The following is a 144,179-nucleotide window of genomic DNA, read 5'->3' as shown; positions in this document are numbered from 1 at the left end:
TTCGGGGAGCATTTGTGGGCTGATTCCGTTGCTGTTTCAGGGGGGCTTGACATTCTTGTGCGTAATGTCCTAATTGGCCGCAATTATAACACTCGTGGAATTTGGTTTGCTGTGGGCTGTTTCTTCCCTCATTTACCCATGCGGGCTTCTGGTGCGTCCTAACTGGATGCATGTCTGCCTGTTCGTCCTCTGTTTTAACAAATGCGGTTTTGCCTTGGATGGACTGTTCCCAAGGGCGGGACAATCTTTTCAAAACCCATTTCTCGTTGTGGGCCTCATCTGAGGGGTCGTAATTTGCGCAAGCTCTCTGTCCTGCATGAGAGACTAGGATGCAAGTCCATTTGTCCATATTATCTGAGGACAAATGGGCGCGGGCTAACTCTCCAAATACTGCTGTGAAATGTATCCACAAGCGTCCAGCAAACGCTTTGGGGTGCTCTGTTTTCTTTTGCCTACACTTGTTTAGGCCTTCTACGGGATCTCCTCTGTTATAGCCGATCGCATCCAAGATCGCTGTGTGCATTTCTTGGAGTGTGCCTCCTCCTACATTCTGTTGGTTGGGAAGAGCACGCCTGAAGGGTCGAGGCTTAAAACTGTGAGCTTCACTTGCTTCTTTTCATCCAGGCCGTACATGGTAGCCTGCTGTTTAACTCTAGCGAAAAACTGGTGGGGGTCTGATGTGGGAAGGAACGGTGTAATTTTTCCACACGCGTCCCGTAATTGGGTCACAGTTAACGGGGTTGTATATAGGAAATCTGCGTTTCCTTCTGCTGCCGTCCTGCGGTGTGTGGTTACAGGGTTCATGGGGGTGTGTTCTGCCTGTTCAGTCGGGCGTTGAGGCGCTTTCCTTTTCTGGGGTTTTTCTTGCGTACATGTCCCATGTACGTATCTGCGGGCAGTTTCATTTAACTCCTGCCAATCGGGGCCGTATTTCTGGTCTAACTGGGGTCCAAACGTACTTTGAAACCCATTCTGGACAGAAAGCAGAGATTCCATTCTGCAATTTGCTTCCAGCACTTTGCGTGATCTACGGAGCTCTGCCTTTGTTCCGTCGTGGAAGTGTGGAGGGCTCGTAGGGCTGCTTTTAAATCATTGCACTGTTTCTGCAATTGCTCTACCTGTTGCTCGGTTTCTTGTCTTGTTAAGACCGTGCGTTGCGTGTCCTGGGTAGGCCTTATCGTACTGGGTCTGAAAACTACTCAAGTGGGCAAGACAAAACTGGTGTGCCCACTTGGCATCATCCACCTCTCTGTCCCTCACTGCTAACTGTTCTCTTAAATCCTTATTCTCCTTCTCAAATTCGCTCACATCTCCCTCACTATTTCTGTCTCTCCTCGATCTCTCTACGGAGCGTCCTAACGACCTCCTCTGTGCCTCGCAGTTGTGCCAAGCAGGACACGATTGCCATCGGCTTGCGAGCTTTCCCCAAGCTCTTCTTATGTATGTCCTATACTCCCGGGACCTGTTTCGTCATTGGCGCAGAATTCACTCCAAAGGGGCCATCCTTTCTATTTGAGATATTTCCTGATCTCTTCTTCCCATACGGGACACTGTCCTACTCTACTGGTCGCTGCGACCTCAAATTCCTGGGGGTTCATAAGGCGTTCCATTGCCTTCATTGCCATTTTCTCTCTATCTCTGGGTTCTCTACTGAATTTGAAATGAAATGAATTTGGAAGAGGGGATGATAAAGTGGTGATGTAAACACGGGTACGGCTTACGCTATTTTCCGGCCTACAAAACTCCCAACAGTTTTACGCAGCAAAATCTCTCAGGTTTACCTTATATCCCTGTTAGTACGCATGCATTAACACACTTCCGAATCTCGTAAGTTTGATCAGTATCATTCTCACACTTGTGGTTTTTCTGTTTCCAATTGGGTTCCAATTCAAATTTGGGTTCTCTCGGAGTCACTAGGCCACTTCTAGGTCGAATACCATCAGAGGTCGCCAGTAAATGTTGCTCTCTTTGGTTGACTCTGAATATGGCGGTCAATATGGTCGCCTTCCTTAAGTCTAATTACGTTTGCTCTAGAGTCGCCAGGTATCTTTCGATACCGCCACAAGGTTCAAACCCGAATATTGATCAAAGACTTGATACACCAGTTCAAAGTCAATGCTTATTTATTTACACACACAGTTAAATATACTCATGCACGAAACTCTACAGACTAAACTATCACTACTGCTAAAGCCTATACTTAGCTTCGGGCGCCCATTCAGTCAGAGGAACAATGGCCGTTGTTCGGTTCTGAGGCTGCTGGGGACGAACTGGTACAGGGGAACAGCTAAGGTCGTCTGTCTGGTAGCGTGCGTTGACCTTGGACTTACTTGCTTCCGGTGCAGCTGGTGGACAGGTCTCTCCTCGGTGAGAGCCGGCTCCAAGAGAACGATTCTCTCTTGGGGTCTCCTTCTTATACCCAAACGGGCTTCGCGCTCTTTTGGGCGGGCCTTGAACTTGGCCCCAATCAATTGGGCCGTTCTCGATCATTCCTATTGATTTCAACCAATAAAGGGGTGGGTGCCCTGATGGCTGGGCGTGTCCTAGGTAGCCGTTGGCATGCTTTGTTTTGGTCTCCTCTGGCGCCGGGGTGTCTGTCTTAGCATCGGTTACTCAAATGTTACTCTTTTGTTCCCGGAGATGGGCCATTAGTATACTAATGGGCCTACAGTTTTGGTCTTGTCTGAGAGCTGCAGCTCCAATATGCAGACAAGCTCTGAACCTGCTTGTTTTCTCAGTATTGTCCATTTTCCCTGCAATCTTTGCAAAGTGTCCATTTTGTAATCGGGAAGTGGCCATCCCAGATGGCTACAATGTGCAGGATCACAGCGAGACTGAAGTATCACAGCTCGTCTGCACAGAGGCACTCAATAATCAGAGGATGGCCACCCATGAGTGCAGAGAGACCACATCAATAGAAGTCCTGAAGATTTTGACTCCAGAAGAGGAGCACCAAGAGTCCAGAGAGACCACATCAATAGAAATCCTGAAGATTTTGACTCCAGAAGAGGAGCACCAAGAGTCCAGAGAGTCCACGTCAATAGAAATCTTGAGGATTTTGACTCCAGAAAAGGAGCACCACGACCCTCAACAACATGAAATTGTGAAGATTTTGACTCCAGAAAAGGAGCACAAAGAGATCACAGATGATTCAAATGAACCTGAAATGACTCCAAAAGAGGAGCGCCTAGAAATCAATGATGATTCAAGTGAACCTGAAATTACTCTAGACGAGGAGTACCAAGTAAGCAAAGAAGAGGAATCGAATCCACCACAAATGATTGATGTCACCAACATCAATGCAACATCAGACCATTCTCACAATTCTCAAGAAGAAACGCTCAATGTAGCAGATACCACAAAGGACACTAACACCAATAACTATGACAATGACTCAAATAATCCACATGGCGCACTCATTGAGCGCAACAAGAACAACAAAAAACAAAAGAAGCACAGCAGAAACAAGAACAACAACAAAAACAACATGCAGCGCAACAAGAACGACAAAAGCAACAAGAAGCATCCCAGAAACACAAGCATGACAAGAAAATGAACAAGAATAAAAGCGAAAACAACGAAAACAGAATCAACAAGCGCGACAAAAAGAACAACAAGAACGCCAATGAAAACAACCAAGACAGAAACGGCAAAAACAACAAGAACGACAACGTAAACAACAAAGACAGAAACAACAACAATGAAACAACGACCTGTACAATATGGTACAACTCTGCACGTGAAGGACAATGCCACAGCACACTGCAAAACAATGAAAAGACTACAAACATGCCATGGCATGATAAAGAATCTCACAAATTCACATCTGCTCCAGAACAAACAAGCAAAACAGCTTTCACGAACGATGACATACAGAATCAATACCATAAACACAGGAAAAAGTTGAGGTCAGACAACGGTGCAACACAGAATCGATACCCGCAATCAAATGGAGCAGGGGAAAAAGATGTCCACATCATTAAACGACTCATCAGCAAAGCAGCCGAGTCACGTTCTGACATCAACCTAGCTCTGTTATTGTACCGAGCAACCCCATTGAGCTCAGGACTGTCGCCAGCGCAAATGCTCTTCGGCAGAGACATCCGGACAACCCTACTGGCAAAGCAATTCCGAGACCCCGGCAACGCACCGGTTCTCGACGACATGCGGGCACTATGCTCCAAACAAAAACTATACTACAATCAACATGCGACCCCACTCAAGCCACTGACAATAGGTGACACCATCAGAATCAGGGACCCAGAAGCCGGCTGGTCTGAGTCAGCCATGGTGATCAGGCAGGAAGCACCATGATCCTACATTGCCAAACCGTCTGCGGGAGTACTTTTTTGCTGTAACCGCCGGGATCTATTAGAGATTCGACCTACAACGCCAGTATTTCCCACACTGGACTTGACCAAGTCCATTTGTCCACAGGACGTTCATCACCACACAACGCCAGACAGCACTCTTGATGACATCAAACCATCATCTCTACTACCACCGTTAAGACGCTCCAGCAGAAGCCGTAAGGCACCCGACCGCTAGATTTGTAACAACACCTCAACACACGCACAAGGCAAATATGGACATTTCTCACGATGGACTCACAACACAGTCAATTGTTTCTGTGTTACTTTTATCATTTTCACAGTGTGCAGATTTGCATATTCTCACCACTTGTTATGTACAGTTTTCTTGAGGCCAGTCTAGAAAACATGTCCAATAAAAGTGGGGGGGGGGATGTAGTGATCTGTACATCTGTACATACATCTGCACATACACCAGGGACTGCAGACAGATGTAACAGCCACAGCGTCACTAGAGGGCAGCATCAGAGACGGGTATAAAGGGTCCAGCCCAAGGTAGGATCCGGCTCTTTCAGAAGCATAGGGCTGGTGAGCAGCAGCACACAGTGACAGCTCAGCATAGGCAGCTTACCTTAGCTTCACTGGTCATACCCCTTGACTGTATTATGTCTGGTTAAGCTCTGGAAAGAGAACAAACCTACTGAACAAAGTATTTGTGTTAACTGGAAGTCTACAATCTTTATTCAGACTTAGAGAATAACATACAAGTCAAGGCCCTGGTTCACACCGATCTCAGTTGTTGTTGACTGCATTCTCTGCACCAAAATTGGTTGTCCTGACCATCAAGTGTTCTCCAACCACACCATTGACAATGCAGCCGGCTCCCCCCCCCCCCCCCCCCCCCCCCCCCCGCCATCTTCCTTGGGGGGTGTATCCCACTGGTCAGTGGTAGCTCCCGAGATTCTATCACTGCTGCAGACTTGCTTCTGGGACTGCCATTTTGGAGGAAGTCTGTTCAGACCAGCACTGTCCCGTGATGCAGAGGGAGTTCATGATGAAGGTCGGGCCAAACTATCAACGCCATACTCCCTGAACCACTGCAGCTGCTCCTGCTCTCCTTTTTCCATGTGCTCACGGGATGGTTCAATGGCCCGTTTCAAATCCAAGGTGGACTCTGCCAACAACTTCCCGAATGGCCATATTGTTGACGCCACATACCAGCCGGTCCCTGAACATCTTGGAGAGGGACAGCTTGAACTTGCAGTGCTCACAGCTAGATGTCTTGGACATCATACTGATTCTCTTCCAGATCTACGTCAAAGGCTTCCAACTTCCCGACTAGCAACACCGTAAACTGTTACAACGCTACGTGCTGAACATCAAACTTCCGGCGGCTAGGTGGTTCCACGAGCAAGTCCAAAGTTTTGTTTTGTTCCTCGTTGCCAGTTTAGTAACTTGAAAAAGCCAGCAGCAAATGAACAAAGGTTTATTTAACTGTTTACAATGTTCTGATCAAGGCAGTATTTTTCTACCAGTATAACTCATGCTGGGAAAAATAACCACACCAAGCCTGCTGTTATATTGATTCATCACAAGCCCCAGCTAGGTGGCCTCAGGGAAGCTCGTACTCCACAGGTCCCACGGGGAGATCAACAATAGTTTCTCCGTGGTCCTCATGGGGGCTATAACAACAGCAAATTCCACGGTTTCCCTTCAAAATTGTATTCTGGGATATTTTACACCCTTCTGAGAGGGCTCTTGGTTTAGCATTTCATCGGGCAGACCTAAATTTATATAGCATCTTTCATAACCCAACCCACATTACAGCCAATTAATTACTTTTGAAATATAGTCATTGTTGTAAAGTCAGAAACACGGCAGCCAAATTGCACACACGCAAACTCCCCAAAACAGCAATGAGATAATGACCAAATATTTTCCTTTTTTTTTAATGATGTTGATTGAGGGCTAAATATCGGCTGAGATACCGGGGAGAATTCCCATGCTCTTTATGACCACCTAACAGGAAAAACGGTGCTTGGCTTTAGCGTGTCATCTGACAGAGCAGCACTCCTTCAATACTTCACTGAAGTGTCATCTCTGATTGTGTGCTCAAGCTGCTGGACTACGATTTGAACCCTCAAGAATTCTGACTCAGGTGAGCGTGCTATATATATAAGGCGTGATAAAGATGTCATCATTGCTATTTGACTTGACTTTGGCTCCAGGCAGTCTCCACTTATCGATGAATTACATAAGAGCAAATTGTGCATGAGCTCATTCAATAGTTATGCTGTGTTCAGCAGATAGTACATTTAGTTTCAGGGTGGTTTCAGCCCAGATGATATGATTTGCAATATTACTCAAACATATTATTTTAGTTTGGAAGGGTTTGTCTAACCAACACAGCAACAGAACACCACTCAACATTGATTAAGTAAAGAATAGACATGCATAACACAGCTTCCCACATTGATGTCCCACAGCACTAAATATATAATGTTAGTACATTGGACAATGTAACTGACCTGTAATCGAAGCAAAAATATCCTAGAATTTATCATAGAATTTACAGTGCAGAAGGAGGCCATTCAGCCCAGCAACCCCATCTAAACTGAGGGCAATTTATCATGGACAATCCACCTACCCTGTACATCTTTGGACTGTGGGAGGAAACCGGAGTTCCCGGAGGGAACCCACGCACACACGGGGAGAACTTGCAGACTCCGCACAGTGACCCAAGCAGGAATCGGACCTGGGTCCCTGGCGCTGTGAAGCCACAGTGCTAACCACTATGCTACCGTGCTGCCCCAAACAATGAACTATATATGAGATCAATAATAATAACTTGCATTCATATAGCCCCTCTAATGTAGTAAAACACCACAAGGCACTTCACGGGAAAGCAAAAATTAGAAAGGAGCCACATTAGGAGATATTATGACAGGTGATCAAAGACTTGATCAAAGAGGTTAACATTTGTGGTAGTCTGTGTAGAGGTATTACGGTACCTGGTAATGCTGGAACACTATTGGTAGATATTGTATGCTTCCTATTGGTCAAGCTGTATGGTAGCTCAGCCTAGGTAGGCGGGGTATAAGAGCCTGTGCCGTCCCAGCAGCCTTCATTCTGTACCTGAACTGCTGGGGGAACATCTAGCTTATTAAAGCCTTCAGTTGGATTACAACCTCATTTTAGTGGTCATTGATCGTGCATCAATTTAATAAGCTAGATTTAAAAGGATGGGGCTCCGAATCAAGCCGGAGTGTCTGCAACTCAGTCCACAGCGGCAAACTCAGCGGCAATCTTCAAGCACTGGCTGGCATGTTTTAAAGGATATCTCGGGACGGCCGAAAACACACCCGCGGGAGAACAGAAAATGCAAGTCCTGCACTCGAGGGTGAGCCCGGAGATTTACACCCTCATCGAGGAAGCGGAACACTTCGATGCAGCAATAGAGCTGCTAAAAGGACATTATATTCGCCCGGTAAACCAGATCTACGCCCGACATCTGCTAGCAACGAGGCGACAAATCTCTGGGGAATCGCTGGAAGAATTCTACCGTGCATTCCTGGTGTTGGGGAGAAACTGCAGCTGCCCGCAAGTTTCGGCGAGCGAACACACAGAACTCTTGATCCGGGACGCTTTCGTGGCAGGTATTCTGTCCTCCCATATCCGCCAGTGATTGCTGGAAAAAGACACTCTAGGTCTCAAGGAGTCACGGGCCCTTGCAGGCTCTCTGGATGTGGCCTCCAGAAACGCCCGCGCTTACGTTCCCGACCGCGCGGCAGCCCCCTGGGCAGCGTGGAACTTTCCACAGCCGACCCCGAGACATCCCCCATCCCCCCACAAGCTTGTGCTGGCAACTCCGGGGGGCCCCGCTGCTACTTTTGCGGGCAGGCCAAGCATCCCCGCCAGCGCTGCCCGGCCCGCGCATCCACCTGCAAAGGATGCGGTAAAAAGGGCCATTTCGTGGTGGTATGCCAGGCCCATGCGGTTGCCGCGGTTTCCGGCGGCGAATGCGGACCACCACCACAAACCTTTCCACGGTCCCCGTGCGGCCAGCGGGCGCCGCCATCTTCCTACTCCAGGGCCATGTGCGGACCCCGGGCGCCGCCATCTTGTCCCACGGACGCCACGTTAGATGGATGGGCACCGCCATTTTGTGCACCCCCAGCCATGTGCAACGAATGGGAGCTGCCATCTTGGATGGACCCCCAGGACCCCAGCTCGGCGGACCACACACTGCCCGAAGAGAACACTCAACTGCTGCGATTAGCCTCGGTGACTCTGGATCAGTCCCGGCCTCGAACACTCTCAACTGCTACAACGACTGTATTTATCAACGGTCACAAGACGTCCTGCCGAATCGACTCTGGGAGCACGGAGAGCTTCATACACCCAGACACGGTAAAGCGTTGTTCTCTCCTCGTCCACCCCATTAATCAAAAAATCTCCCTGGCCTCCGGTTCCCACTCACTAGAGATAAAGGGGTTTTGTGTAGCAAACCTCACAGTCCAGGGAAGGGAGTTTAAAAATTACCGGCTCTACATCCTTCCCCACCTCTGCGCGGCCACACTCCTAGGTTTCGACTTCCAGTGTAACCTCCAAAGTCTAACTTTCAAATTCAGCGGCCCTATACCCCCCTCACTGTCTGCGGCCTCGCGACCCTTAAGGTCGATCCGCCTTTCCTGTTTGCGAACCTCACCCTGGATTGCAAACCCGTCGCCACCAGGAGCAGACGGTACAGTGCCCAGGATCGGATCTTTATTAGGTCAGAGGTCCAAAGGGTACTGAGGGAAGGAGTCATTGAAGCTAACAACAGTCCCTAGAGAGCTCAAGTTGTGGTGGTAAAGACCGGGGAGAAGCATAGGATAGTCATCGACTACAGTCAGACCATCAACAGGTTTACGCAGCTGGACGCGTACCCTCTCCCCGGCATATCCGACCTGGTAAACAGGATCGCGCATTACAAGGTTTTCTCCACGGTGGATCTTAAGTCCGCCTACCACCAGCTCACCATTCGCACTAGTGACCGCAAATACACTGCTTTCGTGGCAGATGGGCGGCTCTATCACTTCTTAAGGGTTCCCTTCGGTGTCACCAACGGGGTCTCGGTCTTCCAGCGCGAGATGGACCGAATGGTTGACGGCTACGGTTTACGGGCAACATTCCCGTATCTCGATAATGTCACCATCTGCGGCCACGACCATCAGGACCACGACACCAACCTCCGAAAATTCCTCCAGACCGCAAAGATCCTTAACCTTACATACAACAAGGATAAATGCGTGTTTAGCACCGACCGCCTAGCCATCCTCGGCTACGTAGTGCGAAATGGAGTTATAGGCCCCGACCCTGAGCGCATGCGCCCCCTTATGGAGTTCCCCCTCTCTCACTGCTCCAAGGCCCTGAAGCGCTGCCTAGGGTTTTTCAGTTACTACGCCCAATGGGTCCCCAAATATACGGACAAGGCCCATCCCCTGATCCAATCCACAGCTTTTCCCCTGTCGATAGAGGCCCGCCAGGCCTTCAGCCGCATCAAAATGGACATTGCAAAGGCCACGATGCACGCCATCGATGAGTCCCTCCCCTTCCAGATCGAGAGCGACGTGTCTGACGTAGCTCTGGCGGCCACCCTCAATCAAGCGGGCAGGCCCGTGGCCTTCTTCTCACGTACCCTCCATACCTCCGAAATCCGCCACTCCTCAGTCGAAAAGGAGGCCCAGGCCATAGTAGAAGCTGTGCGACATTGGAGGCACTATCTGGCCGGCAGGAGATTCACTCTCCTCACTGACCAACAGTCGGTTGCTTTCATGTTCGATAATGCACAGCGGGGCAAGATAAAAAACAATAAGATCTTGCGGTGGAGGATCGAACTCTCCACCTACAACTACAAAATCTTGTATCGTCCCGGGAAGCTAAATGAGCCTCCTGATGCCCTGTCCCGCGGCACACGTGCCACCGCACAAGTGGACCGCCTCCGAGCCCTCCACGAGGACCTCTGCCACCCGGGGGTCACTCGCTTTTTCCACTTTATCAAGACCCGCAACCTGCCATACTCCATCGAGGAGGTCAGGACAGCCACCAGGGACTGCCAAATCTGCGCGGAGTGCAAACCGCACTTCTACCGGCCAGAGAAAGCGCACCTGATAAAGGCTTCCCGTCCCTTTGATCGCCTCAGCATGGACTTCAAAGACCCCTTCCCCTCCATCAACCGCAACACGTACTTCCTGAACGTGATTGACGAGTACTCCCGGTTCCCATTCGCCATCCCCTGCCCCGACATGACCGTAACCACCGTCATCAAGGCCCTCCATAGCATCTTTGCACTGTTCGGTAATTCCCGCCTACATACATAGTGATAGGGGGTCCTCCTTTATGAGCGATGAACTGCGTCAATTCATGCTCAGCAAGGGCATCGCCTCGAGCAGGACGACCAGTTACAACCCCCGGGGTAATGGACAGGTAGAGAGAGAGAACGGAACGGTCTGGAAGACTGTCCTACTGGCCCTACGGTCCAGGAATCTCCCAGTCTCCCGCTGGCAGGAAGTCCTCTCGGATGCCCTCCACTCCATCTGGTCACTGCTTTGTACCACAACCAACCAGACACCTCACGAACGTCTCCTTGTCTTCCCCAGGAAGTCCTCCTCTGGGACCTCGCTCCCGACCTGGCTGGCAGCTCCCGGACCTCTCCTGCTCCGAAAACACGTGCGGGCGCACAAGTCGGACCCGTTGGTCGAGAGGGCCCATCTTCTCCACGCTAACCCCCAGTACGCCTGGCGTACCCCGACGGCCGACAAGATACGATCTCCCTACGAGACCTGGCGCCTGCCGGAGCCCCACGCTCCCGGAGTCACAGACGCCCGAGCCTCCACCGGAGTCACCACCAAAGCTCCAACGATCACAGAGGACGACCAGGGCCCCCGATCGACTGATTGCTTCATTTTTAAATCATAAATTGTGAATATGTAATAGAATTGTAAATAGTTCCAAAACGCTGTACGGAGGTATTACGGTACCTCCATAACTAATTCTACCACGTTGCCATGTTTGTAGTATCAGGCCACCACCCCTGCCGGACTCTTTTTTAACAGGGGGTGAATGTGGTAGCCTGTGTAGAGGTATTACGGTACCTGGTAATGCTGGAACACCATTGGTAGATATTGTATGCTTCCTATTGGTCAAGCTGTATGGTAGCTCCGCCCTGCTAGGCGGGGTATAAGAGCCCGTGCCGCCCCAGCAGCCTTCATTCTGTACATGAGCTGCTGGGGGAAACATCTAACTTGTTAAAGCCTTCAGTTGGACTACAACCTCGCTTTAGTGGTCATTGATCGTGCATCAACATTAATTAAGAGCTCAATTTAAATAGAATTTTTGTGACATTCCAGTACAATTTTGCCAGGCTATTAAAAGCCCTCTATCAAATGTCTAGAACAATGTCTTAGTCAACAGTGTGAGTAGTTAGTCCACTTGACACCAATTTGAGGTCAAAGGTTACATCCTACAAATTCCTGTGCTCATTCTCCTACATAGAGCATACAGTGCAGGAGGAGGCCATTCGGCCCATTGAGTCTGCACCAACCTACTTAAGCCCTCACTTCCACCCTATCCCCATTACCCAATAATCCCTCCGAACCTTTTTGGATGCTAAGGGCAATTTAGCATGGCCAATCCACCTAATCCTATTGTATATCAGTATGCATCTAACAGATATCTAGGGTTTGAAATTCCAAGATCCCTGCTCCACTGGCCGAGTGAAACAACTGTCTCCCTTTAACCAACAATGCATCCCCATCCCTAAATCACAGGGTCTGGACAGAGACTGCTCACCTGTAATGGGGACAGCTGCCCCAACAACGGTGTGTAAAATCAGAGTAGCAGTATAAAAAGGATTAAAATAAATCCTTTGACCCTGGGATTAAATAGCCAATTTTAGAACTCCCTTTGAGATTAATTAACTTCCACTCCAGTGAAATGTCCCGTTTGTCATAATGTACACCAGTATATCATGGTGCAGACACACACACTGATGGACACACAGCGAGACCAATCAACACACACAACACCGCAGCCAATCACCAGTTAGAACACACTCACTATATAGACAGAGGGCATCAGAGTTCCCGCTCATTCGGGATGCAGCCTCTCAGTAGGACAGAGCTTACAGCTTACAGCACAGTTCTTCACCATGTGCTGAGTGCATAGACTGGTTAGGACAGCCATAGGTCTTTAGTTTAATCTAACATCGTGTTAACCCACAGTGAAAGTATGTTCAACAGTTTCTAACTTAATAAAATAGTATTGTACTATTTTAAGTGTTGGTGGCCTGTATGTGTTCCACGGATCCAGAGCACCCAACACATCATGGTACCAGTAGTTGAGGGATGTTAGAACTTCTTAGACCTACCTGCAAGTGATCTGCCTTCCACCAGCATACAGCCATCCTGCAAAATGGACAGCGTCCGCCCGCCGCCGCCGCTCCGCATCACCGGTAACCTAGGGGCCGACTGGAAGATATTCAAACAACGCTTCCAGCTCTACCTGGAAGCCACAGACCGGGAAGCTGCCTCAGACACCAGGAAGATCGCTCTCTTCCTATCCACGGCCGGGGAACATGCCATCCACATTTTCAATTCTCTCAACTTTGCTGATGGTGAAGATAAAATCAAAATTCAAGACGGTCCTCCTTAAGTTTGACAGTCACTGCGACATCAAGGTAAATGAAAGCTTTGAGCGCTATGTATTCCAACAGCATTTGCAGGGTAAGGATTAACCTTTCCAGTTCTTTCTCACCCACCTCCGCATCCTTGCGCAGTCCTGTAATTACGAGCTCACCTCCGACTCCATGATACGCGACCAGATCGTTTTCGGTGTTCAGTCGGACCCCCTACGCCAGCAGCTCCTCAAAGTAAAGCAGCTCACCCTAGCGATTGCCATCGAGACCTGCGTGCTACATGAACACGCCACTAGTCGGTATTCCCATATCCAAGTGGCTGAAACGGCACGGCAAGGTCCCCACGAGGCAGAACGGGTCCAAGCAATCGAGCAACTCCAGGGCTTCAGCCTGGATGAGGGCGGCCATTTCACGTGCTTTTCGCAGACTCACGCACTTGTGCACACCGAACAAGGGGACGGCGACGTCGACGAACGTACGGCGCAGGCGCCCATCACGCACGACTGAACCGCACATGCGCGGTGGTGCAGTGAACGTACTGACGCTACATCGTGCGGCAACTGTGGCTCTGCCCACTTAAAGCAGCAATGTCCTGCCAAATCCCGACGATGCCTGCGATGTGGCAAATTTGGCCACTATGCTGCTTTATGCAGATCATCTCAGCCTGCCAACTCTCGTCGCTCCAGCCAGCCTCGCAGGAATGTCCGGGCCATTCAACCCACGGTCACCGAGTCTGATGCGGACCTGCTACCCAACATTGACACCGAGGATCCGAAGGCGCCTTTTCGAGTCGGTATCATTACAAAAAACAGGGTGTCCCCGAAGCAAAGAATCCAGCCTCTATCGGTATACAGTACCGATCTGGACGATGAGTGGTGTGCCACCCTTACGGTCAACCGGTCCCAAATACGATTCCGCCTGGACACTGGTGCCTCCGCCAATCTCATTGCGCGGTCTGACCTCCAAAGCCTTCGTTTCAAACCAGCCATCCTGCCATCAGCCTGCCAGCTATTAGATAATAATGGCAATGCCATTGCTGCCAGCGGCTCATGCCAACTTGAAGTGACGCACAGGTCACGCAAAGCCATCCTTCCCTTTGAAATCGTGGGCTCCTCGAAAGCCTCCCAGCTTGGCGCGCAGGCATGCAAGCTGTTGAACCTAGTTCAGAGAGTTCACTCTCTCTCTCCTGCTGACGCGTCTGCCTTTCAGGACACTGACTTCAGGGCGCAGCTCGACGCCATTATCAACCAGCACCACAACGTCTTTGAGGGCATTGGCACCCTCCCGTACACCTACAAGATTTTATTAAAACCGAATGCCACGCCTGGGGTGCACGCACCTCGCAGGGTCCCAGCACCCCTTAAGGACCACCTCAAGCAGCAGCTGCAGGACCTCCAGAACCAAGGAGTGATTTCCAAAGTCACGGAACTGACTGACTGGGTCAGTTCCATGGTATGTGTAAAAAAGCCTTCCGGCAAATTGAGAATTTGCATTGATCCCAAGGATCTAAATCGCAGTATTATGAGAGAGAACTATCCAATTCCCAAGCGCGAAGAGCTCACATGCGAGATGGCTGGCGCCAAGCTCTTTACCAAACTCGACGCCTCAAAAGGATTCTGGCAAATCCAGCTCGATAAATCCAGCAGGAAACTCTGCACATTTAACACCCCCTTTGGAAGATATTGTTACAACAGGATGCCATTTGGGATCATCTCTGCATCAGATGTGTTCCATAGGATTTTGGAACAAATGATGGAAGGTATTGAAGGTGTTCGCGTCTATGTCGATGACATAATCATTTGGTCCGCCACCCCGCAGGAGCATGTTAGTCGCCTCCAACGTGTATTCAGACGTATACATGAGCATGGCCTCCGCCTCAACAGTGCCAAATGCTCTTTTGGTCAGACAGAACTTAAGTTCCTCGGGGACCAATTGGGTGTGCAGCCGGATGCGGACAAGGTAGCTGCCATCACAGCTATGAAAACACCAGAGGACAAGAAGGCGGTCCTCCGATTTCTGGGCATGGTCAATCTTTTAGGGAAATTCATCCCTAACCTCACCTCTCATACCACGGCTCTCAGGAACCTGGTCATGAAGACGACTAACTTCCAATGGCTCCCTGCCCACTAGCGCAAATGGAGAGAACTCAAGGCAAAACTGACCACGGCCCCGGTCTTAGCATTCTTTGATCCAGCAAAGGAGACCACAATTTCGACCGATGCCAGTCAATCCGGCATTGGGGCAGTGCTCCTTCAACGTAATGAGGCCTCATCATGGGCCCCCGTTGCATATGCGTCACGTGCAATGACCCCCCACGGAACAGCACTACGCGCAGATAGAAAAGGAGTGCCTGGGCCTTCTGACCGGTGTTGGTAGGTTTCACGATTATGTCTGCGGACTTCCTCAATTCACCGTCGAGACCGACCATTGCCCGCTGGTCAATATAATACAGAAAGACCTGAACGACATGACGGCCTGCCTCCAGCGTATTCTTCTCAAGCTCCGGCGATACGACTTCCAGCTGGTATACACCCCAGGCAAGGACCTCATCATTGCTGATGCTCTCTCCAGGGCAGTCAACACTCCATGTGACCCAGCGGGATTTGTCTGCCAGGTTGACGCCCATGTGGCATTCGCGGCCTCCATTGTACCTGCCTCGGATGAACGCCTCGTCCAGATTCGCTGCGAGATAGCGGCTGACCCCTTGCTGCAGCATGTCATAACGGACAGGTGGCTCAAGGGCTCAAGGGCCAATGCCCTCAATTCTATAATGTCAGAGATGATCTGGCGGTAGTAGACGGGGTTCTTCTAAAACTGGACCAGCTTGTCCTGGAACAACTACACAAGGGCCACCTTGGCGTGGAAAAGTGCCGCCGACGGGCCCGAGAGGCAGTGTACTGGCCCGGCATTAATGAGGACATAGCCAACACAGTGTTCAACTGCTCTACTTGTCAGCGCTTCCAGCCGGCCCAACCACGTGAGACCCTGCAGCCCCATGAGTTGGTCACGTCACCATGGACCAAGGTGGGCATCGACCTGTTCCACGTGCTGGGTAGAGACTATGTCCTGATCGAGGACTACTTTTCGAATGACCCGGAGGTGATACGGTTGCATGACCTCACCTCGTCTGCAGTCATTCATGCATGTAAAGAAACCTTTGCTCGACACGGCATCCCGCTCAAGGTTATGTAGGACAATGGCGCTGCTTCGCCAGCCAAGAATGGTCCAACTTTGACAGGCAGTACAATTTTGCCCATGGGACGTCCAGTCCCCTGTACTCCAAATCCAACGGCAAAGCAGAGAAGGGAGTACATATCGTCAAACGGCTCCTATGCAAGGCTTCCGATGCTGGGTCTGATTTCCACCTTGCCTTGCTGGCCTATCACTGGCCTGTCGCCAGCCCAGTTACTCATGAGTTGCACCCTGAGGACGACGGTGCCGTCCATCCATGTCGCAGACCTCGACCACGTTCCGGTCCTTCGTCGGATGCAGCTGTCTCGTGCACAGCACAAGGCGGCTCATGACTCCCGTGCAGCTGATCTCCCTGCTCTGGCTCCAGATGACAATGTCCACGTCCATCTTCTGGATGGTGGCTGGTCTGCAACCGCTGTTGTCCTTCGGCAGGTGGCCCCCGCTCGTTCCTGGTTCGTCTACCGGATGGCTCTATTCTGCGCCGCAATCGACACACCCTTCGTCTCGTTCCACGCTCACCATGTGACCCTCCAGTGTCGCTTTGCCCTCCTGCTGACCCTGCCACAGACTATGCAGAGCTCCCTGTCACACTGCCTCCCCCTGACTTTGACGCAGTCCAGCCTGCTCCTGAACCGACGGCTCTCGACCCACCCTTGAGGCGGTCAACCAGAATTCGTCGCCCACCTCAGAGACTAAATTTATGAACTATTCGAATTTATGGACTCTCTGAATTGTTTTGTTGCTTTGTTTGATCGTTTCCCTGGTTTGTATATAGTGTTGATCTCGTTACTCTTGTTGCATACTGCTTCTCTGCACCAGACACCTTCCCATGTAAATAGCTTAGTTCTCATATACGTAGTCCTGTAAATATGTCCTCGCACCCCACACGTAGTTAGGAACATGTTCACCACGCATTATTTATTGTCACACACACACATTTTTTTATAAAAAGGGGGGATGTCATAATATACACCAGTATATCATGGTGCAGACACACACACTGATGGACACACAGCAAGACCAATCAACAAACACAACACCGCAACCAATCACCAGTTAGAGCACACTCACTATAAAGAAAGAGGGCATCAGTTTTCCCGCTCATTCGGGATGCAGTCTCTCAGAAGGACAGAGCTTACAGCTTACAACACAGATCTTCACCATGTGCTGAGTGCATAGACTGGTTAGGACAGGCATAGGACTTTAGTTTAATCTAACATCGTGTTAACCCACAGTTAAAGTATGTTCAACAGTTTCTAACTTAATATAATAGTGTTGTACTATTTTAAGTGTTGGTGGCCTGTATGTGTTCCACGGATCCAGAGCACCCAGCACATCACCGTTTGGTGGGTAAAAGGCAAATGGGCAGAATTCCCAGGCAATTTAGAATGGGGCAGAAAGACTTCATATTCAGATTTCATGATTTTTTTATGTGACTCACTAGGTGAGAACCTTCCGTACATCCCTTCCCCCTTCCCCCCTGGAATATTGCCAATTAATAGTCATTTTTCTTTCTTCATTTTAGCAGGATGTAATAATACACACTGGCATAATGTGAGACTATCTGGCTTTGTATTCTGAAGGAACATAAATAACTAGTAACGGTTAATTTGACACATCCAGTATGTCAGAATCTATGCAAGATCCTGTTCTCTTCCCCCAAACCTTTCACCTGTAATTATTAAAGTAATTCTAGATATACCCAGGAAGCGGTAACTTTTAAGCTTTGAGAACAGTTGTATTAAAGCTGTAATAATTTGTACTTAGTATTCTTTGTTACTGGATCTTTATTCTTTGGCACCACTGATTATATATATTGAGATCTGTTTACATGTATAATAGCAAGTTCTGTGCTGCACTGTCAGAGGTGCCATCTTTCAGAAGTGATGTTAAACCAAGGTCCTGTCTGCCTTCTCAGGTGGACAGAAAATATTTCATGGCATTATTTCGAAGGAGAACAAGGGGACCCTCCCCAGTGACTGGGGCAACATTTATCCCTCAAACAACATTGCAAAAACAGATCATCGGGTTATCATCACGTTGCGATCTGTGAGAACTTGTTATATGCAAATTGTTTACCAGGTTTCTCTATATTACATCAGTGACTAGACTTCAAAAAGTACTTCATTGGCAAGCTCTTTAGGACACTAATGGTGTGAGAGGTGCTACATAAAGACAAATCTTTCTTTTTTAAGACTGAATTTTTATATTTTTTCCATAGGCTACAATAGGATGATGTATACAATAAGCTGCTGGCTCACCATTGCTTAAATTGCACAATCATGAAAGTTAAAATGATCTCCATTATGTGGGGATTGGCAAGTGCAAATCTATCCAGTCAGTCTCTCAAAAAATATTATCAGCATCTACTATTTAAACAGGAAAATATATTAGAAAATCACCTCTCTGACAGCAATTTTCAGGCATCCTGTATCAGCATCACGACAGGTATAGCAGTGTCGGATGCTGAGTTCAGTCCTCATCACTCTTCCTCAACAACATGAATCTGTCTCAATCCCAGCACCAGGACTTTCATTCACAAACCAGCAAATCTGTGGCCAAGTATGATTGCCATTTCGTAGTTTTGGGCACTAGGCCAATGTCCACTGCTGACTGGATAGCTGAAATTTGATTCATATAGGATAGAGAAGATTTGATCTTTTAGCCATGCCATAATTTAACTCAAAACTCAGAGCTTAACGGTAAGTCTCTAATCAATTCCCAAAGAGACTAACAATAATCTTAGTTCTTTACAGCTGCTTCAATTTTTTTAAAAATACAGTTTAGTGACACAGGTATTGTTGTCCTATGACCAAAGAAGATTACAATTAGATTTAATGGAAGTCTTCAAAATTATGAAGGGTTAGGGCAGCACAGTGGCGCAGTACTGCAGTCTCACGGCGCCGAGGTCCCAGGTTCGATCCCGGCTCTGGGTCACTGACCGTGTGGAGTTTGCACATTCTCCCCGTGTTTGTGTGGGTTTCACCTCCACAACTCAAAGATGTGCAGGGTAGGTGGATTGGCCACGTTAAATTGCCCCTTAATTGGAAAAAATGAATTAGGTACTCTAAATTATAATTTTTTTAATTATGAAGGGTTTTGATAGAGCTAATGAGGAGAAACTTTCCACTGGCAGAAGGATTGCTAACCAGAGGACACAGGTTTAAGGTAATTGGCAACAGAACAAAAGGAAAGATACAGAAAAAATAAGCAGCGGGTAATTATAATCTGGAATGCAATGCCTGAAAGAGTGGTGGAAATAGATCTAATAGTAAATCGGAAGGAAATCAGATTAATACTTGAAAATTGAATATTTGCAGGACTATGGTGAAAGTGGGATTAATTGGATGGTTCTTTCAAAGGGCTCATACATGCATAATGGGCCGTACAGCCCCCATCTGTGCTGAATGGTTTTGTGATTGCAAAATCCACCATTGAAGGTTAATGAGAGATTAATAAGCAGATGGTAAGAAAGGGTTACAGTGCATAATATTATACATTATTCAAAAGTAAGAATGGTGATTTCATTTAAAATATAGTTGAGTAAAGAACATTTATTTTAATACATCACCACAATCTTGACCTTAATAAATAATCAGGTCGCAAAATCAGAAATAGAAGATAGAGTTCAAAATACAATGAGTCAGTCACCAGTTGAATGAGCAAATGCATAAATAAATCATAAGCTTTATAATGACTATGTATGGTGATGCTGGCGTGTGCATTGTTTTCCTGAAGGCAGAAGTATATTAATAGCAGACAAGCAATGCTAAATTACTATGCAGGGATACCAGTGTCTATGATGAATGAGTGAATGGACCGTGCAGCCTATCAGGGCTCTATTTTGCTCTTTGTTTGACAAAGAGAGTTAATGGGTGCGATTCTCCGGCCTCAATGGGCTCTCGCACAAGTGAAACGAGGCAAGTGAATAGTGGGAGAGGACGGAAACGAGAACCATGCCAGACGCCAAACAGTTTGCGTGCAACTGGCCCGCTCCTGTAGGCGTGACCAGGATCTCACTGTAGCGTGGCGAGTAACCAATTATCACCACTTAGGCCTATTTCCATACAATTAACAGGAGCCACCCCATATCCAACGGCCTCCCGTCATTCAGTGGCCTCCCCAGCAAGTGGTCACACTGGCGCCGATTAATACTCCTTTTCAAAAACGTGAACCTGGCGGAAGGGCTTCTGTGGGAAGCTGAGGAGGTGAGTAACCAACTTTGCTCACAGGCAAAGAGCCTGGGGTCACTGGGCTTGCCACCCCAATGCTCAGCAGGGGGTGGGGGACACTCGGCTTGGAGGGGAACCCGGGCTGGGTGTGGGGGACCCTCTGCAAGGGTAGGCCGCCATGGGAGGGTAGGGGGGAGGCTGGGGGGGGGGGGGCAGTGGCAACCACACACAGCACCACCATGCCAACTCCTGGATTGTGTGTATATGTTCCGGGGGCAACCCATGTCCATGCCCGTCTGCCCCACTGACCACCCATAACCCTCACCGACCGCTGAGGCCTCTGGCCGTGTGGCTGAAAGCATTCTCCCCGTGCCTGCGTGGGTTTCCTCCGGGTGATCCAGTTTCCTCCCACAAGTCCCGAAAGACGTGCTGCTAGGTAATTTGGACATTCTGAATTCTCCCTTTGTGTACCCGAATAGGCGCCGGAATGTGGCGACTTAGGGCTTGTCACGGTAACTTCATTGCCGGGTTAATGTTAGCCTACCTGTGACAATAAAGATTATTGTTTTTTTTAATATAAATTTAGAGTACCCAATTATTATTTTTTTTCCAATTAAGGGGCAATTTAGCGTGGGGAATCCACTTAACCTGCACATCTTTGGATTGTGGAGGTGAAACCCACGCCGACATGGGGAGAATGTGCAAACTCCACACGGGCAGTGACCCAGGGCCGAGATTCGAACCCGGGTCCGCAGCACCGCAGTCCCAGTGCTAACCACTGCGCCGTATGCTGCCCCAAAGATTATTATTGTTGTTGGCAATCGTGGTTAAGTGAGCACTTCACACAACTCAAGTAGATTCCCGTGGATGGGCGGGCCATGCATCCCAATCAAAATGTGCGCCTGTACACTGTGCCTGAATACTGCGGGAGGCATCTGCACTGTAAATTCTATGATAACCACTCATCCAAAGTCAACATCCGAACACCCAGGGGATGGGACTCAGCTCCGGGGACATGTCCACGTCTGGAGAGTGGTTGAGTGCCAGGGAGAGGAGACCAGCGCCCGATCCAGGTGATGTTATGAGCGGATGTCTGGGGTACAGGATCTGGGTCCGGTGAGGAGCCCGCTGCGGCTGGGAGTGCTTGGGAAAGACGTGCCAGGTTGGGGGGGGGGGGGGGGGGGGGGGGGTCAATTGGGAAAAGAGTGTCCGGGGGGGGAGCTGCCACTGTATGTTAGTCCAACACCCTCTCCCGATTCCTTACAGATATTGAACACGATGGCAGGGATTTTGGACCCAGCAGAACTTGTCCTAGTGATGCTGCTGCTAGGCTAGGTGGCCAAACGCCGCAGACTGAGGTAGCAGCAGTGCCAGCAGATGCTCGAGGCCGAGGGCCATGTGCCGGATCCTGCCCCACACCCTGAGAACCCGGCCGCCCATCAGGCCAGGGAGGGACCTAGAGGGGGAGGTCCTGCAACGGCCCAGGGTGTACAGGTGTCACTAGTCATTTGAACAGATGACGGACAGCGCAAGGGGCTCTGGCTCAAAAGGAGATGGTGCGGCACCTGTGCCATGTCCTTTTGGACTTGGCACCACATGGAGAAGGATGACACCCGCTCCTGGTGGCCGTGAAGGTGAGCGCACCCCTGAACGTTTATGCCTCAGGACCCTTCCTGAGCTTCAGTGGGAACTTGTATGGCATCTCGCAGACCTCAGCGCATAGGTCTATTTGACAGACCATGGATGCCCTGTTTGCCTGGTTGTAAAACTACATCAACTTTAACATGGACCAAGCCCAACAGGACCGGGCAGCAGGTTTCTCCGCCATCGCCGGGATGCCCCAGGTCCAGAGGGTAGTGGATGGCATGCATGTTGCCCTGCGGCTCACCGGGCCAAGTGGGAGTGCCCTATATTAACAGAAAGGGGTTCCACTTCCTCAATATACAGCTCATGTACAACCACCAATGAAGATCATGCACGTAGTGTGCACACTTCCCGGGGAGATACCATGTCAGCTACATCCTGGGGCAGTCGGTCATCCCCGGCCTCTGAGGGCCATCCCAGGATGGGCGGCTGGCTTTTGGGGGATAAGGGATATCTGCTCAGGACCTGGCTAACCAGACCTGGCAGGGGCTGGTTTAGCTCACTGGGCTAAATCGCTGGCTTTTAAAGCAGACCAAGAGCACGGTTCAATTCCCGTACCAGCCTCCCCGAACAGGCGCCGGAATGTGGTGACTAGGGGCTTTTCACAGTAACTTCATTGAAGCCTACTCGTGACAATAAGCGATTTTCATTTTTCATTCATTTTCATTTCATTTAATTCATAATGATGCCTGTACGGAGGCCAGTGACCGAAGCGGCGACCCGGTACAACGAGGCCCATGCAGCCACCCTGGCTGTCATAGAGCGGTGTATCAGACTCCTCGATGTGGTTCCGATGCCTCAACTGCTCCGGTGATGCAATCCATTACACTCCCGGAGGGGCGCCCGCTTTGTGGTGGTCTGCTGTGTCCTCCACAACCTCGCACAGCAGCAGGGCGACGAGATGGGGATTGGTGATGAGGAACATGTGGTCAACTCCGAGGAGGAGGAATAGGACGAGGATGATGAGGCAACGCTGACCAGTAGGACTTGAGGACGAGCCCAAGGAGGAATCGGAGGACCAGCTGCAGGACAGGCGGCAGCAGCGAAAATCTGGCAAACCCGGAGGGCCACGGAGGTCCTCATACTCACCTGATTCACATAGAATGTGGCCTGATCCATCATTGCTACCTTTCCCACCACCATCTCCCACTCTCCCAGGGTCTGTGTCACAACTCTACAGGGTGCTGGGACTGTGTCTGCACCGTTAGTGGGTCACAGTCGAGGGTAGGAGGGTGATGATAACCCGCAGCGAGTTGAGTGCCAGTGCTCCTCAATCTATGCCATAGTCTGACCCCTGCCGTCTGTTGAGTGCTCACTCACACCCATTACCTGCACACGGTGTGCCCAGGGAGGGAGGGGGGGTGGTGTCTGGAGAGATGGGCCAAGGGTTTGGAAGGCGGTCCGCATTGTGGAAGAAAGTGACAGAGGTGTCATGCTGGTTATGCACAAGGGTGTTTAATGTGTGATAGAATTCCCCACTCTCCGGATGGTACTGTTGCCAATCGGCGTCGGAGTCACCAATAATGTTACTCTCTTTAATGAGTGGAACACTATCCCACCAATCGGCACCAATAATGTTGCCAATTAACTAGATATGGCAGTTATTAATGATAATATTGCTTTTCAGAGTCGCCAGGTATCAAATGATACTACCACAAGGCTTTACAGATATCGATCAAAGACCAAACAATCAGTTAGTCAGTTCAAGTTCAAAGATAGTTTATTTACACACAAGGATTACTTCGACAAGCAACATAAAACACTACAAGTTAAACTACACCTAACAACTACAATAACCTATACTTAACTTCAGGGCAACCGGTTCTTTGCAGATGAACAAGGCCTTTGTTCGGATCTTGCGTGGCTGGGTAGAAGAAGTGGCTTTGTTTCTGCTGGGCTCAGCCGTCTGGTAGCGATCGTTAGTCTTGAACTTGTCTTCTGGTCGTAATGCTACACTTGATTTTAGGCGTAGGCAGGGGCCAAGAAAGACCGAACACATGGCTGTGTCGCTGTTTATCCCTCTGGGATTTCGCGCTCTTTGGGGCGGTCCTTAGCTTTGGACCTAATAATTCGACAGGCTTCGATCACTGCCCTCGATTTTGGCCAATAAAGGGGCGGGTGCCTTGATGGCTGGGCGTGTCCTTAGCGATCGTTGACCTTGGCTGTTTGGGCTTTCTTAGCAAAGGGAGTGGCGCCGGTTAATCTGCATCTGTATCGGTTACCTGAGTACAGTCCTTTTGTTCTGGGGAAATGGGCCATTAGAATGCAAGCGAGCGGGAATTTCGATTGCGTCTAGCTATCTGGGTTGCAAATACACGCACAAGCTCTGAGTGTGTCTGAGTCCTGGGTTGGCCATAATTCCCATGGTCCTTTGCAGGTGGCCATCTAAGATGGCTACAGTACCTACCCCCCTTTCCCCCTCCCCCAATGCCCTCAGTGATCTTGTGTGCTTGGCCTTCTCAGCTCTACCGCTAAGTCTAGATGTCTTCCCAGGATGCACATCTGAGGTGGAGGCAGCCAGCTGCTTACTGTTGCTCGTTTTGATTCCAACAGCGTCGCCAATACTGTTGCTAATATTAAAGATTTGGTGAACCACAAGCCTTCCCTTATATCGATCAAATGACCACACAACCAGTTAGTTAGTTCAAAAGATGGTATATTTACATACACAAGAGTTACCTTGATATGCAAACACAATATCTACGGGTTAAACTACACCTATCAGCTACAATAACCTATACTTAACTTCAGGGCGACCGGCACTGTGCAAATGGATAAGGCCTTTATCTGGATTTCACTTGGCTGGTTCGAAGAAAGTGGCTCTGTCTCTGGTGGGCTCAGCCATCAGGTAGCAATCGTTGGTCTTGAACTTGGCTGGCTGTTCCTGCTACAGTTGGGTTGGCACAGACTGAATCCAAACGCAATAGAACACATGGCTGTGCTCTCTTTTATCCCTCTAGGATTTTGCGCTCTTTGGTGCGGTCCTTAACCTTGGACCCAATAGTTCGACAGGGCTCTGATCACTGTCTTCGATTTCGGCCAATAAAGGGGCGAGTGCCTTGGTAGTTGGCGGGTCCTTAGCGGTCATGACCTTGGCAGTTGGGCTCTCTGAGTAAAGGGAGTGGTGCCGATCAGTCTGTGGCTGTACCGGTTTCTTGATTGGAGTCCTATTGTTCTGGGGAACGGACCATTAAAATGCAAACGAGCGGGGGGTTTCGATCAGGTCTGGTTACCTGTGTTTCAAATACACATAGGCTTTGTATCTGTCTGAGTCCTGGGTTGGCCATAATTCCCATGGTCCTTTGCAGGTGGCCATCTTAGATGGCTACATCACCTCGTCCCATGGCCTTCGATGCCCCTGGTGGGCATCCTGTGGGGGCTTTGGGGCCGGAGGGCCCAGGTGCACTTGTTGGCGGCACATGCACAGCCATGAAAATAAAAAATGAAATGAAAATGAAAATTGCTTATTGTCACAAGTAGGCTTCAAATGAAGTTACTGTGAAAAGCCCCTAGTCGCCACATTCCGGCACCTGTTCGGGGAGGCTGGTACGGGAATTGAACCGTGCTGCAGGCCTGCCTTGGTCTGCTTTCAAAGCCAGCGATTTAGCCCAGTGTGCTAAAACAGCCCCCAGAGGTGTCACCCTGTGACACGCGGCCTCATCGGAGGTGTGGAACTCGGGGCAGCTGGTGGCTACCATCGCCACTCCATTGGACTGGATGGGTTGGCAATCAGTGCCCCTTCCTCTCAGTCGGTGCCCATAGGGCCCAGGGTTCACCTTGGAACGGATGGGCAGCTGGTTCGAGGCCCGCCTGCCCCTCTATCATCTGGCTGCCCCAGCCCTGGCGACTCCCATATGTCTGCACAATCATGTCGACGCCCTCGGCGATGCTCCTCAATGATTGGGCCATGCTCTGCAGCGCCTCGCAATACCAGCCTGCGACTGGGAAAAGCTCCACAGCACCTCGGCCATTCCCATCTGAGAGCGGGACATGTCCCACAGAAATGCACCAAGGTCAGCCTGGCACTAGGTAACATCCTCCAGCGAGACAGACATTTTGCCGAGACCCTCAGCCATTTCTGTCACCAACTGCGATGCTTTGGACACCTCCACTAATGGTTCCGACATCGTGCACCAGGCTCTCCTGTGTTGGCCTCGGTGCCACACATTGCCGGTGACATCTCCTGCACCGGTAGCCTCTGGTACTCCTCCAATCGGATATGGACCTGCTGGAGTATCGCTGACATCTCCCTCTGAATGTTCTGACCTTACGCTAATGTCTGCATCAACTCCGGGAAGCCCTGTACCAGAGGCTCAGCATCAGGCTGGGACCCAACTGGATCCTGGGATTCAGCAGCCCTCCGACTGCTGTCTCACTTGGGGGTTCCTGCCTCCACATGATGTGCATCAGCAGCTGTGTGGTGCCCACCAAAAAATGTGCCCCAGAAGTCTGACCACTAATATTTCCCACCGAGGTGCGTGTCTCTGCACTGGGGGAGGGTGGGGATGACAGCTGAGATGCCTCAATCGTGTTTTCTCCGAGATCTCATGGTGTTCTCATGGGCGGCTGGAGAGGGGGTCACCGGGATGGGCCGGCGCCGCCAGCTGGAGGACCTGCGGGATGTGGTCAGTGGGAGGGAGGGGACAGCCAGTAAGGCAGTAACAACTCACGTTTGACAGGTCCTCTGGGTGGACTAATGGTTCCTCACCTCTGCGGCATCTGCCAGCCCCCGTGTGGGTGACCACTCTGTCCTCGGCCACCCCAGTGACCTCCAGATAACGCTCTTCGAAGAAGGTGAGGATTCTTAATTCAAGCACCCCTCTGCCGGTCTGAGCCCTCTCCCAACGGTAGTGGGACAGCTTTTCCTGAGAAGACACATGGAGAGCATCCTTAGCCACACACGTGGTACACAGTGGTAGGAAGGGTTGAAGGGTGGTTATAAAGAGAGGGGGGATAAAGGGATGGCTGGGGGCTGCATGGAGAGTTGTGGGGCTGTGCTCACGTGTGGGCAGAAAGGTTTTGAACAGGGGGGTGGGGCGTTGGTGTCTACTCACTTGGTGTAAGTTATTGGCCTTTTTGTGGCACTGGAGGCTAGTCCTCCTAGTCACACTGCCAGAGCTTACAGCCAACGCCACCTCATCGCAGGCTGCACTGGCTGCCCTATGGCTCACCTTCCGGGACACTCAGGGGAACAAGACATCTTTCCTGACCTGCACTGTGTCTCTCATCAGTGTCTGCATCGCCGAATCTTGGGGCCAGTCTCCTCGGCCCCAGTGTTGCGAGCTGACTGGAGTTGGCTGAGCAAGTGTTGCTTAAGTGCCGCTCGACCTTGTGAGCAGAGGGCTGGAGTGCGTGGTGCCAGCGAATCAGCTGGCGAGCCTTCATTTACGTCGAGAAGCCTCTGGAGCCTCGTTAAGTGGATCAATTAACATTGACTAGCTTTCTCGGCCTTGCCACCCGGAAGTTCATGGCAGTTCCCGCTCGCTACCACACCAAAAGCTTGCTGGACAATCGCATCCCATAACGTTTCTCAAGTGCCTGTTCTAACTCATTAATATATGTGCTCAAAACATTTAATTGTGGGATTCATTTCCTTCATTAGCATGACTGGTGAAAATTCACTCACCAGCCGCTGGATTCACTGCTGGAAGGAATGAGGGGAAGTAAATACATGGTGAGCACTGTGGTCATCACAGTGCTTAGCACTGCTGCCTCACAGCGCCAGGGACCCGGGTTTGATTCCGGCCTTGGGTGACTGTCTATGTGGAGTCTGTACGTTCTCTCTGTGCCTGCGTGGGTTCCCTCCGGGTGCTCCAGTTTCCTCCCACAGTTCAAAGATGTGCAGGTTAGGTGGATTTTCCATGCTCAGGGTTACGGGGCTAGGACAGACGAGTGGACCTCGGCAAAGTGTTCTTTCAGAGGGTAGGTACATACTTAATGGGCCGAATGGCCTCCTTCTGCATTGTAGTGATTCTATGGATACATATAAAATGAGATTGTTAACCACATTTCCCAGTAGCAGCTGGGTCCCTATGACTTTTGCACGGGAGGAAATTGCAGAAAGAATCAATCTATGTCCAAAATCCACAGGATATGGAGGGAATTTAAGAAAAACATTTCAACTATGAAGAAACCTGCCGTTGTTAGCAAATAACTGTTGTCATCACTGTCATAATCTGCAAACATGCAGCTAATGAATACATAGAATAGGACACAACCAATGAGCAGTCAGGGCACTCAGGGGTGGTATCTCTCTATAAAAGGGATGAGGCACTCACACCCCGCCTCTTTCCACAGACCAACATCTACAGAGTGAGACAGGGTGTATCCTCAGCATCACACCCCAGCACGTGGCTTAGAGCAAGGCTGGTTCAGTCAGACGAGTTACTACATTTAGATTAGCAGAGAGTCGAACTCATTGAGAACTGCTAATAGTTCAATAAAACACATTGAACTCACTTCAAAGTCTGGAACATCTTTTACTCAAAACTGCATCAAGTGGCAGCTTGTGTTATTCCAAATTACATAACACAACATGATACCAGGAGTCTGTTCAATCTAGTTAGTTCAAGATCCGTGATGACCAGCTAATGTAGACCGGCACAATGGAAAAGATTCAGCTCCTCACCAGCTCAGGATCTCCGGCAATCTCAGTGCCATTTGGCGGACATTCAAGCAGAAATTTCAGCTTTGCGTCGAAGCATCAGACCTTAATGGTGCGTCTGATGCACGGAAGATAGCTCTTTTCCTCACCACAGCGGGTGATCACGCCTTGGAAATATTCAACTCCTTTCACTTCACCGAAGACCAGGACAAGACAAAGTTTCAGACCATCCTGGACAAGTTTGACAGCCACTGTGAGGTGGACACCAACAAAATCTTTGAGCGCTATATATTCAAGCAGCGATTGCAAGGTAAAGACAAATCCTTCACCTCATATTTAACTGACCTTAGACTGCTAGCGCAATCCTGCAACTTCGGTGATATCACTGACTCCATGATGAGAGACCAAATCGTTTTTGAGTTTACTCTGATCCTCTGAGAGAACAGTTACTGATGATCAAGCATATGACCCTGCCAGTCGCGATTGAAACATGCACAGTGCATGAGCACGCTAAAAATCGCTATTCCCAGTACAAAACGGCAGAAAATGATAGTCTAGCCTCCCCGAGGCAGAGAGTGTGCAGGCCATCTCCCGGATGCAGCGCCTCAACATTGACGAAAGCGGCCATTTCGCACGCTCTTCCCGGGGCCCGACGCATGCGCGATGCGAACGGGATAACAAAGCGGCCGAAACCCACACTGCGCAGGTGCAGATGTCTAAGAACCGCACTGCGCATGTGCAACGACGCACGGAGCGTCAGGACGCCGGCGTCATGACGTGTTCGAACTGTGGCACCGCCCATTTAAAGAAACACTGCCCTGCAAGAGGCAGGCGGTGTTTAAATTGAGGGAAGCCAGGCCACTATTCAGCCCTGTGCAGATCTGCACCACCAGTCAGGAGCCAGCGCTCCCAATTCCGACGACGGCGCATCCGGAGTGTGCAACAACGCCTACAGGATTCTGATCCCGGCAGTGCGATGGATCCAGGTGATGAATGCCTACCGTATGGGCATTATTACAACGTGTGAATATGCCACACCAGACACATCGCAAGTCGAATCCATCCTAGCTGTGGATTCCGCGGACGAATGGCGAGCAGTGCTGAAGGTCAACCACTGCCCCATCCAGTTCAAGCTGGACACAGGTGCCTCTGCCAACCTCCTCTCACAGGCAGACTTCAGACGCATTAAGAAGCCCCTCCGGTCCTTCCAGCTGCCTGCAAGCTTCTGGATTACAACGGGAATGCCATCACGGCACTGGGATCCTGCCATCCAACCGACACACACAAGCACGGTTACGCTTTGAAATTGTTAAGACGGACAGGACATCCCCACTAGGTGCGCACGCCTGCAAGCAGCTGGACCTCATTCAAAGTGTTTACACCACAACATCCTCCCATGTGGATCTTCAGGCCGGCATCGACGACATCCTCGCCCAATATCCAGATGTGTTCAACGGGATGGGAATGCTGCCGTATCGATACAAGATTCTGCTACAACCTGATGCCAAGCCAGTGGTCCATGCACCACGACATGTCCCTGCTCCACTGAGAGAGCGCCTGAAGGCACAGCTCAAGGATCTTCAGCAAAAAGGCATCATATCCAAGGTCATCGAACCGACTAACTGGGTCAGCTCGATGGTGAGCGTAAAGAAGCCTTCGGGGGACCTGCGCATCTGCATTGATCCCTAGGATCTCAATAAGAATATCATGCGAGAACACTACTCCATCCCGAAGCTGGAGGAACTCACGAGTGAGATGGCACATGCGCGCTTCTTCACCAAATTGGATGCATCACAGGGATTTTGGTAAATCCAGCTGGAAGAGTCCAGCAGAAGGCTCTGCACCTTCAACACGCCTTTTGGCAGATACTGCTACAATCGCATGCCATTTGGCATCATCTCGGCATTGGAGATATTCCATCGCATCATGGAACAGATGATGGAAGGCATTGAAGGGGTTCGAGTGCACGTGGACGACATCATCATATGGTCCACAACCCCTGTGTCCCGTCTCCAGAAGGTATTCCGCTGTGTACATGCCAACGGCCTAAAGTTAAACAGGTCCAAATGTTGTTTTGGCACACCGATGCTCAAGTTCCTAGGCGACCAGATCTCACAGCATGGTGTGCGCCCGGACACAGACAAAATCAAGGCCATCGAGGCGATGAAGATCCCTGAGGACAAAAAGGCAGTGCTGCGCTTCTTGGGTATGATAAATTTTCTGGGCAAGTTCATTCCAAACATGGCCACACACACCACGGCCCTACGCAACCTGGTGAAAAAGTCAACTGCCTTTGAGTGGAAGGCGGCAGACCAGACAGCGTGGCTGGAGCTGAAAGCCAAGCTCACCACTGCACCAGTCCTGGCATTCTTCAACCCGGACCGGGAGACAAAGATATCCACAGATGCGAGTCAGGATGGCATCGGTGCGGTGTTGCTTCAACGAGATGACACATCATCTTGGGCACCAGTAGCCTAAGCTTCAAGTGCGATGACGCCCACTGAAACCAGATATGCACAGATTGAGAAGGAGTGCTCGGGTCTTCTCACCGGCATCCTCAAATTTCATGATTATGTCTACGGCCTGCCGACATTCACTGTCGAGACGGATCATAGGCCTCTGATCCACATCATCCACAAGGACCTGAATGACATGACGCCTCGGTTGCAGAGAATCCTGCTTAAACTTAGGAGGTATGACTTCAACTTGGTGTACACACCTGGCAAGGTGCTCATCATCACTGATACATTGTCCCAATCCATCACCTCACCCAGTGAGCCGCTGGAGATCATCCAGCACATCGAATCGCAGGTACACCTGTGTGCTAGCACTCTCCCGACGACAGATGAGAAGGTAGTTCTCATCCGTGATGAGACAGCCAAAGAACCCCTCTTGCCGCGCGTCATCCACAACCTCACCAATGGCTGGCAGAAAGGGCAGTGCCCACAATTTTACAATGTGAAGGATGACCTGACGGTATCCTCCTCAAGCTGGACAGGATTGTCATTCCGCTCAGTCTCCAGAGCTTGGTGCTATGCCAGATTCATGAGGGACACCTGGGCGTCGAGAAGTGCAGACGCAGAGCCCGGCAAGCTGTCTACTGGCCCAGCATCAGCCAGGACATCACAAACATGGTCCTGAACTGTGCTACCTGTCTGTGGTTCCAGCCTGCGCAGAGCAAGGAGACGCTCCAACAGCATGACATAGTGACCTCTCCGTGATCCAAGGTTGGCATCGACCTCTTTCATGCGAATTCTCCCGAACACATATTGATCATCAACTATTTCTCGAATTACCCTGAGGTGCTGAAGCTCCCGGACCTCACCTCTCGGACCGTCATCAAAGCCTGTAAGAAGACGTTCTCAAGGCATGGCATCCCAATCACTGTCATGAGCGACAATGGCCCGTGCTTTAGCAGTCGAGAATGGTCCACGTTTGCCAGGTCATACGATTTCCAGCATATCACCTCCAGTCCGCACTATCCAATGGAATAGTCGAGAAAGGGGTGCACATTGTGAAACAGCTCATCTGCAAGGCCGCGGACTCTGCTTCCGACATACATCTTGCACTGCTCACGTACAGGGCGACTCCATTGTCCACTGGCATGTCGCCGGCTCAACTCCTGATGAACAGGGACCTGCGGACGCCGCTTCCAGCCATACACCTGCTCAATCTGGATCACCTCTTGATGCTGCAGAAGATGCAGCAGCTCTGGGACCGTCAAAAGCAGGGCTATGATGCCCATGCCACCGATCTGGCCGTGCTATCCCCGGCAGACACTGTCAGGATCAAGATACCAGATGGTGGGTGGTCTGCCCTGGCTGTCGTTGTTCGACAGGCCGCGCCCCGCTCTTATGTTGTACGTATGGCTGATGGCTCCATCGTGCCCGCAACCACTTTCTCCTCCATTTCCATATGTTAAATTGCCACTTCCTGATACCTCACACCACGAGGCCACCAGTCAGGCTTCCACTCCGCCTGTCAAGGCGCTGTCGTCCCCTCCGCCACCTCTCCGGCGGTCAACCAGGATCAGACCCAAGCCTCAGAGACTGGACTTGTGAATGTTTGTTTTGTTTGCTCTGTTCTGTTGTCCTCCGTCAGTCACGTTAGACAGACTCATTCACATGTAAATACATTCACATACGCCAACAAAACATTAAAAAAAGGGAGATGTCATGATATGCAAACATGCAGCTAATGAACACATAGAATAGGACACGACCAATGAGCAGTCAGGACACTCAGGGGTGGTATCTCACTATAAAAGGGATGAGGCACGCACACCCCGCCTCTTTCCACAGACCAACATCTACAAAGTGAGACAGGGTGTATCCTCAGCATCACACCCCAGCACATGGCTTAGAGCAAGGCTGGTTCAGTCAGACGAGTTACTACATTTAGATTGGCAGAGAGTCGAACTCATTGAGAACTGTGCTAATAGTTCAATAAAACACATTGAACTCACTTCAAAGTCTGGAGCATCTTTTACTCAAAACTGCATCAAGTGGCAGCTTGTGTTATTCCAAATTACATAACACAACAATCACTGGTCCTCAAAATGAGGCTTCATGATTTGTGTGTCCTCTGCTGACACGGCAGGCCAATCCTGGAATCTCAGATCTTTTGGCAGATCAGCGAACAATATCATTCTGCCACACATATAGATCTCTGCTCAGATCATAACTCTCTTGTACTGGAAAATGCTATTCAGTAATAGACGGTTATCCAATCTAGCGTGGCCAAAATAGAAACTGGCCAAGAAATAGTTTGCATGAATGAGGGGCTTTAGGGGTATAGAGTTTAGCTATAATTAGACATAGCAAATGGCAATCAGTCCACAATTGGCAATTTATAACTCAAAGGGTTTCTTGCAAAATGTCCACAAAGCAATGCAAATACATTCAAACTATTTTAGTAACTCTACTATCCTTGTACTCCTAGCAGAAGCTGATATTTGTACGCATGCTAGTTTGAAACAATTCAGGTCCATTGTCACCTTTTGAGACATCTGTGACATTATCGGCTGGGAGAAGTAAGGAGAGCAATGGAATGCTCTTGCCTTGATGAGTGCAGCAGCCACAACACTCAAGAGGCTTGCCACCATCTTGGAGAAAGCAGCCCACTTGAGCACCTTTTTAAAAAAATGTATTTATTACAAATGTGTGTAAAAAGAACAGTAGCATACACAACAACACATTCAGTAACCTCGCATTCCAGTTTGTACAATTTTTACCCCTTTTTACCCCCTATCCTCCCCCCTCCCCCGCAACGAACAATTCCTCAAACATTGTCATGGACATTCCCCACCTTGTCTCAAAGCCCTCCTGTGACCCCTTCAACTCAAATGTGATCTTTTCCAACCGTAAAAAGTCATACAGGCCCCCCAGCCAGGCCGCCACCCCTGGTGGTGTCTCCACCCTCCAATTCAACAAGATCCTTCGCCAGGCAATTAGAGAAGCGAAGGCCACACACCAGCCCCCTTCCCCTCAATCAGCTCCGGCATTTCCAGTACCCCAAAAATCGCCACCATTGGGTCCATCCTGACCTCCACCCCAACAATTTTGGACAAAAGGTGCTTCCCAGTACCTCTCCAACTTCTCACAACCCCAGAATATGTACGCGTGGTTCGCCGGTCTTCGCCCGTACTTCTGGCACTCGATGGCCACCCCTTGAAAGAACTCACTCAACCTAGCCTGAGTCATATGCATCCTATTCACTACCTTGAACTGAATCAAGCTCATCCACTTGCAGGAGAAGGTTGAGTTCACCCCTGCACCGCCTCACATCACAGATCCCATTCTATTCCCCCCCCCCCCCCCCCCCACAACTCCTCCTCCCATTTGCACTTGATCCTCAACACTTGCTCCCCCAACCACCCATATATATTCCCAATCCTACCCTCTCCCGACTGTCTGGGAGCAGCAGTTGCTCCAATAGGGTATACCCCGGCAACCTGGGAAACGCTTTCCAATCCTGTCTTATGCAGTCCCAGCACCTGCATATATCTAAACTCAATGCCCTTCGGCAACTGAAACCTCTCCTACACAATCTCGTCCAATCCCGCAAACTGCCCTTCCAGATACAAGTCCCTCACCCACTCCAGTCCCGCCTCCCTCCACTTCCCGTACATCGCATCCATCTTCCCCGGCTTAACCCTCTCGTTCCCGCACAATGGCATCAAATTCCACTTGTGCATAGTAGCCCATTCCCTCATCACCTGGATCCCCAGATACATGAACCTTTACCTAGCCACCTTAAATGGCAACATCTCAAATTGGCCCCCAGCCCCGTCGCATTCACCAGAAACACCTCCCTCTTCCCGATGTTCAACTTATACCCGGAGAAGGCCCCTAACCTCTCCAATATTCCCATGATCCTACCATACTCTCCAGCAGGTCCGATACAAACAACAACAGACTGTCCATGTACAGCGACACCCGGTGCTTCCTGCTCACAATCGCCTACCATTCCACTGACCGCCTTAGGGCCATAACCAAGGGCTCACTCGCTCGTGCGAACAACAATGGCGACACGGACACCCCTGTCTCGTACCTCTGTGCAGCTCAAAACTTTGTGAACTTGTCCCATTCGTAACTTCACATGCCACTGGAGCTGCATACACAAGCGCACCAACACCACGAACTTCGGTCCAAACCCGAGCCTACGCAAGATCTCAAATAGATAGCTCCACTCCACCCAATCAAAAGCCTTCTCTGCATCCATAGAGATAATAACCTCTGGCACCCACCCATCCGACGGCGGCATAACTACATTTAACAACCTCCTGATATTACTGGAGAGGTGCCGCTCTTTACAAAACCCGTTTGGTCCTCCGCCACCACCCCTGGCATACATCCTCCATCCTTCCCGCCACTATCTTAGCCAGCACCTTCACATCAGTGTTCAACAACGAAATGGGCCTATACAACCCACACTCCAACGGATCCTTTCCCTTCTTCGGATTAACGTAATCAACGCCTGCATCAGTGTATCTGGCAGCTCCCCCTTCTCCAGTGCCTCACTAAACATTCCCAATAAATGCGGCGCCAACTCCGTTGCAAATGCGTTCTAACACTCCGCCGGAAAGCCATCCAGCCCTGGAGCCTTCCCCGACTTCCTCCCCCTAATATTATCAATCACCTCCCTTAGCCCCAGCCGCTACTCCAATGCCTGCCTCCTCTCTTTAGATAATCTTTATAATCTTTATTATTGTCACAAGTAGGCTTACATTAACAGTGCAATGAAGTTACTGTGAAAGTCCCCTAATCGCCATATTCCAGCGCCTGTTCGGGTACACAAAGGGAGAATTCAGAATGTCCAATTCACCTAACAGCTTCCTTCAACCTTGGAAGCTCTAATCCGGGCACCAAACATCCCATATCCCCTTCCTCTCCACCTGGTTCTGCCCTATATAATTTCTCATAGTTCCCCAAAACACCTCATTTATCTCTCCCGGATCTGACACTACCTACCTCCTCACCATTCTCACCTTTAAAGTTTCCCTGGACGCAGCCTGTCTACTCAGCTGATGGGTCAACATGCGACTCACCTTCTCCCCATATTCGTATTGAACCCGCCTCGGCCTCCTTAGCTGCCCCACTGCCTTCCCTGTCGTCAACTGATCAAACTGCCCCTACAACCGCTTCCTCTCCACCAGCAACTCTTTAGTGGGAGCCCCCGCACATCTCCTGTCCACCTCAACTATTTCATCTAATAGCTGTCCATACTCCTCCTCTGCCTCCTATCCCTACGTGCCTTGAACGAGATTATCTCACCTCGGACCACCGCCTTCAACGCCTTCCAGAATGTGGCTGCTGACACCTCCCCATTCTGATTTATTTCTACATACTCCCCGATCGCCGACCTCCTCACCTTTTTCACCGAAGCCTTTGTCTGCCAACAAACCCGAATCCAGCCGCCATCCCGGCCTCTGTACCTGCCCCTCACTGAGCCTCACCTCCAGCCAATGTGGTGCATGATCGGATATTACAATTCCCGCATTCTCCACCCCCACTACACCCAACTAAACCGCCCAGCTCATCACAAAGAAATCAATTCTCGAGCACACCTTATGCATGTGTGAGAAGAAGGAGTATTCCGCCCCCCCACCCCCGGATTCTTAAACCTCCACAGGTCACCCATTCCCATCCGCTCCATAAAGCCTCCCAACTACTTTGCCATGCTCAACCTCCCCATTGATTTGGGGCTCGACCTTCCACCCTCGGTTCTAACACGCAATTAAAATCTCCACCTATAATCTATTGGTGTGTATCAGGATCCGGGATCGCTCCCAGCAAACCCCTCACAATCCCTACATCACTCCAATTTGGAGCATACACATTAACTGGCACCAGCGGCGTCTTCTTCAACATCCCACTTACTATTACATACCTTGCCCCCGGGTTCCATACTTTCTTGACCCTACAAACCCTGTTGTCTTGTTCAACAAAATGGCCACTCCCCACAATTTTGAGTTGTACCCCGAGTGGAATACCTGTCCCACCCATCCCTTCCTCAACCTAACCTGGTCCTTCAGACGGAGGTGCGACTCCTGCAAGATCACCTCCGCCTTCAAACTCCATAGGTGCACAAAACCCCGGGACCTCTTAACAAGCCGGTTTAACCCCTGGACGTTCCTCTTACAATACGTAGCAGAGGCTTACGCCTTCAATCCCCTCTACCATCCGCCATTATCGCCTTCTGACTCTGCCTCCTGTAATGCCGCCCTATATTGGGCCCATCCAAGATGGTCCATTCTTTGTCCATGACCACATGGTCAAAATGTCTCCAAATCTGCCACGTCGCAATCTCCCCCTTCCCTTCCATGCCCCTCCCATTTCCCCCTCACCCCCCCCCCCCCCCCCCCCCCCCCCCGCCCCCACCTGGCCACCTCTCTCGGCCTCACCCCCACCTTACCTCTGTTCACCAGCATTACGTGCCAGCGTGGCAACTCCCACTTGAAGGCCCCCCATGCACCCCCACCCACCCACAGATTAAAAAATAACCAAAGTCACAATCCACCCCCTCAAAAAAAGACACCACAGACGGCAGGGGGTGGGGGGGCGATTACCCCCGTACAAACTTACAAATTTAGAATTCCCAAAAATACAACATACAATAGCAACAACAAACAACAGGAGCAAAGAACCCAGCCTCGGCAACATACATCAAGTGTACCCTCCAAACTTTACAGATGCAGCTCCTCCATCTCACACCAAATCTGAGTTCTCCCCCAGTTTATGGTCCTTTATAAAGTCATTCACCTCTTCTGCCGTTTTGAAATAGTACTCCCGGCCTTGGTATGTGAATCATAGTTTCGCTGGGTACAGCACTCCAAACTGAATCTTCCTTCGGTACAACACTGCCTTGACCCTGTTAAATCCTGCACGCCTCTTCGCCAGCTCCGCGCCAATATCCTGATATATTCGGACATGGTTCCCTCCCATTCGCAGTCTCTCTTCTCCCTAGTCCATCGCAATCCTTCTCAACCTTCTCCACGAATTTGTGCATCCGCACAATCACCACCGCAGTGGCTCCCCCATTCTGGACCTCTGTCTTAAAACTTATGGGCCCTGTCGACCTCTGGGACCTTGTCCAGCCTCCTTGCACCACCAGCCCGGCTAACATCCTTCACACATATTTTGAGGCGCTCGTTCCATCCACACCCTCTGGCAGCCCGACAATCTGCAGGTTCTGCCACCTGGACCTGTTTTCTTGTTCCTCCACCTTCCCCCTCAGGGACTTACATAAGTCCCCAGGGTCCCCACCTCCGCCTCCAGGGACACAATCCGGTTGCTCTGGTCAGACACCTCTCGTATCTTTATCCCTTGTGCCTCAAGACACTTCTCCATGCAGTCCATCGAGCCTCGCAGAGGTGCTGCTGCTCCCTCGATGGCCTTTGACCAGTCTCCATGCATCTCCTTCTTCTACTGTCGAAATTCATCTTTGATGAAGGCTCAATTGTACCATCTTGGGCATTCCCACTGGCGGCAACCCTTCCCCCTCCGCCATTTTCGCAATTGTTGCTGCGCCACAGGTCCCCTCCAGTTTCCTAGCCAGGTCTTTGACTGTTTTTGCCAGGCCTGGTAGACATACCATTCCTGGGAAGGACCTCTCCCTCTACACCACTTCTGCACCACTTTCCTGTCGGAGCTACCCCACTTATGGGTGAAAAGTGCCCAAGCCAATGCCTTCGAGCCGGAGCTGCCCTGTGTGCGACCACTCACTCCATGGCTGCCACCATGGTGGTGGATGGAAGTGCCTCCAGTACCTTAAACATTTATTCCCTCCATCACTGCTGCACAGTGGCAGTGCTGTGTGCCACCTACAAGTACATGTAGTAACTTGTGCAGAAGCCCACTCAGGCTTCTTCAACTGAACCTCCAAACCCATGACCTCCATTACCTTGAGGAACAAAGGCAGCAGGTGCATGGGAACACCACCACTCCCATGTTCCCCCTCCAAGTAACTCATTATCCTGACTTGGAACTATCTCACCACTCCTCTGCTGTCACTGGGTCAAAATCCTGGAACTCCCTCCCTAACGGCCTGGCCGCTCTCTACTACCTTGTAGCGGGCAATTCGGGGTGGACAGAAAATGCTGACATTACCAGCAACACTGACATCCCCTGAATGAATTTAAAAATTATATTTGTAGAGTACAATATTGAAAGTTTCCTCCAACCTCATGACTATACCACACTGTGCTACTGAGTGGCTGTCATACAGGCAGCTCGCTTAACTGTAGTAATATCACAGGGCATATGACCGGGAAGAACAGAATCAAACCACATATGTCACCAAGTAAATATGCATCTTGGGTTAATCTGAATTCCCAGCAATACCTGTCCAACAGGAACAAAATGCAGACTGTAGGTATCAAGATTGAGGAGGAAGCATAGTGCGAGTCATAGCTATTGAGAAGTAAATTATGGTGGCTGTTCAAGACCAAGCACTGTTAAACAGAGACCCAGCATGGTTTCTGTTTCTGCTACAACTAATTATGTAGGCCAAACTGAAATCTGGGGTTGGGGATGGAGAGTTAGAGCTGGGTGATATTGAAATACACATGGAAGCTGACTTCCGCTGACAGCCATGAGCTGAGCGATCGCACAAAAAGTGGTTCCCAACTAGGAACTTTGGTTAAGGCCCTTTAAACCCAATAAACAGGCAGCAAAAGGACAGAAAATCACCCAAACCAAACCCCGATCAACCGCAGTGTCAGCCCAGCCAGAATGCCGAGGAACCAACAAGCCAGCCGTAAGAGCAGCAAATGTGAGGAGAGGCAAATTGGAGCAGGGAAGTCCGCATGGTGGCACGTGGTGGCCGATCCCACAGAACTTCCAGTGCAGACCCAGGCGCTGATGGAAAAAATGGTGGGTTTCATCACCTCTGAGCTCCAGAACCACAGGGAGACAATGAAAGGGGTCCTCATGGTGGCCTTGGGAGTGACAGTCGAGGCCGCAATGGTCCCCATGTGAAGGAGGCTGTGGGCAAAATGGAGCGGAAGCTTGTGGCCCAATAGGCAACGACGCAAGACATCAAAAAAGGCATCAAGGACCAAGGTGACCGGATTGTGGCATGCAAAGCCTAGGTGATGAGGCTGGTCAGGACTCAGAAAGGCCTGAGAGAAAAGGTTGGTGACCAGGAGAACAGATTGCACTGGCAAACCCTGCGGATAGGGGTGCTGCTGGAGGGCACAGAGGGAAGGAACCCCACGGAGTATGTAGCAGCGATGCTTGGGAAGCTGGTTGGTGAAAAGGGCTTCGCCAAGCCTCCGGAGGTGGACTTCACAGACAGGTCACTCTGCCAGCGGCCCAAGGCAGGAGAACCACCAAGAGCGATGTTTGTGAGGCTCAACAGCTACCAGGACAAAGAGTGGATCCTGAGGCAGAAGAAAAGACAAAGACATGCAAATGGGAAGGACATTACATCTGCTTGTATCAGGAAATTGGAGCACACCTGGCTAAATGCTGGACAGAATTTAATGGCGCCAAATTTGCACTGTTCAAGAACAAAGTGTGGTTTGGCATGCTCTGACCCGCCAAACTATGGGTCAACTACCAGAGCAAGGAGCACTACTTCGACTCCCTGGAGGAGACCAAAAAGTTCATTCAGCAAAATGAATAGTAGTAGAAGCCAAAGGTCTAAATGTGGGCTTTAAAGATTCAGAAAGGGCAGGAGCACACCAGGGGTTGCCAGGCTTGGGGGGGTGGGGGTGCGTTGAAGGGGAAGATAATTAGATGGGGTTAAGAATTGGAGATCCTATCACTGCGGGGAGCTGCTACACTAGTGAACAGGCTGGTGTACGGAGGATCGGAGGAGGGAGAGGCCACGGCACACCTCCCAGGAGGAAGGGAGCGCCTGGCAGGAGGGGTGGGGGGGGGGGGGGGGGGCGGGTGGGAAAGCAGAAGTTCAGGGGAAACAAAGAGCGAGGGGAAGACTGGTTGGGGGGGGGGACACAGAGAATAGACCCTCCCATTAGAATAGACACAGAGAACATAAGAGGCATCAATGGGCCAGTGAGAAGATCCAGAATTCACACCCAACTCGCAATCCTGAGGGTGGATGTAGCCTTCCGACATGAGATGCACCTGAGAGAGAGGGACCAACTAAGGGTAAGGAAGAACTGGGTGAGACAAACGTTTCAAGGGTGCTTCGACACTGGTGAAAGAGGGGTGGTCATACTAGTTAATAAGACGGTAGCGTTCACGGTGACGAATACAGTGACAAACCCAGGGCGGGGGGATTTGTTATGGTCAGCAGGACCATGGAAGGGGCCCCGGTAGGTCTGGTAAGTATATACGCCCCAAACTGGGACGTCGCAGAGTTCATCAAGAAAACAATGGCTGACTTCCGGTGGCGGCCATGGAGTGAGTGGTCGCACAAAGGGTGGCTCCAGAGCTCAACAGCGTTAGTTTGGCACTTTATACCCATTCGTGGGATAACTCTGACAGAAAGAAGTGCAGAAGGTGAAGAGGGTGAGGTTCTCCCCGAGATTGGTATGCAGGCTAGCTACGGGACCCGGCAAAAATCGGTCAAGAACCTGGCTAAGGAATTGGATGGAACTCGCAGTGCAGCAACGATTGAAAAAGTGGAGGAAAGGGAAGTTTCGACGCCGGCAGGAAAGGCTCAGATGGAGCAGCTGATGGCCTTCATCAGAGATGAACTTTGGCAACAGAGGAAAGAGGTGCGAGGGGACTGGTCGAAAGCCATCGAGGGTGCAGTAGCACCTCTGTGAGGGTCAATGGACCATGTGGAAAGGTGCCTCGAGGGACGGGAGGTGGGGGCGGTTGTCTCCAATCAGAGCGACTGGATTAAATCCCTGGAGGTGGAGGTCGGGGAACCTGTGTAAATCATTCAGGCGAAAGTGGAGGAACATGAAAACAGGTCCAGACGGCAGAACCTTTGAATCGTGAGGCTGCCAGAAGGCATGGAAGGGACGGGGCCACAAAATATGTGACAAAGATATTGGCCAGGCTGTTGGAACAGGGAGTGCTAGACAAGGCCCCAGAAGTGGATAGGGCACACAGGTCCTTAAAGCAAAGGCCAAAAACGGGGGAGCTGCCGTGGGTAGTAATTTTTGGAAAAGGAAAGGATCTTGTGATGGATCAGGGAGAAGCGAGACTGCAAATGTGAGGTGAACCGGGTCCGTGCATACCAAGATATCAGGACAGAGCTAGCGAAGAGGTACACAGGATTCAACAGGGCCAAGGCGGTATTATACAGAAAGAGAATTTGATTTAGGGTTTTACACCCAGTGAAATTGTGGGTCACATTTGAAGGCCGGGAATACTATCTCGAATCGCCAGAAGAGGCGAATGATTTTATAAACTGGGGGAGAACAGAGAGGTTGGTGTAAGATGAAGGAGCTGCATCTGTAAAGGTTGGAGGGTATAGTTGATCCCAGGCACACACGTTGTGCTGTGGTCTCCTGTGCCTTCCCGGGCCCCTCCTTGTCAGCCTCTCGACTGTCAATCCCGACTCTGGTGAATCAGACATCGTTTTTCATTGGAATAGGTCGTGTTCCACGTGGTGCCGGTGCTCGCCTATTTATGGTTGGTGAATTGCTCTGGAAACAGCGCCAATTTTGCTGTCGTAGAACACCACCAATTCATTCCCGGCATCAACACTTAGTTTCTGAAACGTGAATTCCACCGATTTTTGAAGGTATGGTTTTGTCAATTGAGCCAATGCAAATAAGGATGCAAAGCCCACATATGTTATATGCAGGGAAGTACTGGCAAATGAGAGAATTTTCACACTTTGAAAGAGAAGTGATGGGTGAAAAATTATTTTTGAGATTGAGACCTCAGAATCAGTTATTAACTGAGCTGACTCCTAATGAAAAGACTACGCGGCTGTAGCTGACGTGCGATAGCACATTAAAAACACGGCAAATGCCCATGAGGCTGTCAGCATTCGGGTGTAGCATCTCCTAGGAGGATCCAGTGCTGAGTAAACACACATTTTGTTGCTATTGTCCTTCACGACCACCTACATGTGCGAGGTTAAATTTTTCGTTTTTGTAACGATGAAGACGGCACAATGAAACTGACTGAAGACTGCACCTCATATGCGCATTGCCCTCTCCTCCTTTGAACCTGATTCAAGTGAGATCATGAGGACCAAATGGGTTCTCCTTTTGCATTAAAGGTAAGTAAACATGGCATTTGTCACAAAGGTCGCCTGGCATGGGCCGCGAAGGTTGGCCGGCGTGGGTCGCGAAGGTCAGCCCCGTGGGTCTCGAAATTCAGCTAGTGTGAGTCCCAAAGGTCGGCCGGTTGGCAAATGTTTGAGAAACACTGCTCTGGGAGCCCGGTGGAAGTGGCCACATTAAAGATCTGGTACCAGTTCAGGCGCCACTCCAAACTCGGGGTATGTCTGTAGAGACCCCCATCTGCAATAACTATAAATTTACATGGGCTAGGATGGACTCCACATTTAGGACATGGAAAGAGGACAGAGGGACCTTGAGGGTGAAAGACATGTACGTGGACAGTAGAATACCGACTCTGGGGAACTAACACAAGCTCCAAATCCTGAAAGGGAACGAGCTTCGGTATTTGCAACTGCACAGTTTTTTCTGCAGAGACCAAGAGCTTCCCCCAGCTACCGGACACACACTTATATGACACAATAATAGCGCTGGACTGGCTGGGGGAGACAAATATGGCGACATATACGGACGACTTGCAGAAAAGATCAAGACCCTGCTGGACGGGAAGCAATGGAAATGGGGAGAGGAACTGGGTCTGGAGATAGGGGGAGGACTCTGTATTGAGACGCTGCACAGGATCAACTCCACCTTCTCTTTCGCAGGGCTAAGCTTTATGTAACTCAAGGTGGTGCACAGAGCACACCTAACCAAGACACGTTGAGCATATTCTTCCCGGAGGTGGAGTTCAAGTGGGGCCCAGAGGGAGGGGAGGGAGTAGACAGGAAGGTTGGGGGGGGGGGGTTGCAGGGAGAACAGCGGGGGGGCGAAGGGGGACACACACAACACAAAGGAGAAATAAGGAAATGCTTTTTTCTATACACACTAATGTAAATAAGGAAATGCTTTTACTGGGGCTTTGGTCACAGGTGCAGTGACAACCTGTGATACATATGTTGTTGGTGTTTTTGCTCTAGTTTGTAAATTTTGATAAGAATGCTAAAATCCAATGAAAAATATATTTTTGAAAAGGTACACATGGAAGCTAACCCCACCTTGTAGCTACTCAATTATGTTGTCAAGGAGCTTACAACAAAGTTTGTTGGCTCACCAGCTATATTGGGGCAGTGACGTAGTGGTTTTGTCACTGGACGAGTAATCCAGAGACCCAGGGTGACAGTCTGGGGACCTTGGTTTGAACCCTACCAGGCAGATAGTGAAATTTGAATTCAACAAAAAAATCTGGAATTAAAACTCTAATGACGACCAATGCAGTAAACACTAGCTTTCAGATGATGAAGGAGCTGTGCTCCGAAAGCTAGTGATTCCAAACAAACCTGTTGGACTTTAACCTGGTGTTGTAAGACTTCTTACTGTGCTCACCCCAGTCCAACGGCAGCATCTCCACATCAATGTTGTAAAAACCCATCTGGTTCACTAATGTCCCTTTAGGAAACAAAATCTGCCAACCTTACCTCGTCTGGCCTACATGTGACTCCAGACCCAAATGCGGTTGACTCTTAAATGCCCTCTGGAATGGCCTCAGTTCAAGGACCATTAGGGTTGGGCAATAAATGCTGTCCCAGCCAGCGACGCCCACATCCTGTGAATGAATTGTTTTAAATTACAAGAAGTAGCGAGGGGTTAGCTATCTGGATGTGCACACTCATCGACATATAGTAACAATCAACTACCTGCTATGGAGCATGAGGCAACTCCTCTGATGTTTGCAGTGGCAAAGATCACTAGCACACCGAAAACATCTTTCATCAATGTTCACAACATTGCTCATAGGGGGCTAGATTCTCCGATCCTGTGAGGTATGTCCGCAGGATCCATCTGGTCTTACGATCAGAAAGTCGGCGCCGCCCCTGCACCGATCCTCCGCCCGGGTGGGGGGCTAGCAGCCACGCCATGTAATCGGCTTTACCTGCGGATACAGCCACAGATTGGCTGGGTCCGTGGCCGCAAATCCTGACTCTGGCAGCTGCGCCGTACAGCATGGTGCCGGCCACGCGCGGACCCGGCCTGTCAAAAGCTGCCCCCCGTAACCCACCTCGCCACCCCCCACCAAACCCCCTAGCCCCCACTGAAGCCCCCCCTGCCAGCGGAACAGCTCCTCCCACCCCCGACTGTCTGCAGTCGCCGTGTGAGGTCCCCGAACAATGTGAGCACACACAAGCGACGTGTCGGGGACTCGGCCCATCGGGGGCGGAGCTTCGGGGAGGGCCTCAGGTGACGTCCTGAGGTCATCCATACGGTGTGTGACGTACTATTTGAGGAGGCACCGCCCCCAATTCCAGACTCAATCAGCATCCTTTCGTTGGTGTCAGACGTGGCTCAGTTGGTGGTATGCCTGCCTCTGAGTCAGAAGGTTTCAGGTTTGAGTCTCACTCGAGAGACTTTAATACATAGGCTGACGCTCCAGGGAACTGCCGCACTGCCAGCGATGCAGCCTTTCAAATTAAATGTTAAACTGAGGCTCTGCCTGCTCTCCAAAATGAATGTAAAAGATCCTTTGGCACCATTTCAAAAGAACATAAGAAATAGAAGCAGCTGTAGACCATATGGTCCTTTGCGGCTCCTCTGTCATTCAATACAATCATGGTTAATCTTCTGCCTCTACTTTCCCACCTACTCCGTTGATGGCAATGGAGGGCTTTCGTGCCGGATTGTACTACACTGAAGCAAAAGCGTTTCAGCCCACGGGATTCACGCCGGCTCGGTAACGGGCAGCCTCTGATTCCTCAGCCCCGCCATCACCTCGACTTTTTAATGATAGGAGTGCTCAAATTAAAAACCACCGCAGCACTCAGCAGACACTTCTCCTGCGTCAATGGCAAGTGATGCCTCCAAGGAAGGCTGCCCCGAAATTTTCTGATGCCTCCCTCAAGAAACTGCTGGATGCAGTGGAGGAGCGGTATAACGTCCTGTAGCCAAGCACAGGGTGGAGACCATCAGGCTGGGAGACCAACCCAGCATGGGAGGCAGTGGCAGCAGTGGTAAGTGCCAATCCCCAGCAGAATCATAGAATTTACAGTGCAGAAGGAAGCCATTCAGCCCGTCGGATCTGCACTGGCCCTTGAAAAGAGCACCCTACTTAAGCCCACAGCTCCACCTTATTCCCCATAACCCTACCTAACCTTTTTTTGGACACTAAGGGCAATTTACCATGGCCAATTCACCTAACCTGCACACCTTTGAACTGTGGGAGGAAACCGGAGCCCTCGGAGGAAACCTACGCAGCACAGGGAGCAGAGGAGGACAGGCATCCAGTGCCATAAAAGGATGAATGGTCTTCTCCGTTATGCCATCACATCGCTCTCAACTCACACATTCAGACATCCATTACACATCCACAGGGAGCTCACTCACTGTCAGCTGAAGGGAGACCATTACTCGCTCTCCCACACACAACGTAATCTCCCCTGTGGGTCGTGTCCACATCATCTCAATGCTCCCAATCACCATCAACACATGCCAGGCATCCATAACATCTGGCCTGGCACATGTCCTGATTATACTCTCTTTATCTGTTTTCATGCAGGACAAGCTGGCACATAATAAAAGAGAGAGGTTCAAGGCGGGTGGAAGAATGCCAGAGATAAAAATCCTCACCGACTTCGAAGAAAGAGCCGTCCTGCTGGAGGGGAGGAAGTCGACCACTCCTGTGCCAATGGTAAATTGGCAGCAATGAACTAAGTGAGGACCAGCACAGCATCATCCATCACACAACACTGTCTCCTCTATCTAAAGGCCCAGCCATGCACTAATGACATCTCCCTTCTCTTGCAGATACATCAGTGAAGCAGCCCAAGGACTCCACCAGCCAGGTCCCAGACAGCTCTGAGACCAGCACAGATGATTTCTCTGAGGTAGAGACTGAAGAACCATCACAGCTTTCACCCACACCCTCTACTAGCGCAAAGAGACATAGCTCAGTGGGACCTGGTTGTGGAGAAACCTCAGAGTCACAATCTTGGGAAGACTTCACACTTTCTAATCCACAGCAGGAGAGGCAGGGACATCCCAGAGTACCAACACTCGGAGGATTTCTGAAGGCCAGGAATCTGCTGAGGCCCTGTCAGACGACATGCCTCTGAACTCAATCATACCTCAGTTGCTGGAGCTCCAAAGGCAAAGTCGGGATCATCAGGAAGAGATGTCAGCTACACTCCTTAGATTGAAAGGCAGAGTGGAGCCATCCTACTGCCTTCTGCACGAAGAGATAGTGCCGACATTCCGGTGTAACGAGGTCAACACAGCGAGGGTGATGTCCACCATGCAGACCTTGGTTCAAGACTTTTGTCCTGCACTGTTGCGGAGCATGCACTCCATGGTGCAGGCAGTTGTGGGGGCCCTGGAGTGCCAATGTCAGTGGACAGCAGGCTTGTTAAGCTCACTCCAGCTGCCCCTCTATCCCAATGAGGAAGCAAGAGACCCTCAGATACCAATAGGGAGGAGGGGCAGCCGGGGCCATCCACCCAGGTGATTCGGAGAGTGTTCCACCCATCCGGATCCCCTCTCCCTGTGACTGCCTCAGCTCCAGCTCCCCAAGCCAAAGAGGGTGACACTGTCACGCAGCACCCCAAAAGTAGGCCAGTGCCTTCGAGGTCTCGGCCCTCCAGCAGATGCCTGCCAAAGGTCATCGCGGACAACAGGGCATGGCAGACAGCAGGCTGCCTCCACCTCCACTGTGGATGCTGGGAATGCACCAAGATGTAGTGACAGAGTTAGAAAGGTTAAGTAGGACTATGGCAACATGTGTTAACATTTGTAGATAGCATGCACCTCTGTAAATAAACTCTCACTTATTGCACTCTTTCTATGGCTATTTGTTCTGATATGTCTCCTTGTAGTGCCTACCTGAAAACTTGAAAGGGCTGAGCGCTCAATCCAAATCTTCCTCATTGCAATTTGTGCAAGGTTGCCAGCACATTGGTGGCATCCCCTCAACAGTGACCGAACACATCAGTCATGACGGTTTCTTGTACGGAACAAGGATGTCTCCCACAACGTACTCGGCTACCATCACTCATTCCAGTCCCTGCTGCTTGTCCCCATATTCCATGAGCCTCATCCTCCGGTGACAGTGAACCTCAAGGGTACAAAACACCAAGGATGACCTTAGATCACACGACATCGCCGTGATATGACCCTGGTCATTGAGAGTAAATGAGCTGCCATCAGCCAGACAGGAGTCAGACATTCACAGTAGCTCTTTGAGGATCTATGCACTGTCCCTGCTGCAAGTCATCATCCTGCTGAAATGTAGGGATTATGGGCAAGAGCTCCCTCCCCATGCCACAAGCCTTATCACTGAGTGTGTGTACTGCCATCAGTTACATGGGAAAGCATTGCTCTCAGAAGGGTGATGGGATGTCTTAATGGTTGGCTTCATCACTCTCCATGAATCTGGTGACATTGAGCGCATTCCGAGCTCGGCTGCCCCATTTGCCCATCGTCACTGCCTCATGGCCGACATCCTCTCCCTCCAGCACCTCTTCTTCTTCATCCACTTGATGCCGTGCTCATCTGAGGAAACATGCTGCTCCTCCATCTCCTCCTCAGGCAGTTCTTCCCCACCGTTGAAACGGCAGGTTGCGCAGGGCACATCAGACTACGATCTATGATGTACGACACCCTCTGCGGATTGTACTGTAGAGCTCCACGACACCTATCCAGACACTAGAACCTCATCTTAAGCACCCCTGTGGGTCTGCTCCACCAAAGTGCAAGTAACAGTATGAGCCTTATTGTATCTAGTCTCAGCTGCATTCTGTGACCTCTGCACAGGTGTCATCAGCCACGTCCTCAGTGGGTATCCCTTCTGTTGTGTTGGGTGTTCCGCTATACAGACGAACCATAAGACCATAAGACATAGGAGCGGAAGTAAGGCCATTCGGCCCATCGAGTCCACTCCGCTATTCAATCATGGCTGATTTCAACTCCATTTACCCGCTCTCTCTCCATAGCCCTTAATTCCTCGAGAAATCAAGAATTTATCAACTTCTGTCTTAAAGACACTCAACGTCCCGGCCTCCACCGCCCTCTGTGGCAATGAATTCCACAAACCCACCACTCTCTGGCTGAAGAAATTTCTCCTCATCTCTGTTCTAAAGTGACTCCCTTTTATTCTAAGGCTGTGCCCCCGGGTCCTAGTTTCCCCTGCTAATGGAAACAACTTCCCTACATCCACCCTATCTAAGCCATTCATTATCTTGTAAGTTTCTATTAGATCTCCCCTCAACCTCCTAAACTCCAATGAATATAATCCCAGGATCCTCAGACGTTCATCGTATGTTAGGCCTACCATTCCTGGGATCATCCGTGTGAATCTCCGCTGGACCAACACGGTTGTAGATGGTACAACTCTGTTTTATTACTCTTGATAACAACATCTGTAAACTTATGACTGTGGTTCGTAATTTACCCGTTAACCTGTGGACCCAGCCCTAACACTATCTTAGAGAGGCACTCAGCACATGGTGTATGTCTGAGTAGCACGCTGTGAGCTCTGTGCCCTGAGCTGTCTCCTGCTGGAATGAGTGGGAACTGTGGTGTTCCCCATTTTATAGTGCGTGTGCTCTCACTGGTGATTGGCTGTGATGTTGCGTGTGTGTTGATTGGTCCGTTGATCTGTCCATCAGTGTGTATGTGTGTTTGCACCATGATATGTTTATCTGAATATCATGACATCCCCCCTTTTTACAAGAATATATGCCTATGTGGTGATAAATATTGGTGTGTACTGAGTGCAGCTGAATATGTGTGTGCAATATCTACAACATGTACATGAGGCTAGAGTATATACATAGGACGGTGTCAGGTGCAACATAGCAACGAGGTTGTACCATAAACAAAACAAGTGCAATCATCAAACATCGAAAACGAACTCCTGTAACGACAAAAAGAGAAACACATTAACATTGTGGCATAACACTTTAGTGAGTCCAATGTGCAAACAGGCTCATAAGTCCAGCCTAGAAGGTGGGCGATGAATTTGCGTTGACCGCTAGGGTGGCACACCATTCATCACCTGGATTAACGCTGTTCACTGGCATCGGCTGGTGGGTCCTCCTTGGTGACATCCCATTCCTGTCAATGACCGCAACGCGGAAGGCTTCCCGGTCGTCGGTATCACCGGTCTGTACATCGTCAGGGTATGACTCGGTGTATGGAGGCTGAATGGCCCGCACGTCCCTGCGAGGCTGGTGGAATTGGGGAGCGTTGGCACGTTGAGCTGCTCGACAGCAGGCGGCGTAGTGTCCCATCTTGCCACAACGGAGGCATTGTCGATTCTTTGCTGGACATTGCTGTTTTAAATGTGCGGATCCACAGTTGCCGCATGGGCGTTCGTTGCACCACCGCGCATGCGCAGTTCGGCCCTGCGTAGAGCGCACCTGCACGTCACGTCCCTCTGCGTTGACGTCTCTTTTGGCGCGTACAAGCGCGGGAGGCCGCGGAAAGCGCGCGAAATGGCCGCCCTCGTCCGGGCCGTGGGCCGGGAGGAACTCGATCGACTGGACCCGCTCAGCCTCGTAGGACCCCTGCCCTGCCGATTCGGCCACCTGGAATTGGGAGTACCGGCTGGTCGCGTTTTCATGGAGGACGCAGGCTTCAATGGCGGTGGCTAGGGTGAGGCTCTTAATTTTGAGGAGCTGCTGGCGTAGGGTGCCCGAGGTGACCCCAAAAACTATCTGGTCCCGACTCATGGAATCGGAGGTGGCCTCATAGCCGCAAGACTGCGCGAGGATACGGAGGTGTGTCAGGAAAGATTGAAAAGGCTCATCCTTACCCTGCAGGCGCTGCTGGAAGAGGTACCTCTCGAAGCGCTCGTTCACCTCGACGCAGAAGTGTTGCTCAAGTTTTAGAAGGACCGTCTTGTCCTCACCTTCCGCGAACACAGGGAGTTATAGATGTGGATGGCATGTTACCCTGCCGTGGAGAGGAGGAGGGCGATTTTCCTGGTGTCCGATGCATTCTCCCTTTCTGTGGCTTCTAGGAAGAACTGGAAAGCGCTGTTTAAACAGCTTCCAGTTGACGCCGAGGTTTCCAGCGATTTGGAGCGGCTGCGGCGGGCTGATGGTGTCCATGGTGCAGGATAGCGGATCCCTGAAGATGTGCAGGTAGGTCTCACAGTTGCTGGGTTCCAATGCTGGTACTATGTCGTGTTGGGTGTTCCGCTATACAGACGAACCAACACGGTTGTAGATGGTACAACTCTGTTTTATTACTCTTGGTAACAACATCTGTAAACTTATGACTGTGGTTTGTAATTTACCCGTTAACCTGTGGACCCAACCCTAACACTATCTTAGAGAGGCACTCAGCACATGGTGTATGCCTGAGTAGCACGCTGTGAGCTCTGTGCCCTGAGCTGTCTCCTGCTGGAATGAGTGGGAACTGTGGTGTTCCCCGTTTTATAGTGCGTGTGCTCTCACTGGTGATTGGCTGTGATGTTGCGTGTGTGTTGATTGGTCCGTTGATCTGTCCATCAGTGTGTATGTGTGTTTGCACCATGATATGTTTATCTGAATATCATGACACCTTCTCCCCAAGGAACCAACCCTGTAGCCACTGTGGTCCCTCAAACATGTCACACCTGGAAGTCTTGCTTCATGTAGTTGCAGACCAGCTGAACATTCAGGTAGTGCAGTTCACAAACTGCACTCCTTGAATCCCTGGGGATCTGAGAGCCATGTGAGTGAAGTTGATGTCATCCTGCACCTTTGGAAAGCCAGATATCTGCACAAATCCCATGATTTTTGTATCCTGACTTGCCTGATTCCAGTCGAAGTGGAAAAGGTTGTGTTATCACATAAAGATTGATTCTGTCACCTTCTGGATTCACTTTTGTGCAGAGGCTTGCCAGGTGCTGCAAAGGCACCAAAGGAGCCATGAAGGATCCAGTTGCGTAAAGGTTGAGCGCGACCATGACTTACAACACTTGAGGCAGTGGATGCCCTCCAAGTCCCTGTGTTTATAATGATCTTTATTATTGTCACAAGTTAACTTACATTAACACTGCAATGAAGTTACTGTGAAAATCCCCTCGTCGCCACACTCCAGCGCCTATTCGGGTACACAGAGGGAGAATTCAGAATGTCCAGTTCACCTAACAGCACGACTTTCGGGACTTGTGGGAGGAAACCGGAGCACCCGGAGGAAACCCACGCAGACACGGGGAGACCGTGCAGACTCCGCACAGACAGTGACCCAAGCCGGGAATCGAACCTGGGACCCTGGCGCTGTGAAGCAACATGCTAACCACTCTGCTACCATGCGCCAAATCCTGCTGAAGGTTGCATCTGTGAGCAACCAGTTTCCTTGACAGGCGATGCCTTCGGCAACACTAGTTCTTGCTCATTTGCATTAATGTCGAGTGCCGTCGATACACCTGAGTTCAGGAAGACACCTCTGAGCGACCATTCTCTGAAGTACCTCCTCTGCCTGTGGAGCAGGCCCTGCTCCTACCCCTTCCTCTTCAGGGTTTTGCTGGTGTCTCCGGAGAGTCGGGCGCCTCCATTGACATCTTCTCTCTTTATGAGCTAGAAGAACGATTGCCAGTTTAACAGGTTCATTCTCTCCCTCTCTTTCCTCACTGAAATATGATAAAGAGAGACTTGACAGTTGGCATTTGTCTTCTCGGGTGCATTGTTTGCCCAATTACAATCAGAAGTTGCATCCCCCCCACTGCCAGTTACTTGTGCTAGCCACCGCATTGATGACCACTCCTTCAATCACTCACTAAAAGGGAAAGACCCCACATTATCCTTGTTCTACGCAACTTGACCGAGTGGCACAACTTTGGCCACTTGACTACACCCTAAGGTCTCATCTCGGGGTCAGGCGTTGTCCCAAGCTTCACTCCAAGGCTTTGCGCACAAACGGGTTAACAGGAGGCACCTGTCAAAATGCACCTCAGCATACATCTTATGGGTTTGCATGCTCCCCTCACTCAGCCAGTGTGCCCCTTTTCACTGACTAAGGGGATGTATGGCCTAAGGGGATCTATGTCCTTGCCCAGTCAGTCAATGGTGCAGGAAAACTATAACAGTCACTTAATCTGGAGGCCAGTGCATGAAGGGTTAACTGCTGAGCAGCACTCATTGGCACATTAGTGGTGATTTAATGGGCATAATTAGATGAGCAGCCAGACTTAGGCACGTTAACTGAGTTATAGCTGAACAATCTCAGCTGCAACAGAATGTTCATTACTGACATGTCTTACCATTACACTACCCTTGTCAGTAATGAGCCTGCAGACATCCACCGCACCCCCCAAAACACTTGAGTGGATCTGTCAGTCCATGATGACTGGCCAGCCATCCGCCGCACTGGCACAGTCTTCCCTACCGTGTGTGAGGGCCTTCCAGAAGGCCGTGGCCACCTTTAATTAACAATAATTTGCTTTTCAGTTGTTGATGCTTGTCTCTGTACTAAATGTGTGCTAGGGCTTTAATGGAATATATGTGCAGGAATGTGAGCTGCAAAGATAAATCTGTACAGGAAAATGTACCTTGATCACACATGGATAACAAAATAGCATGGGTGCTACTAACTGAATGAATGAGACAAATTTATTGTATTTGATTGTGCTCTGTTGCTATATTTACTTGCTATAAATATGGCGGATAATAAGGTCGCCTTTCTTAATCCTAATTATGAGTACGCTTTCAGAGTCGGCAGGTATCTCTTGATACAAAGGTTAGAGGCGGCGTCCTGTATAGGTACTAGCCTGGGGGCACTGGTGACGGCACCGTTGCCGCTTCCACCGACGCAGAATACTACGAGCCCAGTGGTGGCGGCGACATTGAGGATTTGGGGGCAGTGGAGACGGCATAGGGGGGAGGTAGAGGCCTCAGTCTGGGCTCCGATACGGGACAACCATAGGTTTGTTCCAGATAGGATAGATGGTGGGTTCCTAAGCTGGCACCGGGCGGGAATTAAAAGGATGGGGGATTTATTCATCGACAGGACTTTTGCCAGTCTGAGGGCGCTGGAGGAGAAATTTGGGTTACCTCCGGGAAATGCCTTTAGGTATATGCAGGTTCGGGCGTTCGTGAGAAAGCAGGTAGGGGAATTCCCGCTGCTGCCTGCCCGAAGGATACAGGCAGGGTGGTTTTGGGCGTGTGGGTCAGGGAGGATAAGATTTATTTTTCTTTTTGTAAGGGGCACATGCCCCATTTTGCTTTGACATGGGTGTTAAATTGTTAATCATTTAGAGGGTTAAGTTGTTTTGTTTTTCTGGCATATTGCCCTGTTTTCTTTGTATTATTTTTCTTTTTGGAGTGTTTTGTAAAAATTACTGAAAAACCTTGAATAAAAACATTTTTTTAAAAAAGGTATCTCTCGATACCGCCACAAGGTTCAACTGAATACCAATCAAAGAGCCAATACACCAGTTAGTTAGTTCAAAGTCAATACTACTTTATTTACACACAGTATGATTTACTCATGCACAATAACACTACAGGCTAAACTATGTCTATTACTAACACCTATATTTAACTTCGGGTGCCCACTTAGGTCAGAGGAACAATGACCGTTGTTCGGATCTGAGGCTGTTGGGTTCGAAGAGGTAACAAGAATACAGCTAAGGTCGTCCGTCTGGTAGTGAGCATTGAACTTGAACTTACTTGCTTCTGGTGGTGCAGGTGGAAGGGTCTCTCCGCTTGAGAGCCAAATCCAAGACTCTGAACCTTTGGCGGGGGTTCCTTCTTATACTCGGAGGGGCTTTGCGCGCTTTTAGGCGGGCCTTAAACTTGGTCCCAATTAATTGGTCAGCTTCTTGTTCACTGCCATCGATCTGAGCCAATAAAGGGGTGGGTGCCATGATGGCTGGGTATGTCCTAAGTGGCCGTTGGTCTTGCTTTGTTTGTGTTTTCTTGCTGGGGTGGTGGCGCCAGAATGTCTGGGACAGTATCGGCTACCTGAGCACTAGTTCTTTAGTTCCGCGGAGATGGGCCATCAATATGTAAATCGGCCCAGGGTTTCGGTTCCGTCTACAGTCTGTCTTCCAAATATACATTCAGGCTCTGTGCCTGCTTGTTGCTTTGCATTGTCCATTTTTCCCTGTATGCTCTGCGAGTGGCCATCCCAGATGGCTACACACCCTCCTGATGATCCTCAACGCGAAGCGTGAAGGATCATATTACTGAATCTTCTTTGTTCTCTGCCCAAGTCGAGCACCCGCAATCAAGGACAGGTTCTATCCTACTCTGTCCTAAGGATTCGAACCTTTATCTAAATTGCTTTTATTTACATCATATCATTATAAACTTCTAAGGGGCACTATAATATTCAAGCATGTATTACATTTCTTTTTCATTTAAAATACAGGAACCTCTAACTATCCTTCTCTAAACTATCTCCAGGCTGTTCAGTCAATAAAAAGAATTTACAAACAGTATAAACTATATAATAGCAGCATTACATCTCTCTGTATCTTGGCGGTCAAGAACAGAATTTTCACATCTTTTCTTTATTAGAACAAACAAAAAAAAAATCGATGCACTTTATTTATTTAGAGAGAGTGGGGGGTTTGCTGGAGTCCGAAAATAGGGGATCTAAGTGTGTATACCGGAGTGCGGGAGGCTTCTGGATGACACTGCAGAGTATTGCAATGACTAACAGTGCTTCTACAATGTAGGACAGGGAATACCATTTTATAAGGTTGTCACACCAGGTTGGTGTATCAGTTGCTGTCTCTGGGTATGGTGTATGGCAGTGATGGGAAACATTCACGGCCTGTGTGATGTGGATCAGGGGGGTTGCTTCTGTGCGCAACTGTAGTGATCACATGATGATCCATATGTAGGTCATGATGTCTGACTTCATTCTTCTCTTGGTCTTCCTCTGCCTTCTGGTGTTTTGGATTTCCTGTGGACACAAGCATAATATCTGTTATTACCTTGTTTAAGATCTCGTATGTCTGTCTGTCTCTCCTTTTTGTTATCAATTGCCCATTAGAATTGTCACCATATGTGACGCCCTCATTTTTTTAAAAAACCAAATATTTTTGGGGACAAGACATGCGAAAAAGAAAATATTGTCACGGTGCGAACAATGTCGTGTGGTCGATGCGCTGAGTGGGCAGCATACTCCGTCCAGCAGCAAAGCGTTTCATCCAAGTGTTTGAGGATGTAGATAGCATGTCGGATAGCGACCTAAGGGTCGTCGGAAAACAAACAAACTTGTGGCAAAGAGCATTCTTTAAACCACATACTAAGAAACAGTAAAAGAGTGTCGAAATAAAAGCTCCGAATGGGGTGCGGCGGGGCACGAATGGGTGGAATCCCCGGGTAGGACGGTGACCAGTGCCGTAGGTGCACTACCCAAGTGCAGCTGACCAGATGGGGGTCCTCAGGCAGGGCGGGGACCAGTGCCGTTACTCCACTGCCTGGGTGACCGGACAAGAACGGAAAGAATTTGTGTTCGTCGTGGAAAAACTGCTTCTTATGATTGCCGTCGAATCAGAAGAGTAGTTATGACTCTATCAATGGGTGTCTGCCGACAAACTTGTTCCTTTAACTGCCATGTGGCATCAAAAGAGTAGTTGTGACTGCATCAAAATGTGGCATGGGGCCATGGATAAAATTTATCAAAGGGCCGTACACAATGCAAACATTCAACATTTAAAAATAGCAAACTAAAATAACAAAATTGGGCAGGCTCCATCAGAAAGAAGGACACTGTAAATCTCAATCGGTTCCTTTTTACCATCATCTGGACACCTCATTGTTCTGTAGCAAAAAGAGTAGCAAAGGGGCTCGTCTGGTGGGAGTCAGACTGTGAGTCATCATCTTCTCCCGGTTGCCACACTCGTGACTGGAGTAGCTGTGCCAAGGCTGCTTGGGCCGATGTGGGGCCCATCTCATTGTTACGGATGAGTCTGTAGGAATTGTCGCGGTGCCAATGCTTAGTGTCTAGGTTGGAGGCGTTATGGGGCAATCCATTGTCATCGAGCGGTGGGTACGGTTCAGGGGCTTTTATGTAAGTGGTCTCAAAGGGGTCGAACGTATCCTGTGCGGAGTTGCTGGGAGTGGGGCCTGGTGCAGAATTGAAATCGTGTGGCAGTTCCATGGGTTCTAATGTATCAGTGCTGTCGCTGTCGGTGCTGGTCGAATAAAGGGAGAGGCGGAGTCGTGCCTCGGGGGGTGGAGTCGAAGTGGTGTCCGAGGACAGGCTAGACTGGTTGGGGGAGCGTAGGAATAGGTCGTTCATGGGCGGGGCGTGTCCGCCTGCTGCTGCGAGTGAGATGTGGTGGGAGTGGTTGCTCTGTGTGCCATTAGCCTGAAGCTGGTATATGTGAAACCAGCCTGACTTGCCATTGGGATAAGTGATCTTATAAATGGAGGGGCTGACTTTATCTGAAATGGAGTAGGATCCTGTGAATTTGGGGGAGAGAAATGAACTGGGGTTGTACAGGGAGAGCATGTCCTACTGAAAATTCTGTGGGGTGTACCGTTTTATCAAAACATACTTTACTTTGTTTTTTCCGTGTGCCAAGCCTAACAGCTGCAGCGACCTGGGCTGCTTTAACGTTTTCGAGGATCTGCTGTACTGCTTTCTCATGGGTGAGGGTGGTGACTGTGGGGCTGGCCAAATCAAGCCTAACAAGTATTCTGTTCCTTTCATGGGTCCTCCGGTCATGAGGGTGTGGGGGGTTATCCTGCCGAAGTTGATACCGTGTTCCTTATGAACATGAGTGCAAAAGGGAGAACTGTGTCCCATGTGGTATTGTGCTGTTGCACCATTTTCCTGAGGGTTGCTTTGAGGGTTCTATTCATACGTTCTATGATTCCGCTCAATTGGGGGTGATAGGCGATGTGACATTTTTGTCGGATGCCGAAAATTGTGAGGACATTTTTCATGACACGTCCTGTGAAATGTGAGCCTTGGTCTGACTCTATACTCTATATCTCATGAAGATGTGCTGTGTTAGAATCTTGGCTGTCGTTTTAGCCGTGTTAGTCCTGGATGGAAAAGCTTCCACCCATTTCGTGAAGGTGTCGATTACTACCGACACATACTTAAAACCATTCTTGCAGGGGGGTAGGGGACCTATGTAATCAATCTGTAAATTCGTCCAGGGGCCATTAACAGGGCAGGTGTGACTGAGCCGACTTTTCCTCGCATACCTGTCTGGATTGTTCTGGGCGCAAATCAAACAATGTTCAATGTAATGCGTCACATTGGATTTTAAATCGGGCCACCAGCAGAGAGGTCTGAGGTGGGCAAGGGTTGCATCTATCCCTTGGTGTCCATTGTTGTCATGGAATTGGCAGATAATTTGGCTTCTATCTTGGGTGGGGACCACATAAATACTATCTTTTAAAATGATGCCGTCTTGTGTTGTTAAAGCATTTCTGTACTTATCGTAGGGGGATGGGAAGTTACCTTTTAAAACTTCCCTGAGCTTTTCATCTTTCTTTTGGGCTTGATATAAATCTTGAATATTGGTATTGTGCTGTTGCACCATTTTCCTGAGGGTTCTATTCATACGTTCTACGATTCCGCTCAATTGGGGGTGATAGGCGATGTGACATTTTTGTCAGATGCCGAAAATTGTGAGGATATTTTTCGTGACAAAAAACGGGCAGCACGGTAGTATTGTGGATAGCACAATTGCTTCACAGCTCCAAGGTCCCAGGTTCGACTCCGGCTTGGGTCACTGTCTGTGCGGAGTCTGCACATCCTCCCCGTGTGTGCGTGGGTTTCCTCCGGGTGCTCCGGTTTCGTCTCACAGTCCAAACATGTGCAGGTTAGGTGGATTGGCCATTCTAAATTGCCCTTAGTGTCCAAAATTGCCCTTAGTGTTGGGTGGGGTTACTGGATTATGGGGATAGGGTGGAGGTATGGATCTTGGGTAGGGTGCTCTTTCCAAGAGCCGGTGCAGACTCGATGGGCCAAATGGCCTCCTTCTGCGCTGTAAATTCTATTCTATCTATCTATGGTCTGTGCGACCTAAACCGCATGTACTGGGGTACTCTCGGGGGGGATTCCAAAAGTGACCATGTCTGGAACCTGCCTTTGCTAGGGCGTCTGCCTTAACGTTACCAGGGGGGGAAGAACGATGGTGGCTACAGACTTTAATGATACCGTATTTACGATCTTTAGCTGTCCTGAGGATATGCTGGAGTAATGGGGCTGAGGGTAGGGGTTTTCCATCCGCGGAAACAAAACCTCTAGATTCCCACAGGGGTAGGAACTCAGTTAAGCTGTTGCAGACATATAAGCTGTCAGAGTATATGTCGGCTGGGGTCGGGAATGAGTCGGGGTGCTCTACAATGTATGCTACGGCTGCTAATTCTGCTGCCTGCGAACCTAGATGTCCAGGCAATTTCCTTTAACGAGCGTCACTGCACGTCCTCTACATGGATACCACAACCTGTGATTCTTTTACCATTTAAAACTGTGGAGGAGCCATCCACATAAATCCTAAGAGCTGCGTCTGTGTCTGTGGGCTGGGGTCTCTGGGGTGTAGTACCTGGTTTCGGGGGAGATGATTTGGGTACAAAGGGGCCTGTGTTGTGATTGGTGGTAATGATCTCACACTCATGTGGGGTGCCTGTGTACTGTAAATTGTCTGCTAGAAACATGTGTGTCTTAGTCCTTTTAACCGTAATGTCCCGTCCTTGTAGGAGTAGGGTCCATCGTGCTGCGCGAATTTGGCTGACTGTGCTGTCCTTTAGTCTACCATCTAGTAGAAGTTGGGTTGGGGTGTGTTTTGTTAAAATGATTACGGGGTTGAGTCCTGTTATGTACACAAAGTACTGAACAGCCCAAAAAACTGTGAGCAAGTGCCTTTCGCAGGCAGAAAATCCTTGCTCTACTGGATCAAGAACTCGTGAGGCGTGTCTTTCCTGGAGGAGCACAGACGAAATGGTTCGGTCGGTGGTTGCAACCTTAATTGCGTATGGGGAGAGTGCGCCTGGGACCTGTAATGCGGGAGCTGTGCTGAGGGCTCGTTTTAATGCATCCACGGCATCCGTGTGCTGTGGAAGCCATTCCCATGGGGCTTGCTTTTTTAGGAGTTTGGAAAGAGGGGCTGCCTTTGTGGCAAAACTGTCTATGTGGTTCCTGCAGTAGCCAGCCAGTCCTAGAAATGACCGGAGGGCTGTAACATTATGGGGCAAGGGTAATTTAACAATGGAGTCAATGCGTTTCTGCTCATTCTCGCGTTAGCCATGGGTGATTACTGTGCCTAAATAAATTACCTTTTCTTGGAGAATCTGGAGGGGGGGGGTTTACCTTACATCCGATTTTGTGAAGGAGTCCTAACAATTCGGTGAGAAGTGAAATGTGCTCTCCCTTAGTGTCCGTTTGTAGAAGTAAGTTGTCTACATACTGGATGAGGCAATCGGGTCGGGAAAATTTAGCTAATCCATTTGCCAGCTGTCGGTGGAAATTGGAGGGGGAGTTGTGGAAACCTTGTGGTAGGCACGTCCCTGTGTATTGCTGTCCCTGGAAGGTGAAAGCAAATTTGTATTGGCACGCTTTATCCAATGGAATGGACCAAAAGCCGTTGCTGATGTCCAAAACCGAGAAAAATTTTGACTAGGGTCCCTGTTTCAACATTGTCTCGGGACTCGTGGCTACAGTGGGGGCTGCTAATGGGTCACTTTGTTTAGTTCCCTATAATCGATGGTCAGTCACCATGAGCCATCGGGTTTCCTGACGGGCCAAATTGGGGCATTGTTAGTTGAGGCTACTGAACGAAGTACGCCTTGGTCAAGTAAACTTTGGATGACCTTTGCGATTTCTCCCTCTGCTTGTTGGGGAAAACTGTAATGTTTTTGAGGTTTGGGGTTGGGTCCTGTGATGTTAACGACACCAGCGATCTTGCCGCAGTGGTGCTTATGCTGGGCAAAAGAAGCTTTGTGTGTCTGTAAAACGTCTCTAACGTCTTTGTCCTGACTAATGGTTCGTGGATCAAACCAGAAGTCTCCTACTGCGCTAATCCTGTGTGCGTAGTCTCCAACTGTGAGCATGGCAGGGGCGCGAGCTGCCTTTGCCATTCTCCACACACATCTATTGACGGGGTCGAACGAAAGATTGTGGGAGCTCATAAGGTCTATCCCCAAAATGTGTTCGGCTGTCTGGGGTAGATCGACTAGAACGACGGGGTGTTTGGTTTTAATGTTGCCTATCTGAATCGCTACAGGGGCCGGAATGTGACCCTGCTGCAAGTGTCCTGTGAAGCCACTAAGGGTAATGGTGTCTGTGATGGGCCATGTATCCCATTGGAACATTGTGGAGGAATTTAACGTGGTACAGGACCCTCCTGTGTCCCAAAAAAATTCTACGGGGCGTCACCGGACTGTGCCTGCTACTACCGGTCTTCCGGACTTGTCCCAAAGGGTGTCGCAGACCCAAGTTGGGGAGTCCGAACAACGTCAATCGGTGCCGTTCATGTCTGCGTTCTCGGAACGGGCACTAACATTGTGAATGGGGTTGGTTCTGTTCTTATTTAGGGTATTTGCCTGCTGGTTTTGCTGTTGTTTCTGGGGGGCATTGCACTCGCGGGCGTAATGTCCTAACTGTCCACAATTGTAGCACTCTTGGGATTTAGGCTGCTGGGGACTGTTTCTTCCCTCGTTTACCCATGCGGGGTTTTGATGTGTCCTGACTGGATGCATGTTAGCATCTGCCTGCTCTTCATCTGCTTTTCCGAATTCTGACTTTCCCTGAAGGGACTGTTCCCAAGCTCGGGATAATCTCTTTAATACCCATTTCTCATTATGCGTGTCGTCTGAGGGGTCACAATTGGCGCAAGCTCTCTGTCCTGCTTCGGTCGCATGGGAGACTAGGATACGAGTCCATTTGGCCATATTTTCTGGTGTCAAATGGGCATGGGCTAACTCTCCAAAGACTGCTGTGAAATGAGTCCAAAGGCGTCCAGCAAACGCTGTTGGGTGCTCGGTCTTTTTCTGTCTGCATTTATTGAGTCCTTCTACGTGATCTCCCTTATTGTAGCCGATCGCATCTAGGATCGCTGCATGCATTTCTTGGAGGGTGCCTCCTCCTACATTTTGTGGGTCGGGGAGGGCTGCCACAACTGAGGGGTCGAGACTCAAAACTGTGAGTATAACTTGCTCTCTTTCGTCCAGGCTGTACATGGTCGCCTGTTGTTTAGCCGTCGCAAAATAATGGTGCGGGTCTGGTGTGGGTTGGAACGGTTTGATTTTGTCACACGCGTCCCTTAATTGGGTGACAGTTAATGGGGTGGTGTACAGAAAATCGGGGTCTCCGTTTGTTGTGGCCCTGCGTTGTGTGGTGACAGGGTTCATGGGATTGTGCACTACCTGTGCAGTCGGGGGTGGGGGTGCTTTCCTTTTCGGGATTTTATCTGGAGTACATGCTCCATGCACACAGCGGTGGGCAGTTTCATTTAACTCCTGCCAATCGGGGCCATTTTCCTGATCTAGCTGAGGTCCGAATGTTTCTTGGAAACCATTTTGTACTGAGAACAGGGATTGCAGGTCTGCAATTTGCTTTCGGCATTTGGCATGGTCCACCGAACTCTGCCTTTGTTCCCTCGTGGAACTGTGGAGTGCTCGTAGGGCCGCTTTTAAATCCTGGCATTGTTTCTTTATTTGCTCAACTTGAAGTTCTGTCTCTTCTCGTACCAACACCGCGCGTTGCGTGTCTTGGTAGGCCTTATCATACTGTGACTGAAAGCTGGTTAGGTGAGCGAGACAAGATTGGTGTGCCCGTTTGACACCAGCCATCTCCTTGTCCTTCGCCGCTAACTGCTCTCTAAGTTGTCTGTTAACTTTCTTGCACTCGCTAACGTCTCCCTCACTATTCTTCTCTCTGTCCTGAATCTCTCTGCGGAGCGTCTTCACGACCTCCTCTGTGCCTCGCAATTGTGCCAAGCAGGAAATGATTGCCATCGGCTTACGAGCTTTCCCTAAGCTTTTCTTATGAATCTCGGTCAGGTTCTCCCACCAAGTCTGTCCTGTACTACCGGGACCTGTTTCCTCATTTGCACAAAATTCGCTCCAAAAGGGCCATCCTTTCCCTTTTAGATATTTCTGAATTTCCTCCTCCCATATGGGACACTGCTCTGTTCCATTGGTCGCTGCGACCTCGAATTCCTGGGGGTTCATAAGGCGTTCCATTGTCTTCATTGACATCTCTACTGTAATCTCTGGGTTTCTACCGTAAATTTGGAACAGGGGGAATAAAGTGGTGATGCAAACATGGGTACAGCTTAAGCTATTTTCCGGTCTACAAAACTCCCGACAGTTTTATGCAACAAAATATATTGAGGTTACCTTATATCCCTTGTTTTATCAATGACTTGGAGGAGGGGGCTGAAGGGTGGGTCAGTAAATTTGCTGATGACACCAAGATTGGTGAAGTAGTGGATGAGGTGGAGGCTGTTGTAGGCTGCAAAGAGACGTTGGTAGGATGCAGAGCTGGGCCGAAAAATGGCAGATGGAGTTTAACCCTGATAAGTGCGAGGTGATTCATTTTGGTAGAAACAATTTGAATGCAGATTACAGGATCAACGGCAGGGTTCTGAGGAATGTGGAGGAACAGAGAGATCTTGGGGTTCATGTCCACAGATCTCTGAAGGTTGCCACTCAAGTGGATAGAGCCGTGAAGAAGATCTATAGTGTGTTAGCGTTTATTAACAGGGGGCTTGAGTTTAAGAGGTTATGCTGCAACTGTACATGACCCTGGTGAGACCACATTTGGAGTATTGTGTGCAGTTCTGGTCACCTCACTATAGGAAGAATGTGGAAGCATTGGAAAGGGTGCAAAGGAGATTTACCAGGATGCTGCCTAGTTTGCAGGATAGGTCTTATGAGGAAAGGTTGAGGGAGCTAGGGCTTTTCTCTTTGGAGCGGAGGAGGATGAGAGGCGACTTAATAGAGGTTTATAAGATGATGAGGGGGATAGATAGAGTGGACGTTCAGAGACTATTTCCTCGGGTGGATGTAGCTGTTACAAGGGGGCATACCTATAAGGTTCAGGGTGGGAGATAGAGGAGGGATGTCCGAGGTAGGTTCTTTACTCAGAGAGTGGTTAGGGTGTGGAATGGACTGCCTGCTGTGATAGTGGAGTCGGACACTTTAGGAACTTTCAAGTGGTTATTGGATAGGAACATGGAGCACACCAGAAAGACAGGGAATGGGATAGCTTGATCTTGGTTTCGGACAATGCTCAGCACAACATCGAGGACCGAAGGGCCTGTTCTGTGCTGTACTGTTCAATGTTCTATGTTAGTACGTATGCAAATTACACCCTTCCGAATCTTGGAAGTTTGATCGATATCGATCTTACGCTTGTGGTTTTTACTTTTTCCAATTGGGTTTCTAATTCAAAGTTGGGTTCTCTCGGAATGACAAAGTCACTTCTAGGTCGAGTCCCACCAGCGTGGCCAGTAATGTTGCTATATTTACTTGCTATAAATATGGCGGTTAATAAAGTCGCCTTTCTTAATCCTAATTATGAGTATGCTTTCAGAGTCGGCAGGTATCTCTCGATACCGCCACAAGGTTCAACCGAATACCGATCAAAGAGCCAATACACCAGTTAGTTAGCTCAAAGTCAATACTACTTTATTTACACACAGTATGATTTACTCATGCACAATAACACTACAGGCTAAACTACATCTATTACTAACACCTATACTTAACTTTGGGATCCCACTTAGGTCAGAGGAACAATCGCCGTTGTTCGGATCTGAGGCTGTTGGGTTCGAAGAGGTAACAGGAGTACAGCTAAGATCGTCCATCTGGTAGCGAGCATTGAACTTGAACTTACTTGCTTCTGGTGGTGCAGGTGGAAGAGTCTCTCCGTTTGAGAGCCAAATCCAAGAGACTGAACCTTTGGCGGGGGTTCCTTTTTATACTCAGAGGGGCTTTGCACGCTTTTAGGCGGGCCTTAAACTTGGTCCCAATTAATTGGGCAGCTTCTTGATCACTGCCATCGATCTGAGCCAATAAAGGGGTGGGTGCCTTGATGGCTGGCAGTGTCCTAAGTGACCATTGGCCTTGCTTTGTTTGTGTCTTCTTGCTGGGGTGGTGGCGCCAGAATGTCTGGGACAGTATCGGCTACCTGAGCACTAGTTCTTTGTTCCTCGGAGATGGGCCATCAATATGTAATTCGGCCCAGGGTTTCGGTTCCGTCTACACTCTGTCTTCCAAATATACATTCAGGCTCTGTGCCTGCTTGTTGCTTTGCATTGCCCATTTTTCCCTGTATGCTCTGCGAGTGTCCATTTTATATACTGAAAGTGGCCATCCCAGATGGCTACAGCTCTTTTGGTCTTAATACTCTTCCTCAAACCTATGGACGCTAATCAGTCCCTACATAATGTAGAATACATGGAGATGCACCATAAAAATTTATGGTCCTGAAGGAGACCATTCAACCCATCCTGTGTGTGCCAGCCAGCGTAATCCCATTTTCCAGTTTTTGGCCTGTTGTTCTGTAGGTTATTGCACTTCAAGTGCATATCAAAGTATTGTTTTCAATTCAAATAGGGTTTTTGTACCTCTACCAACCTTTTAGGCAGTGAGTTCTACATCCACACCGCCCTCTAGGTGAAGATTCTCAATGCCCCTCTAATCTTTCTACCAATTAAACCTGTGCCCTGGGTTATTGACCTCACTGCTAAGGGCAGTAGGTCCTTCCGATCCCCTCTTAATTTTATATACTTCCATTAAATTTCTGAGTCCCCTTTGTCCCAAATAAAATAACCCCAGTCAATACATTTTTTTCTTATAACTAAAATTCTCTATTCCGAGCAACTTCCTGCGAATCTCCTCCGTACCGTTCTTGAGTAATCATATCCATCCTCTAATGTGGGAACCAGAGCATATGCAGTACTCTAGCAGTCGTCTAAATCGTGTTTTATACAACTCTAGCAGTGGTGCTGGCTATGAAATATTTCTATCTACTGGTGCGCAAGCAGATGGTTTGCCTTCTATCTTCTGTCGTGTGAAATCCTGATGCACCTGCCTCAGTCCCAGGAGTCTACCGAGAGGTTTGTGCCCTCCAGCCAAAGCCTCAGGTGTGTGTTCCACTGAGATTCGTGTGCGGGATTTGGTATAGCCCAAGAAAAATCAGATGCAACTGCTGACCATTAAGTTGCTTTTCTATTGTGATTGTAATGTGACCAGTTGCTATGGTCACAGGGCTGCCAAAGGGCCATTGCACAATAGCCATTAAAGGCCAATTACTGGAAATGGCTGGGTGTTCCTCCTTAGGGTAAGAGAGTTAGTTAATTTACATGCCCAGAAGCTCGTTACTCTGCTAAGACAATGTATTTAACATGTAGATAGGCTTCCTATTTAAGCAGCGGATTCCATTGCTCAGAGGCTGAATTCTCTGAATGTTGAGGAACTGCTTTCTTTGCTGAATACCAGATTCCTTAATCCTGAGAGGCTGATCCAGTAATGCTGAGTTCACTGACTGATATCCTGATCTTATTTGAGCAGCTGATTATCCTTTAAGCAGCCAAATCTCTTTTGCCGTGGAGATGATCCCTTTGATCAGCTATATTTTCTTTTGCTGAGATTGGCATTTTTTTGCTGGAAGCAGAATACTCAGCAGGTCTGGCAGCATCTGTGGAAAAGAGGGTGAAGTCTCGCCACAGAAGAAGAAGAATCGCTTATTGTCACAAGTAGGCTTCAATGAAGTTACTGTGAAAAGCTCCTAGTCGCCACATTCCGGCGCCTGTTCGGGGAGGCTGGTGCGGGAATGGCAGGCAGTATTTCCAGCACTTTGTTTTTATTTCAGACTTCCAACATCCACAGTATTTTGCTTTTATTTTCCCTTTTTAAAGTTGGTGCCTCCATTCTTTTGTTTGTGGAAATTATAACTCACAGGTTTCTGGGTTTGTTTTGATTGGTGAGGAATGTGGATTGAGTGTTCCCTTCACTCCACCCCACCATCTACTTGTTTCATATAGATTGGAACAAAAGAAAATGCAGGTAATGCTCATCGGGTCAGACAACATCTGTGGAGAGAGAAACCATCAATGACCTTTCGTGAGAACTGAAACAGGTTAGAAATGTAATGTTTTATTATAGAATCATAGAATTTACAGTGCAGAAGGAGGCCATTCAGCCTATCGAGTCTGCACCGGAGCTTGGAAAGAACTCCCTACTTAAGCCCTCACCCCTATTCTATCCCCCTAACCCAGTCTAACCTCTTTGGACACTAAGGGCAATTTAGCATGGCCAATCTACCTAACCTGCACATCTTTGGACTGTGGGAGGAAACCGGAACACCCAGAGGAAACCCATGCAGGCACAGGGAGAACGTGCAGACTTCGCACAGACAGTGACCCAAGCTGGGAATTGAACCTGGGACTCTGGAGCTGTGAAGCAACAGTGCTAACCACTGTGCTACCGTGCCGCCCCAAGTCAAGGAGGTGATGGGTGGGAAGAGAAACAAAAGGAAAGATCTGCGATAGGTTGGAGGATAGGAGATTAAATAACACTAACAAGATTGTGGTGCATAGCTAATGATTTTATAAAGAAACAAAAGAAGTGCCTAGTAGGTGCGAATCACAGAATTTACAGTGCAGAAGGCCATTCAGCCCATTAAGTCTGCACCAGCCCTTCGTAAGAACACCCTATTCCTGTAAACCCACCTAACCTTTTTGGACACTACGGGGCAATTTATCATGGCCAATCCAGGGGGAGGAGGTAGGGGCCGGGGTGGGAGGGGGAGGAGGTAGAGGCTGGGGGAGGAGGTAGAGACTGGGGGGGGGGGGAGGGGGAGGAGGTAAGGGCTGGGGGAGGGGGAGGTGGTAAGGGCTGGGGGAGGGGGAGGGGGAGGAGGCAGGGTCTGGGAGGCAGGGTCTGGGAGGCGGGGTCTGGGGGGAGGGGGAGGAGGCGGGGTCTGGGGGGAGGGGGAGGAGGCGGGGTCTGGGGGGAGGGGGAGGAGGCGGGGTCTGGGGGGAGGGGGAGGAGGCGGGGTCTTCTCTGGAGAGGGGGGGAGAAGGATCCTGTGACACTGAGTGAGTCAGAGCCGCACCGGCACCGAGCGAGAGAGAGGGAGTGGATCAGACTGACTGTACCCAGGGAGAGTGCGGAGCTGGTGTGCTGTGGAATGGCGATGCTGGAACTCGCTCTGCAGGGTCTCTCCATTGTCGGCCTGATCCTGTTCGTCATCCTGTGGCTGATGCACTTCATGTCCATCGCGTACGGGTAAGAGAGAGGAAGGGGGTGCCACTGGGGGAGGGGGCTCGCCACTAGGGGAGGGGGCTCTCACCCTCACCCCCATCCATTCCCTCCCCCCCCCCGGCGGCTGGCGCTGAGTTTGACTGTTGAGGATCGGGCTCGAGTCGGCCCGCGGCCCGGCCCCACTCTGCTCTCAGATGGGGAAATTCAACTTTAATTTGGGTGCCTGGATGCTTCGGGGCCTAGCGCGCCTCTGGGTCACTTTGGGCCCTGTCCATTCTTCAAACCTTGGCGGCTGCAGATGGTGTTTTATTGAATTATAAACTGGTGTGTGTGTGTATATTCTCTAATACCTCTGTTGAATTTGAGGCGAGACCTCCATCCTTATTTATTTTAACAAACACACCACTTCCTCAGCTCTTTTCTCCTAAAAAGTAAAATCTTTAGGATTTATTCTTTGAATTATGTAAACCCACTGGGAGACATTGCTACACTGATAATAGAGAAGTGAGTGTTTCTATGTCCTGTTCCTACACTCTTACTAATTGCGACTCTCCAAATTTAACATTTTGCTTACTCAGTACATGTTTAAATCGAACACAAGCTCATACAATATTTTTGCTGCAGTAAGAAGTCTTCTCACCACACTAGGTTTTTTTGCTGTGTAGGTTAAAGCCAGCTCGTTAAAAACCTTTTAATGAAAGCGTTGTCCGAAAGATAAGGTGCGAAACCCTTTTATCTTGATAGACAGACACACACAAACACACAGCCCGGTGTCATAAACTATTAAAATACGTCTTTACGTGTATTAATATTATGATGGGAATGATGCAAACTCTTCTCCCTCCCCCACCTCCATCATAAAGCTGCTTCAGCGAGATATTTATTTTCATGATAGTCAGTGCCTTTTGTGAAACGGCATTAGTACTTTTCCAGTCTTGAGAGTGGTGGACAAAAGATGAAATGAAATCTAGTTTTGAGAATTATAGTTGAAGGATGGGTTTGTGCATGTGACCCAGAAGGATACACTGCAGGAAATCCTATTCCATTGTTGGTTGTGCGGAAAGGTCATTCCTAGCATCCTCTGTTTATCAATGTAACTTTATTTTTTTTTAAAAAGGAAACGCTCCCATTCTGTGTGGGGTGGGACATTTAGTCTGCAAACATGCCCCCTCAGAACAAACCCTTAAACTGCTCCCGAGTTAATTTGCCAAAGGAAGGTGAGATGGAGAATTGTTTTTGACAATTTGCTTGGTGTGCAGCAGTATAGCTGCTTGGATCAAATGTGGTTCAGTCTGTCCTGAGGGAGCTGAACTTAACCGGATGAGCAGTATGGAGCTGAGAGCCTTTTCATCAGCCTGATGTTTCAACTCCTGTTTTGGTACATGGCAAACTGTGTTTGGAAGGGTGTGTGCGTAGGGTATTGGGCTCTGCTGTAAGTGTGCCACAATTGAATAACTTGCTGGCGATTGATATGCAAACTTAAGGATGACCAGTGCTCCTGGGGACTACTGTAGAAAACAAATTGCTGCCCATCAGGGGAGGAATTTGACTGGAGGGGGCATGTTTTAAATCTTGATTAAGCGGATATGGATACTTCCCACTGTTCAGTAATGTGTTATCATAGAATCCCTACAGTGCAGAAGGAGGCCATTGAGTCTGCACCAACCCTCTGAAAGAACACTCCACCCAAGGCCACTTCCCCACCCTATCGCTATAACTAACCAACACATCCCAGGACACGAAGGGCTATTTAGCATGGCCAGTCACCTAACCTACATATTTCCTGCTCATTTTTGGGATGAAACCGTAGAACTTCGAGGAAACCCAAGAAGACATGGGGAGAATGTGCAAACTCCACACAGTCACCAAAGGTTGGAATTGAATCCAGGTTCCTGGCGCTGTGAGGCAGCAGTGCCTCTGGTATTTCCATAATTTACAGTGAAGACATCGAGCTGCAATGACAAAGCAGTCCATGTGCAATGGTTGAAATATGACAACCATAACTTTTTAACCTTCTGGCTTCCTGACCTCCCTAAGGTTCCCCACCTTCCTTTCTTGCCCCACCCCCAAACCGTGCCAAAACAAATCTGCTGCTACCATTTGTTCTTCACTGGCTGACCACCAAAAGCCACCTCAGAGTCAGTTTTACAGCCCATTGTGTCTCTGTTGTAGTCCCATTTTCCAACACATGGTCTGTAGCTTTGTATGCTATGGCATTTCAAGCATTCATCTAAATGCTTCTTAAATGTTGACGATTCTACCACCCTTTTATAGTGAGTTCCAGATTCCCACCACCCTTTAAAAAGTTTTCCCTCAAATCCCCTCTAAATCTCCTGTCCCTTAGTTTAAATCTATGCCCCCTGGCTATTGGCCCCTCCACTAAGGGGAAATGTTTTTCTGATCTATATCCCTCATAATTTGGTACAGCTCGATCAGGTCCCATCTCAGCCTTCTCTGCTCTAAGGAAAACAACCCCAGCCTAATCAACCTCTCTTCATAGCTGAAATGCTCCAGCCCAGGTAACATCCTAGCGAATCTCCTCTGCACCCTTTCTAGTGCAATCAAATCCTTCTTTTGGTGTGGCAACTAGAACTGTGCACTACTCCAGCTGTGGCCTAATGAGCATTTTATACAGCTCCATCGCAATCTCTCTGCTCTTATATTCTATACCTCATCTAATAAAGTCAAGTGTCCCATATGCCTTTGGCCTTATCTACCTGTCCTGCTGCATTCAGGGATCTTTGGACTTGAACCCAAAGGCCCCCCAGGTCTTCTGTACTTCCTAGCGTTCTAATGTTCATTGTTAGTCCTCCCAAAATGCATCACCTCACCCGTTTCAGGGTTAAATTCCATTTGCCCCTGTTCTGCCCAACTGACCAGCCCGTTGATATCATCCTGTAATGTAAGGCTTACCTCCTCACTATTCACCACACCACCAATTTTCACATCGTCTGTGAATTTACTGATCATACCCCCCGCATTCATATCTAGATAATTAACCTCCTAGTCTGGTGCCCCTGACCACCTTCCCCCGACCAGAAACCTGCAGTGCTATGATTCAGCTTTGCGCTTCAATAGTGAAAGAAGGCTGGTGGTTATGCAGTGATACTGTTTAATTGTCATGATGTGTGACTATGAATTAATGTTGTGAAATTGCTGCTAAATTTGGTATGTGGACCTTTATTGAGATGATGCTACTTGACATATCACTTAACGTTGTAAAGGTTGGATAAATAATCTTTTGTTCACTCTTTTCATTTGTAAAGTAGGCTTTTCGGCACATCATTTTTATTTATTTTATCTCAACCTTGTGTAATCTTTGTTGGCAATTTGAGGGTAGCACGGTAGCACAGTGGTTAGCACAGTTGCTTCACAGCACCAGGGTCCCAGATTCGATTCCCGGCTTGGGTCAATATCTGTGTGGCGTCTGCACGTTCTCCCCGTGTCTGCGTGAGTTTCCTCCGGGTGCTCCAGTTTCCTCCCACAGTCCAAAGATGTGCGGGTTAGGTGGATTGGCCATGCTAAATTGCCCTTAGTTTCCAAAAAGGTTAATTGGGAGTACTGAGTTAAGGGGATGGGGTGGAGGAGGCATGGGCTTGGGTAGGGTGCTCTTTCCAAGGGCCGGTGCAGACTCGATATGCAGAATGGCCTGTCAATCTGGAGACAGCAACATACTATTTACATATTTATATCCGGTCATTTATGCTAAAACTATCAGTTTATAACTCTAAAGGTTATGAAATTGTGGCTTTGCACTAGTCATGTGAATTGTGCTGATCCTTAATAATTTGTTGGTCCTCATGGCTGTAGCTGTAGTATACTAAATAGCTAATTTAAGGAAACTTGCCAAACTAAAGCGGAATAATTAGTTTCATGAAAACTGCCATGAGATCTGACATTTTTCAAGCCTATGTGACTAATTGGTAAATTCTGATCCAGGCAAAAAAACCACAACCAGCTTTATTCGGGGATTTCCAAGCAAGCTGTTTTTGTGACCCTCTTTCAAATATCATTTGAAACAGAAGTTATTTTTTTGTAATCAAAAATTTTACACTTACTGAATGGTTCCTGTTTTAGCAACTCTTTGAACTGACTTGCAGTGCAACAGAAAATCTCAAAAGTTTCTGCAGTCAAAAAATCCTCCCGTCTTAAATTCTAAGAGTCATTTGTAATATCTCGTAAATTATACTGCCCAAGGTAATGAAGGGTAAGATTTCAGCCAAGCTCTCGCAGATTCATACTTTTGGATCTTCCGCATGGCTTATTGTATGATATTGTAAAATAGTTCATGTGGGAAATAGAATTGGGTTTTCATTTTTCACCATCCGCCCAGGAATTCACTTCATCTGTGTGTTGTGAGAACTAGAACAGTCATAATCTGTTCTTTTTAACTGGACTGCGAAAGATCTTCATTAAAATCTTAGCTGATACTCCATATTGTGTTTTAGAATTCTGCAACTAAATAGCCTTGTCTGAATAATACTGCTTCATTCTTCTGTTTGGAATCTGGGCATAATCCATGTGGTTGTCATTGCTTTGCAGAGTGTCTGTTTCCTCTCCCCTGAGGTATAGTTGCTCCATGCCCTCCTGAGAACTTTTAATGGAGAGCAGGTGGCAGGTTTGACTATCGAAGGCTGAATTTTGTATCAAGCTCTTTCTTATTGTGCGTGTGTGTATTTGTTCTATACCAGTTTTTTGGTTGTTGATTTAAAGCACTTGATTCAATTTTTGTTTTTAAAAACAGCATATGGTTTGACGTGTGCAAATAGGTAACCAGGATTATGGTACTTCGAAATGTGCTTAAAAACGCAGGGTCCAAAATGGTCAGTGACTTAAACATATCCAGTCTTTCAAGCGACGTGCTTTTGCATGGTGACCATCTGTCATTCTATGTTCCACACTTCGAAGCCCATAAACAATGCTGTTCCTATGATTATTAAAATTAGGCAAATATTCGCTCTGTTGGTTCTGAATTATATGGCAATGCAACTGAATAGGGCAGAGGTGAAATGATTCAGCCAGTGAATTATCTAGGCGCAGCATTTATAAAATGAGCTACATCCCAGTCTCTGTCTATAATGTTTCTCACTGCAACCAAGTTTAGTGCACATGACTCCTGACAGTTTAATTCTATAACAGTAGCAACCTCAACCTTCAGTGTAGTTATATTACTATTACTTTTTAGCAGTTCTTCATTTTCACCATTTGATTTCCAATGGTCTTCCTCTCGGGTTCGTTTTTTAAAGTATGTTTTTTATGTAGTGTCTTCCACACTGCAGTGTTATATCTGCAGCTTGTAAGTCACATGTGATATCAATCTGGAGACAGCAACATACTATTTACATATTTATATCCGGTCATTTATGCTAAAACTATCAGTTTATAAGCACAGAATAATACAACATAGAAGGCGGCCATTTAACCGATGTGCCTGTACACCGACAATTACTTGGATTTCCACAGGATGTATTTCTTTAAAACACATGTCGGGTTGACCTCTTTCCTCCCAATTTATATTTCTTCCATTTGATACTCTATATTTTGACTGAAGAAAATCTTATAATCAGCAGAAATTGCCGTGTGATGTTAATTTGTTGTTGCATCTATTTTGAGACCGATTGGAAGCAACTAATGCGCAACAGGCCAATAGGAATTTTTTGAATGGCATTGCTCAAATACAATAGGAAGATGATCATGGTGTTTTTGTTAGCTATTTTTGCCCCGCGATAATTCCTAATGAAAGTTCCACATGTGAGATTCTTGATCCACTTATCGGGGAAGAGTAGATGTTGTGGTTTTTGTTTCCATTCTCGTGCTTTTTATCTTCATTAGAAAATGTGACGTCGAAGTAGGTAATTTGGCCCCTTGAACCTGCTCAGGCATTCAACTACCATGTTTATCCCCCATATCCCTTAGTATCTTTAAGTAGAAATCTATCGGGCAGCACTGTGGCACAGTGGTTAGTGCTGCTGTCTCACGGCGCCGAGGTCCCAGGTTCGATCCCGGCTCTGGGTCGCTGTCCATGTGGAGTTTGCACATTCTCCCCGTGTCTGCGTGGGTTTCGCCCCACAACCCAAAGATGTGCAGGTTAGGTGGATTGGCCACGCTAAATTGCCCCTTAATTGGAAAAAATGAATTAGGTACTCTATAAGAAAAAAAAACACTATCTAATTTGTCATGCAACAAATTAGCCAAGCTTTCCTTCAATTGAATATCAGGAGGCGCAAAGCCATTGCTTGGAGTTACCAACATAAACTCTAAATTTATTTTAAAAAGTAGAAATCTATCAATCTCTGTCCTGAATATATTCAATGACTTGAACATTCACCGATGTTTAGGTAGAAATTTTCAAAGATTCATCACTCTTGAGTGAAGAAATTCCTCCTTAGTTCTAATTGGCCTACCCCTTATTTTGAGACTGTTTCTCCTGATTCTAGAGCCCCAAACCAGGAGAAACCTCCCTATCAAGCACTGAGAATTATCGGCGATGTACATTTTCCTATGTGGGCTGTAACCAAGGCTGAAGAGCCTTTTCCACAATAAATGGGATGGGTTGACACCTTGTTCGCTGGGCATTATTCCAGCATCCGTAGGCAGTGCTCGTGTCTCCGCTCATCATGCCATGGAACAGTCTTGTCTTTTTCTGATTTACATGGGTAACGTCATGGTAAATTCACTAATATGTATCTGTGACCCTTGATTTTAATCATTCCACCATTGATAACTTTACCATCGGCTCCCAAGACCTAAGGTTTGGAAATTTGTCTCCTAAATCCCTCCTCCTCACTTGCCTCTCTTTCCTTTTAAGACACTCCTTAAAATCTACCACTTTGGTAAAGCATTTGGTCATTGGCTTAATATTTGTTTGTATGAATGGGTGCAAAATCTTATTCTCTAACACTGCTAGGATAAGCTGTGGGTAAAGTTCTTGGAAGTGTGGATGAGCAGAGGGATCTAGGTGTCCATGTACATAGATCCCTGAAAGTTGCCACCCAGGTTGATAGGGTTGTGAAGAAGGCCTACGGAGTGTTGGCCTTTATTGGTAGAGGGATTGAGTTCCGGAGTCATGAGGTCATGTTGCAGCCGTACAAAACTCTGGTACGGCCGCATTTGGAGTATTGCGTACAGTTCTGGTCACCGCATTATAGGAAGGACGTGGAAGCTTTGGAGCGGGTGCAGAGGAGATTTACCAGGATGTTGCCTGGTATGGAAGGAAAATGTTGAGGAACGGCTGATGGACTTGAGGTTGTTTTCGTTAGAGAGAAGAAGGTTAAGAGGAGACTTAATAGAGGTATACAAAATGATCAGGGGGTTAGATAGGGTGGACAGTGAGAGCCTTCTCCCGCGGATGGAAATGGCTAGCACGAGGGGACATAGCCTTAAACTGAGGGCTAATAGATATAGGACAGAGGTCAGAGGTAGGTTCTTTACGCAAAGAGTGGTGAGGCTGTGGAATGCCCTACCTGCAACAGTAGTGAACTCGTCAACATTGAGGGCGTTTAAAAGTTTATTGGATAAGCATATGGATGATAATGGCATTGTGTAGGTTAGATGGCTTTTGTTTTTTGACTTCCCATGTCGGTGCAACATCGTGGGCCGAAGGGCCTGTACTGCGCTGTATCGTTCTATGTTCAACACAGATAGCTGAAAAGTTCGATAAATCTGTTAGATAGTTGAATAATTAAGAGGGAAGGATGTACTTCGAGGGAATGCAACAGAAGTTTATGAGACTAATTCCAGGAAGAGGAGTTTGTCCTGTGTGGAGAGATTGAGTTGACCAGATCTATATTTTCAGGAGGTTAGAAGAAAGAGAGGTTAGGGTTAGGGATCTCTTTGAAATAATTACAATTCTTAAGGGACTTGACAAGGTTGACATTGAGAGGCTGTTTTCCCCTGGCTGGAAGATGAGGACTAGATGTCCCAATCTCCGTTCGAGGAGTTGATAATTTAGTGCTGAAATAAATTTCTTCATTCAAAGGGTGAATTTTGACATTCTCTGCCCCAGGAAGCTGCAAATACATATTTGAGTCCGATATTTACATATTTTTGGATATTAGAGATTCCGGGGATATGTGACTGTGGGAAGGTGGAGTTGAGGTGGAAGATTAGCCATGATCTTATGGAATGTCTGAGGAAGTTCAAAGGGCCAAATGGACCCCTTCTAGCCCCTGTTTCTTCTGTTTATATGTTCTTGCACTAAGGACACCATATAAATCCATTGGTTATATCTGAACCTACACATAAGCATTAGGTTTTTAATCTACAAAATGTAGATTAAAAGGTTAGGTGGATTGGCCATGCTAAATTACCCGTAGTGTCCATAAGGGTTGGGAGGGGTTATTGGGTTGCGGGGATAAGGTGGAAGTGAGGGATTAATGTGGGTCGGTGCAGACTCGATGGGCCGAATGGCCTCCTTCTGCACTGTATGTTCTATGTAATCTATGTATTCCTGTGGTCACATTTGGTGGGGTGGGTTGGGCGAGCTGGTGTGTGCTTGTTGAGGTGAACCCTGTAAGGGCCTAGGACAAATGGGAAAGAAACTAGAGAAAGACATGGGTCCAAGCCAGGGGCAAGGGGATTGCTTGAATTCATAGAAAAGTGTAAGTGAAGGGCGAATCAGCCGCAGTAGCTAAATCAATGGCATTGACCTTGATGGCAAACTCCAGGAACTTTGAGCAGGGACATACAATTAAGTCGATAGTTGGCAGTGGAGAAAATAAGGCACTTTTGTTGCCTTCCAGGATGACCCTTTGGTGGTGGAATTGTTTGGTTTGTAAAGGTTGTGAAGTTAATGGCGCATAATGTGGTTGTCAGCTGATGAATGACTAAAACTAGTTGTGGGCCCATTGCACCCAAGTTGGCAATCTTGGGCTTAAAGTGTACATTAGGATATACAAAGAAATAATAAGAATCGGGGAGAGCAAGGGCAATAAAAGTGGAGTTGAGGGAGTATTCATGTTCTGTAGCTGGATAATGGTGGCAAATAGGAATCTAAAGAATAGGCAATTGGATGTTTGAAAGTGTGGTTGTAAATAATTTAGTTTGGGGCAGGGGGAGATGTTTCCAGAAACCTGCAAAGGAAAGGGGTTGAAAGCAGGTGAGGGATGATTGTGTTGAAAGATGCATGGTAGTGGTTGGAGGTGGCCATGACCATGATTGTAGTTATTGCTGATGGGGTAGCCATGAATATGGATAGGAGATGTATATAGAGGGAAGGGTTCAGGGGCGTGAATTAAGAATGGAAATGAGGTACAGGTTTGAACTCCCGTCCTGTTTGTGTGTTGTATAGAACCCTTTACTGAGTCAATCAGGGAGGATGAGGAAATAAGAGGAGTGACGATCCCTGGCAGTGGAGAACTCGAGTCAATGCCTCCCTGTACATGGATTACGTCACTATCTTCTGCTCAGAGCTGCTGTTGGTGCACAGACTGATCAACATCTGCGACCAGTTCGAACTGGTCTAGGGTGCCAAGGTAAACTGTGGCAAGAGTGAAGTCATGTTCTTTGGGATCGAGGCTGACCGATCCCTTGTCCCCTTCATGGCCTGAAGGAGCTGGGGGTATGGTTCGGAGGGACCAAGGCATGCAATAGAAATTGAAAGGAGCAAGAAGGTATAATTAACCAAAAACTGGGTACGTGGGAGGACCGCTTCCCCTCCATTGTGAGTAAGAACATGGTCCCGGTGCGATGCACACTCGGTGTTGCTGTACATGATGCAGGTCTGGTCCATTCCTCACTCCTGCGCTGTGGTGATTACCTAAGCCATTTTCAGCTTCATCTGGGGGTCAAAAATGGACTACGTTCGAAGGGACATGATGTACAAATCTCTCGATAAGGATGGGTGGCAACATCGCTGTAATCCTGATGGCCACCTCTGTGTGTGGCCGCATCAAGCTGTGTGTAGATCCTTGGTACACCCAAGTGTACAGTCACTGCATGCTGAGGTTCTACCTGTCCCCAGTGTTGAGAAGGATGGGTCTGGCCACGTTGCCCTGGGACATTCCAAGTAGTTAGACCGTGCTGTACCACCTGTCCCTTGTGAAAAAACTCATGTAGCGAAACCCCTTTTGACTGCAAGTCCATCAAGCAGTGGTCTGCACGTAACATCGTAGAGACCCTTTGGGAAAAGAGGATGGTGGATCCTGTGAGATGGTACCCTGGCAAACTGTCACCGTCATTTGGCAGAATGCTTCATCAACCAGAACTTTCAAACAAGCACCGACACCTATCTTGGTTGGTGGTGAGAAATGTCCTCCCTGTCAGATCCTTCCCCCACGCCCGGAATCTCACCCCATCCTCATGTTGTCCTTCAGGTGACTGGTGGGGAAGAGACTCCTGTCCACCGCTTTATGGAATGTGCCTTTGCAAAGGATGTCTGGAGAGAGATGAGGTGTTTTTTGTTGAGGTTTGACCCAAGCAACTGCGTGCTGCAGGACTCTGTGCTCTGTGCACGGGCTGTTCCCAGGGACGCCCACAGAGACGAGCATCGGCTATTGCTGGAGGATCATCAACTCGGTGAAAGACGTTCTTTGGTCTGTCCGAAACTTGTTGGTCTTCCAGTATAAAGAGTTGTCCCTGACCGAGTGTTACAGATTGGCACATTCCAAGGCCCTGGACTATGTGCTGAGGGATGCACTAAAGCTTGGGGCGGCCACCGCAGAGGCGCAATGGGTTTCTCTAACATGTTTGCATCTCAAGAGTGCAGACGTGTATGTAGAGAACCTGAATAGTCTTGCACTGTGGTGGCCATTTTGAAATGTTTTTAATGTTCTTCCAGAAATTTAATAAATAAAGTATATTTTTGAAATAAAAAGAAAATCGCTTAAGGATGAGGATTTCCAAGTGGAAATGCCAAATGGGGCAAGGGAAAATGCTTGGGAGAACATGGTGGCAAATATGGTCTTCAAGGACTGAATAGTATTCTGTGGCACAAGCGCCAGCTGATGTTTGGCCAATGACACACTTTTGTGTTTCACTATCAGAAAATAATTTTCAAATAACATTTATGTTCAGTCTGCTGATATCATAGTTGTATGTGGACACCTGAGCAGTGTTACAAGGTTTAACCTAATTGAGAGAGTTCAGAATAATTGGTGGCAAAGCTCAAAATGCCTTATGAATTTTTGAGACCTTTTTAAAAAAGAAATTGGGGCATATGTGTCCATTTCCTGTATGGAACTTTATATGAGATAGTTTTGTTTATAAAAATCTGGAAGTGTTCCAGTGCATTGTTGAATGACCTTCACAGATTTATGTGACAATTTTGTGATTCGACAAGTTACATATTAGTTGATGCAGCATTTCTGTCTAGCATTTTGTATTTGGCTAAATAGCAGTTGGCATGATGGTGTTCATCTGTTTCCCGTGAAGTTGGTAGAATGGTGCCCAAAACCAATTATTCAAAGCTCAGGAGAAGTTGTAAAAGGGAAGACTAGCTGGAAATCTGTAGTTGTTGCATTGTTACTACCACAAAAAGATCTTGAGATTGTCTACTGTGATCGTAAACCGTAACCATGTTAGTAGTTTTTGTAATCGAACATCGTTTCATTGTAAAAATTATTGCAGAAAAAAATAACCCAAGATTTATTATGTGAAAGCAAAATGCAGTGGATGCTGGAGCTTTGAAATAAAAATAGAAAATGCTGGCAAAGCTCAGCAGGTCTGGTCGTGTCTGTGGGTGAATTTTATTTTTACTGCCTCAGATTCTGATATTTGTATGGAACTATACTTTAAAAAAAACCTGTTTTGAAAGCCTTTTCAATAAATAAAACCAAGTGTATGGCCATGAGACACTGCATAATGTAAGCATTCATAATGTAAGCATTCTATTTGCCTGTATGAGAATTAAATTTGTACATGGATTTTTATTTTGTTTAGCCTTGCAATTCCCCTTTTCTTCTCCCTGTCTAAAGTCTGTTTGTATCCTTGATTTTATTCCCACTGTCGTGCACTTTCTCAGCATTCCTGCCACATGCTTGTTGTTTTTAACAAGGAGGCCATGAAAATATTTGTTGGCAATGTTGCAATTGCCAGGAGGTGGGGGTGTATAGGAAAGAGAAGGTCATGAGGATCGAAAGAAATATACCTTCATTGTGATAACTTTCTTCAAATAAAAGTAGCTTGTACTGTCAGTGATCACGCTAACCTTTCTGGTGCTAATGTAGTTCTGAACCTATCTAAGTACCAACCTTTGTTCAATGAAAAGAACATCACGTATAGTAACTACTAGCTTTTGTTTGATGAAAGGACCATGAGAAGTGTATAATTTAAACTCAGCAATGTTATGTATATTGAAAAGCAAGATTGTTGTTCTTCAGTTAGTATTTTAAATAAATGAAAGACACGTCAAACAGGAAATTCATCTGTTGTTAAAAATTACTATATATATATATATATATTATATATATATGATGAAGTTCTAATTGCAGTTTTGCCTTAAAATCGTTTTGATTTAAAGCTGGAAGTCGGGTAAAATCTGTATGGCTGGAATAAATTCCCTCATGGGGAATAGTTTCATTGCAGATGAAAGGTTGATTTTTAAAAAATTATGTTTTAAAAATTATTTATTAAAAAAAAAACACATTTTTTCCAATTAAGGGGCAATTTATCATGCCCAATTCACCTACCATGCACATCGTTTTGGGTTGTGGGGGTGAGACCCACGCAGACACTGGGAGAATGTGCAAACTCCACACACACACTGACCCGGGGCCGGGATTGAACCCTGGTCTTCGGCGACGTGAGGCAGCAGTGCTTTTTTTAAAAAAACGATTTGATTACAAACCTAAGTTACAGCGAACAAACAACTATGCAGTCTGTACAGATTTTCCCCCTTCCACCCCCCCCCCCCCCCCCTTGAGGCAGCAGTGCTAACCGCTGCACCACTGTGCAACCCTTCAGATGTAAGGATGATGACTTCAGCTTTTGTGCTTTGCATGTTTGAAATTCTGCAATGCACTATCACTGCACAAAGCAAGGTCATGTGTATTTTGAAGCCAGAAATTCAAAGTGAGTATCCCCTCAAGCTTACCCATCCTGTTTTACGTTTAGATTCAAAAAGTTAGTAATGCTTCCTTGTTATTTTCCAAAGCACAAATTTCAAGATTCTATGTCAACCCGTTTTTGTTTTGATCCTCTTTTCACTTCATAAAGTAAAAAGATGAAAATTATGTTACTTAAAATTGATTCGGTTGTACAATCTTCTTTTGGGGAAAATGTAAATATGCTACAGAACATTCTTGTGTGTGCAGTGTGTTCCTGAATAACTGGAATGTGTCTCTGAATAATTCCTGGTGTGAAGTGCTTGCTGAAGTTGGCTGAGAGGCTAATATTCTGAAGGCAAGTCAGGTTGACTCATAGTCATGGAGAACATTTGCTTTGCAACTGGCCACTAAAGTCCTGGATGTAGGTTGTCAAACCAGTTAGACGGGACTAGAAATTGTGTGCCTTACTGCTGTTACCTAGTGCACGCCTGGCCTGCCTCCCAACATTCACCCTCCATAAACATGAGCTCACCCAAAAGTCTAATATCCTAACTTGCTCTGTCTGGATGCTGTTCACCTATCATCGCTGTGCTCATTGACCAACATTGGCTCAAGACTGGCAAAGCCTCGATTTTAAAATTATCATTGTTGTTTCCCAACTCCTCCCCTCCCGATCACTTCTCTCGTCCTATAATGTTCCTAGATCTCTGTGATCTTTCAATGCTCTTGACATCTCTGTTTTTGTTTGATAAGATTGCGGTGAAGCACCATGGGAACATTTTGCTATGTAAGAGGTGCTATATAAATGCAAGTTGGTATTGCGCTGAGAAAACCACAAATTGATTTTGTTACCATTACAATTTTACAATTACCTATTCTGTAAGGTTATCTATTCCTACTAAGGTTACTCCCTGCTCTAGTCCTGAACTTGCATCTTTCTCTCCTTTCTGATCATCCTCTCAGAAGTTAATCTTGTTCATGAAGCCCCCCACCTGCTCCCACAATTCTGTACCTACTAACCTGGTGAGCACCCAATTTCTTTCTCTGGTCCCTATGTTAGCTGATATTTTTAATAGTCATCTTTGCTCAAATACCTCATTTTTCTTCATTTGTACCATCATTGCCCCCTCCTCAAATAAACAACCTTGAACTCAACTCGTCTTCTCACCCCGTCTTTGCAAACTCCTGTCCACCCTTTTCTCTCCGTGAAACTGCTGTTGCCTCCCAAAACCCTGCCTATTTTTTCCTGAACTCCATGTTCGAATCTCTGCAATCTGGTTTGTGCCCATGCTTGTGTACAGAAACTACCTTTGCCAAAATCGCAACTGGCATTCTATGTGACTGTGTCAATGGTAAGCTATCCCTCCTCGCCCTTCTTGACTTGTTTGAAACTTTTGATATTGACTACACCATCCTCTTGTGTCCAGCTAGATGCAACAGGACCAGCCTGATTTCATTCTTGTTTGTTCAATCACACCCAGAGTATCACCAGCAGTGGCTTCTCCTACGATCATTACCTTTGACCCCAAAGGTCTATACTTGGCCCCTCTTATTTCTCATTTATACGTGACCCTTGCCAACATCATCCGAAAATACAATGTCAATTTGAGAATACCCAGCTCTATCTCTCGATCTCTAAATTGTCACACTGCTTCTTCGACATTCAACACATGATTTTATCCTTTTTTAAAAAAATATATATTTTATTGAAGTTTTTCAAACAAAGATTTTCCGTTTTTACAACTTAATAAAGGAATATACATTAAACATTATTTAAATAATATATTAAACTAGCAACAGATGGAAAAAGAAATAAACAAAAAGCAAATATCAACAACTAACTAAGAAAAAGCAAGAACACGGAATAATCCCCCCCCCCCCCCTGGGATTGCTGCCGCTGTCTTTTCTGTTTTTCCATTATCGTTCCGCGAGATAGTCAAGGAACGGTTGCCACCGCCTGGTGAACCCCTGAGCCGATCCTCTTAACGCATATTTTATTCGTTCCAGTCTTATGAACCCTGCCATGTTGTTTATCCAGGCCTCCACACCCAGGGGCTTCGCTTCTTTCCACATAAGTAGAATCCTTCACCGGGCTACTAGGGGCGCAAAGGCCAAGACGTCGGCCTCTTTCGCCTCCTGCACTCCCGGCTCTTCTGCAACCCCAAATATAGCCAACCCCCAGCTTGGTTTGACCCGGACCCCCACCACCTTTGAGATTACTCTTGCCACACCCTCCCAGAACTCATGCAGTGCCGGACACGACCAGAACATGTGAGTGTGATTCGCCGAGCTTCCCGAGCACCTCCCACACCTGTCCTCCACCCCAAAAAACCTGCTCAGTCTTGCTCCCGTCATATGCGCTCTGTGTAGAACCTTAAATTGAATCAGGCTAAGCCTGGCACACGAGGACGAGGAATTTACCCTACTTAGGGCATCTGCCCACAGCCCCCCCTCAATCTCTTCCCCCAGCTCCTCTTCCCATTTTCCCTTCAGCTCCTCTACCAACGCCTCCCCCTCATCTCTCATCTCCCTGTATATTTCGGACACTTTACCTTCTCCAACCCATGCCCCCAAAATCACTCTATCCTGGACCCCTTGCGTCGGGAACCGCGGAAATTCCCTCACCTGTTGCCTCGTAAATGCCCTCACTTGCATGTATCGGAAAGCATTCCCTGGTGGCAACTTATATTTTTCTTCCAAACTCGCAAACGTCCCGTCCACAAACAGGTCCTTCAGCTTCCTAATTCCTGCTCGCTGCCAACATTGAAATCCCCCATCTATCCTCCCCGGGACGAACCTGTGGTTATTCCTTATCGGGGACCACACTGAGGCACTCGTCACTCCCCTATGTCGTCTTCACTGCCCCCAGATCTTCAAGGTCGCCACCACCATTGGGTTTGTGGTGTACCTTTTCGGGGAGAACGGTAGTGGCGCCGTCGCCAGCGCTTTTAGGCTCGTTCCCTTACAGGACGCTGTCTCCAACCTTTTCCAAGCCACACCTTCTTCTTCCCTCATCCACTTACAGACCATCGACACATTGGCGGCCCAATAGTAGTCACTCAGACTTGGCAGTGCCAATCCCCCTCTGTCCCTACTGCGCTGCAGGAACCCCCTCTTTACCCTCGGGGTCTTTCCCGCCCACACAAAGCTCACAACGCTCCTGTCTATTTTTTTGAAGAAGGCCTTTGTAATCAGGGTGGGGAGGCACTGAAACACGAAAAGAAACCACGGGAGGACCACCATTTTAACCGCCTGTACTCTGCCCGCCAATGACAGGGGCACCATATCCCACCTCTTAAAGTCCTCCACCGTCGCGTCAGGTTAAGTTTATGTAGGGTTCCCCAGTTCCTGGCCACCTGAATCCCCAGGTATCGAAAATTCCTTGCTACTCTCCTCAGCGGCAGAGCATCTATCCCCCTGCCCTGTTCCCCAGGGTGCATCACAAAAAGTTCACTCTTTCCCATGTTTAATTTGTATCCCGAGAACTCTCCAAACTCCCTGAGTATCTGCATTACCTCTGGCATCCCCTCTACCGGGTCCGTCACATATTGCAGCAAACCGTCTGCATATAGTGACACTCGATGTTCCTCTCCCCCTCTAAGCACCCCCTCCACTTCTTAGAGTCCCTCAGTGCTATAGCCAATGGTTCAATTGTCAACGCGAACAGTAACGGGGACAGGGGGCACCTTTGTCATGTACCCCTATGTAATTGAAAGTATCCCGATCTTTGCCTGTTTGTAACGACGCTTGCCACCGGGGCCGCGTACAAGAGTCTAACCCATCTAATGAACCCCTCCCCGAACCCAAATCTCTTCAGCACCTCCCACAAATAGGCCCACTCCACCCTATCTAATGCCTTCTCTGCATCCATCGCCACCACTATCTCTGCCTCCCCCTCCGGTGGGGGCATCATCATCACCCCCAGCAACCTTCGTACATTGGCATTCAATTGTCTCCCCTTAACAAACCCTGTCAGGTCGTCATGTACCACCCCTGGGACACAATCCTCTATCCTTGTTGCCATCACTTTGGCCAGCAGTTTGGCGTCTACGTTTAGGAGGGAGATGGGCCTGTATGACCCGCACTGCAGCGGGTCTTTGTCTCGTTTCAGGATTAGCGATATCGTCGCCTCCGACATTGTCGGGGGTAATGTCCCCTTTCCTTAGCCTCATTAAAGGTTCTCGCCAAAAGCGGGGCCAACAGGTCCATATATTTCCTATAAAATTCCACCGGGAACCCATCTGGTCCCGGGGCCTTCCCTGCTTGCATGCTCCCGATTCCTTTGATCACCTCATCCACCTCAATCTGCGCCCCCAGACCTGCCACCTCCTGCCCCTCCATCCTCGGGAACTCTAGCTGGTCCAAAAAGTGTATCATTCCCTCTTCCCCTCCGGGAGTTGGGACTTGTACAGCCTCTCATAGAATGTCTTGAACACCTCGTTCACTTTCCCTGCTCTCTGCTCCATCTTTCCCATTTCGTCCCTAAATCCTCCAATCTCTCTCGCCGCCCCCCCTCTTCCGAAGTTGTTGGGCCAGCAGCTGGCTCGCCTTTTCCCCATAGTCATATTGTATCCCCTGTGCCTTCCTCCACTGTGCCTCTGCCTTTCCCGTGGTCAGCAGGTCAAACGCCGTCTGTAATCTTCGTCTTTCCCTGTATAGCCCTTCGTCTGGGGCCTCCGCATACTTCCTATCCACCCTCTCAATTTCCCCTACTAATCTCTCTCTTTCTTTACCCTCTTGTTTCCCCTTGTGGGCTCTGATGGAAATTAGCTCTCCTCTAACCACCGCCTTCAGCGCTTCCCATACTACTCCCACCTGGACCTCCCCATCGTCATTGACCTCCAGGTATCTTTCGATACATCCCCTCACCCTTCCGCAGACCCCCTCGTCCGCCAGTAGTCCCATGTCTAATCGCCAGAGTGGGCGCTGGGCCCTTTCCTCTCCTAGTTCCAGCTCCACCCAATGCGATGCGGGGCGTGATCTGAAACGGCTATGGCCGAGTACTCCGTTCCTGCCACTTTCGGGATCAGTGCCCTTCCCAAAACAAAAAAGTCTATCTGGGAATACACCTTGTGGACGTGGGAGAAAAAGGAAAACTCTTTACCCATCGGTCTGGCGAATCTCCACGGATCTACTCTTTCCCCCCCCCCATTTGCTCCATGAACCCCTTAAGCACCTTGGCCGCTGCCGGCCTTCTCCCGGTCCTGGATCTGGACCGGTCCAGCCCTGGGTCAAGCACTGTGTTAAAGTCCCGTCCCCCCCCATTAACAAGTTTCCCACCTCCAGGTCCGTGATACGTCCCAGCATTTGCTTCATGAATACCGCGTCATCCCAGTTCGGGGCATATACGTTCACCAGCACAACCGCCTTACCCTGCAATCTGCCACTCACCATCACATACCTGGCCACACTATCCACCACTATGGTCTTAACCTCGAACGATACACGTTGCTCCACCAGTATTGCCACCCCTCTGTTTTTCGCGTCCAACCCTGAGTGGAATACCTGTCCCAACCATCCTTTCCTTAGTCTAACCTGATCCGCCAACTTCAGGTGCGTCTCCTGGAGCATAACCACGTCCGCCTTCAGTCTCTTTAAGTGCGCAAACACCCTTGCCCTCTTAATCGGCCCATTTAAACCCCTCACATTCCACGTGACCAGCCGGGTTGGGGGGCCATTTACCCCCCCCCCCCCCCCCCTCGTCGACTAGCCATCCCCTTTTTTAAACCATCTCCTCACCCAGGTCTCTCGCACCCGTCTGTCCCCCAGACGGCGCCCTCCCGTCCCGACCACCTTGTCTCGTATCAACTCCCCCTTACTCTCAGCAGCAGCAACCCAGTTAATCCCCCCCCCCCTTTAGATCCCCCTCTAGCCTGATTACTCCCCCCATATTGCTTCCGGAAGTCAGCTAACTCTGGCTGACCTCGGCTTGCCCCGTTCATCCTTTGACCTCCCTGCGTGTGAGGCTCCCTTCCTTCCTGCGCCCTTTTTCCCGCCATAGTTTCCATAGCGCGGGAAAATACCCGCGCCTTCCTCTCGGCCCCGCCCCTAATGGCGCAGTTCCCTCGTTCCCCTTCCCTGTCCCCTTTTCCACCGGCGCCCACATTTCTTCATGTCCCCCACATCGGGGGGAGAAAAATTCCCCGTCCAACATTATTATACATTAGCCCTCCCCTCTCCCCACTTTACATTTCTGTGCCACCACCTCGCTACCCCTCTCCGGGCAATTTCTCTTCCTGAATAAATGTCCATGCCTCCTCCGCCGTCTCGAAGTAGTGGTGTTTGCCCTGATGTGTGACCCACAATTTCGCCGGCTACAGCATCCCAAATTTGACTTTCTTCCTATGGAGCACCGCCTTGGCCCGGTTGAAGCTCTCCCTCTTTCTCGCCACCTCCGCACTCCAGTCTTGATACACGCGTATCACCGCGTTCTCCCACTTGCTACTCCGTGTCTTCTTAGCCCAGCTCAGGACCATCTCCCTGTCCCTGTAGCGATGGAACTTCACCACTATTGCTCTTGGTGTTTCCCCTGCCTTTGGTCTTCTCACGAGGACCCGGTACGCTCCCTCCACTTCCAAGGGGCCCGTTGGGGCCTCAGCTCCCATTAGAGTATGGAGCATCGTACTCACATACACCCCAGCATCAGCTCCCTCTGTTCCTTCGGGGAGACCTAAAATCCGTAGGTTCTTCCTCCTCGGGCTGTTCTCCAGGGCTTCCAGCCTTTCTATGCACCTCTTATGTAGTGCCTCGTGCGTCTCCGTTTTTACCACCAGGCCCTGTATCTCGTCTTCGTTCTCGGCTGCCTTTGCCTTCACTCCACAGAGCTCCATCGCCTGGACCTTTTGTGTTTCCTTTAGTCCCTCGATTGCCAGTAACATCGGCGCCAGCACCTCTTTCTTGAGCTCCTCCACACATCGTCGGAGGAACTCCTGCTGTTCCGGGCCCCATACCACCTGGGCTCCCTTGGCCGCCATCTTGCTTCTCCCTTCTCTTCTCTGCCGCTGCTCCAAAGGATCCTCCGCAATCTGGCCACTACTGTCGCTCCTTTCCATCCACACCCGGGGGGACTCCTTCCTTTGTCACCTCACACTGGGTTTGGCCGCAAAACATTTCTGTTGGGGCTCCCGATAAGAGCCCAAAAGTCCGTTGAAACGGGAGGTGCTGAAACATGCGGCATAGCTGGTCATCGCCGCAACCGGAAGTCGGTTTTTTATCCTTTTGATCTTTCATGAATCGATTGCCCTTGAATTGAGGGCAGTTAAATGTCAACCACATTGCCATGGGTCTGGAGTCACATGGAAACCAGACCGTGAGGATGACAGATTTCCTTTCTAAAAGAGAAGTGATGTACCAGATGGGTTTTTCAGTGATAGTTGCCACGATCACCTTTACTTATCACCATTACTTGAGACTAGCTTTATATTCTAGATTTATTAATTCAAATTCCATCAGTTGCCATGATGAGATTTGAACCCAGAAGCCTGGGCCTCTGGATTACTATTCCAGTGACATTACCACTATGCCACTATTCTCCAGTAAAAACTTACTCCAACTGTGTATTGGGAAGACCAAAGCCATTGGTACATCTCCACCACAAAGTCTGTTTCCTATCCATATCAACATCTCTCTTCCTGCTAAATGAGGATGAACCAGCCTGCTTGCAACTTTGGTATCATACTTGGCCACAAAATGAACTTCTGACCACATCCGTATCATCACTAAGACCACCCATTTCTACTACGAGATTGCCTGATCCATCCCTGCCTCAGCTCATCTGCTAGTGAAACTCTCATCCATGTCTTTGCTTCCTTTAGGCTTGATTATTCAAATTTACTCTTGTCCAGCCTCTTATCTTCTTAAAACTTGATTCATCCAAAACAGTGCTATGCATGTCCTGGATCACACCCAAGTCCCATTCACCCATCCATCCCTGTGCTTGCTGACCTACACTGGCTTCTAGTTGAGCTGTGTCTCTATTTTAACCGATTGTTCTGTGGCCTTGTCTCCTCCCTATCTTTGCAACCTCCTCCATCTCTTACAATCCTCTGAAATCTCTTGTTTGCTCACCATTGACATGAAGGTCATAAGCTCTTGAATTCAATTCCTAAACCTTTGCCATTTTACTCCTTTTAAGACCGCCCAACTTTGATCAAGCTTTTGGTTGCCTGCTCAAATATCTCCTGTAGTTGGTGTGAAAATTTGTTCGATAACACTAGAATGAAGTGTGTTGGGCCGTTTTACTATGTTAAAGGAGCTACATGAATGAAAGTTGGTATTGTGTCTCTGAAAGTGCTATCCATTTAACTGAATTCCCAAGACTCTTCCATCACTTTAAATTTATCTTTTTTAATGAGTTTGATAGTATAAGTTTCCTTTTGTATGAGGAAGAATTAAAGATGTCTGTCAATACAGGCAGTGACGAGACTTCCGGGTGCGGCGATGACCAGCTAAGTCGCACGTTTCGGCAGCTCCCGGTGGAACGGACTTTTGGGCTCTTAATAAGAGCCCCAACGGCAATTTTAACGGCTAAAAGCACTGTGCGGTAAACCAGAAGGGAATCCCCCCTGGATACGGATGGAAAAAGGAGAGGAAAGTGGCCGGATTGCGGTGGATCCTTTAGAGAAGTGGCAAGGAAGGCAAGCAAAAACCAAGATGGCGTCGGAAGGTGGCTGTTTAATATGGGGCCCTGAACAACACGAGTTTTTGAAACGCTGCGTGGAAGAGCTTAAAAAGGAGATGAAGAAGGAGCTGTTGGCCCCGATATTACAGGCAATTGAAGGGCTAAAAGATGAGCAAAAGACCCAGGAGCGGGAGCTTCGGGTCGTGAAGGCAAAGGCTGCCGAGGACGATATACAGGGCCTGGTGGTGAAGACGGAGATGCACGAGGCACACCATAAACGATGTGTGGAAAGGCTGGAGGTGCTGGAGAATAATGCGAGGAGGAAGAATTTAAGGATTCTTGGTCTTCCTGAAGAGGCGGACGTCGGGGCATATGTGAGCACGATGCTGCACTCGTTAATGGGAGCGGAGGCCCCGACGGGTCCGTTGGAGGTGGAGGGAGCATACCGAGTGATGGCACGAGGACCGAGAGCAGGAGAAATTCCCAGAGCCATAGTGGTGAGATTCCTCCGTTTTAAGGACAGAGAGATGGTCCTCAGATGGGCAAAGAAAACTCGGAACAGTAGGTGGGAGAACGCGGTGATCCGCGTATATCAAGACTGGAGTGCGGAGGTGGCGAGAAGGAGGGCGAGCTTTAATCGGGCCAAGGCGGTGCTTCATAAAAAGATTAAATTTGGAATGCTGCAGCCGGCAAGACTGTGGGTCACATATCAAGGGAAGCACCACTACTTTGAAACGGCGGATGAGGCATGGACATTTATTGTTGAAGAGAAATTGGGATAAGCGGGTTATTAAAAAAGAACGTCTGAGACAAAGTGGGGGGGGCGAAGAGGGGGGAAAAAGGGGGGAGAGATGATTTTTATGTTGTTAATCCTGCAACCCGGTAACTTTTCTCTCTTCCACAGGTTGTGGGGGAGGGAGGTGGAGGAGCTGGGGGCGTTGGCCATTGGGGGCGGGGCCAAAAGGGAAGCGCGGGCTTTGTTCCCACGCTATGATAATTATGGCGGGAATAGGGAAGCAGGAAGGAGGGGGCGTCGCACGGTGCGAGCCGAGGTCACGGGGGGAAGCCGAGGTCGGCCAGAGTTTGCTGACTTCTGGGAGCAACGTGGGGGTGTAACTACGCTAGTGGGGGATCTAGCGGGGGGGGGGGGGAGGGGGGGATTTACTGGGTCGCTGCTGCTGGGGAGAAGGGGGGAGCTGGTATGGGGTGGGGTGGGCGGGGAGGGTGGGCACCTCCTGGGGGGGACACAGCTGCGTGGGAACCGGGTGAGGAGCTGGATAAAAGGGGATGGCTAATCGACAAGGGGGGGGTAAAGAGCCCCCCAACCCGGCTGATCACGTGGAATGTGAGAGGGCTGAACGGGCCGATAAAGCACGGGTACTCGCACACCTTAAGAAACTTAAGGCAGATGTGGTTATGTTACAGGAGACGCATTTGAAACTGATAGACCAGGTTAGACTACGTAAAGGATGGGTGGGGCAGGTGTTTCATTCGGGGCTAGATGCGAAAAACAGGGGGGTGGCTATACTAGTGGGGAAGCGGGTAATGTTTGAGGCAAAGACCATAGTGGCGGATAGTGGGGGCAGATACGTGATGGTGAGTGGCAAATTACAGGGGGAGGCGGTGGTCTTAGTGAACGTTTTTGCCCCGAACTGGGATGATGCCAACTTTATGAGGCGCATGTTAGGACATATCCCGGACCTAGAGGTGGGGAAGTTGGTAATGGGTGGAGATTTTAACACGGTGCTGGAACCAGGGCTGGACAGATCGAGGTCCAGGACTGGAAGGAGGCCGGCAGCAGCCAAGGCGCTTAAAGACTTTATGGAGCAGATGGGAGGGGAGGAGTAGACCCATGGAGATTTAGCAGACCTAGGAGTAAGGAGTTTTCGTTTTTCTCCTATGTCCACAAAGTTTATTCGCGAATAGACTTTTTTGTTTTGGGAAGGGCGTTGATCCCGAAGGTGAGGGGGATGGAGTATACGGCTATAGCTATTTCGGATCACGCTCCACACTGGGTGGACTTGGAGATAGGGGAGGAAAAAGAACGGCGCCCACCCTGGAGAATGGACATGGGACTAATGGCGGATGAGGGGGTGTGTCTAAGGGTGAGGGGGTGTATTGAAAAGTACTTGGAACTCAATGATAATGGGGAGGTCCAGGTGGGAGTCGTCTGGGAGGCGCTGAAGGCAGTGGTTAGAGGGGAGCTGATATCAATCAGGGCACATAAAGGAAAGCAGGAGAGTAGGGAACGGGAGCGGTTGCTGCAAGAACTTCTGAGGGTGGACAGGCAATATGCGGAGGCACCAGAGGAGGGACTGTACAGGGAAAGGCAAAGGCTACACGTAGAATTTGATTTGCTGACAACGGGTACTGCAGAGGCACAGTGGAGGAAGGCACAGGGTGTACAGTACGAATATGGGGAGAAGGTGAGCAGGTTGCTGGCCCACCAATTGAGGAAAAGGGGAGCAGCGAGGGAAATAGGGGGAGTGAGGGATGAGGAGGGAGAGATGAAGCGGGGAGCGGAGAGAGTGAATGGAGTGTTCAAGGCATTCTATGAAAGATTATATGAAGCTCAGCCCCCGATGGGAAGGAGAGAATGATGTGTTTTCTGGACCAGCTGGAATTTCCTACGGTGGAGGAGCAGGAGAGGGTGGGACTGGGAGCACAGATCGAAATGGAGGAAGTAGTGAAAGGAATTAGGAGCATGCAGGCGGGGAAGGCCCCGGGACCGGATGGATTCCCAGTTGAATTTTATAGGAAATATGTGGACTTGCTCTCCCCGCTACTGATGAGAACCTTTAATGAGGCGAGGGAAAGGGGACAGCTGCCCCCGATTATGTCAGAGGCAACGATATCGCTTCTCCTAAAGAAGGAAAAAGACCCGCTGCAATGCGGGTCCTATAGGCCTATTTCTCTCCTGAACGTAGACGCTAAGATTCTGGCCAAGGTAATGGCAATGAGGATAGAGGATTGTGTCCCGGGGGTGGTCCATGAGGATCAAACTGGGTTTGTGAAGGGGAGACAGCTGAATACGAATATACGGAGGCTGCTAGGGGTAATGATGATGCCCCCACCAGAGGGGGAAGCGGAGATAGTGGTGGCGATGGATGCCGAGAAAGCATTTGATAGAGTGGAGTGGGATTATTTGTGGGAGGTGTTGAGGAGATTTGGCTTTGGAGATGAGTATATTAGATGGGTACAGCTGCTGTATAGGGCCCCGATGGCGAGCGTGGTCACGAATGGACGGGGGTCTGCGTATTTTCGGCTCCATAGAGGGACGAGGCAGGGATGTCCTCTGTCCCCATTATTGTTTGCACTGGCGATTGAGCCCCTGGCAATAGCATTGAGGGGTTCCAGGAAGTGGAGGGGAGTACTCTGGGGAGGAGAAGAACACCGGGTATCTCTGTATGCGGACGATTTGTTGTTGTATGTGGCGGACTCGGCGGAGGGGATGCCAGAGATAATGCGGATACTTGGGGAGTTTGGAGAATTTTCAGGATATAAACTGAACATGGGGAAAAGTGAGTTGTTTGTGGTGCATCCAGGGGAGCAGAGCAGAGAAATAGAGGACTTACCGCTGAGGAAGGTAACAAGGGACTTTCGCTACTTGGGGATCCAGATAGCCAAGAATTGGAGTACATTGCATAGGTTAAATTTAACGTGGTTGGTGGAACAGATGGAGGAAGACTTCAAGAGATGGGACATGGTATCCCTGTCACTGGCAGGGAGGGTGCAGGCGGTTAAAATGGTGGTCTTCCCGAGATTCCTTTTTGTGTTTCAGTGCCTCCCGGTGGTGATCACGAAGGCTTTTTTCAAAAGGATTGAGAAGAGTATCATGAGTTTTGTGTGGGCCGGGAAGACCCCGAGAGTGAGGAAGGGATTTTTGCAGCGAAGTAGGGATAGGGGGGGGGCTGGCACTACCGAGCCTAAGTGAGTACTACTGGGCCGCCAATATCTCAATGGTATGTAAGTGGATGGGAGAAGAGGAGGGAGCGGCGTGGAAGAGATTGGACAGGGCGTCCTGCAGGGGGACTAGCCTACAAGCTATGGTGACGGCGCCGTTGCCGTTCTCACCGAAGAAATACACCACAAGCCCGGTGGTGGTGGCTACTCTGAAAATTTGGGGGCAGTGGAGACGGCATAGGGGAAAGACTGGAGCCTCGGTGTGGTCCCCGATAAGAAATAACCATCGGTTTGCTCTGGGGAGAATGGATGGGGGATTTGGAACATGGCAAAGAGCAGGAGTAACACAATTGAGAGATCTGTTTGTAGATGGGATGTTTGCAAGTCTGGGAGCGCTGACCGAAAAATATGGGTTGCCCCAAGGGAATGCATTCCGGTATATGCAACTGAGGGCTTTTGCGAGGCAACAGGTGAGGGAATTCCCGCAGCTCCCGACGCAGGAGGTGCAAGATAGAGTGATCTCGAAGACATGGGTGGGGGACGGTAAGGTATCAGACATACATAGGGAAATGAGGGACGAGGGGGAGATTATGATAGATGAGCTGAAAGGGAAATGGGAAGAAGAGCTGGGGGAGGAGATTGAGGAGGGACTGTGGGCTGATGCCCTAAGTAGGGTAAACTCATCGTCCTCGTGTGCCAGGCTAAGCCTGATACAATTTAAGGTGTTACACAGGGCGCATATGACTGGAGCACGGCTCAGTAAATTTTTTGGAGTAGAGGATAGGTGTGCGAGATGCTCGAGAAGCCCAGCGAATCACACCCACATGTTCTGGTCATGTCCGGCACTACAGGGGTTTTGGGTGGGGGTGACAAAGGTGCTTTCGAAGGTGGTGGGGGTCCAGGTCGAACCAAGCTGGGGGTTGGCTATATTCGGGGTTGCAGAAGAGCCGGGAGTGCAGGAGGGGAAAGAGGCTGATGTTTTGGCCTTTGCGTCCCTAGTAGCCCGGCGCAGGATACTGTTGATGTGGAAGGAAGCCAAGCCCCCGGGTGTGGAGACCTGGATAAATGACATGGCAGGGTTTATAAAGCTGGAAAGGATTAAGTTCGTCCTAAGGGGATCGGCTCAAGGGTTCACCAGGCGGTGGCAACCGTTCGTCGAATACCTCACAGAAAGATAGAGGGAATGGAAAAGAAGAAGACAGCAGCAGTGACCCGGGGGGGGGGAGGAGGAACCAGAAGGACTCTCAGGGATGTTAGTGTATAAGTATAATATGTATAGGTTGTTGTTATAGGTAATTGTATACTGGACTGCTGAATTGTATTTTTGGAGAGTATTTATTTGGGACAAGGCAGTTGCCATTTAGTTTTGTTTTTTAATTTTGATGTTGTTTATATATTATTTATTTCTTGTTTAAAAAAAAAAAAACTGACCATTGTTATTTATATTGTTATATTACTGTGTAAAAGATACACAATGTACTGTTATGGTTGGCCAAAAATTTTGAATAAAATATATTTTAAAAAAATAATAAAATACAGGCAGTGACTCATTAGCCTTACCCAATATATTCTTGGAAACCAAGGATTATTTATTGAATGCTTGATAGAGTACACTTGTGGATCCTTGGGAACACAAAGGCTTGTGCATTACTTGGCGGGGGGGGGGGGGGGGGGGGAACTGTTCGAAAGGATGTTCCTGATGGTGCTTTTTATATTCATTAATGGTTAATCTACACTTCCCCATGTTATAGAATTTACACTGTAGAAGCAGGCCATTTGGCCCATTGAGTCTGCACCAGCTCTTGGAAGGAGCACCCTACTTGAGCCACCCTATCCCCGTAACCCAACCTAACCTTTTTTGCACAGTACGAAGTCTTACAACACCAGGTTAAAGTCCAACAGGTTTGTTTCGATGTCACTAGCTTTCGGAGCGCTGCTCCTTCCTCAGGTGCCTGTTCCTGTTCCTGCCTGTGAGGAACAGGCACCTGAGGAAGGAACAGCGCTCCGAAAGCTAGTGACATCGAAACAAACCTGTTGGACTTTAACCTGGTGTTGTAAGACTTCGTACTGTGCTCACCCCAGTCCAACGCCGGCATCTCCACATCATAACCTTTTTTGGACACTAAGCAGCAATTTATCATGGCCAATCCACCTAACCTGCACATCTTTGGACTATGGGAGGAAACCGGAGCACCCGGAGGAAGCCCACGCAGACACTGGGAGAACATGCAAACTCCACACAGTCACCTGAGGCCAGAATTGAACCTGGGACCCTGAGTTGTGAGGCAGCAGTGCTAACCACTGTGCCACCCAAAAACAATTCCTCTATTGCATTCCATATTTTTGGAGAATGGATGATTTAAGTTAGAAGGAACATCTATGAATGTAGCTCTGAGTTGTCCCATTTTGAGATATACAGTAAAAACATTATTATCCAGCATTCGCAGGGAATGGGTTTGCTGGTTAACCAAAAAGGCAGTTAACAGAAAGTTACATTTATCAATGGAATAAAGTGCAATATTTGTAGCATACACTAATATGCAAATACTCAGGAATTAAGGAACAGTATACTTTTTACTTCTAATCTTAGCTGTACAGTAAAACAAAGTATGAAGTAACCCAATACACAGGTATGGGTTACAGATAACTTTGTAATTGCTTCTGATGGGTAAAGTGATGATTCGTATCAGGAGAACATCAAAACTTCCAGATTGGTAGAGACTTTGCAGTTGATAGATTGCTGGGTAATGGTGTTTACTGTATTAAATGTTTACTTGGTTTGGAGGGAACTTGAGAATGTAGTCCCAGCTCGAGGATAAACTGCTACAAACATCGTAATTATGATTTTTAAATCTCCTTCCTACTTATTGTGCTGAGCCAATTCTGTATGTTGTAACTAACGGTGAACTGTGCTCTGAAAGTTTGAGGAGTGCTTTTAGGTAATTGCAATGGAGAAGTGCAGACCTCTTTTTTTTTTTTAACCCCGCTACTGTTAGTGGAAAAGTAAAATGGCATTTATCTTTTGGCATCGGGATTCTCTCCGGCATCAAGTATTTTCTGTCCATGTTCTGTAGGTTTGACATTTTTGTGTGTCATTGTATGATTCTCAGTTCCTTCTCTCTGCTCATAGTCTCCATGGAGGCCCACAATCGAAATATAAAAGGATGAAAGTGCCTCACAGAGACTGCAAAAACACCTAATATTTTTTTAAATATATTTTTATTGGAATTTTTTGGACTTAATACCTCGCCAGCCAGCTTTCCAAGCATCACTGTGATGTATTCTGTGAGGTTTCTCCCCTCCATCCCCCCGGGCAACCGCAAATAATCTTTTCATCAAAAATTCATCTCATCCTCTTATCGGCAATTCTCCGGTTTTGCCGACACAATTGGTTCTCTTGGTTGACGACTTTATCCTTCAAACCCTTCTGGGTCTTGACCAGGCCTGTTGCCTCGTGTGCTGCGATCTGGTCCTCGTGGTCCGTGGCAGCTTTTTTTGAGGTTCCGTGTCGTCGTTACCTGGGCCTCTAGCATCGGCTCCATATTGTCCATTGCCTCCCTCATGGGAACTGTCGTGGCCTCCACTGCCGCCCGACGGCTGCCACGAGGTCTTTTCTCATCTCCTCCCTATGTCTCTAGATCTCAGAGGTGATGAAGCATCTCAATTTGTCTATCAGCGCCTGGGTCTGTGCTGGTAATTCTGCAGGGTTGGCCTTGCAGTTCTGTGCCTCCACATGCAATTCCCTGCTCTGAGGTTTGAGGTTTCCCATTCCTCTTTACTGGCTTTTCGGCTGGGCGGCTGATTCTTTGCCCATCGTGGTTGGCAGTGCGGTCAGTGGGGGGTTGGTCTGGGGGGATTGAGTACTTTTGGTGCCTGTTCGTTGGAGTTAAACGTTGATGTTCTTCGACGAGAGCCACCTTTCGTGCAACCCGCTCAATTCATGGCCGCCACTGGATGTCAACCCCTAATATTTTATCTCTAATGCCATGCTACTTACTGAAACTTAAAAGTTTTATCGTGATTTCATTTCACTCACTTGTGCCTATGAGGAATTATTTGCAAAACCGAATTCCAATAAAAGTTCAATATTTATCTTTTGAAATATTTACATAGAAACCCAGCCCTTTAAGGCAGCATTTCTTAGAATTTATTTTTACGGGATGTCGGCTTCGCTAACGTAAAACAATTTCTAACATTGGTGAATTTACATGTCCCCCTCAGGCGCCTTCATCTCAACAAGAAGACAACAGACAAACAACCTTACAGCAAGCTTCCTGGTGTGTCTCTGCTTAAACCCCTGAAAGGAGTGGATCCAAATCTCATAAACAACTTGGAAACTTTCTTTGAACTTGATTATCCTAAAGTATGTATAAACATCTCATGGAGCTCTGCTGTTTACTAATGAATGTTATGGAGTGGGGTGGAGGAAGTATAGATCACAGAGACCTAATTGTTGTAAGATCGTATTAAGTGGTAAGTGAGCTAGGGAAGATTTGTTTATTGAACCTATTATGCTGTTTATCTTTAAAGATAAATACAGATGAAACCCATCATTGTGCGTCCAAGGTGACACCAACTATTTTTGCCTTTATTCTGTATCCATAAATTCATCCATACATTGATAATTCCGCATGTAAAGTAAACCTTTCAGATGCAAGTCTTGAATTTACCTTTTAATGGGTAAAACCTGTGACATCTGTCCAATCTTTATCGTTAGAAGTAATTTTATCTGTTTACGTTTTGCTACCACTTGCCATCTTGCGTGTATCTACAAGATCCCCTCACTGATGGCTTTCTTGAAACTCCCAAGTTTCTCCATTCTTGTTTCCGTCTGCAAGATCCTCCTAATTTATCTTTTATTCTAGAAACCTTGTGGCTTTTAATTTGCATTTACTTGAATCCTTCTTTTATTCTGGTTGATCAGAAGTGAACACAGTATTTAAACTGTAATCTCTCACAGTATTATAAAGTCTTATCATAGCTTGCACTGACTATGCTTCTATTTTGACTATGGTTCAACATTCTGTGGACTTTGTTTGCTGGTGTCTAATGACTGGGCATTGTGAGAATTGAGTATGTCATTGATTTCAATTAGGAACAGTAGTGAACACCCCTCTCAGTAACATCTGCCCTCATCCCCTCTAATTCATAACCTTTCCTTTCTCGTCTTCTATCGATTTCTTATCCACAGTTTTACCGTGTAGCCTCACAGCTTCCAGCTGCAATTTGCCCAATTTGCTGTTGATTGGTTAACAAGTCACAAATTTGAAATTTGATCCACTTAATTCTGATTTATATCCTTCCGGTGAGGGTTGTGCCGAGCAGACACTGGGAAGTTGGCTCTCTGGGAACTCAGAAAAATGGCCAACCCACTTTCACAAGACAGCTGCAACTGGGGGGGGGGGGGGGGTCAATGATGAGGGGGCGAAGATTTAAGGTAAGGGGCAGGAGATTTAGCGGAGATGTGAGGAAAAACCTTTTTACCCAGAGGGTGATGGAAGTTTGAAATTGGCTGCCTGAAAGGGTGGTGAAGGCAAAGACCCTCATAACATGCATGAACTTGCGATCCCAGATTGCAATGGGATGAGAATGGTTAGGTTGTTTTTGACCAGTGCAGTCACGATGGGCCGAAGGGCCTCTCCTGTGTTCTATGACTGGCGGCACAGGAGGCAACAATTTGGGACGTGGAAAAAGTGGCAACCGACCACAGTGACTCGAAGATGAAGCAGTTCCTCGACGGACTGGACATGCTGGTTGCGGGAGAAGATAGGAGGTGGGGGCAGGAAGCACCACTAGAACTGGGGGAAGTCATGGAGAGCATCAACTCCATGCTGGCAGGGGCAGCACGGTGGCGCAGTGGGTAGCACTGCTGCCTCACGGCGCTGAGGTCCCAGGTTCGATCCCGGCCCTGGGTCACTGTCCATGTGGAGTTTGCACATTCTCCCCGTGTTTGCGTGGGTTTAACCCTCACAACCCAAAAGATGTGCAGGGTAGGTGGATTGGCTACGCTAAATTTCCCCTTAATGGGAAAAAATGAATTGGGTACTCTAAATTTATAAAACAAACTCCATGCTGACAGGAAAGGCACTGGGGCCAAATGGATTCCTGGCGGACTTGTATAAAACATTTGCGCCAGCATTGGCCCCATACTTGCAGGAGATGTTCACAGACTCACTAGTAAGGGGCACCCTGCCAACAACGAGCCTTAATATTGCAGATATCCAAAAAGGACAAAGACCTGACAGAGTGCGGGTCCTACAGGCCCATCTCACTGCTTAGCGTAGACTTAAAAGATCCTGGTGAAGGCCTTAGCGTGCCGGTTGAAGTGCTTTGTGCTCGAGGTAGTCGCAGAGGACCCGAGGGGCTTTGTCAAGGGCAGGCAGCTAACATCGAACATCAAGTGCTTGCTGTACGTGATAATGACCCCATCCGGGGAGAGAACATCAGAAATGATCATCTCCCCGGATGCCGAAAAGGGCTTCGACAGAGTCGGATGGAAATACCTCAAAGTTACTGGGATGGTTTGAGTTTGAACCAGGGTTCACCACCTGGATGAAACTACCGTGCAGTGCTCCCATGACGAAAGTTGAGACCAAAACCACCAACTCTAGATACTTCCGGTGCACAGAGGCACGATGAAGGGATGTGCACTGTCCCTGCTGCTGTTCCCCCTGGCAATCGAGCCATTGGTGTTCGCCCTCCAAGTGGGCGTGGAGGAGTGGAGAGGTATCCAAAAGGGGAACAGAGAGCATAGAGTTTCAATCAACATGGATGACATGCTCCTCGATCTCTCGAACCCCCGAACCAACATGGAAACGATAATGAAACTCCAAAAGGAGTTTGGAGCCTTCTCGAGCTACAGACTTAACTTGAGCAAAAGCAGGATCTTCCCTGTGAGCATTCAAGTGGGGAAGAACAGAGCTGGGGGGACTGCCGTTTCTGCAAGCCCAATTCAGATTCCAAATAGCCTATGACTGGCCATGGACCACAAATGGAAGCTGATGATTCTGGTGGAGGAAGTCAAAAAGGACCTGCAGGGGTGGTTCCCATTCCCCACTCTCCCTAACCGGGAGAGTACGGATGATCAAAATGAACATGCTGCCCAGGACCTTCTTCCTGTTCAGATCCCTCCTGATCTACATCCCCAAGGCCTTTTTGAACACAGTCAACAAACTAATCATGGGGACTTCCGGGTGCGGCGATGCAGAGCTAGGTCGTATATTCGGCAGCTCCCGCTTGGAACGGACTTTTGGGCTCTTTTACAGGGCCCCCACGGCATTTGTTTGACATTTCCCGGTGTGGGAAGAAGGCTGCAGCATTCCCCTGACAGTGTCCCCCAGGAGTGTTGTGTCTTTTGGCTACCAGACCCGGCAGAAACAGTAAAAGATTCGGCTTGAGCTGCAGCAGTAGACGAGGGCCTCTTCCAGCATGCAGGCGGGGGAAGGGCAAGCTTAAAGCTGCAATCTGGCTTGACTCTATCAAAGGTGAATTCTAGCAGCAGAGGGAACAATTGTGAAAAGATCTACCAGGGCCATTGAAGAAGCAGGGACGAGCCTTCTGGTGGTGGCCATGGAGGAGTAGGTCGCGCATTCGGCAGCTCCCGTCTGGAGCCGACTCTCAGACCTTTTTCAGGAGTTTCCATAGACTTTTTGGGGCAGACTGGTGAAACAAACACTGCCAACTTCTATGAAACGGACCAGAAGTGTAACGGCCAAAGGAGCGGCACTGGAGCAACGGGAGAAGCGAGGGAAAGAAAACAAAATGGTGGCGGCCAGGGACAAAGGGGAGCTGCAGGAGTTCATCAAGTGCTGCTTCGAGGAGATGCGCAAAGAGATGTTGGCACCTATGATTTTGGCAATTGAATGACTCTGGATCACGCAGAAGGCCCACGAAGCTAAGATCCAGGAGGTACAGCAAAGAGTCAGTCAGAACAAGGACGAGCTCGTGGGCCTGGCGGTGAGAGTGGAGCAGAACGAGGCGCTACACAAGAGGTGGGCGGGCAGACTCGAAGACCTGGAGAACAGGTCGAGGAGAAAGAATCTGTGAATCCTGGGGCTCCCTGAGGGAGTGGAGGGGGCTGATGCCAGGGCATACGCGAGCACGATGCTCGAGGCGATGATGGGCACGAAGGCCCCTTCGAGGCTGCTGGAGTTGGACGGGGCACATCGGGTGCTGGCGAAGAAGCCCCAGGCAAATGAGCCGCCAAGGGTGATGGTGGTGAGGTTCCACTGGTTCACGGACAGAGAGTGGGTCCTGAGATGGGCCAAGAAGGAACGGAGCAGTAAGTGGGACAATGCAGAGATCCGAATATACCCGGACTGGAGCACAGAGGTTGCAAAGCGGAGAGCGGGTTTCAACCGGGCCAAAGCGGCGTTGTACCGGAAAGAAGTGAAATTCGGAATGCTGCAGCCAGCGCGACTGTGGGTCACATACAAGGGCCAACACTATTACTTCGAAACGCCTGAAGAGGCATGGACCTTTGTACAAGCCGAAAAGTTGGACTTTGAGGGTTTGTGAGGGTGGGGGGGATGTTTTGGGGTTTGATGTGTGATGGTTGTTGTATATAGGGGGTCAATCACGCGCAGGAAATGTTACATGGGCTGGGGGAGAGAGACAAGGCTGCGACGGGAGCTGCGCCAGAGGGGGCGGAGCGGGCTTTGGAAAGCGCGGGGTTGTTTCCCGCGCGCGGGAAGAAAGGCGGGAAGGGGAACGAAGGAATGCATATGGATTGGGAGACTCCCACGCGGACTGACCACGGCGGGGGAAGCCGGGGTCAGCAGGCGTCAGCTGACTTACGAGAGTGACATGGGGGGGGAGGAAAAAAGCTAGACAGGGGTCTAGCGGGAGGGGGGGGGGGTGGGTTGCTGCTGCACTGGCCGAAAGGGAATGGGACACCGAAGAGGTGGTCGGGACGGGGTTCCCCCCCTATGGGGGACTGGAGGGTGAGGGAGGCGTGGACACAGGACTGGCCTAGAAAAGGAGATGGCTAGTCGGCGGCGGGGGGGGGGGGGGGGGGTGTGCGTGTGTGCGTGTGTGCGTGTGTGCGTGTGTGCGTGTGTGCGTGTGTGCGTGTGTGCGTGTGTGCGTGTGTGCGTGCGTGCGTGCGTGCGTGCGTGCGTGCGTGCGTGCGTGCGTCCGTTGTGAGGGGCCTGACTGATGGGCCGGTGAGGGCTCGAGTGTTCGTGCACTTAAAGGGATGGACGTGGCCATGCTCCAAGAGACACATCTGAAGGTGGCGGACCAGGTCAGGTTAAGAAAGGGATGGGTAGGACAGGTATTCCACTCTGGACTGGACGCGAAGAATAGAGGAGTGGCAATATTGGTGGGAAAGCGGGTGTCATTTGAGGCCAAGACTATTGCAGCGGACAATGGAGGGCGATATGTAATGGTGAGTGGTAGGCTGCAAGGGACGTGGATGGTGTTGGTAAACGTATACGCCCCGAACTGGGATGATGCAGGATTCATGAAGTGCATGTTGGGGCGCATTCCGGACCTGGAGATAGGAGGCCTGATAATGGGAGGGGACTTCAATACAGTGTTGGATCCAGCACTGGATCGCTCCAAATCAAGGACTGGAAAGAGGCTGGCGGCGGCCAAGGTACTTAGGGGGGTTTATGGATCAGATGGGGGGAGTGGACCCATGGCGGTTTGCAAGGCCGCAGGCCAGGGAATTTTCTTCTCCCATGTACACAAAGCCTACTCCCGGATAGATTTCTTTGTTCTGGGTAGGGCGCTCATCCCGAGGGTGGAGGTGATGGAGTATTCGGCTATAGCCGTTTCGGACTATGCCCCGCACTGGGTGGAACTAGAGCTGGGAGAGGAGAGGGACCAACGCCCGTTGTGGTGGCTGGGTGTGGGACTGCTGGCGGACGAGGTGGTGTGTGGGAAGGTGAGGGGGTGTATCGAAAGGTACTTGGAGGCCAAAGACAACGGGGAGGTGCGGGTGGGGGTGGTATGGGAGGCGTTGAAGGCGGTGATCAGGGGAGAGCTAATTTCCATTAGGGCTCATAAGGAGAAGATAGAGGGTATGGAAAGGGAGAGGTTAGTGGGGGAGATTTTGAGAGTGGACAGGAGATACGCAGAGGCCCCGGAGGAAAGATTACTTGGGGAAAGACGACTGCTCCAGACGGATTTGACCTGTTGACCACAGGGAAGGCGGAGGCACAGTGGAGGAAAGCACAGGGGGCGACCTACTAGTATGGGGAAAAGGCTAGTCGGATGCTGGCACACCAGCTCCGTAAGAGGATGGCAGCGAGGGAAATAGGGGGAGTCAAAGATGGAAGGGGAGCCACGGTTCGGAGTGCATGAAAATAAACAAGGTATTCAAGGCCTTTTATGAAGAGCTGTACAGATCCCAGCCCCGAGCGGAGGAAGAGGGTATAAGACGATTCCTAGATCAGCTGAGATTCCCGAGGGTGGAGGAGCAAGGGGTGGCTGGTTTGGGGGCACCAGTTGGGTTGGAGGAGCTGAGCAAGGGTTTGGGGAGCATGCAGGCAGGGAAGGCCCCGGGACCGGACAGATTCCCGGTGGAGTTCTACAGGAAGTACGCAGACCTGTTGGCCCTGCTACTGGTGAGGACCTTTAATGAGGCAAGAGAGGAGGGGGCCCTGCCCCCGACAATGTCGGAAGCGACAATTTCTTTGATCCTAAAGCGGGACAAGGACCCACTGCAATGTGGATCGTACAGGCCGATCTCGCTCCTCAATGTGGATGCAAAGTTGCTGGCAAAAGTGCTGGCCACGAGGATCGAGGACTGTGTCCCGGGGGTAATCCATGAGGACCAGACGGGATTTTTAAAGGGCAGGCAACTAAACACCAATGTGCGGTAGCTCTTAAACGTGATAATGATGCCATCGGAGGAGGGAGAGGTGGAGATAGTGGCAGCTATGGACGCGGAGAAGGCCTTTGACCGAGTAGAGTGGGAGTACCTCTGGGAGGTGCTGCGTAGGTTTGGGTTCTGGGTAGGGTTTATCAATTGGGTTAAGCTCCTTTACAGAGCTCCGATGGCGAGTGTAGTAATGAACCGGCGGAGGTCGGAGTACTTTCGACTGTACCGAGGGACGAGGCAGGGGTGCCCCCTGTCCCCCCCCTGTTGTTCGCATTGGCGATCGAACCATTGGCCATGTCATTGAGGGAGTCTAATAAATGGAGGGGGGTGGTCCGAGGGGGAGGAGAGCATTGGGTGTCGCTATATGCGGATGACCTGTTGCTGTACGTGGCGGATCCAATGGAGGGGATGGTGGAGGTCATGCAGACTCTAAGGGAGTTTTCGGGCTATAAGCTCATTGTAGGGAAGAGTGAGCTCTTTGTATTACAGGCGGGGGACCAAGAAAGAGGGATAGGGGACCTACCGCTGAGGAGGGCGGAGGGGAGCTTTCGGTATCTGGGGATCCAGATAGCCAGGAGTTGGGGGACCCTACATAAACTGAATCTGACGAGGTTGGTGGAGCAAATGGAGGAGGATTTCAAAAGATGGGACATGTTACCGCTCTCGCTGGCGGGTAGAGTGCAGTCGGTCAAAATGGTGGTCCTTCCGAGGTTTCTGTTTGTGTTTCAGTGCCTCCCCATCGTGATCACTAAGGCCTTTTTTAAGAGAGTAGGCAGGAGTATTATGGGGTTTGTGTGGGCAAATAAGACCCCGAGAGTAAGGAGAGGGTTCCTGGAACGCAGTAGGGACCGAGGAGGGCTGGCGCTGCCAAACCTGGGGAGCTACTACTGGGCAGCAAATGTGGCGATGATCCGCAAGTGGGTTATGGAGGGAGAGGGGGCGGCATGGAAGAGGATGGAGATGGCGTCCTGTAAAGGAACGAGCCTGGGGGCGTTGGTGACTGCACCGCTGCCGCTCTCGCCGACAAAGTACACCACGAGCCCGGTGGTGGCGGCAACGCTAAGTATCTGGGGCCAGTGGAGACGGCACTGGGGTGCAGTGGGAGCATCGGTGTGGTCCCCGATCAGGGGTAACCACCGGTTTGTCCCGGGGAAGATGGACGGGGGGGGGTTCCAGAGCTGGCATCGGGGGGGGGGATTGGAAGAATGGGGGAACCTGTTCATCGACGGGACGTTTGCGAGCCTAGGGGCACTGGAGGAGAAGTTCATAGAATTTACAGTGCAGAAGGAGGCCATTCGGCCCATCGAGTCTGCATCGGCTCCTGGAAAGAGCACCATACCCAAGGTCAACACCTCCACCCTATCCCCATAACCCAGTAACCCCACCCAACACTAAGGCCAATTTTGAACACTAAGGGCAATTTATCATGGCCAATCCACCTAACCCGCACATCTTTGGACTGTGGGAGGAAACCGGAGCACCCGGAGGAAACCCACGCACACACGGGGAGGATGTGCAGACTCCGCACAGTTCGAGTTACCCCCGGGAAATGCCTTTAGATATATGCAGGTGAGGGCTTTTGTGAGGCGACAGGTGAGGGAATTCCCGTTGCTCCCGGCACAAGAAGTTCAAGATAGGGTGATCTCGGGTGTATGGTTCGGGGAGGGCAAGGTATCGGAAATACACCAGGAATTGAAAGAAGAGGGGGAAGCGCTGGTAGAAGAGTTGAAGGGTAAATGGGAGGAGGAGCTGGGGGAGGAGATCGAGGAAGGTCTGTGGGCTGATGCCCTAGGTAGGGTTAATTCCTCCTCCTCGTGTGCCAGGCTCAGCCTGATACAATTTAAGGTGGTCCACAGAGCGCACTTGACGGGGGCGAGGTTGAGTAGGTTCTTTGGGGTAGAGGACAGATGTGGAAGGTGCTCATGCAGCCCGGCGAACCATGTCCATATGTTTTGGTCATGCCCGGCACTGGAGGGGTTCTGGAGAGGAGTGGCGGGAGCAATATCTCAGGTGGTGAAAGTCCGGGTCAAGCCAAGCTGGGGGCTAGCAATATTTGGAGTAGTGGACGAACCGGGAGTGCAGGAGGCGAAAGAGGCCGGCATTCTGGCCTTTGCGTCCCTAGTAGCGCGGCGAAGGATCTTGCTAATGTGGAAGGAGGCGAAGCCCCCCAGCCTGGAGGCCTGGATAAATGATATGGCTGGGTTCATAAAGTTGGAGAGGATTAAGTTTGCCTTGAGGGGGTCTGCGCAGGGGTTCTACAGGCGGTGGCAACCGTTCCTAGACTATCTCGCGGAGCGTTAGAGGAAGGTCGGTCAGCAGCAGCAGCAGCAACCTTGGGGGGGGGGGGGACGTCTGGGGAGGGGGGAGGGAAAAGGGGGGACTGCCTGGGAGGGTGGATGAGCAAGAGATAACATGAAGGGTTGGGGAAACTGGCACGTACGGGTGAGGGCCAGTGTACAAAGCTGTGTAAATATATCATTTTGGCATGTATATATCTTGCTCTGCGCGATTTCTCGTTTTTGTTTTGTTACAGGGGGGGGGGGGGGGTTATTGATTATAAGGGAGAAAAATTGTGTTAAAAAACTTTAATAAATGTATATATTTTTTAAAACAAACTAATCATGATGTTTGTGTAGGGGTAGAAGAGCCCGGGAATTCAAAAAAGACGAATTAAAAAGAAAATCCTACACAGGAGAATAAAGTAGGAGGCCTGACCCTACCAAACCTACAGTTCTACCACCGGGTGGCCACTGCAGAAAGAGTACGGGGATGGGTTAAGGAACCGGGAGCAGAGTGGGTGAAGATGGAAGAGAGTTCCTGCACAGTGATACTCCACCGAGCCCGACAACCGCTCCTGTCTGTCTCGATCGCTCGCTCTCTTTTTTTTTTTCTCTCCCCCTCTCTCTCATTTCCCCCCTCCCCACAGTAGTTAGCACTGCTGCCTCACGACGCCGAGGCCGCAGGTTCGATTCTGGGTCACTGTCATTGTGGAGTTTGCACATTCTCCCCCGTCTGCGTGGGTTTCACCCCCACAACTCAAAGATGTGCAGTGTACTTGGATTGGCCACGCTAAATTGCCCCTTAATTGGAGAAAAAATGAATTGGGTACTCTAAATTTATTTTTAAAAATCTACCTCCGCAAAGAAACAATAACTTACCCCCAGATACCAGGACACCGGATAGTAGAAGAACTGGTCGCAGGCAACATGGGGAAGAGGAACAAGACCAGGAAAAAATGGGAGGAGGAACTAGGCATAGAGATAGGGAGAGGACTCTGGATCGAACCACTGCACAGGGCGAACGTCAGCTCCGCGTGCCCAGGGCGAACGTCAGCTCCGCGTGCCCAGGGCGAACGTCAGCTCCGCGTGCCCAGGGCGAACGTCAGCTCCGCGTGCCCAGGGCGAACGTCAGCTCCGCGTGCCCAGGGCGAACGTCAGCTCTGCATGCCCAGGGCGAACTTCACCTCCGTGTGCCAGAGCAAACTTCACCTCCGCGTGCACAGTGCGAACTTCACCTCCGCGTGCACAGTGCGAACTTCACCTCCGCGTGCACAGTGCGAACTTCACCTCCGCGTGCACAGAGCGAACTTCACCTCCGCGTGCACAGAGCGAACTTCACCTCCGCGTGCACAGAGCGAACTTCACCTCCGCGTGCACAGAGCGAACTTCACCTCCGCGTGCCCAGGGCGAGCGTCGCCTCCGCGTGCCCAGGGCGAGCGTCGCCTCCGCGTGCCCAGGGCGAACGTCGCCTCCGCGGGCCCAGGGCGAACGTCGCCTCCGCGGGCCCAGGGCGAACGTCGCCTCCGCGGGCCCAGGGCGAACGTCGCCTCCGCGGGCCCAGGGCGAACGTCGCCTCCGCGGGCCCAGGGCGAACGTCGCCTCCGCGGGCCCAGGGCGAACGTCGCCTCCGCGGGCCCAGGGCGAACGTCGCCTCCGCGGGCCCAGGGCGAGCGTCGCCTCCGCGGGCCCAGGGCGAGCGTCGCCTCCGCGGGCCCAGGGCGAGCGTCGCCTCCGCGGGCCCAGGGCGAGCGTCGCCTCCGCGGGCCCAGGGCGAGCGTCGCCTCCGCGGGCCCAGGGCGAGCGTCGCCTCCGCGGGCCCAGGGCGAGCGTCGCCTCCGCGGGCCCAGGGCGAGCGTCGCCTCCGCGGGCCCAGGGCGAGCGTCGCCTCCGCGGGCCCAGGGCGAGCGTCGCCTCCGCGGGCCCAGGGCGAGCGTCGCCTCCGCGGGCCCAGGGCGAGCGTCGCCTCCGCGGGCCCAGGGCGAGCGTCGCCTCCGCGGGCCCAGGGCGAGCGTCGCCTCCGCGGGCCCAGGGCGAGCGTCGCCTCCGCGGGCCCAGGGCGAGCGTCGCCTCCGCGGGCCCAGGGCGAGCGTCGCCTCCGCGGGCCCAGGGCGAGCGTCGCCTCCGCGGGCCCAGGGCGCAGTTCACCTCCGCGTGCCCAGGGCGCAGTTCACCTCCGCGTGCTCAGGGCGCACCTAACCAGAACGCGGGGGAGGAGGACCAATGCGAAGGCTGCCAGGGAGGCTTACCCCAGACCTGTCGGGTACTGGAAGACCTTTGAGGCCATGTCCATGGTTGTGGGAGTGAGGGTGAAGCCATGCCCAAAAGTGGCTGTCTTCGAGGTATCAGATCAGCCAGAATTCTTCATGGGTGGGTGGTTGACACCCTAGCCTTTGCCTCCCTAATCGCCCTTCAGAGAATCCTGCTCGGCTGGCGATCGGCAGCACCACTCCAGGCTGCAGACTGGTTGTCCGACCGGATGAAATTTCTAAGGCTGGAGAAAATAAAATTTGCCATCCATGGGTCAGAAGAAGGCTTCCACAGGGAGACACTGGCGATCAACGGGGTACAGTAGGAAAGGAAAAGGGGAGGGGGCGGATGCAGGCAAAGGCACGCAAAAGGAACATGAGGTACAAGCAGGAGGAACAAAGCCGCAAGGGACCAGTCAGAGGGCAGCTAAGACCCAAACAAACTATACATTAACGATTGTGAATCCATGTTATAGCCATTTTGGGGAATGTAAAATATATATGTCAACTAAAGGGGGGTCACGGCCACAGTTGCAGGGAAGATACTTGCTTGTGAATGTTAGTTTTTGGCACGGTTTTGTCAGTTTAAAAATATGAAACTCAATTCAAAATTATTTTTTTTTAAATTCGGATTAGACGAGAAATACTTTTTAAAAAGAGATTTATTTAAAAATGAATTCAATTTTATGAATTTTGGAGAGGAAGGGTTCAGAATTTCATTGTATTTTTATCTGAATTTGTGTTAGTGTTGTAGTTGAATTATCAGTTGAGCCAACTTGGGTAAAACAGCATTTAATTGAATATTTGAACCAGAGGATATTAAGTTCATTTCCTGAGTCTATTGATGTCGTATGTGTATCACAGTTGGTTGGCATCATCCCTGAGCCAGCTATAGGAAAATCAGCAGGATTCCTAGAAATTCTGCATGTGGATTTTGGGTAGAGAAAATCACGTTTTGGTGTCAAGTAGGCTGGCAAAACTCATTTTGTTTTGAGGAATGACCATTTGGAGTGAGGTAACTGACACTGATTGATTTCTTTGTTTTTATCTTCACCCTGAACTTTATGAAGTTACTGACCAGCTCATGTTCTATTTATCTGGTTGTGCCTTCAGCTGTTTTAAGGCCCAACTCTGGATATTACGTCTCTCAACTCCTTTGGGAAGACCATGAAATTTTAACTGCATCCATGCATGCGTGGCTTCAGGGCCACAACATAAAGAGGGGGTCAGCCATTTTGGACTGTGATCCGGAGAAATTTCTTCACACACATGGTTGTAGATCTTCAGAATTCTCTAGCCCCAGAGGGCTGTGGGCATTCAGTCATTAAACATATTTAACACAGATGTCGATAGATTTAGGGTGTTGGATGATGCAAGAAAGTGAAATTGAGAAGATCAGCCATTATTGTATTGAATGTGAAGGAGACTCGAAGGGCCAAACACCCACTGCTCTTATTACATTCTTCTCTATTTCTCACCTTTTTAAATATCCCCATACTAATTGTGTATTTGAAAAAGCTTTTTTTCCTAATGTCATCTCATTTTGATCCTGATGTACGGTGGATTCTTTTCTCCTTTTTAAAAAATAATATTGCTCCTGTTTCTCTTTGCATTATTGTCACCCAAGTTTGGGAACAATAGATGCTCCCAACAACTATTTTAAAACTTGAATGAAATGAATGGGCTCAGTAGATGAAAGGACCCTTGATAAGAATTGAATGCATAGGTGACTATATGGACTGCAAGTATAATGTGCTCCCATTTATTTGTATATTAAATATGTCAGGAATGGACTGTAATCGGGTCACGGTTTAAAAGGTTTGCTTAACTGTAGAAATGAAACTTGAGCAGTTTCTTTTTCATTTTAAAATTAATCTAAAGTATACCCTTTAAATGACTCCCATGTTGTATAAATCTTTATACTGAATCTGTTCCATTTTTGTTCTAACAGTGGGTTTTGAGGCACCCGCTCTCTGCATTTGTCTCATTAATGCTGGACAATCCTACTCAAAAAGGCATCACATGTTTGCAGTGCCGTTCTAATTTATCGAAATGGTCTAATTGATCACTAGGATATTCTGAGACCATTAGCTCTGTGGACTAAATAGCTCTTTGTGTGTTATAACAAAATCTCTGAAAGATTTCATGTAAGCTTTCAGGGCAAAACATTATGGCACTGAAGAAATCTGTGAAACTCTAAAAGTAACTTGTTTTGTTGAATGGTTCATTTTAAGTTCTTTTCTCCCTATTCTCTGGATCATCAAGCACCCATTCAGGGTCTGCCAAAGTTGAGCTGGCTTCTAAAAGTTCACAAGAGCGGCGTCTCCAGCTTTCCTTGTTTCCTCATCATTAAAGGAGAAAACATCTTTCTTTTGCCAAGCTTGAGATCCGAAGTTTACTGTATGAGGGATGTGGGAATAGTGGAAAATTAAAGAGACCGGAGAGAATCCTGTCCAGCACTTGAATTGACACGGTTAATCAGTGAATCTATAGTAAGGCAGCTTTCAGAGCTGCACTATACTTTTCCAGCACTCCACTGATGGTTGCGACCTCTTTCCTTCCCTTCACCTTTAACCAGTTTGAAATACTCCTTTGCATACAAGACAGTGATGATCCTGCAGTCGATGTCTGTAAAAAGCTGCTGGGAAAATACCCAAATGTGGATGCCAAATTACTTATTGGTAAGCAGATTTAATATATGCAATTTTCCTCGTATTGACAGAAATTGGTGTTTAGCTGCATCCAAGTGAATTTATAAATAATATTTGGCACTTCACCAAGCTAAAGCTTTTTCAAAATTATAAATTGGAAGTTATTTTTTGTGTGACTTTGTGTTTGTTTTTAAATAAAATAAATTTCCGTCCTCAACCAAAAATCATGTTAATTTGACGGGTTTAATTTTTCAGTGTTGATGCGCACCAATATAGAGGCTGTTGTTGCACATTAACTAACGCACTAATTCTGTTTTGTTGATATTGCTTGCTCGCATTTTGAAATCAATATGATTGAATTGGTTACAATAACCCTTTCTCCGTCAATTTGTTATAAATAAAACTGTTCTCCAATTGATGAATTATATTATTGTTCTCCTAGGACCTGGCTTAAATCAGAGAGATTGAATTATTAGACGCAGTTAAATTGACTATGTCAGTCCTTTAAGAGAGTGGTGGGATTGTGAAACTAGATACAATGTGGAGCAGTTAAGATGAATAGAATAGATGTATTTAAGGGGAAGCTGGATAAGCACATGATAGCAAAAGGAATAGAAAGATATATTGATGAAATGAAGCAAATAGTGAGAGGAGTGTGGGGCATAAAATGGATGTTCGATTGAATGACCTGTTTCTGTGCTGTGAATGCTGTTCTATATACTGCACCAGTTCAATTACAAAAATTGCACATATTTAAAAAGTGAAAGATGATGTGAGAGATGATGTATTGTATTTACTCTTAACCATGTATTTGTGGATGCATTTATTTGATAAGAGCTTAATCCAGGCTCTCAGGATTTATTTATTTTCCAAAGTAATCTTCAGATCACTTGTAATATAACTAAAATGAAATATGCAGCCGCATTCCACTTTGAAATGTTTTCAGATAGGGGAATATTTTTTTTCTGGATTTATTGGTTAGGCTAATCTGTATAGAGGAGACCAGGAGAAGAAGATGTGTTTTGGGTTAAATTGTTTTTTAAAATGTTTTTAACGGCCAAGTGTTAATTTGATTGTAAAATAGTTAAAATACATTCTTATCATCTTCAGGTGGCAAAAAGGTTGGCATTAATCCCAAGATAAACAATTTGATGCCAGGTTATGAAGTAGCCAAATATGAACTTGTATGGATCTGTGACAGTGGAATTAGAGGTCAGGAACATTTTTTTAATTGTTTAGAATATTGACCTGTTTTTTGCTATTTACCAATTTATGAATATGTATTTATGTACAATTATCTAATATTTCAAGTCTTACATATTTTTGAATCTTTGCTTACTTCAAGCTGAGAGAGCAAACACTGAAAATTGTGGTGGCACACATAAGCATGATTCCTGGTCAGACTGCCTGCATTTGCTAATCAATTTGTTGTCAAATTATTTTTTTTGGAGAGTTCCGGCCCAACTTTGTTGGATTGAAGATTTGAATATTTTGGGTCTATCAATCCTAATTTCTTAAAGACATAACTTTTATTTGGGGGGTGGTTGGGAGGGGGGGGGGAGATATCTGTAATAGCAGAATGGCCTTATTGCATGATAAATATAAAGCGTGATTAACTTTTAAACTTCTTCCACATTACTTCCTGATGCTCAGTGAAGTCGGACACTCTGACAGACATGGCCAACATGATGACTGAGAAAGTGGGCCTGGTACACGGATTGCCATATGTGGCTGACAGACAGGGATTTGCTGCTACTTTAGAACAGGTAAGAATGGAAATAGTTCAGTACTATTTTTGTATTTTTTTAAAAAAGTGAAGGCATAGACTATGTTTCATTATTATTTTGAATGTATTGGAGAAGATCCAGTCCTCTGATGGCTGTTTTAATATGTTAAGTAATCCAACTGCATAGATCCCAAAGATCATGTGGTAATAAAGCAAACGTGGTACATTTGTAATAGTGATATTGGGAAGTGTAATTTGAAACCACCTCTTTGGTATTAAAGTTTCATCGACTACCTCTTTGTTTACTTGGCACCCTGTATGCCTCTACCTTTCTTTGAACCCCTTCCCTTCTGCATCTGTTGTGGTGGGGAAGTGGGTGTTCGAGATGACGGTACCTGGGCAGCACTGTAGCACAAGTGGATAGCACTGTGGCTTCACAGCGCCAGGGTCCCAGGTTCGATTCCCCGCTAGGTCACTGCGGAGTCTGCACGTTCTCCCCGTGTCTGCGTGGGTTTCTTCCGGGTGCTCCGGTTTCCTCCCGCAGTCCAAAGACGTGCAAGGTAGGTGTAGGGAACTAGGATGGAAGCTCAGAACGAGAACAAACAGAGTTGTTATCTCTGGGTTGTTGCCCGTGCCACGTGATAATGAGATGAGGAATAGGGAGAGAGAGCAATTAAACACGTGGCTACAGGGATGGTGCAGGCGGGAGGGGTTCAGATTTCTGGATAACTGGTTCTCTTTCTGGGGAAGGTGGGACCTCTACAGACAGGATGGTCTACATCTGAACCTGAGGGGTGCAAATATCCTGGGGGGGAGATTTGTTAGTGCTCTTTTGGGGGGGGGGGGGGGTTTAAACTAAGACAGCAGGGGCATGGGAACCTGGATTGTAGTTTTAGGGTACGAGAGATTGAGAGTATAGAGGTCAGGAGCACAGATTTGACTTCGCAGGAGGGGGCCAGTGTTCAGGTAGGTGGTTTGAAGTGTGTCTACTTCAATGCCAGGAGTATACGAAACAAGGTAGGGGAACTGGCAGCATGGGTTGGTACCTGGCACAACACTTCGATGTTGTGGCCATTTCGGAGACATGGATAGAGCAGGGACAGGAATGGTTGTTGCAGGTTCCGGGGTTTAGGTGTTTTAGTAAGCTCCGAGAAGGAGGCAAAAGAGGGGGAGGTGTGGCGCTGCTAGTCAAAAACAGTATTACGGTGGCGGAGAGGATGCTAGATGGGGACTTTTCTTCCGAGGTAGTATGGGTTGAGGTTAGAAACAGGGTAGGAGAGGTCACCCTGTTGGGAGTTTTCTATAGGCCTCCAAATAGTTCTAGGGATGTAGAGGAAAGGATGGCGAAGATGATTCTGGATAAGAGCGAAAGTAACAGGGTAGTTATTATGGGAGACTTTAACTTTCCAAATATTGACTGGAAAAGATATAGTTCGAGTACATTAGATGGGTCGTGATGTGTGCAGGAGGGTTTCCTGACACAATATGTTGACAGGCCAACAAGAAGAGAGGCCACATTGGATTTGGTTTTGGGTAATGAACCAGGCCAGGTGTTAGATTTGGAGGTAGGTGAGCACTTTGGGGACAGTGACCACAATTCGGTGACGTTTACGTTAGTGATGGAAAGGGATAAGAATACCCCGCAGGGCAAGAGTTATAGCTGGGGGGAGGGGCAATTATGATGCCATTAGACATGACTTGGGGGGGATAGGTTGGAGAAGTAGGCTGCAAGTGTTGGGCACACTGGATATGTGGAGCTTGTTCAAGGAACAGCTACTGCGTGTTCTTGATAAGTACGTACCGGTCAGGCAGGGAGGAAGGCGTCGAGCGAGGGAACCGTGGTTTACCAAAGAAGTGGAATTTCTTGTTAAGAGGAAGAAGGAGGCCTATGTGAAGATGAAGTGTGAAGTTTCGGTTGGGGCGATGGATAGTTACAAGGTAGTGAGGAAGGATCTAAAGAGAGAGCTAAGACGCACAAGGAGGGGACATGAGAAGTATTTGGCAGGAAGGATCAAGGAAAACCCAAAAGCTTTCTATAGGTATGTCAGGAATAAAAGAATGACTAGGGTAAGAGTAGGGCCAGTCAAGGACAGGAATGGGAAGTTGTGTGTGGAGTCTGAAGAGATAGGCGAGATACTAAATGAATATTTTTCGTCAGTGAATATTCACTCAGGAAAAAGATAATGTTGTGGAGGAGAATTCTGAGACCCAGGCTATTAGAATAGATGGCATTGAGGTACGTAGGGAAGAGGTGTTGGCAATTCTGGACAGGCTGAAAATAGATAAGTCCCTGGGGCCTGATGGGATTTATCCTAGGATTCTCTGGGAAGCCAGGGAAGAGATTGCTGGGCCTTTGGCTTTGATTTTTATGTCATCATTGGCTACAGGAATAGTGGCAGAGGACTGGAGGATAGCAAATGTGGTCCCTTTGTTCAAGAAGGGGAGTAGAGACAACCCCGGCAACTATCGACCGGTGAGCCTCACGTCTGTAGTGGGTAAAGTCTTGGAGGGGATTATAAGAGACAAGATTTATAATCATCTAGATAGGAATAATATGATTAGGGATAGTCAGCATGGCTTTGTGAAGGGTAGGTCATGCCTCACAAACCTTATCGAGTTCTTTGAGAAGGTGACTGAACAGGTAGACGAGGGTAGAGAAGTTGATGTGGTGTATATGGATTTCAGTAAAGCGTTTGATAAGGTTCCCCACGGTAGGCTATTGCAGAAAATACGGAGGCTGGGGATTGAGGGTGATTTAGAGATGTGGATCAGAAATTGGCTAGCTGAAAGAAGACAGAGGGTGGTGATTGATGGGAAGTGTTCAGAATGGAGTTCAGTTACAAGTGGCGTACCACAAGGATCTGTTCTGGGGCCGTTGCTGTTTGTCATTTTTATCAATGACCTAGAGGAGGGCGCAGAAGCGTGGGTGAGTAAATTTGCAGACGACACTAAAGTCGGTGGTGTTGTCGACAGTGCGGAAGGATGTTGCAGGTTACAGAGGGACATAGATAAGCTGCAGAGCTGGGCTGAGAGGTGGCAAATGGAGTTTAATGTAGAGAAGTGTGAGGTGATTCACTTTGGAAGGAATAACAGGAATGCGGAACATTTGGCTAATGGTAAAGTTCTTGGAAGTGTGGATGAGCAGAGGGATCAAGGTGTCCATGTACATAGATCCCTGAAAGTTGCCACCTAGGTTGATAGGGTTGTGAAGAAGGCCTATGGAGTGTTGGCCTTTATTGGTAGAGGGATTGAGTTCCGGAGTCATGAGGTCATGTTGCAGCTGTACAAAACTCTGGTACGGCCGCATTTGGAGTATTGCGTACAGTTCTGGTCACTGCATTATAGGAAGGACGTGGAAGCTTTGGAGCGGGTGCAGAGGAGATTTACCAGGATGTTGCCTGGTATGGAAGGAAAATCTTATGAGGAAAGGCTGATGGACTTGAGGTTGTTTTCGTTAGAGAGAAGGAGGCTAAGAGGAGACTTAATAGAGGTATACAAAATGATCAGGGGGTTAGATAGGGTGGACAGTGAGAGCCTTCTCCCGAGGATGGAAATGGCTAGCACGAGAGGACATAGCCTTAAACTGAGGGGTAATAGAGGTCAGAGGTAGGTTCTTTACGCAAAGAGTGGTGAGGCCATGGAATGCCCTACCTGCAACAGTAGTGAACTCGCCAACATTGAGGGCATTTAAAAGTTTATTGGATAAGCATATGGATGATAATGGCATAGTGTAGGTTAGATGGCTTTTGTTTTTTGACTTCCCATGTCGGTGCAACATCGTGGGCCGAAGGGCCTGTACTGCGCTGTATCGTTCTATGTTCTATGTATGTTCTATGAACTGCCACGTTTGCAAAGTAATTTACAACTACATTTGGAAATTCCAACTGCAAGGGTTTTAAGGCCTTTCACCTGCCATGTTGCTTCTGTAGCTGTCAATTTGCCAAATCATTTCCTTACCGTCACCTTTGATGCCTTTGTCACTGGTAAAACCTATACTTTTACCAATTCCAATTGATACCTCTGGTATAGTGCCCCCCTTTCGCCTCAGGTTCTAGGCTGCAGACTTGGTTATATATAGTGTATGGCTGCTTCAGACATCTGTTTTGAAATCTGGTTGGACAGTGTTGAGTGCTGTTGAGCCCCGCTGTCCTCTGCCAAAACTGACGCACTACTTCAGAATCATTCTAGAGGGCAAAAGTAATCATTGCTTCCTTACTTCTGCTAATCACTGAACTCCTCTCTCTTGCCCACACCTTCAACAACAAGGAGCGTGTAAATTTCTTTGTTAATTCGTACATCATTCAACTGCTCCCTCCAACTGACCCTGGCCCCTCTGAACCCCCATTTTTCTCTGGTTTCTTTCCTATCTTCCTGAATACGCTCTTTAAGCTTATCTTGTGTACGGGTCCCACTTCCTGCTCCAGTGATCTCATTCCCACAAAATAACCGACTACCCAACTTCCCTTTCTGGCTGCTATGTTAATTAACAATGTAAATGTTATCACCCCTTGAATGTAGACCTGATATACTTGTAAGCTATCTCCTCATTTCCAATCTCCCTGTCCTCTCCCCTGAAGCTCTTGACTATTTTGTCAGCTCGCAATCCCATGGAAATTTGTGAAGAAAAGAATGTGGGATACTGAATCCAGTGGCCGTATCTTGCGGTTAATGTATTTCAGATGGTGAAACTATTGCATAATAAACCAAATATGTTGGCATCCTTCCATTTACACACAGCAAATGGGTCCCATTTCAGATGTCTCCATAGCTCAGGAGCACCTTGGCTTGATGGCTGATGAGGCCAATCCTTAAGATGTATTTTCTGTCACCAGTACTGTGTGTGAAGCTACCAAGTATCATGGGTTGTTGTTTCGGTGTTGGCATCTGTTGCCTAGCCACTGGTTATTGTGGTGGTGTATGCCAGTTCAGAGGTGTCGTCATTTTCCTCTGTCATCAGCTACTGGATCCCGGGTGTGATAATCAATGGCTAGAGCCTTGTGTCACATTTCCACCATTCCTGAAGCAGAGCTTTGAGTGTCCTACTGGTCACCTGGCTCTTGTGACCTCGCCATACAAATTTCCTTGGGTATGTGACCATCTAACATCCTAAAGATATGCTTGAGCCAGCAAAACAGTCTGTTTGATAAGTACTAACTAACTTTGGGGGCTGTGTCTTTGAGAGGACTGCTGCATTTGTGATTTTATCCTGCCAAGATATGCCCATAATGCACCACAGACGGCAAAGATTGAAATTGTTGATCTTTTCTTAATAAGTCGTCCATGCTTCACAACCAGGTGCTGAAAACATAGGACCAAGCTGATAGTTTATAAGACCTTGATATTCCGTGCACATTTCATGAGTTGGTCAAAGCTGGTAGCTGCTTTTCCTTTGCGTGCATCAAGGAACAGATTGTCTGTCTGTCACCGTGGACCAGAGGTAGCAGACTTTACTCACCACTTCCAGCAGGATGTTAATTAGTGTGATCAGCAACAGAGAGGCAGGATCTTGTCTCATGACCACAGTGGCCTTGAAGCTTCTAGTCAGGGAGAACAAGTTACAGGCATGGAAGGGATAATTCAAGAGTCATTGTAGCCAAGTTCTTTGTGCGGGACTAGCGCAGCACCATCAGTATACCAAAGCTCTTTGATCAGAATGCACTGTGTTTTTGTCTTTACTTTGTCTTGAATGATTGCCATCTGACTTAGTGTGCAAGTGGACTCCTTGCATATCTACAGGGAAGGCAAAAGTTTAAGAGTATTGAGAAGAAGGCACCAATCAGTAGGAGCTAGGAAATAGTCCTGCTGAGCTCCATTCTGAAAATGTCAGAAATAGAGCCATCAAAATGTATGGCATGTTGGCATGGAAGGAGTGGATGAGACTGGGGAACTTGGGTGGACAGGCAATTTTCCCCAAAATCTTACAAAGCCCTGCTCTGCTGATGGCGCTGATGCTTTAGTAAGATCTATGAAAGTAAGATAACGATTCATACTCTGTTCTTTTGTAGCTGGCTATGGAAAAGGTTGCGTCCACAGTAGATTTGCCAGCACAGAAGTCACACTGCACACAGTCTGCAAATCGATGGAGTCTTTTAATTATGACTCGAGCAAAGGCCTTCCCCATGACCCTAAGGAGTGAAATGCCCCTGCGGCGGCTGCAATCTCTTCTATTGTTTTTGTTTTTATTGCTCATAATTGCAGGGTTTCAGCATAAATGCAATACTGAGGAAGAACACTGATAAAATTTACAATGTTTTTAAAAACGTCTCTAGTCTCAAATTCTGAGTTTTGAGATGTTCTGCATTACCTAATATGGAATATTTTAACGAGACCCTAGATCCAAAAACCGAATAATTATTGAGGACCTTGCTATAAATGTCTTTCAAAACTGTGCCAGTTCTCTCGTTTATAAGCATGAAATTAGTAAAGTGCCATAGGTGCTAACTCTTTTTAAAAAGAAATTTTTAGTAGGGTATTTGCAAGTTTTTATAATAACAACAGCGACATACGCATGGTATAATAAACAACCCCCCCCCCCATCGCAATCTTCACTCACACACAGCAGAAGGAGGCCATTCGGCCCATCGAGACTGCACCGGCTCTTGGAAAGAGCACCCTACCCAAGGTCAACACCTCCACCCCATCCCCATAACCCAGTAACCCCATCCCCATAACCCAGTAACCCCACCCAACACTAAGGGCAATTTTGGACACTTAGGGCAATTTATCATGGCCAATCCACCTAACCCGCACATCTTTGGACTGTGGGAGGAAATCGGAGCACCCGGAGGAAACCCATGCACACACGGGGAGGATGTGCAGACTCTGCACAGACAGTGACCCAAGCCGGAATCGAACTTGGGACCCTGGAGCTGAGGAAATTGTGCTATCCACAATGCTACCGTGCTGCCCGGATGAGGATGATGTATTAACCCAGCTTAGGGTATCCGCCACAGACCCGCCTCTCTCTCTCCTCCTAGCTCGTCCTCCCTCTTGCCTTTAAGCTCCTCCACCGGAGTTTCCTCCGCATCCAAAAGTTCCTGGTAAATATCTGATACCTTCCCCTCTCCCACCCAGGTACTGGAGACTACTCTGTTCTGTATCCCCTGTGGCGGCAGCAGCGGGAAGGCCGGAACCTGCCTTCTCAAGAAGTCTCGCACCTGCAACTACCTAAACCCATTCCCTGCTGGCAATTCAAATTTATCATCCAAGGCTTTCAAGCTGGGGAAGCTCCCGTCTATAAATAGATCCCCCATCCTCCTAATTCCTGCCCTTTGCCATCTCCGGAACCCACCATCCAGCCTACTCGGTACAAACCGATGATTATTATAAATCGGTGGCCAAACCGATGCTCCCTCCACTCTCTTATATCTCCTCCACTGCCCCCAGATTCTCAGAGCCGCCACCACCACCGAACCTGTGGAGTATCGGGCCGGCGAGAACGGAAGAGGTGCTGATATCAGTGCTCCCAAACTTGTGTCTTTACATGACGCCGCCTCCATCCGCTCCCTCACCGACCCCTCCCCCACTACTCGCTTTGTAATCATGGCGATAGTAGCCGCCCAGCTATAATTGCAAAAGTTAGGCAGCGCCAACCCACCTCTACCCCTGACTGCGCTCCAGCAACACTTTCTTCACTCGCGGGGTTTTACCGGCCCATACAAAGCCCGCAATAACCTTATTCACCCCCTTGTGATGAAGATGGGGAGGCACTGAAAGACAAACCGAAATTGGCGGAGGACTGTCATTTTCACAGTCTGTACCCTCCCCACCAGTGATAGCAGGAGCATGTCCATCTCAAAGTCCTCTTTCATTTGTTCTACGAGCCGGGATAGGTTTAACTTGTGCAGTGCCTCCCATTCCCAGGCCACCTGGATTCCCAGGTATCAAAAGCTCCTTCCTACCATTCTAAACGGCAGCTCTCCCAGTCTCTTCTGCCCTCTTGCCTGGATCGCGAACATCTCGCTTTTCCCCATGTTCAATTTATACCCCGAAAAATTACCAAATTCCCCGAAGATCTGCATAACTTCCCCCATCCCCTCCAACGGGTCTGAAATATACAAGAGCAGGTCATCTGTGTAAACATAGACATAGAACATACAATGCAGAAGGAGGCCATTCGGCCCATCGAGTCTGCACCAACCCACTTAAGCCCTCACTTCCACCCTATCCCCGTAACCCAATAACCCCTCCTAATCTATTTGGTCACTCAGGGCAATTTCTCATGGCCAATCCACCTAACCTGCACAGCTTTGGACTGTGGCAGGAAACCGGAGCACCTGGAGGAAACCCACGCAGACACTGGGAGAACGTGCAGACTCTGCACAGACAGTGACCCAGCGGGGAATCGAACCTCGGACCCTGGCGCTGTGAAGCCACAGTGCTAGCCACTTGTGCTACCGTGCTGCCCTAAAGCGTAAAGAGTGACCCGGTGCTCCACCCTCCTCCCACCGAACCAGCCCTTTCCAGTTCCTAGAGGCTCTTTACGCCATGGCCAATGGCTCTATGACCAGAGCAACAGTAATGGGGAGAGGGACACCCTTGCCTCGTCGCTCGGTGTAGTTTAAAATACCCCAACCTCAGCTGGTTTGTGCACACTCTCGCTTCTGGTGCCTGATAGAGCTATGCACCCAGTCAATGAAGCCCTCACCAAACCCAAACCTTCCCAGCGCCTCCCACAGGTAATCCCACTCCACCCGAACAAAAGCCTTCTCCCATCCATCGCTACCACCACCTCCATCTCTCCTCCTTCTGAGGGCATCATAACATTTAAAAGCCTTCGAACATTGGCCTTGAGTTGCCTGCCCTTTACAAATCCCGTCTGGTCTTCCCCGATCACCCCCGGGACACAATCCTCTATCCTTGTGGCCAGTATCTTAGCCAGCAGTTTGGCGTCCACATTCAGTAGAGAAATTGGCCTGTATGACCCGCATTGCTCCGGATCCTTCTCCCGTTTCAGGATCAATGAAATTGAGCCCTGCAACGTTGTTGGGGGGGAGGACCTTCTCTCTTGCTTCATTAAATGTCCTCACCAGCAGTGGGCTCAATATCTCTGAAAACTTCTGATAGAATTCTACCGGGTAGCCGTCTGGCCCCGGGGCCTTGCCCGACTGCATGCCCTCCAGCCCCTCAATTATTTCCTTCATTTCTATTGGGGCTCTCAGCCCTTCCACCAGATCCTCATCCACCCTCGGGAACCTCAACTGACCTTAAAAACTGCCTCATCCCCTCCACCCCCGCCGGGGTTCCGACTCATATAATTTGCTGTAAAAGTCCTCAAACACCTCATTCACTCCTACTGACTCCAGGACCGTATTCCCACCTCTACTCTTTACCCCTATCTCCCTGGCTGCCTCCCTCTTTCTGAGCTGGTGCGCTAACATTCTGCTAGCCTTTTCCCCATACTCTTAAATCGCCCCCCTTGCCTTCCTCAGCTGTTGCACCACTTTCCCTGTAGTCAACAGCCCAAACTCCGCCTGTAACCTCTGCCGCTCCCTCAGTAGCCCCGCGTCCAGGGCCTCAGAGTATCTCCTGTCCACGTGGAGTATCTCCTCAACTAACCTATCCCTCTCAGCCCGTTCCGCCTTTTCTCTGTGGGCACATATCGCGATTAATTTCCCTCTGACCACTGCCTTCAAGGCTTCCCAAACCATTGCTGCAAAGACCTCACCTGTATTATTTGTTTCCAGGTACTTCCGGAAGGATTTGTTCACCTGCCCACAGATCGCTTCGTCTGCTTACAACCCCACATCCAGCCTCCATAACGGGCATTGTCCTCTCTCCAAACTAACCTGTAGATCCACCCAATGTGGGGCATGATCCGACACTGCGATTGCCGAGTACTCTGTATCTACCACCCCCGGTATTAGAGCCCTGGTCAGAACAAAAAAGCCGATGCGAGAGTATACCTTGTGGACATGGGAGAAAAAAGAACACTCCTTCGCCCTTGGCCGTGCAAACCTCCATGGGTCTACTCTCCACCCCCACCCCATCTGTTCCATAAACCCCTCCCTTCAATTCCTTTTCCGCGACTGGCATCTTCCCTGTCCTGGATTTTCCAATTCCGGATCAATGACTGTATTAAAATCTCTCCCCATGATCAGGTTATATGACTAAGTCTGCGATCTTACCTAACACCCGCCTCATAAATTCCACATCGCCCCAATTCGGAGCATGTACGTTCACAAGTACCACCCACACTCCCTCCAGCTTCCCACTCACCATTATGTACCTACCCTCCATGTCTGACACGATTCTCCCTGCCTCGAATGCCACTCGTTTATTGATCAAGATCGCTACCCCCCTGGTCTTTTGAGTCCAGCCCTGAGTGGAATACTTGACCACCACCCCTTTCTCAATGTAGTCTGGTCTTTCGCCTTCCGGTGTGTCTCTTGTAACATTGCCACGTCCGCCTTCAGCCCCTCAAACGCGCAAACACACGAGCCCTCTTGAACGACCTATTCAACCCTCTAACGTTCCATGTAGTCCGCCTGGTCGGGGTGCTTCCCCCCCCCCCCCCCCCCCCCCCCCCCCCCCCCCCCCCCCCCCCCCCCCCCCCCCCCCCAACCGACTAGCCATCACCCTTATTAGGCCAGCCCCAGTCTCCAGCTCGCGACCCCGGCATCCTCGAGCCCCCCCTCGGGCATTCGCCGTCCCCGACCTACCATTTATCCCCTAGTAACAGTTTCTCCCCTGTCAGCAAAGCAGCTCCTCCACCCTCCTGGTAACAGCACTGGAACCCCAACCCCCCTATCTCAAACTCCAGCTTAACACCTGCTCGCCCTGCACTGTGCTTCGGTGAGTCAGCTGACTAAGTTGACTTGATAGCTCCCACCCGTGGCACCAAATACTGTCTCCCCATTGTTCTCTCCCCTCTTTCTCCCCCCCCCCCCCCACACACACACACACACACACTCACACTTGGACAAACATATTCAAAGCATCACATTCCGAAGTAAACAAACATCAGGAAAACAGCCGCAGGAAAAACAACCACAGAACCCCCCCCAACCAGTAAGACAAAGTTAACTTTAGCCATCGAAACAGCCCCTTATTGCACATAACACTACTTATTGAAACCAGCGCAAATGTGATTTTCAGCAAATTGCCACTACAATACTCTCCAAGGATTCAATGTCTTTAGTTCACCTCCAGTCTTTTTTCCTTGATGTAAGTCCATACGCCGTCTGGTGTTTCGAAGTAAAAATCCCATTCCTCATATGTGACCCACAGACTGGCTGGGTACAACATCACAAACTTCAACCCCTTAAAGCCGACCGTTTTTGTCCGATTAAACCCAGCTCGCCTCCTGGCCAAATCTGCGCCCAGGTCTTGATAAATGCGCAGGTCACAATTCTCCCACTTGCTACTCTGTACTTTCTTGGCCCACCGCAGAACGTGTTCCTTGTCCAGGAATCGGTGTAAACATACCACCATCGCTCTCGGCGGCTCGTTCGCTCAGGGCTTCTTCGCGAGGGCTCTGTGCGCTCTATCCACTTCCAGGGGCCGAGGGAACGCCTCAGCCCCCATCAACTTCATGTTCGTCACATAGGCCCTCGCATCCGATCCCTCACCCTCAGGGAGGCTGACTATTCTCAGATTCTGCCTCATGGGCCTGTTCTCCAGGTCCTCCAGCTTCCCTTGCATTCTTTTCTGGCGGTCATTCATCATCTCCACCTTGGTCTCCAGCACGGTTATGTATTCCTCGTGCTCGGACACCTTTTTCTCCACCTCCTGGATCGCTCGTCTGTGGGTTTCTTGATTCTGCACCACCTGATGAATCGAAGCCTTGATCGGGTCCAGCATGTCCTTAAGCTTGGTGAGGCAATCTTCAAAAAAATTTCAGCTGCTCCGTCGACCACAGTGCTGTCTCCCCGCGGCCCTGCTTCTCCGCCATGCTTTCCTGCGTTGCCAGCTCTGCTCGCGTTTTCCTTGTAGAACTTTGTCTTCTCACACGGCCACTTCTGGTCCAATTCTCCATACACTGGAGGGGGGATTGCTCCTCACTGTCTCACTCTTCACCGATTTATCCAATAAAACCCAGGAAAAAAAGGTCCAAAAGTCTGTCACAGGCGGGAGCTATCAAATGTGCAACCTACTCCTCCATGGCCGCCACCGGAAGTCCCCATAGGTGCTAACTCTTATGGAACAGCCCTCATGAATTAGAAGCAGCAACCTTTTCCAAAATACTCAAAACTGCTTTCATTTAATACAATGTTAAAAATATTTTATGTAAAAATGACAAAACAAAAGTTTTGATAAAATGTATTTTTCCTTGTTTATCCCCATTTAAAACTTAACAGAAAAATTGAATTTTTTTCAGTTAGTGCATGGAACCCAGGAGGAGAGATCTGATTTATCAGGATAGATATTGGGTGTTGGGTTGTTGGCAGTAATGTGACCTCAGTGACAGAAAATGGGGAGCAGATCCTGTTTATTCTGGACTGTTACCAAAGGCAGATACCAATTCGTTAAACACTTTGCATAAGCTAGTTTTAAGGAATCTGTACCTCTTCCTGATTGGTGTAATTTGCATCATTGAATGCCGATAACATTGTATTCATGCAGATATTCCCGTGAGCTGGCTGAGTACAGTTTGTGGTACACATTTGACCTCCTGTGTCTGATGCTTTTTTTAAAGCACTTTTAGTATCTGTGTATATATACTTCTCAGTTGTGTCAAAGGCGTTGTAGTGCCTTTTAACATCTATAAAACATAACCCAGTTTTGGAAACTTGATGGAATTTATAGGGAACCATATATTTCTAAACTGTGCACTCTCATTGCATTGTAGGTGTACTTTGGCACATCACACCCAAGGACATATCTATCAGCCAATGTGACTGGCTTCAAATGTGTAACGGGAATGTCATGTCTGATGAGAAAAGATGTATTGGATCAAGCTGGAGGACTTATTGCTTTCGCTCAATACATTGCTGAAGACTATTTTATGTCCAAGGCGATAGCAGACAGGTAAGCATTTGGCAATTCATGAGTACGCAAACCTTAAGTGCCAAGAAAGTACATTTTAGAACTTAGAACAGCACAGAACAGGCCCTTCGGCCCTCGATCTTGTGCCGAGCATTGTCCAAAACCAAGATATAGAACAGTGCAGCACAGAACAACCTAACCTTTAGGTACCAACTATTTCTGATATTTAACTATTCTGACCCTGACTATTTTTGGACTGAATTCATTTTCAAAGGAATTTTTTTAGTAGTATTATTGGCTAATTGAAGAATCAAGACTCAGTATGGTAGTATGCAGATTCTTCCGTGTATTTCTCCTGGTGCATCCCAGTTTCAACAGGGGTAATCCACCAAACAACCACAAGGTTATTGTCCACTGTAGGGGAACACCATTTTGGAGCACTTCCTGTAGTTGTTTGCTTTTGCAGTATCCTGACTGACTTTGTTGTGCTTGTTTGATCAGGCTTCACTGTGGAATGAAAATAAGTCACAAAAAGGCAGGGAAATAAAAGTATGGCAAATGAAATTGTTATCGAAGAATGCAGGAATAGGAGAATGGCCTGTCCTACTGGTCAATGCTGATCTGTATCCTTACTCCATTTACTCACCTCGGATCCATATCCTTGGATAGCAAATTCTTTTTTAAAATAAATTTAGAGTGCCCAATTCATTTTTTCCAATTAAGGGGCGATTTAGCGTGGCCAATCCACCTAGCCTGCACATCTTTGGGGTTGTGGGGGCGAAACCCACGCAATCATTGGGAGAATATGCAAACTCCACACGGACAGTGACCCAGAGCCGGGATCGAACCTGGGACCTTGGTGCCGTGATACAGCAGTGCTAACCACTGTGCCACCGTGCTGGCCTGGATTCTATCAATCTCAATAAGATTATTAATTGAGCTAGCATCCACCAAATGTTGTGGGAGCATTTTCCACTTCTACCACTTTTACTTCGGAATGGTTTGGCTCTGTATTTATGTCTCCATGTTCTAGGCTTGCTATCTTCGAGAGAAATGTTTCTTAATCTATCTTGTCAATCTTTCCAAATTCCTAAACATATCAAAATCTGTGGCATTCCTTCCAATGCTAATATATCCTTCCTAAAGCTTACCTTATAAGGCAATACCCAATGTTCATGTTGTTTAGAATGTGACCTTGATAAATTTATCACTCCTCTGAAATCCAGAATAAGTTTACACTTTGCTTTGCCTTTTCTATACCTACTTGGCAATGGAAACTTTTGCAGCTACCAGTGGGTTGATACTTTGGGGTAGATGGATTCTAATTGTGGTCAACTGCTGGTAATAATGAGCATCCGAGCAGGATGTGGCTGGCATTACTTTGCTCAAAAATAAAAAAAGCTCTTGAAATGTTTCGGAGATGTGATTTGAACATGATTAATTATGTTGATTTTAATTTTAGGGATGGAAATTTGCTATGGCAAGTCAAGTAGCAATGCAGAATTCTGGCAGCTATTCCATTTCTCTGTTCCAGTCACGAATGATCAGGTGAGGCATTTACAGCTGGTTAAAGTCTGGGCTATTTAGTATCCTAATTGCTGTCAAAGAATTTATGACCATTCCTCTGCGCCGCTCTTCAACCTTTGTGCAGTTACTAGAGCAACAGCTTGCTTTAATATATCACCGTTAACATAGAAAATATCCCAAGTTGGGTGAGGTATTTTCGGGACAAAGTGGTAATGGGATTGCTGGGAGGGGGGCAGTGACTAAGGTCAGGGCTGGGTCCAGCTTGAGAGGCGGGCCCTAGAAGGATGGTCATGGCGGGTAGGGCAGGGGGGGGAAGAGAGACCTCCGGTCAGAGTAATGGCGTGGAACGTGCGAGGATTAGGGGGCCGGTGAAGCGATGCGCGTTTTCCATCATCTAAAGGGCCTGCAAGCGGGCATGGTTACAGGACACCCATCTGAGGGTAAAGGACCAGATGAGGCTGAGGAAGGGCTGTGTGAGCCAGGTGTACTTGCCCATCGTGATATCGGATCATGCGCAGCACTGGATGGATGTGGTCTTGGAGAAGGGTCTGGCTCAGAGGCTGGATGTGGGCTTGTTGGCAGACCTGAATGTTTGCATTAAGATGTGTGATTGAGGAGTATGTGGAGTTGAGCCGAAATGGGGAGGTCTCGTTATCGGTGGCTTGGCAGGCATTGAAGGCGGTAGAGAGGGGTGAGGTCATCGCATTGAAGGCGAAGGTGGATAGGGAGGAGCGGCAGCAGCTGATAGAGGAGATCTTGGCAGTGGATGGAAGATACGCAGAGGATCTGGAGCTGGGGCTATTGGTGAGGAGGAAGGAGTTGCAGGTGAAGTTTCACCTTCTGTCTAAGGTTGGGTGGTTCGGCAGCTGAGGCGAGCATGGGGAACAACACAAAGGTGCACCATGGCTCCCCTCTTGTTCACTTGAGCAATTGAGCCCTTGGCGATTGCGCTGAGGGGCTTGGGCTTATGGAGGGGAATAATGAGGGGGGTAGAGCATAGGGTGTCTTGACATATGACTTACTGCTGTACATTACAAACCCGGGCTCATCGGTGAGTCATAATGGGGTTGCTAGGGAAATGGGCAGCACGCTAGCACAGTGGTTAGCACTGTCGCTTCACAGTGCCAGGGTCCCAGGTTAGATTCCCGGCTTGGGGCACTGTCTGTGCGGGGTCTGCACGTTCTCCCCGTGTCTACGTGGGTTTCCTCCGGGTGCTCCGGTTTCTTCCCACAAGACCCGAAAGACGTGCTTGTTAGGTGAATTGGACATCCTGAATTCTCCCTCCGTGTACCCGAACAGGGACCGGAGTGTGGCGACTAGGGGATTTTCACAGTAACTTAATTTGGGGTATAAATTGAATTTAGGGAAGAGTGAATATTTTTTGTGTCTCCTTCAGGTGTTGGGATGGGAGTGGAAGGTTTGCCTTTAGGGTAGCGACAACTCATTTTAGGTACTTGGGGGTGCAGGTAGCATGGAACTGGGTGCGACTCCAGAAGCTAAATTTCACGAGCCTGGTAGAGTAGGTGAAGGAGGATTTGGGACGGTGGGCTAGTCTCCCTTCGCCGTTGGCTGCCTGAGTGCAGGCAGTCAAAACGAATACTTTGCCACAGTTTCTGTTATTGTTCCAGCGATTACAGGTCTTTTTGCCAATGGCATTTGTTCAAGGGTTGGATAGGCTAGTCTTGTCATTTGTGTGGGCAGGGAAGGTTGCAATGGTAAGGAAGGCAGTGCTCCAAAGAGGGCAGTAGTCGCGGGGGGGTTTGGCTCTTCGAATTTGTTGTATTAATACTGGGTGACGAATGCGAAGAAAGTGAAGGGCTGGAATAAGGAGATGGATGGGGTAGCAGATGGTGCAGTGGTTAGCACTGGGACTGGGATCTGGGTTCAAATCCCGGTCCTGGGTAGAGTTGCGCATTCTCCCGTGTCTGCGTGGGTTTCACCCCCACAACTCAAAGATGTGCTGGTTAGGTGATTTAAAAAAATAATTGGGCTCTCTAAATTTATTTATTTTTTAAAAGAAAAAGGAGACGGAAGCTTTGTGGGTGCAGATGGAGGCAGGGTCCTGTAAGGCATCGAGGCTGTGGGCATTGGTAAAGTATTCCGGGAATCCGGTAGTGGTAGCTACACTGAGGGCCTGAGAGCAATTTCGACAGCATTTCAAGTTGAGGACAGGGCCGAGGGTGATGCTGATAAGAGAGAATCATGGGTTTGAGCCAGGGAGGATGGATGCGAGGTTCCGGGCGTGGGAGGAGAAAGGGGAGGAAGAGATGAAGGACCTGTTTCTGGAGGGGAGATTTACAAGTTTGGAGGAGTTGGGGGTTTGGGGGTGAGGTTTGGGCTGCAGTGTGAGGAGGGCTTTCGGTATATGCAGGTGCGGAATTTCGCAAGAACGGTTTTCCGGTGGCACCGTCCTACTTATTGCTTGTATGAAAGGGATTAAGACCAAGTGGGAGGAAGAGCAGGGGATGGGGCAGGAAGAAGGATTATGGTGTGATGTGCTAAGAGTCAATGCCTCGACCTCGTGCGAGGCTGGGGTTGATTCAACCAAAGGTGGTGTATAGGGCGCATTTAACAAAGGCAAGAATGAGCCGGCTGCTTGAAGGGGTGGTGGACTGTTGCGAGCGGTGTGGGAGGGGCCCAGCCAACCATGTCCATATGTTCTGGTCCTGCCAAGCTGGAAAGATATTGGGGTCCGATGTTCTGCGTATGGAATTGGAATCGGGTCCCCAGAGGCCATATTCGGGGTGTCAGACCTGCTGGAGTTGCAGACTGGAGCAGGGGCAAATGTTTTAGCCTTGCCTCATTGATTGTTCGCAAGCGGGTCCTGTTGGGGTGTAGGCCTCTGAAAAGGTGAAATTTGCTCTGAGGGCCGGATGAGGGGTTCCACCAGGAATGGGGATTGTTCATTTTACATTTTGGAGGCCTAGTTGCTGCTGAAGGGCGGGGCAGTGGCGAGGGTACTGTTGGTGTAAAAATGGTAAATGAAAATAATCTTTTAAAATAACACCCTAAGTCCCTTGCAGAGGTATAATCAGACAAAAGTTGAAGCTGAAGGAGATATTAAGTGGTGTACGTAAATCTTGGTTAAAGGACGTTCTTAAAGGAGAGATTTAAAGAGGGAAATCCGCAGTTTGGGATTTAGAAAGCGGAGGCCATATCTGTCAATGGGCACATTGGTTGGCACTGATGCTTCACAGCGCCAGGGTCCCAGATTCTATTCCCGGCTTGGGTCACTGTGCTGCCCTCCGAGATGGTGACTAGAGGTTCGAGGGAACACCAAGATTGAAAACAAAGATGATTGCTTCAGTCTTCCCAGTGATTAACTGGAGCCTGTGCAGCTCTTTCACAACTGGATATTAAGGATGTTGTCTGGCACTCCAGATGCAGTGAAGGTTTGAGAGAGGTTGTGTAGGGGTAGCATAAATGTAGAAGCTGGCACTATACCATGTTTGTGGATGATGAGGAAGAGGAATGCCTCAAAGGTAGATCATTTGCTGACGCTGTAGATAATGGTACAATGAGAATAGCCAAGCATGATGATGCTGTGACCTTGATTGGATAAATTAGGGTGGAAACAATCCCACTGAACTTCGAGGGTGGATGGCCTGCTCAACAGTATCAGATGTGAAGAGATTCTCGGAGTTGAGAAATAATTGTGTCATGGAGGATAGAATTTATGATTTTTTGGGGGGTTTTGGTAATCTAATCTTCCAGTGTAACAAGTAGGCTTGCATTAACACTGCAATGAAGTTACTGTGAAAATACCCCAGTCGCCACATTCCAGCGCCTGTTCTGGTACAGTGAGGAGAATTCAGAATGTCCAATTCACCTAACAGCACGTCTTGTGGGAGGAAACCGGAGCACCTGGAGGAAACCCACCAGACCCGGGGAGAACGGGCAGACTCTATGCAGACAGTGACCCAAGCCGGGAATCTTACTTCACAAGGCTTTTTTATAATCTTTATTGTCACAAGTAGGCTTACATTAACACTGCAATGAAGTTAATGAGAAAATCTCCTCTCGCCACACTGTTCGGGTACACCGAGGAGAATTCAGAATGTCCAAATTGCCTAACAGCACGTCCTTTGGGACTTGTGGGAGGAAATCTGAGCACCCGGAGGAAACCCACGCAGACACGGGGAGAACGTGCAGACTCCGCACAGACAGTGACCCAAGCCGGGAATCAAACCTGGGACCCTGGCGCTGTGAAGCAACAGTGCTAACCATTATGCTACCGTGTCGCCCTTTGAAACCTGAGTGAAGACATTTCCAAGAAGAGTTGGAGAGTGGCATAGATTGGAGTGTCAGCATTTTCCAAGAACTGGCGGCTGGAGAATGGGAGTTGGTTTGCAAGAGAAGTTGGACAAAGTTGGGTTTTCTGAGAAAGCAAATAAAAGGAAGGGGGTGCCATCCGAGAGTGAACCATTTACAATGTTGGTTAACTCGGGCTGAGAAAGAAAAGGCAATTAATCAATCTAGTGGGAATGGGATTAATTGCAGCAGCATGTGGGTCACATTTTAAATGAACTTGGAGGGGAGAGGATTGGATGAACAAGGAAAATGGGGAGGCAACAGAGAGCCTTGGGCAGCACGGTAGCATTGTGGATAGCACGATTGCTTCACAGCTCCAGGGTCCCAGGTTCGATTCCGGCTTGGGTCACTGTCTGTGCGGAGTCTGCACATCCTCCCCGTGTGTGCGTGGGTTTCCTCCGGGTGCTCCGGTTTCCTCCCACAGTCCAAAGATGTGCAGGTTAGGTGGATTGGCCATGATAAATTGCCCTTAGTGTTGGGTGGAGGTGTTGACCTTGGGTAGGGTGCTCTTTCCAAGAGCCGGTGCAGACTCAATGGGCCGAATGGCCTCCTTCTGCACTGTAAATTCTATGATAATCTATGAATGATTCTGGAGATAGCAACGGCATGAGTTGAGCAGTAGCTTGGGCCAAGGCAGGTACAGAGGGAAATGTGGTTGAAGCGGAAGCAGGCAGTCTTTGTGATGGTGAAAATGGGGTTGGTGCTGGTTTCCCATGAGTCAGCTTTTAGCAGATCTATTTTCAGAGATTTATCCAGAAAGCAGTTACTCTGTCCCAATGAGAGTCAGTTTAAAATCTTAATTGCCCAAATTAATTTTGCAGTATTGCAATAATCAAACAACTCCACTTATCTTCAAGGCTCCTTACAACACATCCAAACTGCCAGTTTCTTTTGTTTCTGATGTATTAAAAAAGTAGTCATGGAATTTGTTGGGTCAAATTATTTTCAGACTGATTGATGGGCAATGGATTCAAATTGTAACCACAGGTGAATTTTTTTGGACTAAGCCTAACTATTCTTGGATAATTGCAGGATATTAAAGGTTTCAATGTTGTATTTCATGAATCTTGAGTGTTTCATGTTCTCTTTTCAGAGCATGAGGAGAGTTATATAATGCTATGAAAGCTTCCAGTTGTCGAACTGAAAAGAAGGACTTGCATTTGTATAATGTCCTTCAACCCCTCAATGCACCAATGTGCTTTTTAGCTGGTGAAATACTTATGGAGTACACTCACTATTGTAACATAGGAGACGCAGCAGCTAATTTGCAAATAGCAAAGTCCCACATACAGCAATGAGAAAATGATCATATCGTCTTCGAATGATATAAATATTGACCAGGACACCAGGGGCTGCTTCCCTATCTTTGCAATAGTCCCTCGGTCCTACACTGAGTGTCAACAACCCACAAGTATCTGACTCTGAATGTAGAATGCCATCCACTGAGTACCACTTTTCAATAGAATAGTGCACAAGTGACATGAATTGTTTTGCAAGTTATCATTTAATTTATTTTTCTTTATCGTTTAAGGTGGTCAAAATTGCGTATCAACATGCTGCCTGCTACAATTATATGTGAACCAATCTCTGAGTGCTTTGTTGCAAGTTTGATAATTGGATGGGCTGCTCACCATGTCTTCAAATGGGACATTATGGTATTTTTTATGTGTCACTGCTTGGCATGGTTTATATCTGATTACATCCAGCTCAGAGGAGTCCAGGTATGTGCAAAAGGCCGACTCATAATGATAAGTCAGTCATGGTAAACCAACTGTAGTATTTCAAGCATTGCGGGTGTAGTTCAATAGTTTCAAGCTGTTTGTTTTTGTTGAATTAGTATCTTTTAACTATGCATTTACTTTCTTTACAATGTGAACTCCAACCCCACATGTTGTCATCAGCAATCTGTTCTGATGCCTCCACCGATGTTGCTTTTGAAACTTCTTGGTACAAACACAAAACCTGGATAGGCAGAAAAGTGATCTGAACACTTATTTCCAATCATCGCACCCATCACAATCTTCCTTATGACAAATGGGTGGAAACTTGCAACTTACCACCATCTCCTGGCAGCATAGACACTTTGATGAATCATGTAACATTTCTATATTCAATGCAACAAAATCTTCAGAAAACTAATTGCACCAAATCCAAATGCTTGATTGGTCATCGGTCAGCCGTTACAATTTTCTCATTTTAAGGCAGCATTATGCTTACAGGTCTTACCATTATGATTGGGAGTGGGGAAGAGAAAACTATCCATGATCAATGCTCCAGATTATGTTTCGGCAGCTGCCTTCCTCAGACATGTTTGCGATGGCCTCTTCATTTCAGTAGCCCGTTATTCACTCTTTTGACTATCAAGACTATCCAAGTTCATTTGTCCCAGGAAGGATGGACGGGGGATTTCAGAGCTGGCATCGGGTAGGGATTAGAAGGATGGGGGACCTGTTCATTGACGGGACGTTTGTGAGCTTAGGGGCACTGGAGGAGAAGTTTGGGCTACCCCGGGAAAGGCTTTCAGGTACATGCAAGTGAAGGCGTTTGTGAGGCGGCAGGTGAGGGAATTTCCGCTACTCCAGACACGGGGGACTCAAGATAGGGTGATTTCGGGCATATGGGCCGGGCAGGGCAAGGTGTCGGCGATATACCAGGAGATGCAAGAAGAGGGGGAGGCTTTGGTAGAGGAGCTGAAGGGTAAATGGGAGGAGGAGTTGGGGGAGGAGATTGAGGAGGGGCTATGGCTGATTCCCTGAGTAGGGTTAATTCCTCTTCCTCGTGTGCCAGGCTTAGCCTGATACAATTTAAGGTGGTTCATAGAGCGCATATGACGGGGGCGAGGCTGAGTAGGTTCTTTGGGGTGGAGGACAGATGTGGGAGGTACTCAGGAAGTCCGGCGAACCATGCCCATATGTTTTGGTCCTGCCCGGCACTGGAGGGGTTCTGGAGGGGAGTTGCGGGAATAGTATCTAAGGTGGTGAAAGTCCAGGTCAAGCCAAGCTGGGGGCTAGCACTATTTGGAATAGTGGACGAGCCGTCAGTGCAGGAGGCGAAAGAGGCCGGCATTCTGGCCTTTGCGTCCCTAGTAACCCGGCGAAGGATCTTGCTAATGTGGAAGGAGGCAAAGCCCCCCAGCGTGGAGGCCTGGACAAATGATATGGCAGGGTTTATCAAGTTGGAAAGGATAAAGTTTGCCTTGAGAGGGTCTGTGCAGGGGTTCTACAGGCGGTGGCAACCGTTCCTAGACCATCTCGCGGAGCGTTAGATGAAGGTCGGACAGCAGCAACAGCGACCCGGTGGGGGGGGGGGGGGGGGGGGGAGGACATCGTTCGTGGGGGGCGGGGAGGAAGGGGGGTTTCTCTGGGGGCATTTGAGCAAGAAAACACATGAATGATCCGGAAACTGACATGTACGGGATGAATCCAATGTACAAAGTTCTGTATCTTATTGACTTGCCATGTTCATGTCTTGCCACGCAAGTTCTTTTTCTTTTATTTGTCGCGGGGGGGGGGGGGGGGGGTTTGTTTGTAAGGTGGAAAAATATTGTTATTGAAAAATTCTTAATAAATACATATTTAAAAAAAAAAAGACTATCCAAGTTCAACCTGATGCAGCTATCAATGGAGCTAGTGCATCTGGGGTAGGAGCGAACCAGAAAATCTCAGGGAAAGAAAGAAAACCTCTACAGTTTCCATAGACATTTAATATGAACCAAAGTATGGTTAGAGTTAATTGTACAAAGCATCTAAACATGGGGGGGCTGGAAGTACCGATATCTCTTCAGTATAATGGTGGCAATTTATCTTCGAGTACTTTTAATTTTTTGAGTTGCTGGGGTGATTTGGCAGGGGTGTCACTTGTGTTAGTAGCTCACTTCTGATGGCTTTCCCCATGCCCAAAGTGGAAAGCTTGAACTCTTCCTTTCCGACAAACCAAAACCTGACCATTGCGCTGAGCCATCCAAGATAACGTTGCCTTAATGAGCAAATCCATTGCATTCTCCTGCACTAACTCCGCTCTGTATATCTAGTTGGAAGGTGGATAGCGAACGAGGCTTGTACACTTTTTCTGTAATCATCTGTCAAGCAATATACTGAAGCAGTTTTGAATCGTTTCAGACAATTCAGTCTGGAACCGGTTCAGATATAGAACAGATAAAACTGGTCAAATTAGAAAACCTCCTTGCGGAACTTGTACTAGAACTTTTCAGGAAAGAAATGGTTTTGTTCCAAAAGCATAAAAGATTGTGTTTTCAACTTGCTGCCCTGCCCTGTCTGTAAAACTGGCATTGCAGTTCACACATGCACACTCGCATACATACGTGTTGTTCATTTGTTAGTTGTGTGCTCGTTAGTCTCGTCTTTGGAGTGATAGAGTAGCGCAGAAAACTTTAAAAGTCCAGTAACTAAATTCTAAACCAGCTCCTTGCTGGGTTGTGTGCTTTTAGTTACCAGGCATTTCAATTACTGCAGAGTGCATACAGCTAAAACTGATCAAAGAAAATAAAGACCTTGGATTTATCTAATTAGCACCTTTTAAAAGCTTGGAATGTTTCAAAGCCAATAAACTATTCTTTGAAGTGTAGGAACTGCTGTAATGTAGGGAAACATGCCAGCTAGTTTGTCCACAGCAAGATCCCACAACTGAGATAAATGGCTAGATCATCTTTTTGCAATATTGACTGAAATGTGTGTTGGCAAGCTCACTATGGTATGTATCTAAGAAACACAGTCCCTTGACATTTCTATTAATGATGTCTGCACAGCCCTAAAGGCCTTTAGATAGTTAGAAATAAAGAAGCTGAGATCTGCTGCATGGTTTTATTTTTTTTTTAAATTTATGTAGCAATAAATCTTAACTTTGCAACTTGCTTCTAGTTATATTTGATTTATAAGCCTGTTAGTACAATTAATTAACCTATATTGCTGCAATAACCTATGATAATGAGTTCAATGTTAATGATTTTGTTTTCCTCTTTCCCCCAACTTGATTCAGGGTGGACCTCTGTGTTTCTCAAAACTTGATTATGCAGTGGCTTGGTTTATCAGAGAATCCATGGCAATATATATATTCTTGTCCGCCCTCTGGGATCCCACTATACGGTGGCGGACAGGTCGGTACAGACTGCGTTGTGGTGGCACAGCTGAAGAAATCATTGATGTATGAACACCCCAGCCCTGACTGTATAAATGAAGAAAAGTATTATGTATGATGTTTGTACAAAGACTTTTAAATTGTTCTACCTTCAATAGTTTTTATTCGTGTGTCCTCGTATTGAGTTAATTTATTTGCCTGGCACTTGCAGCTGAAATAAAAATAAACTTGCAGAAAATGAATAAATGAGGCCAAAAAACATGTTTTTCGATCCCTCTGTGCAAAGGGGTGGGTTAGAAATTTATTTTTTTTAAATATATTTTAACCTCGCTAATAGTTTTTAAAACCAGATGCAAGGTGTGCTGTTCCTTTAAACATTATGTTTGGATATTCTGGTAATCCAGCAGTATGGCGCTATTTACAAAAGGAATAAAAGCATCTGATTGATAACTGTTACTCCTCCAGTGCAAACAATTTAAAAATAATACTTCAATAATAAGGGTGACAAACAGGCAATTTTTTTGGCCTCCGGTAGTAATGACCAAAAGTTGGCTTAAGTTTGGTAGTTTTATCATCTGCAATCTCCTGGAACAACTTTAATATTAATCACTGCATGTGTATTAGCTTTTAGTTCTGTTTTCGGTTGCCGTTTGAACAGCTTGAGTAGCCTTTCAAACAAAAGGATCGAAGCTGCTCTTGGCTATCTCTTCCAAGTGGATGAAAATCAAACATTTCAAGACATAGTGAAATGGGACATCCTCGTACAAAAGCAAAATACTGCGGATGCTGGAAATCTGAAATACCAACAGAACATGTTGGAAAGACTCGAGTGGCCTGGCAATATCTGTGGAACGAGAAGGAGCGAATGTTTCAGTTCGAAGACTTCCATCTGAACTCTGAAACGGTCCTCGACCTGAAATGTTAATTTTACTTCTCCCTCCACAGATGTTGCCTGACCTGCTGAGGGTTTCCAGGATTTTCTGTGGTTTTTTTTAATTATCGGGCATCCTGAAGTTATAACTTTCAGTGTTAGGAAATAAGGATGTGAAGTTCAACAGCTTGTAAATATTAAAATATCCTTCAGCGTTACTGAATAATGTTTAATAGGTGGGAGGGCGCGTATGGGGTTATAATTACGACTGCTGCAATTAATTCAGAAACTGTCAAACTGTGTCTTCTGATGGTTTTTATTTCGGTATTACTATCTTGATCCAGTCTTCTTTAATTAAGACTAGTTGGGTATTCAAGTGGAAATTTAATAAATTTGCCGGAAGTTGTTGATGCATGCAGTCTACTTTCTACCCCCCCCCTGGCTAAGTATTGATGTTTGTATTCAAAAGTGCTGGATTTTGTGAGCTCATTGTCACAATTTATAACCAATTGCAGTGGTGAACTGGATCTGTTAAAAGGGGGTTGAAAATTCTATTTGTATGCTTGGGTCTATAGAGATGGGACCGAAAGGGATTTTCTGTGCCCTGAATCTTGTGCAACATTTGTCTTTTTTTTTGTGGCCATTAGAAATGGCATAATGTGTATTTCATGAACTGTGACTTGTAAAATTGTTTGCATTCTGAACAACACCGAGCACCTAGACTTAAAAATGTTCTTTTTTATATAAAAAAAAAATGGTTGGTTTTCTCAAAATCACTGCTGGACAGTCAAATCCATAGTGTAAGCAATAATTTTTTTTTTTTCCCCAAACCATGGTGGTGAATGATGCACTTTAAGCTCAGACAATCTGGTTCACCTTGTGTCCAGACCCATCTTAGCTTATAATATTGCCATTGATGCATCTTTTGTAAATTGTTTTAAATTCATCAACACTTTCACGAGAACTTTTACTGTCGACCATTCATAGAATATTTGGATTGAAATTGGAAAGTTTCAGAAAATTATCTGCCATTCTTTACACTACTGGTTGAGCCACTTCCCTCATTTTATTTTGACATTTTACCCCTGTGGTAAAATTTAATTGGTTTGGAGGGTTTCTCGGTATAACCTTTTGCACTGCTCAAGCATAACGTTTTGTGTGCATGATCTCACTTCACCCATCCATTGGCATGAATCGGGTGAATCCTGAGGAAGTCCTATGTTATTGAAAACTGTCTAGTTGTGATCCACCAATTTTAAGGTTTTGTCATTTGAGCTTTGCCGTTTACCATTATCTGTGTTATTTGTACTGAATTTTTTTATAACTCACTTTCGTTTTATTTATGAATTTTCGTTAGCCCAACCAGTACTGAAATGAGAATTCTACTTGCAGCCTGATGCAATGCTGGTTTTTTTCCATGACGTTTCAGCTGTGAATTTAAAAAAAAAATGAAAGTGGTTGAAATTGAATCACTTCTGTTTAGTTACAAAGCATATGTGGCACAGCTGAAACTAGCTTAACTAAATGAAGTGGCACCAAAGCATGATCTCATGATTTTCATATCTTTCCTTTATTGAGCCATTTGTGTACTTTTACCGATTACAAGTACAAAGCACACATGTCAGCACTAATTGTCGTTGGGTATACTGGATTTATTCTGGGATCCTACTGCCTGTTGCAAAATTCCACTGATGCATCTTTAGTTGTCAAAACAATCCTGTGCTAAACAGGTCCCAGTGATTGTGCCTCTCTGTGGGCTTTGTGTTAAAAATGAGCCTTAATGTAGATTGTATGTTCCAGGGGCATACACGATGACTACAGTCATGTAGAATGTATCAGCTTTGCCCTAATTGGTTTAAATCTGAGACTGCGAAGTGACACTGACTTTGCCATGCACAAAGGCAGGCACTGAAATACAAGTGTGCTTTATTTAATTGTCAACTTTGTGTTGTGTTCCAGGCTCTGCCACTAAACGCTTAAATCGTGAAATTTTGCTTCAGAAGACTATATATTCAGAGATGTACATTCAACTTTTTACAGAATAAAACAGATTTGAATGTAGTTGTAATGTGAATAGTTTTTTGTATGAGTTATTTGTCACTGCTTTATGAAGTGGTATAGAATATAACGTATGGCATTCATGTTTTAATTGTTATTAAAAAATCAAGTGGCAATGAATTGTTTTGTGCATTATTTTTGTTGGGATGAAATATTTAGAATCTTAAGGAGTGTCTAATAACTTCATCAGCTTCTTGAGGGGGTTAGCATAACTGTTGTTCCTAAACCAGTCGGCCAGAGGCCTGGATTAATGTTTAAGAGATGAGTTTTCCAGGGCAGCACGGTGGAGCAGTGGTTAGCATTGCTGCCTCACGGCGCCGAGGTCCCAGGTTCGATCCCGGCTCCATGTGGAGTTTGCACATTCTCCCAGTGTTTGCGTGGGTTTCGCCCCCACAACACAAAGATGTGCAGGGTAGGTGGATTGGCCAAGCTAAATTGCCCCTTATTTGGAAAAAAATTAATTGAGTACTCTAAATTTAAAAAGATGAGTTTTCCACCATGGCAGCGGAGGATTTAAATTAGTTAAGTAAATCTGACAATTTTTAAAGAGCTGGGGCGGATTCTCTATTTGGGTACTAAGTGTTGACACGGACTGAATTGGGTGCGATTCTCGATCCCATTGGGAGCGCTATTCAGTAACGGTCAGATGTGCAAACGGGCCTGTACTCTTGTCGACCCAAATTCAGAGCAATTCCCGGCCCAGCAGGGTTGCCGCTAAAGAGCCTGACAGCTGGAGCTGTTTTTAAGCGCTCCACTTACCACACTGCAGGATTGGTGATGGTTCACAAAAGACCTGCCCACCCCCGCCCCCTCTTGAGTTTGGGAGCCCAAGGTGGACCCACGGCTACATGCCAGTGAGGAGTGGTGGGGCACCCGCTTCCTCGGGGTGGACAGCAAATTTAAGCCTGCCTTTCTGAATGCTATACCTGGATGGTGGTGGCAGAGGTAGGTAGTGCTGCCAGCCTTGCAAGGAGGCGAGATCCTAAGGGTCACCAATGAGGCCTCTGCCCTGAGATGGTTAAGAACCAGGCAGGGCTCCAAAGGCCACAATGCAGCTGTCCGGTTGGGGTGAGCTCTGCCGATCACCTTCCTCTGCAATGGGGCGGCACTTCTGAGGAGTGCCAACACCAGGTCGACTCCTGATTGAGCTTGGCCACGCCCATCCCCTTGGACGATACAACTGGAGTATGAGGGTGTCTAGAGGGATGCCTGGGTGCAGTCCCAGATGACCAGAGGCCTTCTGAGCATTCAAAGGACGCAGGCATCACTCGGCAGTGTGAGTAGCCAGGAGGAACCTTTTGAAGCACCAAAGGGGTGTGTTTAAAAGACAGATGGTAGTCTGAGCCAGGCCATCCCCATCCTGAGGGCAACACCCAGAGTCCATGGACTTGGCACTAAGTCGCTTGCATCCGCTCCTGCACGGACAGTGTGTTGTGTCCACCCCCCCCCACCCCCAAGTAAGCCCAAGAGTTTTCAACAGTTTTTCAGTGTTTTTTAAGCCCCCCCCCCCCCCCCCCCCCCCCCTGCTGCAGCCATGGCGTCACTGTTGTAAATACTTGCAGTAATTCACACCCACGTGACTTCGGCCTGGGAGGGGCAGAGCATTGTGGAAGTGTGGAGCATACTGGGTCCAACCTGGTAAAGTGCATTTAAATAAATGCAAATGCTGGTTTTGCAGGCCCCCACCAGTGCGGGGTGTAAATCTACTTTCCGCCAACTGTTATGGACCGGAGCATGGTACCCAACTTGGCACCAGCCATGAAGCTCTATTTTTACCGGGTGCCCGATCGCAATTTGCGTTTCCAGCGTCACAAGGTGGAGAATCCAACCCCTAATCTCATGGCTTGACATAAAAGCCTGGTTCATTCAATAATGCTCTTTATTCAGGAAGGAACTTGTCTTGTCTGGTCAGCCTATCTGTGGATCTGCACTTAGAGCAATGTGGTTGTCTCTTGCTTGTCCTCTGACGTGGCCAGTCTGTTTCCAGGAAGATAGCTCTCCAACCGCCCGCCTCGTGAAAAATGAGGAATGGGAGATAAATGTTGGCCTTGCCGGTGGCGCGAATGAATTTTAAAAACTATTAAATTGCGTAGCCACATGAGATTAAGCTGTGTTGTGAATTCGACCCAACCCAATCTTTCAGGGGAATGAACAATGTCTCCTTGATCTCCCAAAAGTAATCTCGTGGAACTCTGCAATATTAATCTACAATTGCATTTATTTTTCTTTGGTCCTACAAGTATTCAGACTGTTTCGTCCTTTTGATAATCTCCATCCATGCCTATCTTCATCCCGAGCGGACAGAAATGGGAGGGAAATAGTTTGGGAACAAGCTGGCAACTTTCAACCATGCCAGTTTCACATTTGCTATGTGGTTGGTAGCACTGGCAGCAGGTGAGCCCAACACTCTAAAATCCCTTGCCTGGTAGTTTGAGGAAGCAGAAATGAAGAACTAAAAGGGGAAATGTTAGTTTTAAATTGCATTTATTGAGCGCACTACCTCGGAATATCCCAAAGTGCTTTACAGCCACTTAAGTAATTTTTGAAGTGAAGTCACTTGTAGAATCACATGATCCCTACAGTACAGGAAGAGGCCATTCAACCTGTCGAGTCTGCACCGACCCTTTGAAAGACCTCCCTACCTAGGCCCTATCGCCTGCCCTGTAATGTCACCCTAAGGGGCAGTTTAGCATGTCCAATCCGCCTAATTGCACATTTTTGGACTGTAGAAGGAAAACCGGAGCACTCAGAGGAAATCCACGCAGAGGCTGGGAGACAGTCACCCAAGATGGGAATCGAATCCCGGGTGCTGTGATGCAGCAGTGCTAGCCACTGTGCTGCCCCCTTGGTGCACTGCAAGGTCCACCACACCAGGGCCACTGGTAACCCAACCAAGGGACATCCTCTGGCCATAATGCACTGCCTGTCCACACCCCCTCTACCAAGGAACCCCTGCATAAAGAGATCCCCCTCCCCCCCCCCCCCCCCCCCCCCAACAGACCGAGTAAAGAGGCCTCTGGAAGCGAGAGAGCAATAGAATTTTTTTTAAACCTTGTACTGTGCTTTTCTTAAATCAACAGACCTTAAAACAACATTACACTTTCCACTTCTTGCTGCCAAAATCGTTTGTGTGCTTGACATAGTTTACATTCAACATTTGAAAATGTGCAGAACATTGAAAGCTATCTAGAGTGTAACGTTAATGGGGAGGTGTAGGTGGGGGTGGTCTGGGAGTAGCTGAAGGCGATGATTAGGGGTGAGCTAGGGCCCACAAGGAAAAGAAGGAGAGAGAGGGAGAGATTGGTGGGGGAGATTTTAAGGGTGGATAGGAGGTATGCAGAGGTCCCCGAGGAGGGACTACTCGAGCAACGAAGCCTCCAGGCTGAGTTCGACCTGTTGACCACCACGAAGGCAGAGGTGCAGTGGAGGAAAACGCAAGGGGCGGTGTATGAGTACGGGGAGAAGGCTAGCCGGATATTGGCACACCAGCTTCGGAAGCGGGAGGCAGCGAGGGAGATTGGGGGAGTTAGGGATAAAGGGGGGAACACGGTGCGGAGTGCAGTGGGAATAAATGGGGTATTTAGAGGCTTTTATGAGGGGCTGTATAGGTCTGAGCCCCTGACGGAGGGGGGGGGGGGGGATGCGTCGATTTTTGGATCGGCTGAGGTTCCCAAGGGTGGCGGAGGAGCAGGTGGCTGGGCTTGGGGCACCGGTAGGGCTGGAGGAGATGACTAAGG

General features: G+C 48.5%; 1 protein-coding gene across 1 annotated transcript; it reads left to right on the top strand.

Annotated features, from left to right (window-relative positions):
- The first annotated feature begins 68,232 nt into the window (after positions 1-68,232).
- On the top strand, positions 68,233-140,558 carry ugcg (UDP-glucose ceramide glucosyltransferase). Its single transcript, XM_072517316.1, has 9 exons — positions 68,233-68,442; positions 98,146-98,287; positions 111,856-111,958; positions 113,039-113,140; positions 113,582-113,694; positions 126,445-126,624; positions 128,044-128,129; positions 133,951-134,140; positions 137,415-140,558. Exons 1-9 carry the CDS (start codon positions 68,345-68,347, stop codon positions 137,583-137,585), a joined length of 1,185 nt encoding a protein of 394 aa, XP_072373417.1. The 5' UTR covers positions 68,233-68,344; the 3' UTR covers positions 137,586-140,558.
- The last annotated feature ends 3,621 nt before the right edge of the window (positions 140,559-144,179 follow it).

Source organism: Scyliorhinus torazame, chromosome 9 (assembly GCF_047496885.1).
Source record: "Scyliorhinus torazame isolate Kashiwa2021f chromosome 9, sScyTor2.1, whole genome shotgun sequence".
Classification (NCBI taxonomy): domain Eukaryota; kingdom Metazoa; phylum Chordata; class Chondrichthyes; order Carcharhiniformes; family Scyliorhinidae; genus Scyliorhinus; species Scyliorhinus torazame.
Note: the sequence above shows the minus strand (reverse complement) of the source record. Positions and strands in the feature narration are given on the sequence as shown.

Coding starts and splice junctions, on each gene's coding strand:
- ugcg (XM_072517316.1), top strand. CDS start 68,345: ATGGCGATGCTGGAACTCGCTCTGCAGGGTCTCTCCATTGTCGGCCTG. Junction 113,141..113,581: donor CTGTGACAGTGGAATTAGAG/GTCAGGAACATT, acceptor CCTGATGCTCAG/TGAAGTCGGACACTCTGACA. Junction 113,695..126,444: donor TTGCTGCTACTTTAGAACAG/GTAAGAATGGAA, acceptor ATTGCATTGTAG/GTGTACTTTGGCACATCACA.